General features: G+C 37.1%; 1 protein-coding gene, 1 long non-coding RNA gene and 1 pseudogene across 8 annotated transcripts; 1 reads left to right on the plus strand and 2 right to left on the minus strand.

Moving 5' to 3' along the window:
* Positions 1–8,630: 8,630 nt before the first annotated feature.
* On the minus strand, positions 8,631–57,919 carry ACTR3 (actin related protein 3). Of its 2 annotated transcripts, none has more exons than XM_006196100.4 (12): positions 57,554–57,919; positions 40,616–40,671; positions 36,055–36,179; positions 29,282–29,392; positions 26,336–26,431; positions 24,769–24,876; positions 19,791–19,934; positions 17,358–17,531; positions 14,787–14,879; positions 14,469–14,594; positions 10,973–11,056; positions 8,631–9,861 (listed from the first exon to the last, which is right to left on the minus strand). In XM_006196100.4, the coding sequence occupies exons 1-12, from the start codon at positions 57,595–57,597 to the stop codon at positions 9,766–9,768; spliced, it is 1,257 nt and encodes a 418-aa protein (XP_006196162.1). In that variant the 5' UTR covers positions 57,598–57,919; the 3' UTR covers positions 8,631–9,765. The 2 variants fall into 2 exon arrangements, with proteins under 2 accessions (XP_006196162.1, XP_072816959.1); XM_072960858.1 differs by lacking the exon at positions 57,554–57,919 and adding an exon at positions 42,755–42,813.
* Positions 38,412–39,567, minus strand: LOC140696337 (mitochondrial carrier homolog 2-like; annotated as a pseudogene).
* On the plus strand, positions 57,899–108,978 carry LOC107033822 (uncharacterized). Of its 6 annotated transcripts, XR_012072515.1 has the most exons (6): positions 57,899–58,080; positions 65,735–65,835; positions 92,880–92,964; positions 106,197–106,271; positions 107,432–107,512; positions 108,784–108,978. It is a non-coding gene; the product is annotated as an uncharacterized lncRNA (long non-coding RNA). The 6 variants fall into 6 exon arrangements; XR_012072514.1 differs by having other exon boundaries at positions 106,197–107,512; XR_004190146.2 differs by lacking the exon at positions 107,432–107,512.
* Positions 108,979–144,179: the final 35,201 nt, after the last annotated feature.

Below are 144,179 nucleotides of genomic sequence, written 5' to 3' on the forward strand. Positions count from 1 at the left end.
GGCTGACCATCAGGAGTGGTCTACAAAGTGGCCCTAGGGTTCTGTATACTCAGAAACTGAAGCTGAGATGTGCAGTGTTGTGCTCTGAACCACTTATCTGAAGCTCTGCACCTCATCTGAAAACCAAGGCAACTTCTCTGTGTCAAAATAAATTACATAAAAGTGGGATATTTCATCTTCCTGATATAATTTCAGATTGCAAAATTTCTGACAATTTATGATGTTTTGAAAACAAAGTTTCCCAGTGAGTAAGAAAGCAGTGGTCACTCAAAGGGAGTTGTTATGACACACTACAGCTGCAGCGTGTCCATGGGAGAAACAGTTTCCAGTTAACTCTGCAGCTGGATTTGTCTGTCTGATACAGGGCAATGCAGGCATATTTTCTCAGTCTGAGCTAATTTTCACTTTCTCACCCTCATTACAACCTGAAACACAAACTGCCCTGCATTCTGGTTAGTAATGTTCAGGGCTGTCTGCAAGCTAAGCTATAAACACAAAGTGCCCTGCACCCCACCAAGGTCTAGCGCACTGCCTCCTATGTGGAGGATGCTCAAAAATATTTTTGGATTGAATTTGATTACGGAGAAATAGCAGTATTTCAAGTTCATCAAAACGGCACATGAAAGCCCAAGCAAAACTAAACTTAGGCTGAGATAAGCAGTAGGTTAGGCAGTTCTACAACAAAAAGATCTCCCTACTTGCAAAACTGAAGGCAGGCCATTCTTCCTTAGGTGGAAGAAACAGTGATTTAACAGGATTTCAACTGGAACCCATGCAGCAAAGTGGCACGTTTAAAAGGAACTCCCAGAGGAAACAGGCAGCTGTGCACAAGGGTTAACCTTCTGTGTAAATCCTGCTCACATGAATAACATGATACTTTCAAACCTGTGTCTTTCAGATTTTGCTCTTTCTGTGAATGAAAGTAGTCAGCCTTTTCTTTCTGCCTTATCCTACCCCAGGCATACATTAATTGCTTAACAAGGCATAGCCTGTCAAGTTTTTATTGCTCAAATAATGTATGTTCCATCATCTCAGCTCAAATAGGTCATCATCAGATAATCATGCCCATCACAGAGAACATGACGAGAGTACGTGGAGTGGAAAACTGTTCTTACCCTGAAGTTGCTCTTAAGCAAAGGGCTTTCATGTCATAAAAACACTTTCCACTCACTGCGTCATGAAATGTTAACACACCACTAGGACTTCTCTGTAAACTGGTCTGGTGGGTGTAAACCAGAGAACAGCAGTACAAAAAGCTGTCATTCACAAGACTGAAGACGTGACACTAGAATCTCTCCCTGCACTTAATACTTCTTGGGTAAACTTACTAGAATGTGGTGAACACAAGACTTCCCATCTGATAAAGCAGTTATGTTTTGCACCAAATTGCAAACAAGAGTTCAGCGGTCAACATTTACTAAATGAAAACTAAAATTAGATGACTAAATGAAAACCATTCTTTAAAGAACGCTCCTTACCGAGTGTTCTACCACGTCCTGTTGACCAGCCACATCTTGGGGGAGTTGGCCCTCATCTCAGGACAGACACATGGACACACACTCGGAGGCAGCAGTGATGACAGATGTCAGCTATGCCTCTCTGTATAAAAGATTGCTTTGTTTTCAGTCAGTGTAGAGTCCTCTCTTGAAACCAGGAGTGACCCAATAGATACACATATTACCACAGCTGTCGGAGAGCCAGGGGGCTCCTGCCTGATGAAACGTGAACGTTCCCTCACTCCATAGTATCTCAAGGCTACCTAAAATACTCATGCGCTGTCAAAGCAATACACATTTATTCCATTTTCCGAAACAGCTGTATTTAACCTCAGGCAGCTTTGATCTCAATCAGAAGTGCCAACCCCTCAAACTCACAATAGCCTTCGGCGGCAGGAGGGGGTGGGGGAGACAGACTTTAAGAGTTGCCTTTAGGCTTGTGCTCTTTTGAGTCCGTTTTGCAGGTTTTAAGAGGAAGCGCTAGGAGAATGTCACAGCACATGGAGGAAATAAAAATGCTTGCTTCTATGATAAAGTGGAACTTCAGTTCCTATCTTTGCTATGTAGGCTAAAATAGCCCAAGGCCACTTAAGGAACTTTAATCACTTCCTTCTGCCACTGTTGCTCATTTCAAGACCATAATGGGCCCAAACTGGAAAACTGCTAGGGAATGGGAAGTGACCTAGTAAGGAGTGCAGGTGACACAGAGCACACAACCCCTAGCCTCAGAACACCATAAATTCTTGGTTCTTGTTATAATTTTATGACTTTGATCAGTTAAAAAAAAAAGTTGAGATTTTCTGTGGGAAATAACTACATTATTAGAATACAGAAGAGAAGAGGGTATATATCCTAAGTGTATTCTGGAATATAAAACAAATCGCAGTCCTCTCCCATGCCCAAGCTCCAGGACCTGAGGGTCAGGACACATACACTTAGTTCTGCGCTAAAACAGAAAGAGCAACTGGCCAAACCAATCTGTGCCATCACTGAAGATTCTGCCTGTTACATGGAAAACACACCACTCAGGGTGGTTTCATCACATGTTACAAAATGGAAGTAGTTTTGAACTTTTTTTTCTGGGTAAGAAACCTTCATTTACACTATACATACATTGATAGGTGTCTCAAATCTGCATGAATTAAAGACAATTATCATGTCTTTGTAACTTAAGGAAATTGGTCTTAAATTTCTTTGTTGACTTTGCGGTTAACTTGGCATCTTTTCAGTGATCTTTATCACTAAAGAGAAACTGTACAAAGCTCAACCTTAAAGAAGAGCCCCAGGTGACAAACACCATTTTGTCTTGCTATTATAGCCCCTGCACCTTGAACCATGTTTAGCATACAGTATGTTCCAAATTGATACTGCAAAATAAGCTACCCTCTGAATTACTGAAACACCCTAAGGAGTATCTTTGTTTTTTTTGCAGAAGTCACGAGTATATTGCTGAAAATATCACCCTTTAATGGGAAAATTAAATGTATGGTTCCTATAACCCAGATCCAAATTGCTCTTGATAACAGCAAATCTAACTGAAATATACTGATTTATGAATGGAGAAGAGAGAGATCTAGTGGATGGATTTAAAGACTGAACTCAAAAGCCCCATCTGCCACTCCTTCTACCTCTTGTTAAATGTCTTTGGAAAAGTAATTTGCCTTCTGGGCGAAATTGGTCAAAAGCAAGTAGTTACTTCAATTTCAACAATACTAAAGCGCTAATGAGTGAATGAATACAAAGTCTTCTTGGGATTTAAGAAGCCATTATCTTTCTCCTTGGGGAAAAAAAAAAAGAGTACTTAAAACCATTTCATTGATTCTTTCAGGGCCCAAAGGAATAGTGTCCATGGTTGCAACTTCCATTTTATAAAGGTGAAGAGAAATAGGTAAGAAAAGATAGTAGTGCTCAGATCAAATAATTGCATGGGGGGGTAGGTTTATTCATTTTATTTTTTAATGGAGGTACTGGGGATTGACACAGGACCCTGTGCAAGCTAAGCACACACTATACCACTGAGCTATACCCTCCCCCAAATAATCGTATTTTTTGAGATGTATCTGTGGCAGGTGAATTCAGACATACAACTCAAATGTAATCCAAATATGAGATCACGAGCAGATCCTTGATCTTTATTAAAATATACATACATGTAAGGGCTGAACCACTTTTTCAATGGACCATCTTGAAAGGGATTAATTTTAAAAAGATAGCTGTAATGGATGTGTAAATATAATCTTAACTTGTGCTAAATATATGACCTATTTTTAAAATAGACATCACCCTGCCTGTATCATAAATTCCTTTGAACTATTGGATCAAAACAGTGACAGGATTAGAAATACCATTTCTACAAGTCCTTTTTGCGATCCAGGTAACTTTTTCAACAAATATTTGAGCATCTGCCACATGCTAAGAATTGCATTTCATACCATTCACTTTTACTTGTAATCTAAAAGTCCTTTCCCAGTTTTTAAAACCAGTAGAGGTACTTTCTAACTCACAAAAATCCAGTTAAGTCACTGGTAAGTTTAACTTTTGAATGTTAGTGAGAGCTGAAATAAGGTACACAAATTTAGCACCAATCTGGAGATACACAGCCAAAATGATGTGCCACTTGGCCTACATCAGGACAGTTTAAAGTGCCAATGGTTGTCCTGTATATGAAGTGTCCTTTGCTTTCCTTCTTTTTAAAGATCATTGTCTCGTAACACCCATTTCAGTCTCAAGCAGACTTGCTGAGTTTTCGGCTCTTGCTATTCACTCAGCCCTTGAGCCTGGTAACTAAGGACACCATGCACGATTTGGCAGACATATTTAGGTCATCTGACACCTCACTCTCGTCAGCAGCATCTAGCACAGTAATGTCAGTATCCGCTCTTCCAACAGGATGAGTCACAGAGGCTAATCAATGTTACCAAATGAATTCTGAAAAAATAACATTTAATAAACCATGTTATTCAGTATAAACAAACATAAAAACAATCATTACTAATAAGTCCTGTTCTGCCACTACTTATGTGGCCTCACGTAGTGAGTGTGTTCCCTCATCTGTAAAACATGAGCTGAATAAACCAAACTGAAAATTCCACACTACTGATGTCGGTTGTGTGCGTGAGATTTCAATCTTAACTGCATCAATTTTCAAGTTTATCAGTCAATGTCTGAGGGTGGCAGACATCCTCCAATCTTATGCCCCACTCTTCAAACCTGTTTACAATCACCACATACACATCCCTTACCCCAACTACTGATTGTTACACAGGCTGTTTCTTCCATACCTAAAACATCTTCCCCAGCTACTCTCCATGGACCATGAATCCTATTCATCTTAGCAGCGTTTCTACTGTTGATACTGAATATTACAAAGTATTTCAGTTAGCCTTGTACAATGCTCTGATTTAGAGACATAGTCACTGACACTACAGAGATTTCAAGATGATCAAAGATGTGGTTAAGGAACTTTCGAAGACCTACTTCAGAAAATTTATGATCACTTTGTAAATCTCCACTGTTTTATATAAAATGTCACTGTCTTATTTTTAAGGCAAAAACTAGTAGAATAGAAGAATGTAATAATTCAGTCTTACTCTTTTAATATAGATATTTTAAAGGAAAAAATTTTGTATACTCAAGTAATTCAAAGCTTTCATTTCAAAGTAAAAGATGGATTTTATTCATTCATCTAAGAAACACATTTACCTAATCACGACCATGTGCCAGGCAATACATAAGGCACTAGAAATACCAAATGAGTGAGCCAGATCCTACTGTGCAATTACTTTCGTCAACTGTTGTTGGGTAACATTTATCAATACTTTACCTAAGAATTTCAAGTGCACACGAAAGACTAATTTTAAACCACAGCCACATTTTATAACTTTCACCTTATCTGAGGTTTTTTTTTTTTTTCCCTAAAAACAACAACTACCACCACCTTTATGAAAAGAAATTCTAAGCTTGGTAAGACGTTTCTCAAAATTCTGGGCAAAATATTCCTCGTTCCTCTGAGAGCATCTTTACTAATACACTAGCCTCTAAGCTCAGGACAGAATGTTTTACTCATCTTCACACAGTGCTTGAACCACAGTATGCAGTCAAGAAATGCCCAGACTTGATGCACTAAATAGGCAGTATAGATGAGTTCTAGTGTTTGAATACTGTGAAACTATTCTGACTCAGCATCTTAGTTTTAATGTAATATATAAAAGTCACCAAAGGTGATGGAACCCTGGAAAATAGTAAAGAATAATTATTTGCTAAATCAAAATAACAGAACAATACTTCTAATTTTTAATTTCCTTATTTTCTTCTTTGGTTTTTTTTTTCTTAAGCTGCCATTTTTTCTAAATCGTTCTTTTTTTGCTCCCCCCCCCCCTTTTTTTCAGTGTTCCTGTGACCACTGGAGCAATGTTAATACAATTCTGAATTTAAATAAGTTATTTAATTTCAGTACCCAAATTCCAAATGCATCAGTTAAACTAACTTATGGCACGGAGAACACCAAAGACAACCACAGATTTTAACTTATTATTTTTAAGATGCTATCAAAATCAAAGAGTTATAAAGAAAGTTCTGGTATGCTAAAGAACCAATTATGTGGAAGACAGATAAACATTTATATGGTATTGAGGAGTTAACAATGAGCAGCAAAATCCTTTTCCACTGAAATCTAAAAACTTTCCAAACCCATCAGCAGATCTGAAAATTCTTGCTTAAAGTCAACTCAGATGTGGTACAGACCTAATTACAAAAATTAAGTACTTATTTTCATAATTTGTTGTGAAAGTTCTTTGTAATTTCTCAATAACAACTTTGTCCTCGGCCAACTATATAGACTAAGTGCCATTAAACTGAAGTATGTTCTAAGACACAGAATTCCAATATGAATGGGAGAAGGCTTCACTCTCAGAGTTCACATGTATTTTGATTTGTGAGTATTTTAGCTAATACATTTAGTGCCCGTTAACCTAAGTCGGGAAGCTCGGTGCTAACAGTCAAAGAAGAGACTGTGGAGGGCTATCCAAACCTACTCATGTTGAATTACAAAAGATCCGGCAGTAGAGGGTGACAGGAGTCAGAGCTGGGCTGGTGAGAAAATCAGAAATACACTGGTCTTCATTACTGATAGATTAGTCCAGTGTTTACAGGAACAGTACCCTTTACAATGTACCAACAGTTTTTACATTATAAATAATTTCCTCAACATTGTTACAAGTACCCTGCTACCATCTTTAGGGTTATCTGAAAGAAGAAAGCTTCTACTTATACAGATATATTCTCTAGGACTTCTCTAGAAATTAAGTAAAGAATAAAGAACATAACAGCCTATTATCCCTATAGTTCATTTTATTATTTCTGAAGATATTTCTAGAAACTGCAAGAACAGTTTATTTCCATATGTTAAAGTAGCTTTGAAAACAAACCCAAAAATTATATTGACGGACCTGAGTAGATAGCTGCCTTATCTCATATCAGAAAGATAGATCAGAAGAGGGTGACTACTTGCAGTATACATAATTTACGAATGATTAAGCGTCAAGTTGTGCTTACTCAAGAGCAGGCATCAAGTTAGATAGCCATCTATTTTATTTCTGTCCATTAATATTTTCCAATTTAGCAAAGCCCTGCCTGTTAAAAAGGAGGTATTAGATAGTATTTTTACTACCACAAATGAATCCATTGAAAAAGCTAGATTATATTCTCACAACTCATAAAAATTGCATTATTAATCCAGATAATACTGCTACCTTACATCTAAATTGAATTAAGGCCCAGAAATTTCAAACAATATGCCCAAGATTATACAAATACATTTTCCACATATGAATAATAACAACAACAAAAATCAAAGCTGAAGGAGTTGCATCATCAATTTATAGAATCAGAACAAAAATTTCAATCACGGGCCTCAGTTTGGTGTTTTGCCAATGCAGCATGTTCATGCAGCCTGACATTGAATCAGCGTAACATTTTAACTCACCCTGGCCAACCTCTACATATATACAACCAAAGGAGCTGTAAGTTGAATAAATGGTATACAATGGCAGGAGAGATGTAAAGAAATAAGAACCTTGTTTCTGTTGTATTATAGCTCACTCTTATAAAAGAGCAAAAGGGTATCAGGAAACATACAGAAAAGGTTAGACACCTCTTGTTTCCCGAAATAAGTTTAAGCTTAAATCAAAACTTCTGACCTTCATATTTTCATCTCAAATAGTTAAGAACATCTTTATAAAATACATATGAGACAGTAATCTGCAGCTTTCTTTGTAAGCATGTTATTTGAGCTTGTTAATTTACTATTCAACTATTCTAGAGGAAAAGACATTTCTGTCAATGCTAATAATACTTTATTGAGTCAGGAGGATGAAATCTTTAATTCTTATCAATTTAGTTCTGTATCACAGATGTCTGAAAAAGCCAAGTGCAGAACAGTATTTATAGTAAGCTCCTATTTGTGTAAAATAAAGGACCTATATTCATTTCTATATGCATGGAAAATTACAAGGACACAGACATTTAGAATGAAATGATGAGAAAATGACAGGCTAGGATGAGAAAGAAACCTACTTTCACTATGTATTCTGTGGTACTGTCTGAACAGTGTTTTCTTTTACAATGTTCACGAAATACTTTTTCAAGTAAAGAAAAGATTTTGATACTGATATTATTACTACTACAGTATATACAGTCTGTTCTTGACTCCCACGCTCAAAAGAATTAAGATTCATATAAATGATTGATACAATTTTAAATGTCCAAATTCATTCTCAATAAAAATTTACTCCCCAATTCTATCTTTATATTAAAAACAAACAACAAAAACACTTTAATTGTTCTTTAACTTTTGGCTAGAGGTATATATTAATCCCGTGTGTTATCTTCACAGATAATGAAGTTCAAGTGTTCACTAGTATTACTGCTTACGTTCTAAAAGCCTGTAAAATATCTCCCATTTTAGTCTTCTATAAATAAGTGGTCAAGTTCATAAGAAAGTGCCTACCATTTCTAAATGTATAACATTATAGGTATTTCAATGAATCCTACTATTCCAAAAGAAATAAAAGTCATACAAATATATAAACACAAAGTAGAATGACACTGCTACTTAAAAAGAAAACATTAGAAAACGTAATTCAGTTTTAATTTATTTTCATCACTTTTTCTTCATGATCCAGATATTTTAAAATGCAATGAAAATTAACTTTCCATGATATGTCAGGGACTGGCACTAAAAAAATTTTCAGACTGCAAATGAGTTATACAAATGAAAATATCAAATGGAGATCCAGTTATCAAAATGAAAGCACTCAACATAGTAAAAGTTCACAATTATTTGTTTAGAGCACATAAAAAAGTCAGCCCTCTAACCAACTGTTGTGATTTTAAAGAACTATTGCAGAGGTTTGAAGAAAATAGATTTATTAGTTAACTTATAAAGAGATTAAAGAGTTGAAACAAGTATTAAAAAGAAATTTGTGCCTTTATTAGAATGGTGTTAGGCTTTAAATATACCAATTTTGGTAATCAAATTATTTATTTTTTAATAAGAAATGACACTACAGAACTGCAATACTGGTCCAACAGTCTTGTCTTGTCTTTTCCTTTAAAGCGAGAAACAGAATGCGAATAATCAGAAAGCACTAGCAGGCATCAGTTAATCCAAGACACTAGCTTCTTAGTTCCAAAAGCACTTGCACAGAAAACCATTGGGGGGCACAGAAGGATGGAAGCACTTCGCAATAACTGGAATCCCATGAGTGTGTGTGTACGCCAAGTCTCACAGGCTATTTTTTGAATTTATCCTTTACTTGGTCACGTTTTTCCTTCCCTCAAATACTAGTTTTTCTTTGACTTTTTTTCCTCAAAGTATAAAAAGTATGAAATATAAACAAGCTCTTGCACTGCACACTTCCAAGTGTATAATTCAAGCATTATAGAGCTATCTACATACCGATAAATCCCATCAAATCTTGGATAATTCAATAATATACAAAATACCAGGGCACAGAAAGAACTAAAACCCACTTCTTTTTGTTACACATAAGATTCAAACATTCAGTCTAAAGAAAAACACTTAACCATTTTGGCTCTCTTCTACATTCGCATGTTGATATACTTATTAAAATATTCCTGTATAATTATGTTTGGTCTTATTATTTCAAGTCAGGTTTAAAACCTCAAAACCAGCCATCCAGACAAAACAGGTAATCAGAAAGATTATTTCTTCCCCACCTCCCTAACCCCAAAAACTATGAAGCCAATTTTACGACATGACTCCAAACACTGGATTGTGACGACAAATGCTAGGTCCAATTTCTTCATAATCCTTTTTGGTGTGGCATACTTGGTAGAACTCAGGCTGAAAATAAAAACATATTTTAATAAACGTAAAAAATCTACCACTTTTCCAGATGCTTTAAAATAGAGTTGTTAAATCTAAAATGTTTATTATTAGTCCATCCATGGTGCTTGAATAAGCTCAGAGATTCTAGCCACGATGACTCAGAATCAGCTTTAAGTCTATAATCAGAACTGAAAGGAACGTTTAACTCAAGTCCCTCCAACCCCCACCTCAAACACCTGTTTCTCCTGGGATTTTGAAATTTTGAGGAATGGAAGGTTGAGTTTCAAATGCCCGGACTATTCTGTTGAGGCTTTCCTTCACTGTACATTGCATCAAAAATCTAAAAAAGCAGAATTAATCTAAACTACAGATAAACTACTCTTAGTCATGCTACAAAAACTTCTAGATGAATTTGCTTTCCTCACTCAAGGTCTGCTACAGACTATTCCATGCTCTATTATCTCATTTCACAAAGGGCAAAATTATAAACGCAACTAGGTTATATGGCACAACTGAAGACAACTCAAGGAAGAAAATAACTTTTACCTCATATTTTTAAATGATTTTTAAAAAAGGTGATATAGTTTTCAATAATCTAGATAAAACTTCTTACATTTTATTTAATATTCTGTGCACTACAGGGTAAAGCACCAATATTTACTGGGCTAATGATGTTAAAATATCTTTTGAAGGAGCTTTAACATTTGGAGAGAGGGATCTTAGTAACTCCCTTTATTCAGTTTAGAACATCATACATAGTTCCTATGCAATAAAACATAACTTAATGCTCTTAAATCTTTGTACAGAAACACAATTACCCTCTATTATTATCTGTGTTACCACAGGGTTAAAAGATTTTTCCCTACAGATGAATTTTAAAACTTTAAATGCTCATTCTAAACAAAATTCTAGCAAGCAAAAAAACCCCAAAAACCAGTAAATCTAAATGAATATCACTTTTTAAAATACTGTGTACATTTATATTTAATTTTAAAATTTTCCTGTGCAGTACTTAGATAAAATTTTAGGAAATTTCTCTTGTTCTTCTAAATTATGTAAGTACTGATGGATTCTTCTATCTTAAAAAAAAAAATCAAAATTTAAAAGTAAGCTTCATCTCACTTACCGTGGAAGCCAGCATGGATCCTCCAAACCAAACAGCATATCGCTGCATGTGGTGTGTGATGACTTGTACATCAATAGGTTTTGGCTAAAAAAGACATAGTAAGGTCAGTTTCAAGTAACAGTTTCTGTATCATTTAGCCTTAGATATACATTCATAAAAATGTAGTGTTTCATATACTCAGAAATAAATAAATAAAACTTTATGTGCAAACTCTGTATTTTCTGCTCAATTCTGCTGTGAACCTGAAACTGCTCTAAAAGAATAGTCTATTTTAAAAAAAAAAACTTGAAAAGATGTGGGGAGTACACAGGGGCAAACAGAATACAAAAGAAACAAAGCTAATTTTATTATTTTAAAAAAATACACAACCACACTGAAGTGAGGAAAGGAACTAACCCAGGTAACCTTTGAATAGTTCCTACCTGCCAAATCTGAGAAAAAATTTGAGCATTAAAATTAATAATATTAATAGTATTAATGATATGTTGATATTATATCACAATGATGTTTACGACACAGCTGATAGAATAATTCAGAAATCAGGAGTTCATACAGATACGAATGAATAAATGAATGAATGAATAAATGAGGGGAAGGAAATACTCCTCCTTAAAGTAAAATGAGACTATGAAACAGAAGAAATGGTGGAATTTGCAAAATACCGTTTGACAACTACCATAGTAATAACTATCTTAGGAAAGAAAAATGGATGTTAAAAACCAGTCGTTGAAAGTTTGATGAGAAACAGGATAATTACATAGTCTGAAAGTATCTCCCAAAAAGGAACTCTCCTACACTGCTGGTGGGAATGCAGTTTGGTGCAGTCATTGTGGAAAACAGTATGGAGATTCCTCAAAAGACTAGGAATAGACTTACCACATGACCCAGGAATCCCACTCCTGGGCATATATCCAGAAGGAACCCTATTTCAAAAATACAGCTACACCCCAATGTTCATGGCAGCAATATTTACAATAGCCAAGACATGGAAACAGCCTAAATGTCTGAGAGATGACTGGATAAAGAAGTTGTGGTATATTCATACAATGGCATATATTAACGCCATGAAAAATGACAACACAATGCCATTTGCAGCAACATGGATGTCCCTGGAGAATGTCATTTTAAGTGAAGTAAGCCAGAAAGAGAAAGAAAAATACCATATGAGATCACTCACATGTTGAATCTCAAAAAGAAGACAACAAATGAACTTAAATATAAAACAGAAACAGACTCACAGACATAGAATACAAACTTGTGGTTGCCAGGGGGGAGGTGGGTGGGGACAGGACATACTGGGAGTTTGAAATTTGTAGATACTAACAGGTATATATATATATAGAATAGATAAACAAGTTTATACTGTATAGCACAGGGAAATATATACAAGATCTCGTGGTAGCTCACGGTGAAAAAGAATCTGACAATGAATATATGTATGTTCATGTATGACTGAAAAATTGTGCTCTACACTCGAAATTGACACAACATTGTAAATGACCATAATTCAATAAAATAAAATTAAAAGAAAAAAGAAAATATCTCCCCATAAGATTTTTATTAAACAGAAAGGAAAAAACAAATAGTAGAGACACCTGACAGACACTTAATCAGGTGATCAAAGTTAACATATGGGACAAATTGTACGTATCATGTGTCTAGTGATACAATGCACTAAAAAGAACACATCACATCACTTCTGTGGTATTACTGACAAAAATGCATTATCTGAACCTAACTATGAAGAAACATCAGACGACCCCCAAATAAGAAACATTCTGCAAAATAAATTGCCTGTACACTTCAAAAACATTAAAGTTATAAAAAAAAAACAAAAAACAAACACTGAGTTCTTTTTCCAGATTAAAGGAACGTGATACCTAATTCAAACATGTGATCCTGGACCAGAAAAAAAAAAAAAACGTATTTTTTTTCTTTTGCTATAAAGAACAATAATGGAAGAAATGATGAACTGTGAATCAGGTCTATACCTACATAATATATTGTGTTATCATGGTTAATTTGGTAATTTTAATGGCCTGTTTTTAGGAAATACACACTACAATATTTAAGGGTAATGGGGCATCAAATTTGCAACTCACTTTCAAATAGTTCAGAAAAAGGTATACGTGTATATACATATATTTATAATAGAATAATAAAGCAAAGGAGAACAATATGTAGGAATTTCTTCTACTAGATTTTGCAACCTTTTTGTAAGTATGAAATTACTTCAAAATGAAAAATTTTTAAACTTACATGTCATAAAGAGATATGGCTTTTTTTGTTTAAAAAAAAGCTATTTGGCTGCTGTTAAAAATTATACTGATAGGAAATAAAGCCAAATTTAAATACAGATCTATAAAGATGTTATGAAGCTCTATATGTGACTATTAGGTAAAATTAAAGGGAAGGAGGCAGAGTCCTCCAGTATGCAGGGTTTTTCCTGTATCATTAGATAATGTCAGTATAGTGCTGACATCGCTGAGGGAAAAAAGTTCCTCATTTCTTACTTAGAAATGTATAAGAAGCTTAAAAATATTTTAAACATGTTTACTTTATTGAAATATTGTATTCAAAACAGCATTTTTTTTCATTTCATCTACTGTAATGAGTCATTACAAAGTAAACAACTACTTAAACATACTTTTTATTGCACTCCAAGGAATAAATTTAAGATAATAAAAATTTAGAGGCTAAAAACAGCTGTCATGCAATTTCTCAACAAGCAGCAAACCCCAGAATGCTGTACTTTACTTTTAAATAACTTTGAATGACTGTGGTAGTCTCAGATGGAGCCCTCATTCTTGGTAATCTTCCATGTTGAACAAAATATGTTTTACTTAGCAACATATCCTCTGAATCAATGTTTTGTTTCAGTATCTTACATTAATGAAAATGAAAGATAACACTTACTGAAAATTTGTCTTATATAGAAAGCAGTCATCTGAGAATTTAACATTAATTTTGATTTTTTGACAATAAGCCCCAAATTACAGGATACATAATACAAAGGTTATTTAGCTGAACCACCAATATGATTTCACACCATGAAAAGGCTGCTGTGGGAGAGGTTAAGTCAGTCTGTGAAAGTAAGCTTGACCACACAACAGCCCCTCTCTCTCAACTATGCTTTGTTGTCCTGCTTTATTATAAAGGTATTTAAAATTTTGTGGCTCCATAAAGAATATTATTCCTGAAATATGCAAGGAATCTACTATATACAAGTTATCTCTGAGATAGATATTAAAAAAAAACCAAACCTCTCTCATAGCTGTAACTAAGAATATTTTCCAGAAACGTAGGTAATATCCTAGACGAATCGAATGACCAAGAATATTATGGATATCAAACTATAATGAACATTTTCCATTGAAATACCTCATAGGGTTCCTCTTACCTTCCTGAATAAAAGAAAGTTGGCAGACATTTTCCATTCCCAACACAAAAATCAAGGCACCCCCAACCTTCCCATCAATAACTGAAAAAAACCAACCTTCAATCTACCACCACTCAATTCCTCACTTAATTTCAGCCTGGCATCTACAGTTCTTTTCAAATCTCTTTGCAAGCGACGTCCGAAGTCCCTGAACATGGTTGAACCTCCAGAGAGGACAATATTCTGTATTAGTGGAGAAAAATAAGTAAGTATGACTTGCATTTAAACAGAAAGAAGAAAAAATTTAAAGATATAAAAAATGGTACAAAAATCCTACTGTATCCTTTTGAAGAGAGGTTTTACATTCAACAATAGAGAGAAAATGAAGTTTTTAGAAGTATGACCTAGAAAAACAATTCTGCTATAAATACTGACCTTGTAGAGAGGACGCCTGACATCAATAGGACAATTTTGAATTACTTCATCTACAACTTCTGAGATAGGTTGAGTAAAGTCTGGATTAGCAAACTGAAAAGTAAGTTGGATATATGATAGAGATTAGACCATTACTGACTTAAATATCATAACAAAGAATTAAGAAAGTTTTCAGTTCAAAAACAAAAGGACCTATAAAAACCATAAAACCTGGTCTCTAATTCAAATGAAAGATATTGAAATCAGAGATTTCAGAAAGAAATCAAATTACAACAATGATGAGATATGTAATTTCATAACTATCAGAATAGCAAAAATGTAAAGCCAAACATAGTCAACTACCTAGCAATACAAATTCTGGAAGGGAACCTGGGGATGTCACATGGGTTTTTTTAGCATCCAGATTACTGGTGATCCTAGAGGAGCAATTTCCATGGAGTGGTGTGATAGAAGCAGTTGTTGAACAGTGCGAGGTAAAGGTTTGGGAACTGATAGTGTGGGTATCTTGGGAGCTAGCTCTGAAAGAAAAGCATAGTGGCTACCAGGAACTGGTACGAAGTCGATTGCAAGAAGGCAGCTGAGGTTAGTTTTATTTTTAAGATGGGTTACTCCAGGGACCGAGGTAAGGAGTAAAGTATGGGTACAGGAAAATGTGGAGCTGGGGAGGGTTGAGGAGCAGGCAGATAGCTGAGGAACTTCATCATCATACTTCATAGCTTTAATTATTTTTCATGAAATGGAATCAAACTACTGTGTTGGGAAAAGGGACTGGACACAAGGTTGAGGGTTGGGAGAGAACAGTGACTCTTATAAGCACTACTGAGGAAAATTGAGAAGGTGACTGTATTACTAGTAGTGGGGCAAGTTGGATGTCCTCCATCACTTCACTGTAGCAGGTGGCATCTCCCTCCTTGAAACATTCATTTTTCTCAATGTTAGCACCACAATCCCTTGGCTTGGTTGGCTTCTCCCTTTCTGTATGCTTCAGTATCCTTTGCAGGAGCCTCTTACTCTGCCTGTCTGTAAAGTGTCAGTGTTCACCAGGGCCCCAAGTTTCCCTTTCTTCTCACTCAACATTCTGAGGCCAATTTGCTCCTTGTGCCATATATGATGACTTTACATCTATCCTCACTCCAGGACACATGCTCCAGCTCAAAACCTTTACAATCCAAGTGTTCATTTTTGAATCTTTTTAAAGATGGATAGTAAACTCATCTCTTTTTACCTTTCCTATTCTTCCCCTTTGATTTTCCCAACTTCAGTGATGGCAAAACATCTAGTTGCTCAAGTTATAAACTTGGGGATCATCACAGATTCTTCATTTTCTTACTCCCTTCACATCTAAACAACTGGTAAGTCATGTTGGTTTTATTCTTTCTCTTACCTCCTTTCTCATTCTTATTGACCTACTGACTTTATCTTTCATCAAGAAAAATGCAATAAACTTACCTGTTTCCAACACAATTCACACCTCGGTATCTATCTATCCAACCCAATGCAACCAGAGTGACCTTTCTCATCCTGTACCTGTATCTGTGTTATTTCCATGCTGAACATTTCTGCATGAGCACAAAATCCAGAAAACTCCTTTGCATAGCATGTTAGTCCCTCATGAACACTCATCTGGATCCATCTCCTACCACTCTCTTGCTTTACACTTTCATTACCTAGCTCTCTTACACCCCAGATCTCTACTCAGCTTTCATATATATATCTCTGCCAGCAATATACTCTTCTAACACACCTGCTTGACAAATATCCATTCATCCTTTCCCACTTCAACTGTTAGCTCCTTGAAGAAGTTTCCCTGATTCTCGTAAGCAGCTTTAGATGCTCTTTGTTCCTATGCCTTCACAAGACACACCCATTTGTTAAAACAACTATTCCTTTTTGAGACATTCATCTCTTATTCTTTGAACTTGATGAAAGCAAGATAAATAATTTTTCATTTTTAAATACTCAGTGCTTAAAATGAGATCATCAAAATTGTATTTACTATTTGTTGAGTGAAAAAACAGTATTAAAAATAACTATCTTTTATGCTGAATAAGCAGAATAGCATTTAATGTTAGTAATTCTTTTACTAAATTCCTTATGCTAAGTTACTAGAATAATTTTTCATTATTAAAAGCACATATATCAGTAATTTAATATAGCCAGTATATGCTAACATTTCATAAAGGAAGAAGACTATTTTGCTAGTAAATATTTTGTTACAGTATGATAGTCAGTTGAAGATTCTTTGTATGCTTACTTTTCATGGGAGGAGTAGGAAAGAGTTCTAGAAGGTCTCCCAAAATATTTCATTTAAATGATCATAAATCTTCCCTCTTTCCATGACCCCAAATAAGCCACAAATATTAAAGAGACAGAAGTTTCATTTTTCTAAATGTATGGAAAAGTCATTGTTTTTACACAAAGGCAGTTTTTTTTCTTGAAAAATATGACTCACTATAGTATTTTAGTATCTACAAAAGAAAATTTCTGAGATTAACTGTCTCTGAACATCTTACAGTTGACTGATATTTTCTGCTAAATATTTCAAAACTATTCCATCTTAAAAAAACTCACCTCTGGATGAAAAAAAATTTCAGGTCCCAAGAATCTCTCATATCCAACATCAATAGAAAATTCTTTCTTTGAAATAGCATTGATTCCAGTATACTGTTTAATCCACTTTGATCCATCTGTATCATACTTGTTAAATTCTTTTACTAAATCTGGGCAGACATAACTATAGCGCTCCTAGAAAAAGAAATGAGTAATTTTTTTACTCTTGTTTTAGGAAAAGCAAAACAGAACAGCATATTTTCAGTAAACTAAAATCAAATGAAAACATATCTGCAGAAAATAAAATTTAGGAAATTAAGCTGAAAAAAATCTTATGTTAGGATGTTACTGTATGTGTGGTACAAATAAACAGCTCATCATCTCCTTTACATAACTCCAGGCTTCAACAGATTAAGACTTGACCAACTAAAGAGTCAATTTCCAGTATTTCAGCACTATTTCAGGGAAATATTCATTAATGTCATCCAAAATTTTATAATGTTTCAATAATTAAAAGTTTGTATTCTAGGAAAGAGGAAGCATAAAATACACAAAGAACTGGAGAAGAATAAATAGCTGACATAACCACACAAATTAATATATTAAAAGGTATAAACTATTAGGTATAAAATAATCTATGAGGATATATTGTACAAGATATGGAATATAGCTAATATTTTATAACTATTAATGGAGTACAACCTTTCAAAATTGTGAATCACTATACTGTATACCTATAACTTTATAATATTGTACAGCAACTATTCTTCAGTTAAAAAATATTTTTAAAGATATATAGGTCTTTAATATCCATCTGTAACAAAACTGACTATGGTCTAAGTAAATGAGTTAAAAAAAAAAAAAAGCTGAAAAAACAAACTTCTTTTTCACTGTATGTCCTGCAAGGCTGAATCATTGCGTATTTGGTTATATGTCCTAGGTAAAAGTTTTCATGAAAAATGTAATTCAAAAATGTTACACGTATAACATTCTATTTGCAATTTATGGACTCCTGACTGGAAGTCTCTCTTTTTTTTTTTTTTTTGAAGAAAAACACATTTCACATATTTTTACACATCAAGAATTCTATCCAGGATAGATGCAAATATTATTATTGATAACCAAAAGACATAAAGTGAAAGAATATTGGAAAACAAAAGATAATCTATGTCATATTAAGGCCTTTCGCCAAACCCTGAATGTAGGAATTACATGGAATACATGGAAATAATGGTCCTTAAAAGACATTAAGACTGATCATTAGTATGCTTTAGAATAAATCCTTGATGTTTTTAATTTTTAAACACTATAGCTTTCCCAAAGATGTTGAAACAGCAGTGCTCATATTAAATTTTTACATATTTAATTTTGATGCCTCATACTTGAGGTGACTTTTGGCCATCATTTATGAATTCCTTTATTACCTAGGAAGCAGTAAATTCATTTTCATTCCTAACCTTTGATAAGCAAGGAAAACATTATAATCATGCAAAGACTGTTAAACCAATGGAGTTATTTTTACCTGGGAAGTTTTGCTTCTACATATTCAAATCATATGTGAGAGTCAATGAAACTTTTTAGGTATGTCGGCAAATAACAAATTTAAAAAGAAATGCTAAATATTTTCATATTTTGCATGAAGCCCTGATATAAAGATTTATACAGCATACAAATTATTGAAATACCTTTCTCAGCCTTCACATTTTTCTTCTATTTGCCGTATCACTTGAGCCAACCATTGTCTCTATTCTACAGCCAATGAATCAATTACATTAAAAAATGTTTTTTAACAAAACTGTTAGAATTAAAATAAAGAAGTCAGCAAAAATTAAGATGTGAGGACTTTGAAGTGAACTAATTACAGGCATACCCCATTTTACTGTGCTTTGCTAATAAGGTGTTTTTAAAAACAAATTGAAGGTTTGTGGCATCTCTGCATTATTAGATGTTAGTTAGCATTTTTTAGCAATAAGCATTTTTTAATTAAGGTATGTATTTTTTTTTTTTAGACATAATGCTATTGTCACTTAACAGTACAAACTTAACTTTTAAATGCACCGGGGAAAACAAAAAATTCATGTGACTCACTGTATTGCAATATTCACTTTATTGCAGTGGTCTAGAAGAAAACCCACAGTATCTCCAAAGTATGCCTGCTTTTATTTTTACTAAAGGAAATAAGCATAAAAATGCATGTTGAAGTCAATTGGTATAATTGTTCTTATATGTTAGTCCTTTCAAGTGTGAAATGTGGAGAGACCAAGCAAAAGGTTGATAATCTCCCAAAATTTCTTACAAGAAATACACAGGAAAAAAACATATAATTAAGAGTAGTGATTTGTAACTGGCTAACAAAAGCTTTTCAAAAATTATTGTTCTTAAAAATTTTTCATGTTAATGTGGTAAGTGTGATTTTAATTTCCAACTGCATTATATTCTTAACAGTATTTTTACCTTTACTGCCTTAGCAGTTTCCAAGGATTGCTCTGGAGGAATTCCTACTTCTCGGTCTCTCAGTAATTGCTGAATAAAATATGTTATATCTCGTCCTGCGATTGGAATGTGCTTGATACAGCTGCCAATCACATACCCTTCAGCCTAGATTGAAAAAAAGGACAAATATATGTCAATGTTTTCAAATCAATATAAACTAAATAATCATTAAAGACCAATTTCTCAGACTACTATATTTGTATTCTCAAGTTTTATCCCAGAAACTTCTCAAGCTTTATCCTAGAATTCTTCTAGTCTTTATTTCCTCAACTGTATTCCTCAGTTAACTTATCATAGAATTTATAATATTGTACAGATATTATGACAAGAATGGCCAGGAACTTAGATTTCCCACTGTAAGAGTTTTTAACCAAGACTGAAATAACTAAACATAAAAACAGTGAATTTCAGAAGTATTAAAGGTTTTAGATAGCAGACTTCAAATAGAATATTTTAAAATCTTTTATAATTTCAGCAAAAAATTTAGATTGCATTGTACGAAATTTGATCATTAACCCATAAGCCGGCTATCATTTTCTTAATCAAGTAGATACCAATTTCACAAGCCTGAGGCATTCCATATACCATTGTAGCGCCAAATAATTTAATTCTGCAGAACGAATTCATGAATTTACTGATATAACTCAGAAGTACAAAAAATAATGCAGCAAAATTAAATTTCATTAACAAAGAATATTAGGAATGTCCTTATCTAGCCATGACAGAATACTACAGATTGGATTCATAGTCCCACCTTAACTGAGTAAACAGTATAAATCATATAAAATAAAGATTTTCAGACACTGGACAATAAACAGAGTAAGGTAGTAATCCCTCAGAAGGGGAAACAGACAAGATGAGTGCTAGGAACATACCATCTCACTGCCTAGAAAGCGTTCCCAGGCAGCAACAGTAGGAAGGAGAACCCAGAGTCTGGTGGGCTCATTAAGTTGAAGATACAGCATTTAGACTTTAAAGAGGTCAAAGGAGCTACAGTTTGCAAGTCAGACTACATAAGGGGAAGGTGCTGCTTAGAGAGCTCTGGATATCTCAAAAGGGTAACACCTTAGCTGACCAGTTACCACATTCACGTGAGGAAACTATCAAGGCCAGAGAAAGAACCTCTAGAAAGGAGTGGACTGAACAGTCCCAAAGCTCATTCATAGGAATTGTTATGTTCCCGATAGCCAGAGTTTAAAACCCTCAAATACAGGACACTGAGCAGAGTCCTCAGGAGAGTACTGCCTCAACAAGGTGGACAAAGTAGGCCCAAACAAAAGATTGTTCTGGACTTGCTTAATAGTGTTTAAAAGGAGACCGTGAAAGAATCAAACTGATTCCTAGGAATTTAACTGTGTCCCAGGAAAAAAACCTTAAAATATTTAAAGATGTCTAAAAACCCAGGACTTAACAATGTGAATATATAGTACCCTATCAAAATTTATAAGCAAGCAAGGAAGCAGGAAAATGTAACACATGATCAGGAGAAAAATCAATCTGAAAAGGAAGAAACAGAACTGTTAAAAATAATAGAATCAGTAGACAAGGACACTTAAACAGTTACTATAGACTCCGTAAGATCAAGACTATCAATGGAAACATGAGGAAGAGAGAAAAATGGAAGATATAAAAAGACCCAAATGGAGCTTCTGTAAGGAGAAAAATAATTAAAACAAAAAATACATTAAATGTTACTATAGTAGATTAGATAATAAAGAAAAAAAGGAGATTCAGAAATAAGAACTATCCAAAATGAAAAAGAGAAAAAAAAGATTAGAACAAACTGAACAGAACATCAGTAAACTATGAGAAAAACTTCAAGCAGCCTAATATACATGCAACCAGAGACCTCAGAGAGGGAAAGGGAAGAAGAAAAGATAATGTGAAAAAATAATGGATAAAAATGTTTCAGATATGATGAAAACCACAAATCCACAGATCCAAGAAGCTCAATGAATCCCAAGGAGAAGAAAGGAAGAAAACTGTATTTAGGTACATCACAATCAAATTGCTGAACACTAGTAAACAAGGAATATAGAAAGAGAAAATCTGAAAGGCAGCCAGACAAATAACAAACATCACATTCAAAGGAACAAAGGAATGACAGCACAGCAGACTTATTTTCAGAAACAATGTTAAAGACAATAGAGCCATATCTATTAAAACACCAAAAGGAAAAAATTGTCAACCTAAAACTCTATACCAAGTAAAAATAACTTTCAAAAATGAAAACAAAACTAAGACTTTTTCAAAGGATGTAAACATAAGTTGAAAGAATTCACAGGCAAGCGACCAGCATTATAAAAAATGTTAAAGGCCATCATTCAGGCAAAAATAATAATAATAACAGTAATAATGCTAGATGGAAATCTGAACCTTCACAAAGGAATAAAGAGCACTGGAAATGCTACGTGAGTAAATACAGAAGAATTTTATCTCTTTTTCAAATTCTCTTTTAAAGATGACTATTTATTATAGGCTGACTTGTATCCCTTCCCTTCTACAACTTCTTATGTTGAAGTGCTAACCCCAACCCTGTACCTCAGAATGTGTCTTTATTTGGAGACAGGGTCTTTAAAGAGGTGATTAAGTTAAAATGAGGTGATTAGAGTGGGCCTTAATCTGATATGACTAATGTTCTTAAAAGAGGAAGAGATTAGGGCAGAGAGAGGGAAGACTATATGAAGACACAAGGAGAGTAAGCTCATCTATAAGCCTTAGAAGCAAAGAGTGGGTGGGGAACAGCCCTGTAAACATCCTGATCTCTGACTTTTTAGTCTCCATATCTGTAAAAAAATTAATTTTCTATCGTCTACGCCAGTCTGTGGTACTTTGTTACAGCAGCCCTAGAAAAACTAATATACTACTTACAATGAAACAAATTAATAATGTACTACTGAGTTTGTTTACAACATGTAGAAGTAAAATGAGTGACAGCAGAAGTATGCTTATATGGTTCTTATTTATGAAATGGTAGAATATTATTTGTAGTTAATTATTGTAAATTAAAGATGTTTACTATAAACCCTAGAGCAACAACCACCAAAAAACAAATGACAATAGTAAGTTAACAGTATAGCTAATAAATCAATAAAGATAAAATGAAATTATAAAAAATACTCCACTAATTCAAAAGAAAGCAGAAAAGAACAGGAATAATTTTTAATATCCTTACTAACTCATTCTTTCTTTTTAAAGTTGGTAACTTCTATTTGCAAATTACCTATTCTAATATCATTATCAAGATACTGATATTACTGCTTAGTTGTTTAGATATTAAGAAGACTGCAGTCAGGTAAAATCAGTTCAAATCCTAGCCCCATGACCTATTATTTGGTGATCACTTATTTGAATTTAATAAATGAATAAATGGAAGTCCTCAAAGGACATTATAATCCACATCATAGATTCTGAGGTTTAAATGAGAATTTTAAATGAAAATTTTAAACATCTTTATGTATCTCTAAACAACATACATGTATGCATTATTTAATCCTCAAAACAATTCTATAATTACAGCACTATTACTGTCCCCATTTTGTAAAAAAAAAATTATATATGTATATAGGAAAGAAAAATAGGCCAACTAAATTACAAAAAGCCATTAAATAAATATTGAACACACATCAATTTCTGAGATACTAAAATACCCCCCAATGGGAATAAAATAAAATGAGAATATCCATACAATGAAACATTATTTGGCAATAATAAGAAATGAAGTACTACATACATGCTACAACATGTTGAAAACATGGGGCTATGTGAAAGAGGCCAGTCACAAAAAAGTGTCTGACTCCATTTACTTAGAGACAGAAAGTAGTGGCTGCCAGGGGCTAAGGTTACAGGGGTAGAGTGAACACTAAAAGATACAGGGTTTCTTTTTAGAGTGATAAAAATGTTTTAAAATTGACTACAGCAATATATGCATTTTATGAATATATCAAAAATACACTGAATTGTATACTCTGAGTGAACTGCATGGTATGTGAATTATATTTCAAGAAAGATGTCACTTTAAAAAAGGACAGTTATTACTAAAATTATTATGACATCAAGGGCACAAATTATGACATTTAATCCAAAAGTAGTCATTCTGAGGATGTAATTGTCAACAGAGGTTGCCTGATGCATTAAAAATAGGAATAAGAATAATGAAGAAATAAAAGTGGAAAATAACTTCATTCCTTACATGAGATTCAACATAACATAAAATTCTGAAAGATAAACTTTTCTATATATACCCACCTAATAATGATCAGTATGAATTTAAGTTGTCATTTTGCATCTATTAGGTACAATAAAAAATCTGATTTCTCATTAAGAATCAAAACAAGCCTTGGTAGAAAAATGCTACCTCTCACAAATAATTCAATCTGATGCATTTTTCTTAATATGCTTGGTTAAATACAAGCCATAAAGTACAATCATAACTTAAGCTTTTTAATTAAAAAATATAGTTTCCTAAAAGTTTTTAATGTGTTTAATGGTCATGTGTTTTCAACTAACTGTTATTTAGCAGTTAACCTTTGCACTGGTATGAAATCTGTTAACTAAGGATAAGAAACACTATCAACTGGCTAACACACCCAAACTGGAAAAAAGAATTCCATGTTTAAGAGAAAGGCATAATATGTTCCCATTCCAGATACTCCAATTCATCATTTCCTAACTATAAGAATTAGGAACTACTTCTAAAAATTTTCTAATTACTTTCTAACTGTAGTACAAACTGACAGAAAAAAAATTTTTGGAAGTTGTTTACAAAATTCTAATAATAATTTGAGCAAAATACAAATACAGCTGAACAAATGGCCAAATTATAGCAAATTTTGAACTATAGTATTTAAAGTTTTTGAAAAGTGGCATCAATTCATATAATTTAGCTTTGCCAGATGTGTTACTGATATCCTGTTCAGTAATTTTAAAATTTCCTTACCACAGGGATAACATGAGTGACACCGTCTCCACTGTCTATTACCGTACCAGTCAACGTCCGTTCTCCTACTTGTCTTGAGGTCCAGGATGCAGCTAAGGCAAGAACGGCCTTGAACAAAAAGAAGTATGACAAGCAAAAATAAAAACAAAGACAAAGAATTAATAGAAAAAAAAATATTTTATTGGTGACTTTATTCAATTTTAAATGTAGTTATCTTTGGAAAGAAAATACACAAAATTCATTTATATTATGTCTTAACATATTAAGACAAACTTAAAGGCTTATATTAGTTTTTAAGGGCATATTTATAAACTTTCCATATTTTAGTGAGAGCCATTTTTCTGCTATAGCGAAAAAAAAAAAAAAACATGGAAGACTAACATGAGACAGTATGGTACTAACAAATGGAAAACTAAATATGCAATAATATAGTATAGGACTTAAACTATGTTTATATGAGCCAGCCCATTACAAACTACAGAGCAAGGTGAAAGTAAGGTAGAGAAACACACAACCACCAATCACCAGAGTTATTCAATACATAGATGGCTATGAACAAGTGTAACTCTTGTAAGATTAGCCCCAAATTTTCTAAGTGCAACAAGAATTTAGGAATATGTAACAAGCTATTTAACCACAGAAAAGGCCATTGTACACTTACAAACAGTATGATTTAATTAGGGAAACAAAGTTAATGAATTTTTCTATGAAAAACCTTGGCATAGGCAATAAAGTACAATTCTTTTCATCAAAAAAGTCTGTAAAGTAAGAAATTAACACAGCCAGGTCATTTAAAAAAACACAAAACTAATTTTTACACAACTCCAAGCCTCAAACAAGATAACTAATAGTTAAAAACAGAGCTAAGCTGGCTTTATTTTATCTACTTGCAATATAATAGCTGAAAGGGACCTAGAAACATATCTAGGCCATCCTCTTAATTTAACACAGGATCATATCATAATCATTGTGGGCTAATAACAGAACTACACAACAGTTCATATACCAGTTAAGCATTTGTGATATGCCAGTTTTCACATTTGCTATAGGGTTGAAAAACAAGAAGTAAGCTCTGATCCTAAGGAGTGGAAGAGAAGCTGTTTGATACACATATACATATATACAAATTAAGTGCAATAAAATTATTACAGGGATTTGTGACATACAGGATACAGAGGGGAACAAAGGAGATGGTGGTCAAATATACACAGTGGTTAAGTCATTCAAAACAGACTACAAAAAAAGAACACAATGAATATTACAAGGGTAAATGAATGTGTATATAAAGTTCCTGACATGGAGTAAACTCTCAATAAATTCTAGTTCCCTTAGTTTTGCCCTATGAAAGGCCTTGAATTATCCAAAAACCATTAACTCACTTCCTTTAACATTTCTCTTTTACTGACTAAATAACTTCATTCCTCTAAGATGATTTCTAAATTATCAATTCAGTAGAGAACTATAATATGGGTGGAGGTTAAGAAAAATACACATTTATTTTAAGAATGAATTAAACCAGACTGAAATTTTAAGAGTCAACCTTATCTTGACTTACAAACTGGCTTACCTGTACAGCAATGTACAAGCCTGGAACATTGAAGGACTCAAACATTATTTCAGCAGTATATTCCCTGTTTTCTGGAGTATTCAGTGGAGGTTCAGTCTATTAAATTAATAACATTTTAAATAGACAATATCAAATTATTTTGAAAACTATAGACAATTTTTAAGTGACAAATAATTTATTTCAAACATTGTATTTAAAAGTCATTAATCTCAGAGGTACAAAGATAGACACACAGAGCAAAGAAAAACTGTGGAGAAGTCAAACAGATCTATACATATATGAAAACAATAGTTATTCACATAAAAAAAGAAAAGAAACTGAATTCCTATGCCATACTACTCATAAGGATTAAACACTGAAAAAGGGAAGAGAGGAGATATAAATCACCTTGTAAACTTGGTAAGGACAGACCTCCAGACAAACATACCAATGGTATTTGCTAGTGGAAGAATCTTCATCTATATAATATTTTTATCAAGATACATCTGGATAGACTGGGATTTCAAAATTGTAGAATAGATACACAAGATTACACTGTATAGCACAGGGAAATATACACAAAATGTTATGATAAATCACAGAGAAAAAAATGTGACAATGAGTGTGTATATGTCCATGAATGACTGAAAAATTGTGCTGAACACTGGAATTTGACACAACACTGTAAAATGATTATGAATCAATAAAAAATGTAAAAAAAAAAAGATGCATCTGCTCTGTCTACAATTACAGTAAATAATTCAAGATTCTACAAATTTACGGAATAGCTTTCTGGAAAATGTTGTAAGTTATATAACTGCTTGAGTAGAAAATGGAGATGTTTACAGTCTCCTTCAGTTTAAGTTATGTGACTGCATACATCACTGAGGAACCTGTGGGTTAAGTCTGGATCAGAACACATCCTAATGAGGCAAGAAAGGAGCTAAGGAACAACACTTGAAATCCTCGCCTTCATGTTTCTCTGATGTCTTAGGAGTATCTAAATCATGTAAATTATTAAAGCTTGAAATTCTACACAAAATAAAATATAATCAGAAGAATTCATAAGGAAAATATACAAACAGCTAATAAGCACATGAAAAGTACTCAACATCATCAGAAAAATGCAAATTAAAACCAAAAGAAGAAACTTACACACCTACCAGTATGTCTAAAATTAAAAAGACTGACACATCAAATGTTGGATAGATTCTCAGAGTAACCAGATCACTAACATATTGTTGGTGGGTGTACAAAAAGGTACAACCCCCTTGGAAAAAGCTCTGAACGCTTCCTTTAAAATCAACCATACATCTACCCTATGACACAGCAAATCCAAATTTAGGTATTCACACAAGAGAAAGGAAAACATGTCCACAAAAAGGCTTATATAAGAATGTTTACAAAAGCCAAAATATTCACAGTAGTCAAAACCTGAAACAGCCTAGATGATCAAAAGGAAAATGGACAGTGAGGCATATTCACACAATGGAATACAGCCCAGCAACAGAAAGCAACAAATTATTTATACATGCAACAACATGGATGAATCTCAAGATTATGGTGAGCAAAGTCTTAATAAAGACCACATCTTGTACAATTCCATTTATATGAAACTGAGATATAAGCAAAATATATTTGTGCTGGAAACAATCAGAACAGGGATTGCCTCCAGGGCATGGGACAAGGATAAAAGGGCATGAGATAACTTTCTAGGTTAACGGTAATGTTCCATATCTTGATAAGGGTTTAAGTTACTGAGATGTATGCATCTGTCAAAACTAGGGGATGGGCAAACTACATCATGCATCCTGCAGGCCAAATCTGATCCACTACTTGTTTTTGTTGATACAGTTTTATTGGAACACAGTCATAGCCACTCATTTAAGTATTGTCTATGGCTGCCTTCCTACTACAACAGCAGAGCTAAGTAGCTTCAACAGAGACCTTATAGTCCACGAAGCCGAAAATATTTCCTATCTAGCTTTAGACAAAGTTTGCCAACACCTGGTCAAAACCCATAAAATGGTAGGGTTAAGATGTGTGCATTTTATAGAATGTAAATTTTATACAAAAGGAAAAAATTGTACACAATAATGAATTACAACTGATGATAATGCATGCTAAAGCATTCAGGGGTGAAATGACTCCATCTGCAACTCATTTTGAAGTGATTAATAAAATAAGATGGAAGTGATAGATGTCATGAAACAATGACAGTAAAATTAACTGCGGAGTCTAGGTTGCGGGCATATGGGGTAGTCACTGCAAACATAAAGTTTATGGTCCAGCCATAAACAATATTCACAATCGCCATAATAAAATATAAAATACTGGTTTAACCCAAAATTATGATATAACTATATCACAGAAAGAGGGAGAAGACAAGGATTCTGTTGTTAAGGAGGGAGATAAAAGTAAAGGAACAAAATACACATCTTTCCTACTAGGAAGTTAATAGATAGTGCCTAATATTAAAACAAAAACAAAAACAAGAAATACATGAGATAACTATCAGTAAAAACTTAAAAATTTAAAGTGTCTGCCTTTGGGAAATCAAGGGTTCAAGGGTAGGGAGAACAGAGGAAGAAGAGTGCTTTTTTTTAATTTAAATCTTACAGCACTTGGTTTTTTAAAGTTATGAACATGCACTGCTTTGGTTAAAAATAAGAAAAATGTTTAAAATTAAATTAAACTGTATTTTGTTATCAAGAAATAATTATAAATGTTATAAATGAAGTAATAATCAGGCTAGCTACTGGGGAAAAAAAGGAAAGTGCCATGTTTCCAACTTTTCCTGAAACTTTCTATTAAAGATACTAAAGATGACACAGCGTTCTAACAAAGTCTTTTAGACATATGACAATTTAATAAATAAACTACATCCTAGTGAGTACAGATGTAATGAAAACATTCTCATTAAGTTTCTTCAAAAAGTTCCTTAGTGAAATTATAATTTGTACTTACCAAAAGAAAATAATGGTCTTCAGGTTCTGCCCTTAAATATTTAAAGATCACTTGTTCCATAAACCTTTCCATCAAGTCCCAATCTTCAACTATACCATGGCGGATTGGCCACTATTAAAACAAAAAACAAAACACAAATTAAATCTCATTAATCCAAAGTAAATGAAACTATCAAAAAACAGGAAATATTAGATCATTAGTGAATATTAGATGAGGATACCATTTCTTAGGTGTGATAATGACATGCAGATCATTAGAAGATGCATACTTTACTTAGAGATAAAGGAAATTATGTCTACAACATATTTTCAGATATTTCAATTAAAAAACAATGTGAATATATTAAAATGTTTAAAAATTGTTCAATCTAGATGAAAGTCATTGTACCAGTCCTTCCAGATTTCTGAAAATTTTGTAATAATGGGAAATGTAGTCCATTAAAATTTAGCCTGTTAAATTGTAAGTTATGACAATTTCCTTAATTTTTGATTTACTAGTTCTTTCACAAATGTCTGTTGTGTGTCTAATACATAAAAAAAATTGGAAAGTATACAGCAAGTATATGGTTGGTGAGTATACAGCAAGAATAATCATAAATCAAGTAGGTAAAATTTTTTAAGATTTGTATAGAACTATGTTTCCAAAACTGAGCTCCAGGGTAGTACAGCAAATTCACAAATACATCACAAATATTTTAAATTTTCCAAGGAAGTTTGGTGATACTTAAAATCAGTTCAACACCAGATTACACCACATTCCTTTCAATAATATCACTTCTTTGAGAAGCTGGTTTGCCAGTAGTTGCTGTAATAAAAACTAAACACCTTTCCCAAAAAACCATGTAAAATAAGAAATGAGGATGATGTGCAGTGTGATTCCACATGTGAGAAACTGTAAACTGTCTGAATGGTACATGCATCCTAATAGTAACTGTGATTAACAATTAAACAAAAATATTTTCCTTTTAAATTAGTGGGGTTTTTTTCTTTTCAAGTGGCCACTAAGTTGCTGTTAACAAATAGTGACTAATACTATTAAGTATTCTTTTTGGTCTAGGGAGCAGTGTAAAACAATCTTACTGAGACACTACAAGCTAAAGGGCACTGAGAAAGTTTGTGAATCTCTGCAATAAAATAAAGTTTCACAACACATACAGCTAAACAAAAGACTAGTATTCTAAATATATTAAGAATTCCTTATACAAGCAAAGTAGAAACTTAGGCAAAAAACTTAAAATACATAACAGAAAAGGAAACAAACAAAAAAATATAGTTCCATGCACATAGTTCAAATACACACTCAATACCTAAGGCTGAATGCATTAATGAAACAGATAGCTCCCAGTCATCTACTCAATCATTAAACCTCTTACCTGTTAGTTTCTAATATCCACATTTCAACCTAGACTTCTAGATTACTTTTTAAGGCATTATACTTACAAAATAACTTCTACCCCTCACTTTGTTTTAGGGAAGGAAAAAATGTACTTTATTACATCATTCATTTTATAACATTACCAGAAGTTTACACATTTCAATGTTCTAAATACTATTTATTCATTTATTCATCATTTATTATAGTGTACCTATTATGAACCACTGGCACAAATACTAAGGACATTTGAACATCCTGCCCATAAGAAACTATCTAGTGAAAGAAACAGATACAAATATTACACTGCTAGTTTTTAAAGAACTAAATAAAGTACACAGGACAAGATGACCAACTTGGCTTCTGAGGGAAAATAGGAAAGCTCCTATTTCTGTATGACTGAAGAGGTCCTAAAGGGGCAATCTTTATTAATTTTTTTTAAACATTTTTTATTGATTTATAATCATTTTACAATGTTGTGTCAAATTTCAGTGTTCAGCACAATTTTTCAGTCATTCATGGACATATACACACTCATTGTCACATTTTTTTCTCTGTGATTTATCATAACATTTTGTGGATATTTCCCTGTGCTATACAGTGTAATCTTGTTTATCTATTCTACAATTTTGAAATCCCAGTCTATCCCTTCCCACCCTCTGCCCCCCTGGTAAACACAAGTCTGTATTCTCTGTCCATGAGTCTATTTCTGTCATGTATTTAGGCTTTGTTTTTGTTTGTCTGATTGTTTTTGTTTTTTGTTTTCTAGATTCCACATATGAGCGATCTCATATGGTATTTTTCTTTCTCTTTCTGGCTTACTTCACTTAGAATGACATTCTCTAGGAGCATCCATGTTGCTGCAAATGGTGTTATGTTGTCGGTTTTTATGGCTCAGTAGTATTCCACTGTATAAATATACCACATCTTCTTTATCCAGTCACCTGTTGATGGACATTTAGGCTGTTTCCATGTTTTGGCTATTGTAAATAGTGCTGCTATGAACATTGGGGTGCAGGTGTCATCCTGAAGTAGATTTCCTTCTGGATACAAGCCCAGGAGTGGGATTCCTGGGTCATATGGTAAGTCTATTCCTAGTCTTTTGAGGAATCTCCACACTGTTTTCCATAGTGGCTGCACCAAACTGCATTCCCACCAGCAGTGTAGGAGGGTTCCCCTTTCTCCACAGCCTCTCCAGCATTTGTCATTTGTGGATTTTTGAATGACGGCCATTCTGACTGGTGTAAGGTGATACCTCATTGTAGTTTTGATTTGCATTTCTCTGATAATTAGTGATATGGAGCATTTTTTCATGTGCTTTTTGATCATTTGTATGTCTTCCTTGGAGAATTGCTTGTTTAGGTCTTCTGCCCATTTTTGGATTGGGTTGTTTATTTTTTTCTTATTGAGTCGTATGAGCTGCTTATATATTCTGGAGATCAAGCCTTTGTCGGTTTCACTTGCAAAAATTTTCTCCCATTCCGTAGGTTTTCTTCTTGTTTTACTTCTGGTTTCCTTTGCTGTGCAGAAGCTTATAAGTTTCATTAGGTCCCATTTGTTTATTCTTGCTTTTATTTCTTCTAGGAGAAAATTTTTGAGATGTATGTCAGATAGTTTTGCCTATGTTTTCCTCTAGGAGGTTTATTGTATCTTGTCTTATGTTTAAGTCTTTAATCCATTTTGAGTTGATTTTTGTATATGGTGTAAGGGAGTGTTCTAGCTTCATTGTTTTACATGCTGCTGTCCAGTTTTCCCAACACCATTTGCTGAAGAGACTGTCTTTATTCCATTGTATATTCTTGCCTCCTTTGTCGAAGATGAGTTGACCAAAAGTTTGTGGGTTCATTTCTGGGCTCTCTATTCTGTTCCATTGGTCTATATGTCTGTTTTGGTACCAATACCATGCTGTCTTGATGACTGTAGCTCTATAGTATTGTCTGAAGTCTGGGAGTTATTCCTCCAGCCTCTTTCTTTCTCTTCAGTAATGCTTTGGCAATTCTAGGTCTTTGATGGTTCCATATAAATTTTATTATGATTTGTTCTAGTTCTGTGAAATATGTCCTGGGTAATTTGATAGGGATTGCATTAAATCTGTAGATTCCCTTGGGCAGTGTGACCATTTTAACAATATTGATTCTTCCAATCCAAGAGCATGGAATATCTTTCCATTTTTTAAAGTCTTCTTTAATTTCCTTCATCAATGGTTTACAATCTTTATTAATTTTGTTTTTGGGGGGCAGGGGAAGAAAATGAAGAGAATAGAAAAAATATATATACAAAGACAAACACTGTGTAATATACAAACACAAGCTATCAATGAAAAATGCATGCGCCAAAAGGGTTGGGGAAAAGGTTGTAAGTAGATATGTAGATAGATTTAGATGAAGGAGACCAGATTCTCAAAAACTGTATTTGCCTTGTATTTGGGTTTTATTCCATAAGAAGTAGAGCATCAGTAGAAATTTTCAAGCAGGGTCTAACAAGAGCTTTGATTTTAAGGAAGGTGATTACAGCAACATTGGGAAAGCTAAAATGAATCTTAAAAGAACCAAGCAAGAAAGAATATACCTAGCTGTGGTATAAGTGATGTTAGGCCAGATTCAAGGTTTCTATCATTATGAGAAAAAACTCAAAGATATCGATAGGTTTCTAGCTATGAAGTCAGGATGGAAAGGATCTATTAATCAAGACTCAAAAGTTGTGTTTAGTCTTGTTTTGGAAGAAGCAAGAGTGAAGTAAATACAATGAATTTCGTTTTGAGTATATTAAACTCAAGGATCAAGTAATAGTTAATTGACAGTAGGTAGTTGGAAATGTAGTCAAGGATTTGGAAGCAGAGATCTAGGTTGTGGTTGTAGACAAATGTGTGGATGAGATTACTGAGAGAGTCTTTAATACAGCAATAAAAGAGAATCAAGGCCAGTACCTGGGATTTCCTGACATTTTAGTAGGGGGCAAAAGAAGAAGAACCAGTGACAGTACGGGGTAAAAATAAACAATAACAAATAAAAAGAACTGTCCACGTTAGGAAGAGAAGCAGCAAGGTAATTCAGTGAAAGAAAGATCAAGAAAGATCAAGATTGTTTCACATAATTTGATTTAACAAAAGAGCTTATCAAATAATGAGACTAAATAAGTTTGGCTTTAAAAGGAAAGAGGAAAGTAAAACAACAGCTAAAACACTGAGGAAATAAGGTAGGAACAGAATAAAGACTGAAAGAAGTTTTGTCATCTTGGTTTGTTTACAACACTTGGAAGACTTGAAAATGTGTTTAAGAGAACAGAATCAATGCCAAGTAACTCTGGCCTCTCAGCTCACTGATTTCACCACCCTCAAAGATGTCTTTTCCATTCTGGCCACAGTTTAGATCTTAGTATCGCTACCATCCTTAAATCCTTGCACGTACAGCCTTCTCTGATTACAGCCTCTTACTTAGCCTTCCAGCGTACTCCAGTACCTCACTGTATCTTTTGATCACAATTAGACTTGCAGTCCACTGGTTGTTCTAATTTTTGCCTAGCCAGAAACCACACACAGTTTAGATTTTATGCCCCATCACTTTGACTATTCATACTTCCTTTAGTCATTTCATCTACCAAAATCCAACTCTGCATGATCCTACTCTAAACTTGCCTATACCCAGAATTCTGATTGTACAAATCATTCATAACTGGTTGATAAAACTAAGAATTCATAACTGCTATTCCCAAATTGACCTAACTTTACCTGGCAAGACTGTTTCCCTATTCTGTTCACCTTTACTCTCCACAGTGATGATTTTCAATATTCTCCCTATCACTCAGATTTCACCTTGTCCCCCTAATGTCACATGTATTTCACAAAGAAAGCAGAAGTCAACTATCAGAATCCAACCTTCTTTCACCAAATCTATAAAACTGACTTTATAGATTTATACCTCTTTTTCTTTTTTTTTTTCCTGTTTTTTTTTTTGGTAAGTTAAGAGCGCCTCCATGTATCAATTAGGTCATCTGGGCTCTGGATTCCATCCCTCTAGCTTTCTCAGAGACCTGGATTACACTCCATCTAATTTCTTTTCCTAACGCCTCTTTCACATTCGCACTTAAACATCTCTTACATCTTAAGCCCACAACTTGTCTCTTCATCTATATCTCTTTCTCAATCAAAGCCAAACCTTACTGAATATTACTGTCATTTTTTTCCTGGCTTACTTTCCTGGCCATTCATAATCCAACGTACTTTAATCCAGCCTCACTACTCTTCCAAAACTATTCTTATTAAAGTTACACATGACATCCTTCTAGCAAATAATGTATGGGCTCTAGCTTACTTGATAACAGCATTCCACTATTCATCACTCCTTCCTATTTAACCCTGTCTCTCTGACCACGACTTCTCAGTTTCCTTTGTAGGGTTTCTTCCTCTATTCAAACCTAAATGGTCCATTGATCAACCTCTGTCCTAAGCCTAAATTAGGGGATCTCATCCCTTCGAGGGGTAACTGATATTTTTTTTGTCTCCAGCTCTGTCTTGTTTCCAAGCGCTAAATATTCAAACAACTGTAAACTATTCTTCAATGGCTCCCCTTCCACCATATTATAGTACCTTAAAGTCACTGAAGGCTTTTTTCTCACTTACCACTATATTCTCAACACTTAGTACAGTTATTTACACGTGGTAGTTGTTCGTTAATGAATAAATTATGAGAAGGGAAGACAAGAGGTACAAAGGAGGAAATGTGCAAATTAGGCAAAGTTAATTTCTAAAAATAAGATAAAGGTCAGAACAGTGTTTACCTTTTGATGCAGGTAGGGGTAGTGACTGTGGGAGCAGACACAAGGAAAGCATCAGGTTACTAGATTTGTCTATATCCTGAACTTTTAATGATTACTCACCAAAAATATTTTTAAACTGTATAACTAACACTTACCTATTCTATAGTATATAAATTATACCTCAATTAAAAAGAGAGAGGGAGGAAGAGGAGAGGGAGGAAGAAGGATAGGGAACAAACAAGAAATGCAAAGACAGAAAGGATTAAAGAAAGAAGCACTTCCAGATGACGTAAGCTTCAGAAGGAGAGAAACAGTGTGGACCTGAATAAAGATGGGACTATCTCTAGACATGGCAATGTGGAGGCAAGAGAAAGCCAAACACACTGATGATTCTGAGATCTAGTGAGTATGGAAAAATAAATACTGCTGACTTGGATGGGCTAAAATCTTCCTCTGGGAGGGAAAAAAAAACCAAAACAGTACACTTAAAGCAAGGTTGGGAGGAGCTACAGGGAAGAAGAAATTTCCATTGTGAAGAGGTTCAGAGTATTAATCCTATACCCAAGTGAAATTTCAGGTAGCACAGTCATTGAACAAACTAGTTTTTTGAAAGAAAATGTTTATTTATACAAAACATAAAAATATACCTTCGTTGCATATGTAGGTTTTTCTATTGCTTCATCACCAATGAAGAAGTCTAGGTCATCAACACCTTTCATCACCCTCCTTTGAGCTTGATCACCCACTTTTGCTGACTCCTTAATAGCAATACCTTTAAAATAAAAGTTATTTATACATGTCAAAAACTTTACTTTTTTAAGTGAGAGAAATTTTTCACTTGTATTTCTTCTATAATAAAGTGTTATTAAATAAAACATGATCTAGTATATTTAAATTGTCAAACTAAAGCAAAGAGGTCACAAGAAACCCATGACAAAATTCATTTAACACAATAAAATCTTAACCTCCACCAGAGATAAAGTCTCAAGCGTAAAAAGCCAAAAAAAGTATTGTTGTAGGAATGTTTCAGTTATGTTTTTAAAAACTGTGTAAGATATATTTTGATCTGAGTAAAATTATAATACCACCAAGTCAACATACGCTTGATGGATAATTAAAAAGAAAAAATTGAGAAACAACAGTAAGTAAAAATAGGAAAATTGCATGGGGAATTGTTTCTTAAAAAGCCTTCCTCCTATCTCTACCCTATTTGCACTATATGGACTAGTAATTTAGTTATAACACTGGCAGAGGGACGTGTTAAATTTCAGTCACATATACAAAAGGAAATTTCAAATAATTTAGGTAAAACCCACAACAATCTCCTTATATAACTTCAGAAATCCAGCATACAGTTCTAGACCTAAAACTTGTTGTGTATTTCTCAACTAAGTTATAAATTTCTGAATCCTTCAAATTAAATAGTTCTTCATTCAAAACATCTACATGCACTTAAGCTGAAATAGCATTCAACTGTTACACTTTCATTTAAAAACAATTATACCCTTAATAAGGTGGATAGGAAATACTGAAGGGAAGAAATTCTAAATCCAGTCTATTCTTAAATGTTAGAAAGCATCTCTAGCAATTTATTTATAATGTACACAGACATCTAGACAGCTCACTATAAATTTCCTAGAAAACAAAGATTATGAAAATAACTTTGAACCGTATCTACAGACTTTCTAGGTCAAATATCCATGCTCATTAGTGGCAATGACTGTATCTGCTGATTAAAAACACTACACTTGCAGCATTAAAACTGGCTGGGTGAGAAAAAAGTCCAAAATCAAAACCCTTCTTTCAGTACACAAATGAATTTTTAACATGCTACAAATTCTCAGAAGAAAGACAATGAAAATTAAAACTGCAAATTTTGGCAGAAAGATGAAATAGAGAAAGGGTACAATGGTGATGAGATCCTAAGGTTCAAAAGATCAAGATTATATGGGCCTCCAACAAAGACTTAATACAGCTACTTAACATAAGCAAAACCAAATTTTACAAAGATGAAAGTTAACACATTAGTAATCTCCTGAAATAAACATTTAATCATAGCATAATGCCTTATAAAAGATTACAAAATCAGTATTTTACAGACTGAACTATATTCCTCCACAAAAGATATTTTGAAGTCCTAATCTCCAGTACCTTGGAATGTGACCTTACTTGGAAATAGGGTCTTTCAAGTTAAAATGAGGTTATCAGGATGGGTCCTAATCTAAAGACTAGTGTTCTTAGAAAAAAAGAGAAATCTGGACATAGCCGCACACAGAAGACAAACAATTGTAAGACACAGAGGACAAGCATGTGACTGAAGTGAAGCATACACAAGACAAGGAACTTCAAGGATTGTCAGCAAACACCAGAAGCTTTAAGAAACAATGAAGATTTCTCCCCTAAAACCATCAGCAAGATCATGGCGGTGTTGACACCTTGATTTCACATTTCTAGCCTCTGGGACTTTAAGATTCTGTTGTTTTAAGACACCCAGTTTTTGGAACTTTGCTACAGCAGCCTTGGGAAACTAATACAAGCATACACAATAGTCTAATACTAAACTCAAATATGACTAATGTCAAGTACTAATTCAAAAAAGTACTTCTATTTTAGTCAGCAACAGAGCAAATATTTGTAATCAAAATCTTAAATAACAAACTATTGATATATATATATGACATAAGCAAAGAAAAATAAGCCTGTCCTTCAATGTAGATAACAAATATGCATGAAAAAAAACAAGGAAAAAGACAACAGTACTACCAAATTAAGACCACTATATTCACATGAATGAGCTACTTCATCAGTGTCACCTAAAATCCATTCTAGGTATTATAAAGAATTAAGAGTTTGGGAATAGCCTAAATTCTAAAATAATCAATCCCTAGAAAAGTATACCAAAAGTAATCAGAAGTGCAAAACTCAAGTAGGTTTGTTTCTAGAGTGAAAAAAAATATGAGCTCTCTTTTTATTTTTCCCAAGATAAAATGACTATTAAAAAAGCACACCACACTGTATAGAAATCAACATTCTCTCCCATAATTCTGTGCATCTAGGACTATAGAAATGTCACTGTCCCTGCCCCACATCTTCAAATTAACATTCTCAGGTCACGACAATTAAGTCTTCCCAAGGGGGATTTTCTGGGGGGAAAAAAAGCTATTTCCTCGGCTCATATTTCTCTTTTTTCATAGCATGCACCAGCAATCCATCCAAGTATATATGAGGGGATCCACCAGCAAATCAACAGTTGTTGACAGCCATTAAGATTAAAGACAAGCACAAAGGGATAGGTCAACATACTGGCCAAAAATCCTGTGATTCCCAAATCCTTGGGAATAACATTTCATTTCATTCGCAATGGAAATCCCACTGTCCAGTGCATAGGTATTGACAAGGTAGGCCAGTAAGTTACAGACCCATGGAGAAATGATGTTACCTAGGAGGTGAGGAGTAAGACCCGCAAAAAATCCTAGGATGCCCTCTTCCCAATATAGTTACTATGGAGTCACAAAGTCCACAGTACTTGGATTCTCCACCAATGAATTGTACCACAAATCTAAGAGTGATCACGTGGAAGGAATGTGTGATCAGGGTAGCAGCAGAACGAGCCATCATCTCTTTAGCTGTCTCCCTAATAACTCAAAGGAAGATGAAAGTTCTTTCTGTACATTTCCAGATCCTGACTCTTCAATCTTGTCACAGTCCTGGTAATGTTGTAAACTTTACCATGGACCACAGTTCCAAAGACCTCTGAGTACAGGTTTGGCGTTAAGCCTGTGAACAAGCCATGCTTCTCATTAATGATGGCAATATGCTGAGCATAACAAAAAAGTCCAGGAAGCTGACATACTTGCCGTCCAAATATATTTCATCCTATTGTTGGAGGAAGAGGCTCATATCCCACTGGGATGAGCACCTCATATCCCATCGTACATGAGCAGCTGGGACAGGATGGTGAGACCAGGAGCACTGGACTGGCCACGTCCGCCATGATGGCACCTGTGGGCGGACAGATGGAGCCAACCGAGCCGGTCCTGGATCACGTGCTAGGATCACTGGCTTCACTGGCCCACCAGCAGCACACACACCAGCCAACAGCTCTCCTTTTAGATACAGTTTTGACGGTGTATTTTTCATACTTCACACATTTAATTTTGTTCGTACTATATATAAACAAAAAAACAATGGATCTGTTTATGTCCAATAAGTGCCCAATTGCAACTAAAGATCTGCAGTTTTTGGCAAGCCTAGTAATTTCTACCTTGTTCTCAAGTTCAGATATTGAATCCTAAGCTGCTTTCACTATTCTCTGCTTGTTTATTTTTCCACTTCCTTCTTTTCATAAATTAATAAGAATACACAAAAATATTCAACGGTTGCATAAATACTACTGTGTAAAACTTGTGAAACTTCCATAATTAAACTGTCTAGGAATTAGCACGACCAAGCAATGGCTCAAAAGGTTTGTCATCGATATGCTAGTCTTAATTTGGCAGTAGTCAGGTAGATCAGAGGTGTGACTATATAATGTACAAAAGGCAAATTGTCTGCAAGTCAGAAGCACAAATATATGTCCATCAAGGACCAGATACAAGGTCCATGCTAACAAATAAGAGCACTAACAAACTAAGTGTAAGAGTATTTTTTAAAAACTTCTGAAAGAAACTATTGAAAGCTGATGGCTTTAGCTATTATCAGCTAAAGTAAAGATAACAAAAATTAGACAAAATAAAAACAATGTAAGTGCTGTTATAAGGTATTAGAAAACAGCCAAAGATGAGATGCCACCCTTGTTTTGAAACATGGGCTCTTAGGGATGTCAACAAGCCTGAGCCTGGCAAACAACAATCATATCCACAAACCAAAGGACAGTCTACAAAGGGATGTGATGGGGGATGCATTACTTAATAATCAGTTACACATAAACATAGTTAACAGCAATATCCTCAAAGCAGAAAATAAGTTTAATTATCAGCTCATTCATTTTTGTCTTTACAAAGATATTTGGTAGATTTGGTAAATGAAGAGCTAAACTGAGAGGTGAAATAAATGGTTAGAGGTACAGAAATGAGGCCACACTTTAAACTTGGCACACCATGTTTTTAAAGGACTAAATCTTACAGGGTGTCAGAAAAAATTCTTTCTTTTACTTACTAAGAAAAATATACTAAATTAGCTTGTTTGTGGCTTAAAAGAAATACTTACAAGAAGGGATGATAAACTGTGGTTCTGTATTTCCAGCATATCCTAGTTTTGTATATCTGAAAAACAAAAAGAATTTTATAATAATTTCACTAATGTATCTTAGCAATTACGAATTTAATTCTTAGATTTCTATTTGATATAAAGTGAGAGTCCATTGTAAGTAAATGATATACAAAATCTCATAACTTTGATTCATTTAAGCATCTCTACTTTCAAAACTATATCAAAATTATAAAGACCCATAGCTTTTAATCAGAAATTCCACTTCCAGAACTGATCCTATAGGGATATTCAAACATATATGAAACAACATATACCAGGGCCTTTTGCTACAATCTTGCTTATAATGGCAAAAGACTGGAAACAACCTGAATAATCACCAAATGAGAAACTAGTTAATGATGCAGTGTTTATATTACATAATTTTATGCAGTGAATAAGCTCTTAATGTACAGATATGGAACAATCTACAAAATATATGGCTAACTGAACAAAGGAAGGTACAGAACAATGGTTCAAGTATGTATTATCTGTATAAAAGTAAAGGGTAGGGGTAAGAACATATAAAATATATTTGACTATACAGGCACTGAATATCTCTTGAGAAGTATAAAGAAATCCATAACTTTGGTTGTCTCTAACAAAGGGAACTGGGTAGGTGACAGGCAAGGGTAAGAAGATTTTTTTATTGCATATTATTTCATACTATTTGAATGCATTATTATTCAAAAACAACAATAAATAATTTTAAAATATTTTGCCACGACAGACTCAGCCTGTATTCTTACAATAACAAAATAACAACAACGGTTAGAAACTATAAAAGCTGAGTTTTGACAAGCAACATGTTGGAGGCTACTTAGGAGATAGCCAAATATGTTTCGGCTGTGTGGAAAAACCTATTAACTAAGAGCAAGCTTAAAAAGAATAACAACAAGACTTTATATTATTCTATATTCAAATTCACTGCTAAACAGTAGGCAGGTAAATTGCTATGATATTCCTGGATGCTAATAATATCTGCAGAAATATTTTTTCTAATATAAAAGGGGGGAAAAAATCTCTTTGATGTATATTTTAGTCCCAGAATTAAGTTTAAGAACTGAGAGCACCAAACAGACTAAATTATTAAAAATAAAGGGACAACATAAACTGTTCAAAATGTGATACTGCTCTATTGACTAAACCTCTTCAGAGACTCCCCACTATACACGTTTTAAAAATAAATAAGCAAAACTTCTTCACAGGGCATACAGAAGAGCTCTTTTAATATTTGGCTCCTGACAACCTCTTCCAGAAGCCCTGACACCACATCACACTCCCTAATCATAAACTGTTAACAATTTCTAAACAGACCAACTCATTTCATGCCACAGAGCCACTATTAACACTGTTCCAGGTTAAATATCACTGCCTCTACATGAAAACTTTCATAACCTCCCAGGCAGTTGATTATCTCTGCCCTTTGTGAGTACAAGTATTATTTAATAATAATTCCTCAATCTTGATTCCTTCATTTGTAAAATAAGGAAATGTAACTCAAGATTGTTCAGAGTATGACATAAGAGAATAAGGTAAAGCATTAAGCACAGCACCTGGCACAGAGTACATGCTTAATACACGTCAACTCTAATTACTCTTTTCATTCATTCTCTCCAAATTTTCCATCCCTCCAATAATCATAAAGGCCAGGCAGACAACTGGACTTTTAAATGCTTATTATAATACAAGTTATTCCTTTACCCATAAACCAAAAAGTTAGTCTGCAGAGGATTTTCAGCTTATAGCTTTTACCAGATATCGTTTCCATGCTTCCACTGCCAATTATTTTTTCCTTCAAGCAAAATCAGAGTTTACTTAAAACTGAGTAGCAAAACTAAATTCCCACTCAAATATTTTGTTGGTATAAATATTTTAAACAATTGCTAAAACTACTCTTGAGCTTTTATTTTACATAAACATATAAACATCATATCAGGAACACGTCAACCCGTCCCATTACCCATGTTTTCAACTTTGATCATTTGGTTAAGATGGTAACTTCCAGTTATTACTTTTCTATTTGAAATTAATAAGCAACTATGGGGAGATACACAGAGACTTAAAGTAGACTAGTCCTCTTTTAAAATTTTCACCTACTTGTTTTACATCTCGATGATTCTCGCCCAAATTTATTATTATTATAATGGTTGTCAAATGGCAATTTTCTTTTTTTTTCCAAATTTTTTTTTAAATTCTTCTAAATCAGTGTCTCTTCTTAATGTAAAACCTTCAAGTGTGGTAGAACAGAATTCCAATAATAGATGGAGGTCAGCATGATTGAACAGCTCACACCCTCCCCAGTCTGGGTACAGAAAAGAATCACTCAAATGCACACAACCACAATCAACTGATAAGAATAATCTGTTTCCACTGAATTCATTGAAACTAACTGTAACCTAACTGAAGTAAGAGGGTAGGATCAGTGAAACCAGTAGTGGAAAAAGAAGAGGCTACAGTGACAGTGAGAGAAGAGGGCCAACAGTATACTACACCCTCACCTCTCCCCAGTAGACAAAAAGAACTACCTATACCTTATCAAAATAAAGACTTGTTTAAAACAAGCCAGTCTAAAACTGCCTGAGCCACAATACCCTAAACGGGTCTACTGTTTTACCAACAGTTCCTGGAAAGATTAATACCTAATTATTCCTTCATCTAATCCTTTCACTTTTATGCCCAAAGCTGTTGAAGTAATTATACACAGTAGTACCCTAGCAGAACAGAATGTCTTGCTTCCAATTCTGTGACCCCCTACAAGGGAGAATAATCTCCCTAAAAATCACTGCCTAACTCAAAAATCTTCAAATGAGGCTCTAGTGCTCACAAACCTGTTACCATTTCTATAAAATGACTCATTGTAAATAATTCATAAAGTACCTTTCAGATAAAAAATTATGATACTGATTTCTTCAGCTAAATATTAAAGTTCTCCATAATAAGTCTCAATTTAACTTTATGTGTCTCCCTTCATTTGCTTCCATGAACCCAACTCAAAGTCCCCTGCAAGTATTACTCATTTTCCCCTATATGCCTTGCATATTGACCTTCTCCACTGCACCCTCTCAAAAAGCTCTCACCACAACTTAGGACTCCTCCACGAAGTCTTTCCAGATCATTTTAACTATCAGTCATCCTTTCCTTCAATAAATTCTTTATCTCAATCACTTGATGAGCATGTATATAAGCTTATATTGCTATTTTAATGTGTGTAAATATCATCTGCCAAGTAGGACAGTAAGATATTTTAAGTAGAAACCATATTACAGTAGAAATTCTCTTAAGAAACACCCTTTTAACAAGCTCACTAGGTAAATCAATACTTCATTCCTGGTCAAAATCAAACTCCCTAGGTTGAACATATTCAGCAATAAATTACTCTCAAAACAACTACAATAAAAGGATCTAATGAACTTAATACAAAACTCAAGACATAATCAAAACTAGTATGTTCTTCCCTCAAACACAAAAGTAACTACATATAGTATATCAACTGTACGGATATAGCATAACATTTAATCATTTCTACTACATTTAAAACACCATAGCAAAATAGTTTTCTAAATTTGGGAGAGCAACACAAATATATTTTCTAACGTTCCCCTGCCTTGGATTTAAAATTTAAATAACATCCCCAAAGAACAAAATCATGTAGAATCTAGACACACTAGATACAGACCACTATGATATATGATTGTAATAGAAAACAGTATTTTCATCAATTTTTAATGTGAAAATACTTCTAATTTATATTTCTAAATATCATTTTTTTAAATAGACTACTCTTTTAGAGCAGTTTCAGCTTCACAACGTAACTGAGCAGAAAATACAGAGTTCCCATATAGCCCTCCCCACCCACACATATATACTCTCCTACCCTTAACATACCTCATCAGTGTGGCATATTTGGTACAATCAATAAACCAACATGGGCACATTATTATCAAAGTCCATAGTTTACATTAGGGTTTACTCTTGATGTTGTACATTCTATGGGTTTTGACAAATGCATAATGACATATAGCCACTACAGTATCATATAGAATAATTTCATTGCCCTAAAAATCCCTTGTGCTCCATCTATTCATTCCACAGCTATAGAAATAATAAAAAGATCATGGTTCCCAGGGGTTTGGGGAGAGGGAGGGAGGGAGGAAGGAATATTTTCATCAATTTTTAAGAAATACAAGGGGAAATGTCCCAGTTTACTTGACTTTAAAAGTTGCTTAGCCTCTAAAAATTAATTTGGTTTCTGGCTCAAAGAAAAATGTTTGTGGTATAGAATATAACCTAAAAAATAGAGAAAGTCATATCCTAAAATCTGGAAAAGACTTGATGAGTTAGGTTAAATCCCCCAAAAAGTCATACTTTCTCTAGTGCAGAGAGCAAGACGCAAAATGACAAAATAAGAACTTAACTCTTTAAAACTACTCTCTTATACTATTAGCAAATTTTAAAGAATGATTTTTAAATTGAGCTTTGACAATCTTAAAGAAAAAGAATCAAAGTTCAGAAAGTATATAAAAAAATACATCAGAATTAAAAAATCAGTACAGGATTATAGAATGCAGACTTAAAAGACATTTAAATGCTCATATAAAAAAATCTTAATGTTCATATATGAGCAGAAAAGAAAAGCAGTTAAGTAGAGAAAAGAGGAGAGATGAGGAAAAGAGTCTAAGAAGATCTGATGGAACTGTTGAGCTAAGTCTAAAAGGATGAGCTAAACAGTAGGTACATTTCCAACCATTCATATACCAATGGACACAAAACATGGTAATATTTGAAGAAAACATCTGAATAAACTGGAGGGGATGTGAGTATATCTGTAAAAGGTTTGCTTCAAAACTTCATTTACATTTTCTTTATATAAATATAAGAAAAAGAAATAAAGACATTAAATACCAAATTTGTTTAGAACTTTCAAACAAAAGCTTTTCAAATATAAACTAGCTTTCAGTAACTCAATTCTGTCAGAGTTTGCACCCGAAATGGCTACTTTGATTAAGATATTTTTATAATGAACTTTCAAAATTCTTCATAGTCACCATAAAGAGGAAACTGTACAAGTAGATGGCAGAAGAGTTTCTCTCATTTTTTTCCCTGACTAAAAGAAACTTTCTCACAATTAATTGGCACTTTATAAGCTAAATACTTATTAAATTATAATTTAAGGATGTGATCACTTTATTTAAACTGAAAAGCTTAGTTTTCATTGACACATGCAAATTTCAATTTTTGTAGTAATACAAATAGATTTCAAATCAACCGAAATTTTTCATTAAGAATTTCTCTAAGCAAACATGTTCCTCTGCTCGTAATAATACAGTTCCTTAGAATTAAAAACAAATACTGATCAAGTATCATAGCAAACCATTTTTAACCTTACTTTTCCAAAACAAATTTTTGTTTTGAATTCATAACTTGTGTCTGTACACTATTTTTCCATAGCCTTTGCAATTTTCTATTTAAGTTTTTTGGGGTGTTCAAAGAAGTCATTCATATAATTAAGCAACTTAGGAAGGCAATATTTAACCTGATTATACAAGTCTGTATTTCAAACATTCTCTCTCTCACACATACACACACACCCTCCAAACTCTTTCTAAGCTGTTTTCAGCAAAAACTCTTCCTTCAGACAGCTAGTAGACACTTTGATAACACATCCTCCCCTTACACTTTAAACATAGGATTAAACAGCTTCAGTTTTTTCTTAATTTGCCATTTGGATAACATCATTTAGTACAGAATTCAGACATGGGACAAACTTTCACATCTGCAAGCTATTTACTCAAATCGATCTACAGATCTATGCAATGGCTATCAAAATTCCAACTTCTTTTTTTTTTTTTTTTTTTTTGCAGAAATAGAAAATCTATCCTAAAATCCATATGGAATCTCAAGGGACTATGAATAGCCAAAACAATCTTGAAAAATAACAAAGTTGGAAGTTTCATATTTGGTGATTTCAAAACTTCAAAGTTACAGTAACCAAAGCTGTGTGGCACTGACATACATACAGACATTTCTCCAAAGGAGATATACAAAAGGTCAACAAGCACATGAAAGGATGCTCAACATTATTAATTATTAAGAAAATTAAAATCAAAACCAAAGTGAGATACCACTTCACATCCATCAGGATGGCTATTACCAAAAAAACAAAAACAAAAACACTGGTGAGGATGTGGAGAAACTGGAACCCTTGCACATTGCTGATGGGAATGTAAAATGGTGCAGCTGCTACAAAAAAAACACAGGGATTCCTAAAAAAATTAATCACAGAATTACCACACAATCCAGCAATACTATTTCTGAATGTATAACCCCCAAAAGTTGAAAGCAGGAGCTTCAACAGGTTTTTGTATGCTGATGGTCACAGTAACAATATGCATAATAAAGGTGGAAGCTACCCAAGGGTTCATTGACAGATGAACGGATGAACAAATGTGGTCTATACATACAATGGAGTAATAGCCTTTAAAAAGGAAGGAAATTCTGACACATGCTACATACAATACGAACGAACCTTGAGGACATCATGCTAAGTGAAAATAAGTAAATTACAAAAGGTCAACTACTATATGATTCAGCTACTAGCTCTACCAGGAAAATGTAGATTTTCCTTCACCCATGATTCCAAAGTCTCATTTATACCTACCAGTGCATTTGCCAAACTGTCATAATCACTTGTGTACATGTGAGCTTCCTAAAGGCAAGCAGCATTTACTATTCATCTTTATATTCCCCACAAAAGTACTACACAAGTATTCAATTTCTCCAATGATAAACAAACTAACATATAAACTATTTCCTCCCTTTCTAGTTTATTTATATGTATGTTATCATATACATATAAAAGAGTGTAGCTCAAATTCTTTACATTATAATCCTAGTTTACAAGTAAAAAAAAAAAAAAAGAAATAGCCTGTCATTATCAAGTAGGTCCTACTTTCCAAAACACTCCATAATCCCAGATTGCAAGTATACCTCTGTTCTAATGAAAAATCTCATACTACTCACATCATCAGTTACTCTTTAAAAAAAAATCATTTTTTCACATGTTTAGATTGAACATTGTGTGAAACTCACAAGGGGCTTTGCACTTTTGGAAAAAGTGTTAATTCAAAATGCTAGTTAGTAACTGATCAAGTAGTTATTAAAATAAGGAATTTAAAGCAACATTAAAAAAAAATGGGGCACAGATTTCCCATACCCATCTTTCCCTTATAGCAAACATTCACTTCTTTCTGCTAGAACTGAATCCCCATTCCTATTCTGAGGGACCCACAGGAAGCAAAACCCACATCCCTTTATAGGAGGGAACTGACGCTACCCTTCCCACTTCTGTCAGCTACTATATATCACATGATCTATGTCTAGCCAATCTGAGCTTAGGTTAGAACTTTCCATCTTCACTGAATAACCATAAGATAAAGAAATGGTTTAGAATTCATACTGCAGTTTCTAATTGCAGCATCCTGCAGACTTCCTGCACTATGACTTTGGTGCCAGATTCTTGATTCCTGGCATCCCTTTTTCTCTGCTTTTCTGGGCGTAGTACTCTAGGCTTCACATCAATTTTGTGATCTATATCATATCCTTTCAATAATTCCTTTCTTTTCCTTATATTAGCTAGAGTTATTTTGCTGTCTGCTCCCAATTTCTCACTGCTAGAGCCATAAGTTACATTTCTCTCATTTCTACTTCTCAAGAGTCTCCTATCAATTTTAAATTGTTTCACTTGATTAAAAAAAAAATCAAAATTTTGTTTTGTTTTTAAACTAATTTCCCTGACAGCAAGGCAACTTGAGAAGGCACATCTCTTTGAAAAGTGTTTTGTAAGCTATAAAACTCTCAACTAGTCTTTTATATAATCAAGAAAAGATAGGGGAAAAAAGCCCCCAAAAGTCTCTTTCCTTTGCTGTTACCATTACCTTTTTTGATTATTATGAAGCAAAATTTTAAAATGAATACTTTCAAACAGGAAACATACAAGCTTTTACAGTGTGCTTTTTCAATAAAATGCATCTAAATTCATCATACACTCCAGAAATAATAATTTTGTAAATCTCATTTTAGAAAAACAATCTATTTTCTGATAACCATGTGTTTCCCCTAATCTATATATTCAGAATCAAATGTCAAATGTGTATTAAGTCCTGAGTCTAATTTTAAAAATTCTTTTTTATAGTCCTATAGTCTCAAGCTCTTTTTATTCTTAGGTTGGATTGTTTCATTTCCATGTTTTATGCAACATTAAAGAATGACTTCTTAAATGTATCAGTTATTTATTTTCAAATTGCAGCTTATCAAATACGTACGTAATATGTAATTAAACATCATTTCCTTAATTGAGATGTCCTGAATTAACCAGCAATCATCAGTTTTATCAAGTTAGATACAATGTATGTTATTACAGTTTTCAAAGGGCTAATAAGTACTTCTATGTCATTTAACTTGCATGTGTTTCAGGTTAATAAAATCAATAAATTAGTCATAAAGACCTCCCTATATATTTCATATTTGTACTAAAAATTAGCAGTTCTAAAAGTAGAAACTTATTTTTCTAAATACGTAGCTAAAAATTTGAACACTCTTCAAAAACTGGGTTAACAATTTAACCACCCTTGTTGAATCTATTCCATGCCTGAGCAGTACAGCACTAGGCCCTGGAGTCAGACTGCCTCAGGGCTCAAATTCTAGCTCTACTACTTAACTATTTCTGTGAGCAAGCTACTTAAGCTCACCATACCTCACATTCCTCAACTTTAGAACAGTAATTATACAACAGTACCTATTTTACAGGGTTTCTGGAAATGTTAAATAAATAATTATTTCAAAAATAAAACTCCAAAAAGGGCCTTGAAATGGCTGACTTGTACACATGCCATGTAATAAGTCTTTAAATAACTGAAACCCAAAAACTAAAATACATATATCTAGATTCAAATGCTCAAAACAATAAAAAAGCATTATTTCTGTGAAAAGAGCAATAATTTTATGAAAACAGTTTCTAACATGCTGGGGAACACAGAATCACAGGTTTTCATTTGAGCCTTATAGCATACATTTTTATTACAACACAAACACTAAAGCATTCTAACGCATATGTTGTGCCATGCCTCAATCAAAACTACTATAACATATATGTTACCTCAACTATTAAGAGGCAATTTCAATTGCTATAACTAACAAATGTGAACCCCTAAGAAAATTCAAGAGAATTGAACAATGCTATCAATTAATAGCTAAAAACACTTCTGAAAGACATTTCTCAACACTGGACCTCTGTTTAATTTGTAAATAAAAAGTGGATTAAATTATTTCTCAAAGTCTTTTTCAGCTCCATAATTCTGTGTGAATCATCAGCGCGTCTCTTAATTCACTGAAGAGTGAAGTGTCACAAATACATATTAAATGCTATTTTTGTAGCCTCAAAGTAACTGAATTTTTTAAATGTCTATAGCAGAAAAAAAGCAAACTGTATTTAATTATACTAAGATCTAAAACTTTAAGTAAACAAACACTTGTGTTTTATCATAGACCAATACTAAAAACAGTTTATATTTTTACATAGTTTCAAAACCAACCCTAAACTGTAAGGTATTTTGTACCCTAGTTCCCCTTCTTAAGACTTTTACCCTCCTTGTAGAAACCCCTCATTCACACTAAATACTGTAACTGAAAAAAGTGTTAAAGACACCCTTTCTCAGGAGTATTGCATTTTCACAAAGGGCAAGAAGCCTTAAAGGAGAATGTTTAAAGATGGAGTGTTCAGCATCAGAACAGATAAAGAAAATACTCTTTGAGATATGTGAGAGGGACAGGGAGAAGAGAAGGAATAAAAGGGAAAAAGACTTTATCTGACCACACAAATTCACGGCTGTTCCTTTCCTGGTTGCAAGGAGCATGTAATAATGACTTGAGTTTAAATAAACAGTTTGGAAAGGTTTTGAAATAAATTTTTGAAAGAAAATTATTAAAATTTCACGTAACAGTCCTCTGGAAAAATTAGGATATTATTTGTCTTTCTGCTCAGGTATTAATCAGTCATGTAGGTACCTTTTATAAACTTTATGATATAAAGGTCCACATAAAGATAGCAACACACAAAATAACATTAATCACTATCCTATTTCGAAGGACCAAATTTTAAAAAATAATCCAATAACATCCCCTTATCTTGCACTGTTACGCAATAATTCATGAATTTATAAGTGCTTGGTAACCTGAAAAGCATGTTAATGTAGCGTTATTACTACTTAACTGCTTTGCTCTTACCTTTTTATGCTAGTGGCTATTACAGATTGGTAGTGTCATGAAAGAGGCTACAAATTCCAAACGAATTACAGGTGAGCATTCAAATGCCTTTATGACAGGGGAATTTTGTATCAGGAAAAATTATTGTTTAAAGGTACATCTTACCCATTCCACACTTCTGCCACAATCCAAGCATTTAGCTGTTTCCACATGTTGGAAGAGGGGGAGCATTCTGGACAAGGAGGAACATCATAGAGAAAAACTTAGCCTACCTTGAGCTAAACTCTCCTAAGAACTTTGCCTCTTAAAATGTGGGATGAGATCACTCACCGCTTCAAGCCAGTGCTCGCTCACTCTTTGTGATGCTCAAGAAGCCAGATCACATATCCAAGATTTTTTAAAGAAGAAAGATTAATATTCAATCTTTTTGCTCTCTCTTTAAATTGTTCTCTATTAGCTTCAATCTATAAATTATAATGATGACTGCCAAATCCCCATCTTCATTCACGAAGTGCCTATATTTTTAACTTCCTCTAGAACATTTCCAATTACAGATCATTATTCCAAATTCAGTAAGAAATTCCAATGTTACTCAGTTTCTTAAAACCAGCTCTTTATTGTACCACTCGAACTCAAAATCTGGATCTTCACTGATGCCTATTTGCAGTACACTAGAAACAACTGCCAAATCCTAACCATACTTTCATCTCCCATCAGCAAACATTCTGACTGAGCAAAGAACTAGACAGTATTGCAGGAGATAAGAAAATAAGCATTAAGACAATGTGTTCCTTTCCTTATGAACTTCTCAATTCAATAAAAAAGGGAGCCAACTGATAACTATAATAATTACAATGTATTGAGCTCTTACCATGTGCTAAGCACTGTGCTGAACCATTTTCGTGCATTATCTCCAAAAAAACAAACACAAATAAAAAACCCCATAAGGGAGATACTATGATCTCCAAATTAGAAAAATAAGATCTGTAGAGTTTGACGAGTATGAGGTCACACAGCTAGTAAATGGTAGAGCCTGAACTCAAACAGAGCTCTGACTACAAAGTCCTTGCTAACCATAAATAAACAGTACAAAACAATTTAATTGCCAGAAGAAAGGTAAAAACAGAAGAAGCAACTTTTCCCAAATTTATCTCTTTGACTCCCTTCCCACTGCCAACACCCTATTTCAGAATTCCTGCAAGGCTGGTGCCTAGAGGACTGCTTAAAAATATCTAGGGAGCCCATTTAAATGAGTATTTCTAGGCCCAACCCATGAGATTCTGAATCACTGGGCAAAGGGTGTTTCTGATGCAGATTTTTTAAAACCATACCCCTATTTCTTGCTCATTCATTCATTCATTCAACAAAGATTCAAGTTTCTACTACACACCAAATCCCATAACTTCATCTCAAATATATCCCATACCTCTGATCCTACTGCATTCCACTCCGCAAATACTCTAAAAACCCTATTTTCAACATTTCACTCGTTCATCGGTGGATTTTTATTCCCTATCAAGTAAAATGATTGTGATCAAAGTTTTACTGACATATAATGAACACCTGGTACACCATAAGTGCTTAATAAATGTTGGTAGCTTTTCACATTACACAATCTAGATCTGCATTACATTATTACGGTCTTCTGTTCATAAGGTAGGGCAATGGTGCAACATATGCTAAAAGAGCTGAACACAAGAAGCAGCTACTCTCCCCTTCCCACTATATACGCTTTTCCTTCCCCTGCATCCATCCAAATCCTTAAAAAGAAAGCTCATATCCTACCTTCACTAAAAATTTCTTGGCTCCTGACCACAATGTTTCGTTCCTTAAAACATATAGAATAGCTATTATTACTGTCAGAAAAGTATATATGTTGACATTTGACTAAATGCAGTCATATATCTTCTAATTCCTTTTTAACAATTTTTAGCTCTTGTCTCATTAAGATTCTTGAGAGCTGACTATATGATACATTTTCATTATAATTCCAAGAATGCCTGGCGGGGTGCTATGTATACAGTCAGCGCTGATATGACAATACCACTTTTTCCACCTATGCAAGTAATCCTTAAGTCACTAGCATTGATTTCTGTCTGCCTTTACAATAGCATTACTTCTCTCAAAAATATCTAAATGATTCAAAATTGTCAAAGGCTCATCCTCTATGTAAGGAGACTATACACAGGAGATTGCATAGTTCAATGGCTCTAGCACACTTACTTGCTAAAATACCTTGGTCAAGTAGTTAAATTTCTCAAAATCTGAATTTCCCGGTCTAAAAATAGCGGTAATATTTCTCAGGCTGATATGAAAAGCAAATGAGATAATACAAAGCATTTAGCATAGGATCTGACACATAATTCTTAGTAAATGTTAGCTGTCAGTACTTCCCGATAAACAAAACCTGGAGAGTAAATTTTTTCTAGAGATTAAATTTAAGCAAAGTGACAAGGAAGTAAGTCTGGGAATTCACATATCCAGGAAAAAAATCTAAACCAAGTCAGATTTGAACAGAAATTTTCCTCTAATTAATAAGGCTAGGATTTTTTAATAAGATTACTTTCAGCAATAATAAATAAAGTTAACCTCACTAATCCAAATAAAGCAACGTGCATAGTTTTGAAAAGGGGCTCAGGAGTCTCCATGGTATAAAAGAAAGAACACAGGGCTTAAATACAGAAAAACTTAACTGTAAGTAGTAACTCTCACCAACTGCTAACCATATGACATTAAAAAAGTAATTCAAATTCTCTAATCCTATGTTCTTACTTGTAAAATGAGGTAAAAACAGTTGTCACAATACTAATAAATTAAATAAAAAGCCTGACCAGCAGTTCCTCCACTAGTGGATATCTTTCCCTTCTGGGCTTAAAAGTAAAATTTCCGAACTATTTTACAATAATAAGGCTGAAAAATTCATTAGATACAACATATACCCAGTCCAAAGTCAATATTCCAACACAAAATTGGCAGGCAGGAAGAGATTGGCAGGAAAGGAAAAGACTAAGATTTTAGGGAAGACTAAGGAAGTATCTAACTTCTCAACAGGAGCATGTCTACTATACTTAATGCAAACAGCATGCAAAACATGACTCATGAAGGAACAAGAATTTTAATGAAATTTTTTGGTAACAACTAGATACCGTGAATGTTTCTGCCCTTGGAGATGACTGTGAAATAGCATTATTATTACATATTATGTACAGAATTCATGTAAGAAACATGAACTTCCCACTTATGTTTTCTCCAACCCACTCAGCTCTTCCCCACTGCTCTCAAACCAGATCATCCTATCTGTTCTAATTGCTAGAATGTTACCATAAGATGAATAATATAAGTTTCTCATCCATTGACTCCAACAACATATTTATGCTTACATTTTAGGATTGCTAAGAAGTTTAACTCAATTAGGGAAATTCCTTAACTCATTCTAGATCTGAATACATCCAAGAGCTCTACAGTAAGGCTATAATAACACTGCTATCATAATCAATGGGAATAATTTTAAATTGCAGTACTTATTAGGGAAAAAAGGGAAAAGAAATTTCACAATGCAAAGCTCTGTAACCAAGCTACAGCAAAAAATACGTAAGGGGTTCCTTTATATGGCTTGAATGTTGAAGAATTTTGGATGAAAACATGCAAAAAATAACTTAGAATAAGAACCTTAACTTTACAAATATCACATCCTGAAAAATGCCTTAAAAAAAGTTTTCACTGGTAGCACGTTTGAGTTTATACCTTAGTCCTTAAGCAAACTGCTCTATCAATAAGAATCTCTGTCTCCAAATTTTATTCTACATTACTATTTCAATACAGAGCTCCCCCCTAAAAGTAGTAGATATGGTATCAACATGAAAGAAGTATTTCTTTCTATATTCTTTTCAAAAGAAATTATTTTCTTTTATGATCTGAGCTTAGGTGATTCTTCATAGTATGGTGAAATAGAGGATCTTTGCTGGAGGAGCTCTAATTTTAAATTTGCAGATTAAGTGTCATGTTTCCCAACTCTTAGAGTTTTTCTTATCTGAGACCACCAAATTTCATAGATGGCCACTGTTTTCAGTCACCTTTTGCCTAACTTATATAATGAAATATAATGAGCAACTTGATTCCGGTTATAATTTTTCACTTATACTAAACGGGTAATTGTGATTGATGAATGCATTCTCTACAGCACAAAGGAACACACAAATTACAGGTGTACAATCTGCATCTGGAGACTATGGAATTCTGGAACACAGAACTTCCTATTAAGGCTTTATTTAGAGATGCTTATCACAGACTCAGTTTCAATGAGCTGTCCTCTATGTGCTAATAAAGTTAAAGGTGTAGATTTCCAAGAGATGCATTAATAGCCAACAGGAAAAAGCAAAATGCCTTTTGCAAACCAAAATAAATGGATCTCTAAGGTGGACTTTCAAATAGTGACAGATGGTAAAAGAAAGAATCCTAATCAGTTCCACTCAAATCATGAGGGTCAAGTTAACAACCTCTCCTTGTGAGGTAACACTAATGTAATACTGTAAAATATAATAATGCAATAATAACCGATACATTAAACGAAAAATATCTTAAGTATAGATTGAACCCTTCTTCCCCACACTTTCTGGTCACTCAGCCTGTGTTTTATATCGCCCTATCAGAAAGAGGTCACTTAAGGATAGTTAATCTCAGTGAAATACCCAGTATACTAATTCAAGAATAACCAAAACTGTACTTCAAAAGGGGAAAAGAAATGAAGTGAGAAAAAGTTAACATCCTACTTAAGATGTTACCATGTTATTTATTAGGGCAACAATTATCTACACTAATTTTATTGACAATGGCAATAATTACTAAAGCATAAAATATTAATTATGCAGCAGTATTTTCACTTTAACAAAACATACTTGAAAATTCCTTCTCAGGCAGGCTGCCAAATCTAATTTTAAAACTGACGCTAAACATAAAACTACTCACCAACTGGACTGAGAAGGGTGAGGGGTAAAAAAAATACTGGTTCAGGAAAATGAGATTGGATTAAGAAAAAAAAACTTTAATAAGCTGTCCATCAAAAAAATACATAGAAGTTCGAAGTCTAAACGAGGCTGGTGTTTCCTAAGGGAATAGCTTAATAAATCGGTTTTTCTCTATGCATGGCTGGGGTTTTAGAAACCGCCACACTTGCATAAAGGTATGAGCATGAAGATTATAGAGAAATTTTACAGAGAGCCAATATAGTGAGGAGCATATCATCCTTTAAGTAAAATACCATCCTTTAAGTAACAATAGTTTGCTAAATAATAAAAAGGGGAAGGGGGAGGCTGGCGATCCACCTCTCACAACCCTGCCCCCAAATTGGAGTATTCTGAGAAACAGATATGTAATGATACATCAGTACAGCATACACACGCACAAAAGAAAATACTTTCAATACTGTAACATAAAGCAGTCACTCTACATTAAAATACAGGCAATATTTTCTACGTAAGTATATATAGTGTGCTGTAACTCTCTAAAATGCCTATTAATACGAAAGGAACCACCACTTTCACGCCCTTCCATATTTTAGTAAACTACACTACAGATCCATGATAAACAACTCCTTGAAAAGCAAGCACATTCCCTTTATACCTCCATTGCCTTCCTTCTCGCCTTAAGATATCGTCACAGAATGAACCTATACAACTTAAATTCATTTATTTCCCTGTGTGCTTCCCTCCCTCCCTCCCTCTCCGTGGAACACAAATATATTTTTTAAGTTCACATAAATTGATACCCAGCACTAGTAACTAAGCCTATTTGAAATCTACTTCATTTTGAAAGTTCTAATAAGATGTGTTCAGGTTGGAAACGAAAAACTACCTTATAAGGGTATAAAAGACTGAAAGCAGGAAGCGGCTTTGACAAAACTAAGGAAGTTGCAGCGCGCTTGCTCACTGGGGGACTTTTTTAAGGCTAGAGAAGTAACACATGACACCTTTCTCTCAAATTAAAATGTGACTGGGTTGACCAGTAGAAACGCAGTGGGAGATGGAAAAGACCGGGAGTCGAAAAGGAAGAGGAGGTGGGTGGTCAAATGAAAGTCCCGACCGAGGTTCCCATTTTCAGGGTCCGATTCTTCCCTTTCCCCACCCACACCCGGGGCCGAGTGTTGTCACAGCAAGCTTGCAAAACCTACAAGGAGCGCTTCTCTTTTCTCGCTCCTCTGCCAGGCCGGTCCCCGCGCTGGATTCCCCTCCGTCCCCAAACCCGCGGGCAGGAAAGGGCACCAAGGGAAAGGCGAACAGGGTGCGCCGGGCTCGGCGACCACCCCGCGCGATCGCGGGCCCGGGGAAGGCGACCGTTCCCGCAGCTCCCCGGACGGCGCTGCCCACCGCGGTGGGGGAAGGGCCCGGAGGGGTCGCGCGGAGAAAGCCGCTCCCGGGGGTGTTCTCGGCCCCGCGAGCCCGCCCAGGTCCCAGAGGGTGCAGCGAGGGGGACAAGGGAGGCCCCGGCTCCGGGCCCCACCCCTCGCAAGCCGGCGGGGCTGGGAATGACACCGCCGGCGGCGCTACCTCGCGGCCCCATTCATCTCCTGGCCTCCTCCCTGCCCCGCCATTTTCCTCTGTCCGCCTCAGTTTCCCCACCCCCGCCCATCAGCCCCTTTACCCGGTGCCACAGTCCACCACACAGGCCGGCAGCCGTCCCGCCATCTTCCTCCACGCCTGCTGCTGCCGCTGCCGCCGTCTGCTCCGTGCTGGTTGTGGCCAGGGATGGGCGGCGGGAAGTAGAAGCTATCTGACCATCCACGGCCGGGCCGCCCTCTCCGTCCGGGGGGGAGCCGGGAAGCCGAAGCAGTAGCGAGAGAGCAGCAAGCTCGGTCAGCGGCTACCACTTCCGCAACCCAGGCAGGCAGGCAGTCCCCGCCCTGCCCCTCCGCGGCCTCCTCCCCCTCTCTCTCTCCCCTCCTCCTCACTCCTGCCCCCACCCTACAACTTCTTCCCCTCACGCCGCCTTTCCCTGGGAAGCCAAGATGGCCGCCGGTGCCGACGCCCCGGCCAGGCCAGGCGCAGGCCGCCAGCGCTCCCGCTTCCGGCTCCGAGCGGGCGGGGCGAGAGAGCATGCGCAGTGGGGTGCGCCGCCAGCCGCCGCTCCCGTCCGGACCATGAGGAAGTCCACCTCGGGTGTTGCACAAGGTAGGGGCGGAGAAGTCAGCCCGAGCTTCCAGTTCTCCTTCTGAAGCTGCAAGGGGCTATTAGTTCCAATTACTTCAGTGCTAGGTTGAGGAAAGAAAGGGACCGCATCCCGCAGCCACGAGTATCTCCTCCGGGGCCCCGGGGAAGACGGCCTAATTGAAAACATTGTCAGCGGCTCACACCTGTTTTTATAACTTGAGTGGCTGCTTGTCTGGGTGGAAAGGAGCGGTGGCAGAGCGAGGGTGAGCAGTCGCGGGAGGGATGAACAAAGGCTTGTGCCGCGGCTCGTCGGCCTTTGTGCGGTTTTGGTTGGTTGGTTTTTCTCAGTAACACTTGTGCGTTGTTACAACGTCGCACGTTACAAGTGTTACAACACGGTTTAGACTGTAGGCCCCCAGAAGGCAGGCCTCCCGGGAGTATCTTCTACGCAGCATACTCTACTAGGATAAGCCTTTGAAGGCCTTGGATGACAAAGATTTCCCTCTGTAGTAGTTTAAGAGGCTACTGTTCCGTTTGCAGGATTACACCAAGGATTAAGGACCAAAAAATTTAATTGAAAAATAAGGTTAAAAACTGGAAAGCCTAGAATAATGGTTTTCAAACTTCTCAAAGTGAGCATCAGAATCACCCGGAAGTCTTGTTAAAGCGCAGAAAGCTGGGCCACACCCCCTGAGTTCTCAGATTAGGTGGCCTGGAGTGGGGTCTGGTGATTTGCATCTGTACCAAGTTTCCAGGTGATGGTCTGGGACCCTTCCCACCTGGGAAGACTGGAAGGTTAATAGCTTTCTTCACCAGGTTTATCTTCTGGTAAACCATCTGGATTTACTTATATGAGACTGAAATAGATTTTTTTTGCCTAAGAAAGGATGCCTGATTACTCCAGATCACATAGTGTGTGGTGTTAGACCAGCCTGGGGTATGGAATGTAGGTTTTTCATTCATTGGCAAATAAGTATTGCTCACTTTTTCTTACAGCGGGGACTGTGCTGACCCTGAATATTCAGTAGGCACAAAATAGATAAGGTCTCTGTGCTGTAGAGTTTACAGTTTAGTAGGGAAACATACAAATTTTGTTAAAAGCAATAGAATCAAAAAGCAGGAGGATACAAGAAATGGGGCAGAGGATGGAAAGATGGGAGGGAAGTAAAATGTAGGGGAAACGTCTCTGACAAAGTGGCATTTAAAAGCTGAGGGCCAGAGGTTCGTAGGAGATAGGGAAATCTTGAGGAAGAAGGGGAGCCCTCCAGAAAGTATAAAGAAAAAGTCACGGCCCCGAGGTGGAAAAGAGCTTGGCTTTTTTGACAAATTAAAAGAAGATTCAAGTGGTTAAAGTGAAATGAGCCAGGGAAGATGGAATGGGAGGTGAAGCCTGAGGGAAAAGAAAAAATCAAACAATGCAAGGATTTGTAGACTTCTCTAAGCACCTTAAAGTTTAGCCTAAAAGCAGCTTGGAAGCCATAAAAGTGATTTAAGCAAGAATTTAAGCAAGGGGTGAAGTGAATTGTCTCATCACATATAGTATGCTGGCCTTCAGAGACAGAAACGTGAGGAGTAGCATCCAATGCGATCAGGTTTGTGCAAAGGAGACTTAATAAAGGGCAGCAGCAGCATCACCATCAATTAGTGCCCAGCACATCTGCAGCTACTCATAGAAAATAAACAAATAATCCTCAGAAGGGATGTCTTTCCCCAATCGGAAGATTGTCTTCCAAGAAGTCATACAGAAGAGGTTCTTCATTCAGAGGCATTGTTTTTTCTTTTTCCCTATATGTGGACGATATCCTATGGGGACTCTTTGCTGCCTTTTCCACCATCAGGTATTTAAGGTCATTTGGGGGAGCAGATGCTTGAAGACTGGCTCTGACAGAAGAGGGACATGTGATTGGGTAGATTTAGAGCAAGTGGTTGTTTCCAGCATTACACGTAGTCAGTCAGGATGAAGGGATCCTACCAAAGGGGTCCCAAGGACTGAAGCTAGGAGCTTAAACCCAGGGAAGTTCTCATGCTCAGGGAAGCCCTCAGTGGTAAATCCTCAAAATGGCTGTCCAGATGCTGACCTTGGGTGGGTTTCTGTGGAAGTAATTACATCGGTGTTACGAAACTAGTAATGCTCCCAAGGTCCACGCATGTGACATTACAAGTGAAGAGGGCTGTGGGGAGGGTATGGCAACGTGGAGAACCCACAGAAGAAGGCAGAAAACTATTGCTATTTAGAAATGCAGGCCTGGTGTTGCCAAAGCCTCCCTTTTTTCAAGAAAAGTCAGAAATCTGTATTTTTATCTTTTAGTAACTAATTCTTTGAGGGCTGTATCTGACCTGTGAGCTCCAAGTTTTCAACTTCCGATTTGAGAGGCTGTTTAATGTTTCCTTGTGTATCACATTCAAATATGAAGTTCATGTCGGTGCTAGGTACTGTATCTCATTTCGTAGGCATGAGGAAACCTGCCACAGTCTCTTTGATGTCCTTAAGTCTGCAGTTTGTCTGCAAAGGCTGTATCGAAGCTTCCAACCCTAGTGTATCGAAGCTTCCAACCCTAGTGAGAAGTGTCATTTCCTCATAATTTGTCTACCCAAATGCTTTGCTTGCTTAAGACCCCTTCTGCTTCCTGCTTGCTACATGCCACATCGGTCAGCCTCTGTACTGCTGCGGTGGCTCAGCCTTCCTGAGCTGTGCAGAACCTTCGGATGCACATCCGGCCAAAACTTCTGACCACTCTGTTTGCATATGCACCCCTCCCCCTTCCTGCCCACCCTTCTTCAAATACAGAGTAGAGGATGTCAGGGCTAGAAGGCTCTTGGAGATGATCTTGTTGGATGTGAAAAGGAAAGCAGTGGTGGATGTGGGGGGTTTGTTTGACTGCCCTAAATCCATTGCTCCCTGTTGCACCCTGATTTTCCTTGTAGTTCAGGTCAACCAGGTGCTTGGTTCTGGTCAGTTTCCAAGCCCAGTTCCTAACCTTTCAGGCATTTGTGAGTCTTGCAGTATCCTTCCAATAAATCCCCTTTTGCCTAAGTTATTAATCATTTCCCATTACTTGCATCAAATTTAAGAACCTTCAATGATATAAGAAGCCCAGAAAGTTTAAGTGATTTTGCCAAATATCTCAGAGAAACTAAGGAACAGAGGCGAGACTAAAACACAGTTCTGACCCCTTTTCAGAGCTCTTTACTTGTAATGCCACAAGCGTTGTTTAATTTGACTGATACACTGATTACCAGTTACCATAATATTTCCTAGGTATCCCTGTGCTTTAAGACCAATTTGGCAGATGTCTCTGCATCTTAAAATATCCAAGAAATTGATGTTCCACTCGATCTCCGTTATTTTAAAGTGGAAAAAATATATTTTTTTAATCAGCTTAGGTACTTGCTACAGGGGTGACTATTTGCAAGTTAGCAGACAATCAAATCCACAAAGAGCATTGACTAAGGCAGATAAATGGTCAAGATGTCCATGCAGCCTCATGGTCAGAGGGGGTGGTGGTGAACTGCGGCTTCTCCCTTCTCAAGTTGTGTGATCTTAGACGACAGTGTGTAGAGAGAGTACTGAACTTGGAATTGAGACTTGAGTATGAGCTCTGTAAATTAATCTGTTTCTTCATCTGTTAAAATTGGCAGGAGTACTTAACCTATAGGGTTGTTATAAAGCTTGAACTTTTAAAAAGTGAATAGTAAATTATAAAATGATTCTGTGAACAGATCAAGAGGAATGTGGTTTAATTATGAAGTAATGACTCTCTTACTACTTTTATAGACCTAAACATCCAAAAATGTCTTCCTTTTCTCAGAGTTATTTTAGGTCCTGTGTGCTTACTCTTTTAATGCTACCATTATGCAAAATATTTTTAGAATGTCTCCTTCAGACTTGTCTTCAGAGCCTATGGCACATTCCTTTAAATATCTTAATTGGTGACAAACATTGGCCCTTTGTGGATAGATCTAATTTTTAGAATTAACCAAAAGTCTTTTTTTTCAGAGCCAAGTCAAATGAATAAAATGGTCAACTAGGGCTGTGGTTTTTGATCAAAAGTTTTGTGTGACTGTAAATTTATAAAAACTGGTTTTTATAGGTGACTTAAAAACTGCTTCTGACCATGGTTCTAAAAAGAAGTTCCAGAAAGAATTTACTGAATGGTCACATCCCTGGGATAAAAATATTACACTCAGTCTGTGTTTAATCTCAGTGGAACATGTATTTCATTTAGTGATGATATCTGTACTGTGTTTGAAACGATACAGATGTAACTCTCAATTTGAAAGAAAATAAAAGACTGCACACACACACACATGTCATATTACATATAAAAACAAATTCCTTAGTAGGAAGATTTAGCTCAATGGTAGAGCATGTGCTTAGCTTAGCATGTGCAAGGTCCTGGGTTCAATCACTAGTACTTCCATTAAAATAAATACATAAATAAATGAAAACCTAATTACTGCCCTCCTCCAAAATCCAAAAAACAAAAGGAAAAAAAAATTTTTTTAATTCCCGATGAACTATAAATCTGCAATGTAGCATAAAATCCATATTCCTCATTGGCCTGCTAAGCCCACTGCATTCTGGACCTGCCTCCCTCTCCAACTAGTCTCCTTCTCTCCCTGAGGAATTAACCATCAGCCTTCCTGCTCTTCGCACACACCAGGGGCAATCCTACATGAGTCTTCTCCCTGGACTTCTCCCTTAATCAAGAGTTACTCCTGAGTCAGTTTAAATCCCGTCTCATCAGAGAAGCTTTTCCTGACCACTCAGTCTGAAATAGCCTGCCTCACTCTACCATGTGTCACCAGGTTTTAATTCTCTGGTGAAATGCCTTGCTTATTCATTGGTTCATTGGGTTGTTGTCTGTCTTTCCCAACTAGAAAACATCCCCACTAGTATTTGAAGAAGATCTGGCATATAATAAGTGCTCAACAAGTATTAGTTGAATGAATGAGTCGAATAATAAAAACAAAACTATATTAGAAAATCAGAAGAAAATTTAGGAATATATTTGTATTATCTCAGGGTGGGAGAGACTTTCTTAAGTAAAAGTAAAACTCAACCATTCATGAAAAGATTTGGTTACATAAATTTCCATAGGCTAAAGATTTTTTTTTTTAGTGATTATAGATTAGATGAAAATATTTACATCACATAAGGTGAATATCTCTAATAGTTAAACATGATTTTTTAAAAAGCCAAATAATCCAACAGAGACATTGGTAAAGGGTATTAACACAAACTCCCTGCAGAAGAAATTTAAGCAGACAATTCAAATGGGAAAAGAGGTTTTTCATTGCTGGTAGTAAGAGAACCACAAATTAAACAAAGACAGATGTAATTCTTCACCCATGAGTCACAACATTTAAAAGGGAAAAAAAAATCCAATTCTGATTATAGAAAAATGGACGTGTACTGAACACTATTCCTGAGAATGAACTGCCACAGCCTCCTACAAAGTTAACCATCAGTACCTATTAAAACTTAAAATTTATTTACAGTAGTCTTAGGAATCCCATTTGGTGAATCCTAAAAAAGTAAAAATACTGATGTTGAAGGGAAAAAAGATTATAATCATGAAGAATTATTTTAAATGTTTAATATTTAGAAATATATCTTTTGTGTCAGGTGCCTCTGTGACCAGGTTAAATCTGAGGTTTCTTTTAAGATCACCTGGGAGACCATCATACTAAGTGAAATAAGGCAGAAAGAGAAAGAAAAATACTATATGATATCACTTATATGTGGAATCTTAAAAAATGACACAAATGAACTTATTTACAAAACAGAGACAGACTCACAGACCTAAAAAACAAACTTATGGTTACCAGAGGAGAAAAGGGTTGGGGAGGGATAAATTGGGAGTTTGGGATTTGCAGATATTAACTACTATATATAAAATAGATAAACAGCAAGGTCCTACTGTACAGTACAGAGAACTGTAATTAATACCTTGTAATGGCCTATAATTGAAAAGAATATGAAAAGGAATGTATATGTATTATTCAATCACTATGTTGTACACTATGAAATTAATGCAACCTTGTAAATCAACTATACTCCAATTAAGATTAAAAAAAAGAGGAGACTGAATCTTGAGGAACCCCTACAATCGCTTCCATATGTCTGTGTTAACCTACCGGGATATGTAGCAGAGATCAATATTTATATTTTCTCTTTAATAGCAATACCTGGATTTTATTCTGGTGCCTAAACCAAAAGACAGCATTTCTCCATCTCATGTCCATGGAGATGTGGCTGTATAATAAAGTTATGGCCAATGAGATACAAGTGAAAGTAGGTGAGTGGAATGTCTGGAAAATATATTTAAAGAAGACTGACTCGGGAGAAGCACCACTTTGGTTTTTCCCCTCCACTTTTTTTACCACCTGAAAGACAGGTTAAGTAACTAGAGCTTCTCTGCCATTATGGGTGATTAACTGACCTTGAGACTAGAAGCCATGTCTAAGGAAGGTAGAGCAGAAAAGTAAGAAGCGCTTATATCTCTTGTGACTCTCAAGTGCCGTATATGCTGTGGGCCACACACTTCCAGACTTATTTTACATAAGAAAAAAAGAAACTCTTAGGGCTTAAGCTATTTGCATTCTTGGTATACGTGCAGCTGAATCTAATTCTAATTGATAACACCATGACATAATGTTAAGTGCCAAAAACAAGTTGCTAAATAATATCAGAAGAATATAAACTGAAATGCTTGTGGATGATAGGTTGGTAATATTAAATGGTAGATTAGTGAAGGTATAAATAATAGGGAATGGAAAGGACCATGTTAAACTGGAAACTCTGCGCAGCATCGGTAACATTATTAACAAGGGGGCTGTGGATCCAGATCTTTCATGTTAAAGTTGCCTAATGTTTTGCCAAAAATATTTTCCCCAAGTGTGGGTTGCCAATTTGTGAACTTTGATTTGTAGTATGGTCTAATATTTGGAAAACCATGGGGAAAATGGAGGCGTAAGGGAGGGAGGAAGAAGGGTGGGCTCTATAGATTTATGTATTTATATGTGGTATAAACATAGAAACTATATGGGAGGTTGCACATGAAACAGTGGAGATGTCAGGTGAGACTGAAGGGAGGAGATTAACTTTTTCATTATAACTTTCATTGTAACTGTATTTTCTGTCTTGTTATAATTAATATACGTTAATTTTGTCATTAAAAAAAAAACTAACAAAGTAGGAGGAAAATTGCTGAGAAGTTACCCAGACTTGAAATCCAATGCAAATGCTACAACATAGTCATAGAAAGCTGTTAGGATGATTTAGTCTGAACAAGTTCAATGTATCTTAGGAGCAGGTCATTAAATTATTAACACCTTAAACTAAAAAATACAGATTTGAGAGGAAAAAACACAAACACATTGTAGGTTGCAGTGACTTTTGTTTGGTGTACACAAATAGGAAGTCAGAAAAACATGAGTCAGTTGGAAGAAAAAAATGGAGAAAAAATGTTTCAGGAAATGGAACCTTGATTATTCTTTGAATAAAAGATAAAAAGAAGTGTATTCTGAGTTCTTTGAAGTTACAGTGTGATCCAACGTATAATTGCATTTAGTTTAACATATCATGTTGGCTTTTATTAATACCAGTTCTAGTTTTAGAGTAGCTCAGATTTTTTAAAATATTCATTGCTTTTTTCCGCTTCTGTCTCAGGCATTGCCATCTCTTCAAAACACATATCTGAAGTGTTTAGGCTTCTCATCTCAATCCAAAACTGTGCATTTGGTTCCAGTTTGATGAGAAGAAACTGAATTGTGAGTACATTTTTTTCTGACACATCTATTTTCATCCTTTGGTAAATTTGGCAACCTGTGACAGTTCTCACATTTCTGGAACTTGTCTCCCAGTTACAGAAGAAGCTAATACTGATACTATGATAAATAATAAATTATTTGACTGTTTGCAGTTCATCTGAAATGAAGTTTATCAAACTTTCTCCTCCTGCTTTCTCCACTCTCCCTCTCCCCCAACCCCAGCCCTAACACATACTCTGTGCCATGGCAGCATTTATGGTTAAGAAACTGTGATTTATAAACAGAATTCAATTGCATTAATGTTGTGTCAGTGTTTTTTCCACAGAATAATAATTTTGCAGAAGGGGCTTAGTATAACTCCTCAGTTTAACAAATAAGGAAACAGGGGTACAGTTAAGTGACTTATTTAAGCTCTCACAACAAACTAGATTACTTCTACTTAAACATTTATTTCTAAAGATTCATAGAAAATAAGAGCTTTATTGTAAATCAACACAATTCTTATGTAACATAACAAATTCAGTGATGCTAGAAAGTCTGACATAATGTCTTATGGTCAAGATGCTTATGGTAGTAAATGAGAGAAACCAAACTCAAACTAGTTTAAGAATAGAAAGGAATTTTTTTCTTTAGAGTGAGTGGAGCTCAAGTAAGTGTAAAATCCCAAAGGGTAAATTGGGTTCAGGTACAGCTGGATTTAAAGGCTCAAACATATCATCAGAATTTGCCTCTCTTTCTCTTTGGCTTTGCTTGCCGCCGTGTTGGCTTCATTCTTAGGCAGCTTTACTCACACGGTGACAAAAGTGGCTTATGTTCTAACAGTTCATTGACCCCAGTGCAGAGAGTACATCTTTCTCAGTGATCCTGACAAAGGAACTGGGACTGACTGTCATTGGCTGCCTTGGATCACATGTCCTCTCCGAGCACTTCACTGTGACTCATTAGTCAAGCCTGGGTCACATGCCCTCCTTCCCCAGCCAGTCCTAACAAAAAGAACCACTTGGACAGAAAGTTGGGGAGGAGAGGTCACAAAGGGGATATTAAGTGCTTATTACCCAGAGAGAAGTAATGAATGTAAAGCAAGCAATAACAAATGAAGTCCATTAAAAATTCCGTTTACACTTACATTAAATTGTAACTGATACAACTCAGTATTCATTTCTTGCTTAGTGATTTGGGGTTCATGATAAGCTCATTTAAAAATATGGTACCAGCACTAGAGGAGAGAATACTATAAAGGCAGAAAAAATAGAAATACACTAAAAAATATTACTGACTTTGCAAAAAAAAGATGCATTGCATGTATGTGTTTATATTGCCAGCCCATAAATGAACACAAAAGCAAATGAAAAGTGAAAACATTGAACATCTGCCAAACAATACATTAATCTAAATGTTTAATGAGTCCGTCAATCCTGCACCAGGAAAGCACTCATTATATTTTTGCAGTAGCACTTGTTTATTTTGGTTTCCATTTCATCTCAAATGCTGATGAGCTTCTACTAGCTTCACTTAATATTACTCTGTTAGAAGATATGTAATTATTCAGTTCATAAAGAGTAATGGTCTGTACACAGCCAATTCCTACCATAATGTAACTAAAACTCTTCTCATTCGTTTGTTCATTTGTTCATTTATTCATTTATTTATGTTATGTGCCAGTTATGAATCAGGAACAAGGCTGGACACTAAGATTAAAGAGATGAGTAATTTGCAGTCCCACCCCTTGAAGAAATCAAAGTACAGTATAAGAAACAGACAAGTGAAAATTTTAAGTATGCCATGTTCAGGGATCTGCACAGAGCTTTTAAAAGCAGATTAGGACCCATAGCTCTCTCAGCTGAGAGACCTGGGAAGGCTTCAGAGGAGAAGACTTAGGCAATGCTTTCCAGGGTGGAAAAGGAGTGAAGGCCAATTCTGTAGGGAACAACATGTGGAGTGACTCAGAGGCTTAGAAGAACCCTGGAAGTTTCAGAAATGGATTATAACCCTGGCTGTGGTACAGGGTGTGTACAGGGAAAGAGTCAATGTGAATGATTTTGTGTGCCAAGTTTGGACTTCATGTTGCAGATCTGAAGCCCTGGTCCCCCAACTAGAACCAGACTGACAGTAAAGAGCCATCTGGTGAACTTGCTAAAAATATAGATTGCCCAGGCCCTACTTCCAAAAATTTTGGTTCAGGAACAATCTGTTGCTACTGTTTTTTTAATTTTATTTTTTTATTGAAGTGTAGTTGATTTACAGTGTTAGTTTCAGGTTACTAAACAGCTAAGTGATTCAGTTATACATACACATACATATATATATATATATATATATATATATATATATATACACACACACACACACACATATACATATATTATCAGATTTGGGAAAACTTTATTTTAGTAAATTTGGTTTACAATGTTGTGTCAATTTCTGGTGTACAGCATAATGTTTCAGTCATACATATACATGCATATATTCGTTTTCATATCCTTTTTCATTATGGGTTACTATAACATATTGAATATAGTTCCCTGTGCTATACAGTATGAACTTGTTTATTTTATGTATAGTAGTTAGTATCTGCAAATCTCGAACTCCCAATTTATCCCTTCCCCTCTTCCCCTCGTGGTAACCATAAGTTTGTTTTCTATCTGTGAGTCTGTTTCTGTTTTGTAAATAAGTTCATTTGTGTCTTTTTTTTTCTTTTGTTTGTTTTAGATTCCACATGTAAGTGATATGGTATTTTTCTCTCTCTTTCTGGCTTACTTCACTTAGAATTATGATCTCCAGTTCCATCCATGTTGCTGTAAATGGCATTATTTTATTCTTCTTTATGACAGAGTATTATTCCATTGTATAAATATACCACAGCTTCTTTATCCAGTCATCTGTAGATGGACATTTAGGTTGCTTCCATGTCTTGGCTATTGTAAATAGTGCTGCTGTGAACATTGGGGTGCATGTATCTTTTCAAATTAGAGTTCCCTCCAGATATATGCCCAGTAGTGGGATTGCTGTATCATTTGGTAAGTGTATTTTTAGTTTTTTAAGGAATCTCCATACTGTTCTCCACAGTGGCTGCACCAAACTACATTCCCACCAGCAGTGTAGGAGGGTTCCCTTTCCTCCATGGCCTCTCCAGCATTTATCATTTGTGGACTTTTAATGATGGCTGAAGAAGAATCTGTTTCTTAAAAGAGTTCCCTACCATGATTCTGGAGCACATCCAAGCCTGGGAGCCACTGTTTGTGGGCAGCAGGGATCCATCAGAGGCTGTAGGGAAGAGATTAACACATTTTGGAAAGATAGTTGTTTTGCCAGTGGAAAGTTGCAGTAGAGCAGGTCAAAACAGGAGATGGAGAGACCCAATAGGAGAGCGCTGTGATAGAACAAATTAAGAAATGGCAGGTACCTGCACTGTAGCAGAGACAGTGGGGTGCAGAGGCAGATGTTCAGAGAGATTTCTGAGAAATGCAGTCAGCAGCACTAGATCTATTTGATGTGGGAAGTGAAGGGTGTGCGTGGGAGGTAGGGGGTGGAATTAAGTCTGTCAAGGGTGCCCTTGAGAACTGGGAGTGAGAGGTAAGCAGGAGGCGTGGCTGTGTGTTCAGCAGTGTGATGTTAGCTCAAGGTGGGGGGCCAGGCTGGAGCTTGCTGTGGGCAGGAGGCCAAGGCTTGGGCCTGGGCCATCCAGGATCCAAAGGCTCAGATTTGCAAACCTCAAGGTTGAAAACTTGTGGATGACTCCTCCCCTAGGGACACCTCCCTTCTCAGTGCCATCTGTGATCCTTACCAATAGTCACCTCTCATAGGTTTGATAGTAGCCTCTTAGGCTTTCTCTCTAGCTTATAAACTTCCTGAAGCCAGGAATTATGTGTGCCTACATGTTCTCAGAGCCTAGCCTTGTGCCTGCACATATTTGATGTCAACATTTCTGGGTGAATGAATTTTATTAACTGAATAATTACAGCTACAAAAACCTCATTATATCTGTATAGGCCTCGTGTGTGTGTGTGAAAGAGAGAGCGAGAGAGAGATTATATAAACTTGTATTTCTGTAATTCTGCATGCTTCCTTTATTACTTTCCAAAATGCACATTTTTATGATTAATTGGAGTATGGAAAATACATTGCTTTCTTCCAAACATTAATTATTGCAAGGTGCCTGTGTAATTAGTGAACCAGGCAATCTCCTACAGATATTAACTTAGATTCCACCAGAAAGAGCTTGCTTAATAAAAAAAAATTATTTTGAAAACTTTCAATCTAATTAATTAAAGACAAAGAACAATTTTCAGTGCAGTTATCCAAATAAGCATTTGTGGATCTAGAGAGATTGTTTTTAAGTAGAGCAGTGTGATCACTTTAAAGGATCTATTTATCTCTTTCTCATGTGATGCTGTATAGAATAAATAAGAGAAGCTTTACCCAAGCCCCAAAGGAGTCACTGCCATGGAAAATAAACAAATAATAGAAGGACAGAAAACGTTAAGACTTACTTGATGGTTACATTACTCCTCACGTATATACTTGTGTTCTGTTCATTGATGGATGTTTCCTTTTTCGTTCATTCTCCATTGTCTTTGCCTTCCTCACTGCAGATAAGTGCCCTCTGAGTACCTAACAGGAACATCCTACTTATGGAGTTAAAAATCAACAGGAAACTCAAATAGTTACAACTTTTCTTTGTAATCTGCTCTCATGAGAAAGAGCAGTGACAAGTAGGCAAGCTAATGTCAGTGATTTCAAAGTATGACTTCCAAGCATATATGGGAATAAACTTCAGATAACCAGAAAACATAAACCAGCAAAGATACTGGCTAAAACTGAGGAAGAAGTATGTTTTGGATTCTAATGTCTACCTTTCAGTCTGGTTATTTGGAATGGGTCCCTGCCTACAGATAATGAGCTGCCCCTCTCTGAGCCTGTTTGATCCTTTGTTACTTCCCTGTGTGTATTGATGATGTGTCCCTTTGATGTGGCCTAATTATCATGAAAATCTATAACTTCCTGTTTCCCCTGATCTCCAGGAGACTGGTTTATGCCTCTCTACTTATCCTTTATGAAGTATGTGTGCTCGTCCCCTCTATGGACTCAACTCCTTTTTGTGACCCTTTATTCTGTATGCACTATCTGTTACACCTTACTGGCTTTCCCCAATCTCTGGTTTTGGCTTCTCTGATCTGCTTTGACCATTTGCTACCCAAAGCTCAGCATAACGCACTGCACTAGAGCCTTAGTGTGCTGATCATTTGCCTCCTTGCTCTCAAATCCATTCATTCCTTGCCGTTCTCTTGCTCTGTCTATATGGAAGGAAGCTGATTCCTGCCATCTCCATTTCCTAGACTCACTTGCCCATGCCAGAAAGGAATGAAGACAATGAAAAATAAAAAGATAAATTAGGAACACTAGCAGCAGAAGAGGAGAAGCCAAGATATTTCTCTCTTTCTCTAGTTCAGGGAGATTCTCCCACAGTGACTGCTTCTCCTCTGTGATTCCCATTTGAGGTCCAGCTGGGGACGATGGCTCCAGCATTCTCTTAACACAACCCCTCTGTTGGTCTCTCCGACCCTAGGGATGGAGGGTAGAGGCTTCCTGCTATTGCTCCTCACTGGGGTGCCCCTCCTTCCCCAATTGGGCTTTCCAGCCCATCCAACACCTTTGTAACTAGGTCTTCATATTAAATTCCCTCAACTGAACCACCTCACTTAGGCTCTGATTTCTGACTGGTCTCCAGAAATAATACTTGGCAAGTTGTTGGGTAAAAAACAAAATAATTATTGTCATCACAGTAGGTATTGTGAGGTTCACATCCCAAAATGTTGAGCAGAGATGTGAAACAACTACTGCACATGCTGTTGGAAATATAAAATACAATGGAAACACAATCTTTTAATTTTTTGAAAAGGGACTTTCATTTAGTTCTTATCTTCATTCATTAGTAATCTCCCATCAATAGGGAAACCATGGGGAATAGAGCAGAGTGAACAGAGTCATGCCCACGCTGAGTCCAAAATAGTTCCTGGCATATTTGCCTGCACAAAAGAAAGATGTAGTCAGCACCCAGCGTAGGTAACAAAGTACATTTAACAATGTTAATGTTAAATAACAGTGTGGGCTCCTGCTGCTCTCCCCCCAGAAACTCCTTCTGCATTGATTTAATCTTTTTGTGACATGAAAGCAGTCACATGTGTTACATGGAAGAGTCCAGAACAGTTGTCAGTGGCCCAGATCGCCTAACAGTGACCTGTCCTATGAGATAGGTTTCAAAATCAAAGTTTTGTGCTCTGAGAAAAGTTGAGGCTGTGGTTTCATGACCTTGGGTAGAATTCAGTTCATCATGTCTAGCTCCTAAGTATATTCTGCTCTGGTTTTGTTAAAATGGAGCGGAACTAGAATCCACGAGGCGGGCAAATTTTATTTGTCAGCCAGCAGTGAGCCGTGTATTAGATTCCTGGCACTGTCACAACAAAGAACCAAACTAGGGACTTCAGCCACAGAAGTGATTGTCTCACAGTTCTGGAGACTGGAAGTCTGAGACCAAGGTGTTGGCATGGTTGCTTCCTTCTGAGAATTGAGGGGAAGGTTTCATTCCAGGCCTCTCTCCTAGTTTCTGGTGGCTTGCTGGCAATCTTCGGTGTTCCTTGGCTTGCAGGAGCATCGTCGCGATCTCTGTCGTCATCTTCCCAGTCAAATCTCTACCACTTGGTGACATTTAAGGTCACATATAGGAAAAGAAAGTTAAAATTTCTTACACACTTACTTCTATCGCCTGAAATTCATACCTGCTACTCAGGGGAAACAGAGATCTGGGTTCAGATCAGGAGTCTCTCTGGGGACAGTGGTTCCAGCTGTGTGTGCCACCAGTCAGTTACTCATCATTTGTGAACCTTGGATTCGTCGTCATTAAAATGGAGATGTTAAATTAGGTTGAACCTATGAAACTGACATTTTTGTAGGTCAAAAATCATTGCGTATTAGCAATTTCATATGATTCAACTTCATACCTACTACAAAGACATAAGGAAAAAATACTAAATAGAATAATATTCTAGCAATGTCCTTAATGTTCATTAAGAGCCTAATGAGGTACATGATTTATTAAGAGATATGTAAATAAAACCCTGTGGTCTAATGGTCATAGTATAATCCGAGCTTAAAATATCTGCCCCCTGCCACACAGAGCATGAAAGGCCTGTCCCGAGTCCTCTTTTCTGCTGCCTCCCTCCTTCCTCCTTTCTTTCCTCCTCCTTCTTTAAGTTGAATTCTTATTCTCTTTCTTCCTTTCCTTTTTAACATTTAATTTATTAAATAGCTGATATGTTTTCACACTTCAGAAACCAAAAAATGTAAAAAGAAAACATCTCCCGTACCATCGCTGTCCTCCATCTGTCCCAAGTACTGTCTCTTATGTGTTTCCTGAGTGGTAAGCACATTGAAATGTGTATTGTTCTGTGTGAGTTAAAAAAAAAAAAAAGCTTTGCAATATCTATTTGTATGCATATGAATATGAATATGAATATATTATCTGTTTGGAGTCCAAGGCTATCAGTTGATGAATGATAAGCCGGGACCCACAGGAATCCAGCCCCTTTGTCCAAGGTCACTCTCAGAATCAGTAGCAGGGCAGGGACAGTAATAATACTTATCCAGTGCTCTACAAAGCCTCACATTACAAATACTAACTTTAAACGTAAATAACCTATTTTGTTAGGCAAATATAACCTTATTTATTTATTTATTTTTGGTTTGTGGGCAGTGGAAGCCAGGACAAAGTACCTCATTATTCACAGCTTTGTATGTGAATTCTCCCGCCTGCTAAAAATTTACTTACAACCCCCAAATCAATACCCATGGCATTTTCATGGTCATTCTGAGAGATGAGCAGAGAGGCAAAAATGTGAGGTCAGACAAGGTAATACTTGGCTTTCTTGTTTCTAATACTACACACAAGTGTCCTTTTTGTGGTCCATTTAATGCTGCGTTCTTCACATTTCTGTGCTTTTTGTGGGTGATTTGGCTATTTAAAATGGCCCCCAAGCATAATGCTGAAATGCTGTCTCCCCCTCCTAAGTACAAGAAGGCTGTGCTGTGCTTTATGGAGAGAATACAGTGTTAGAGAAGCTTCTTCAGGCATGAGTGGTGGTGTTGGCTGTGAGTTCAATGTTAATCAACAATATACATTGACTCATGTGTCTTTAAACAGAAATACACATGAAACAAGATTATGGGTTCAGTTGACAAAAAATACTGTGACCAGAGGCTTGCAGGAACCTAACCCTGTATTCCCCTGGGAGCGGTGGTTCAGTATTCGCTAATTCAGTGTTCACAGCAACCTTATAGAAGATAACTACTGCGACAACACATAAAGTCAAGTTTTCCTAGCTTACTTTTTAGTTCTTAGTGTCAGTTTATGTTTCTTGAATATGGTAGCTATGCTATCATAGCCCACATTCTTGAATTAAAAAAAATAAATCTCTCATGGACTGCAAAAATGGCCCCTAAATGCAGTTTTGGAAGGAATGGACTTAAAGCCATTATTGATTTGAGTAGTTCAAATATCTTACCACTTTAATAGCCTTTGAGCCATTATGAGATAGACAGTGTGGCAGTAGCTACAAAGTTTACAGTTCCTATAGGAGTGTTTATATTTCTTATTAGTGTTAAAGAAGAAATTTACAGTAATCTTCAGTAGGGAATTGTGACTTCATTTCATTGTATCAACAGCATGGAATTCAACCCAATTTTGCCATTGATAGAAAATGCAGTTTTTGTGTTAATTGCAATAAAAACCAAGTGTTGCTTAGCAAATTTTTACTCATTATCCCAAGTGTTGGTACAATTTATGTATAACATATATGCTATATGTTATGTAGAGGAATGGATATAATTCCTTGTGATTTGTTAAAATGTAGGTATTTTCAGCAGGAATAACCTATTAAACTTTATTGATTTCTTATATCAATGATATTTATATCATTTTGGACCATTATACTTTATAAATAGACAAAGACAATTTGGGACAATTATACTTCAGTATGAATGAGTTTACCAAATGTTTTCCTGACTGCAGATTCTGATAGAAGACTTTGGTAGTGAGAAATAGGTTGGTAGGAGTAGGAAGAAAAGTTCAGGCGGAGATAGGGAGCTAATCTGTGAAAATAACATGTTACGGGTTGAACTGTGTCCTTCTCAAAAAGTTATGTTGGAGTCTTAACCCCCGGTACCTCAGAATGTGACTTTATATGCAGATAAGGTCTTTACAGAGGTAATTAAGTTAAAATGAGATCATCGGGATGGGCACTAATCCAATATGACTGGTGTTCATATTAAAGGGGGAAATTTGGATACAGAGACAGGCACATACAGGAAAACAAAGATTTTCTCTTCTCCCCACTTCCCTAGAATTGTGCCTGGGGGGTTCCCCAGTTCTCCCCTGGTCATTCCTTCTGCTTCTGCTCTTTGCTGGCAGGGGATGGTAGCCAGAAAAGATGGCTGAGATGGTGATTTCACTGCCTTTGCCTCAGCCGGGAGGGCGCGCATCCCCTCAGCTCTCCAGCAGGTCGTATACCCCACAGACCACTTTCTCTGAAACCGCTAAGGCTACTCACTGCCAGCTTCCTCACTGGTCCTCCTGGGTCCAGACCCCTCCTAGTCTCAGGAAACAGAAATGTTTGGCTCTAACATACTGTACACAATCCAAGTCTTGAGTCCTTTCAAGGCACTGGCTTTGAAATTTCAAAAGCTTAATCTTTTGCCTTCAATAGACTCTCCTCTTAAACTCTTCCCTGCTTATGGTTTTGAAGTCTATTTTGAAATGTGAAAATATCAGGAATTAACTCTGTGTTTCCTTTCATTCTTTTCATAAGGCAATAAAGGCAAAATAATTAGTAGCCTGAAGGATGAGGGTACAGGGAGGGGTAGAGATAACAGGAAAGAACAGATGGGAAAGAGGGGGACGTCAGTGACTGTTCAAAACACTGTCTTGCCACGTGTATTTGTTGTTTTCTCCTCTTCCCCCTCCTCCTCATTTTATTTGTTGTTCTTTTCTCACCACAGCCTCTCAGGTAGTTCTCAAGCTTGAGGATGTCCAAGAACTACCTAGGGTAGTTGCACAGACCTCACTGTCTTTGAAGAAGACCTCTCTGGACCAATGGAAATGGCTAACACATAGGCTCATATTCCTTTTCATTTGTGGACACATACAGACTGAACTAAGAAATAGAAGGAAATGTTTTAGGTGAATAAGACTGAAATTTATTTTTCAACCAAGAGTTGACTAGCAGCCTGGGGCTGATTGAGTAGCAAAGCCTATTGTAACTGCAGCCCTGTTGCCTTTTGGCTCTGCCTGTGAAGCAGTTTTTAGACACAGGTAGGGTGCGGGGCCCTTATCTAGGCAAGACTCATGTAAGACAGAAATCCATCAAAACAACATGACAGATCAGAGAGGAGAGTCAGGCAGACTGCACTGCTGTGCTGCATCTGAATTGCTAAGGAGAGGAGAGATGGGAGACACAGTGTAATTAGAGGCATTTTAAGCTCCCTCGTAGGAGGAACAGCAAAATATCCTATATTTGAAACTGGAATGGGGACCTGAAGTTCTAGGGTTGTGGTGGCAGGGACCGGGAATGTGGGGAAGCGAAGACTGAAAGGAAAAAGGCACAGCGTGTGCTCATACTCTGAGGGAAGGGGTTTGATCAGATGCTTCGAAGAATGAGAAGAAACAGTTCTAGGAGAAAGGAATAGTAAAATAACATTTCTCCCAAGTACAATGAGAGAGGGAAGGCCAGAGAAGAAAGAACGAGAGATTGAGGGGGAGGAGGTGGCGAGGGCAGGGGTGATGGGGCAGAAAGAACTAAAAAGAAAGCAGATTGAATATTTACAAGACGTAAAATAAGAATTGATTTTTTTAAGGAACAGTATTTCACTATACAATGTCTCGGCATGCCATTAAAGTTTAATTTAGATTGTACAGCTTTGTCGTGCTCACTATGTATTTTTCCTAAAAATACTTTAAAAAGTGCTAACCAACCTTCTTGGCCACAGTTCAGAGTACGATTGTGGAGCCTCATATAGACCCAGAGAGTTTCTCCTCCTAAAGGCTGATTTTGTTCTCTACCTGATCCTGCCAGACTGAAGAAATGAGCATGAGTTGTTTTTTCAGCAAAGAGCAACTCTCAAAACTGCTCTGGTGCTGAGAGGAGAGGCAAAAATACCAGTGTTTCAAGTTTCTCCTGTAAAAGCTTTCTCGTTCAAATCATCCCTCACAGCCGTATAGCACTTTATACTTTTAAAGCACTTTCAGTTGCATTACCTCATCTGAATTTTAGTAAATTCTGTCATAAAGGGCATTTTCTATATGGTGTGTTTGTACATACTGCTTTTTCCATCACCAAACCCAATAAAACCAGTTAGACATGGTTAATTAGTTTCTTATACCCTACATACTCTCAGCCTTTCACTATTTTCACTTAAGTGTTTGTTTTGTTTCATTTTTTCTCTTCTAACTAGGGAGCATTTTATGCTGCTGATCAGTTCTCCCGACTGTCCAAATTTCTAGTCTTCCACTTAACAAAGTAACAGAAGACATCTGAGACCTAGAAAAAGTCTCAGTTGAGGTGGGTCTCAGGCTGTCTGTGTCATAGCCAGCTGCCCCGGCTGGCCGTTCGTTGGTAGTGTGAGAGCCGCTGCAGCCTTTTTGTGCTGTTGAGGAACATCAGCACTATCAGCCAAAGTTTCAAAGCCAGCCTAGACCTGGCTGTGAACCCTGGATGTGCCACTTACTAGCTATGTGGCATTCTCCATAAAGTGATGATGTCCACTTAATATCATTTGTCAAGTTTCTAAGTGCAGTAGAGTTCCTGCCACACAGTAGGCATTGAATGAATGTCAATTCCTCCCCTTACCTCACAGAAGGAAGACAGTTGAAAAGTGGAGTCACCCAATGGTTTATGTGACAAGGGCTGGAGTTTGAGCTTTTTAACAGAAGTAGAGATGGGAACACTTTGCAAAAACTCAGGGTAATTGTGTGCATTGCTAAACTCTGACCAGTCCACCAAGTCCACTGAAACCAGGGCATCTGCTGACACCCCAGTGGATGACATAGTCCCCATCAGGTAGGTCATGAGGCACCTGCATACCAAAGTCCCCAGTTGGCCCCAGATGCATACCATAGTCCCAAAGAAGACCATTCCCACCAGCCCCGTAATTACACAACAGCAAACACAGATATCAGCCAGGCAACATCACTCAGACATTTTACTTTCCTGATATGGGACAAACAGTTTTGAGTGTTTTTGCTTTAAAAGATCTATCTCCTTTCTCCTTTCTTAAACCTCGTCTCTGGGGATTTCCTAGACCCGAACCTCTGTCTGAGTCAAGTTCCCTGCTTTTCTATTCAGATCTCTTCCACTCAGTTCTCAATCTTAGGTCTCTAATAGTCTTTATTTTTTTTTAACAGCATATAGGAAGAACTAGTGTCATAGCCTCTGGGGAAAAGCCTTGGCCTTTATTCCCCTATGGAAGAAAGCAAACGAAAGCCCACCCACTTCGAACTTAACACAATAGATATTGATTTTCTGCCTAAAGAGCAAAACAGAGCTGGGAGAAGTGGACTGGAAGATAGGAAGGGTTTGCTTCCACAGAGGAAATGATCTCTCTGTGACAGACAGTGGCTTGGTTTCTAAAAGCATGTGTAGAGTACATACATTGGCCAAATATTTCATTGGATGCCAGAGATACAAAGGTAAGTAGAACACAGTCCTTACCCTAGGACATCAAAGCCTACTTGGAAGGACAAGTGACACCCATAATGCAGCCTGTCATGACTGTGACAGATGCTAAAAAAAGGCTCAAAATGACAAGCGCTCTGGAGTCATAGAGAGGAAGTAGTGAACTCTAACGGCAGGGGACGGGGCTAAGAGAAGGCTTCACACAAGGGGCAGTGCTGATGCTAATTAGAATCTCCACGTTGGTCCTAGCCAGCAGTTATTTTCTGAAAATGAAATGAATCAGGGAATTTGTTGATATTTCTGGTCTGTCCTAATTTTTATTTTTTCTTTTTAATGATCTTTTCAATTTATTCATAAATTTCTGTTTTGCAGATGTGTGTGTATATATGTGTGTGTGTGCATATATACTTACATGCATTATATTTATATATATGTGTATGTACCTGTATATATTATAAATACTGTGCTTTCTTTTGTGACTCTAGCTTCTGCTTCTCTCACGTATGGTCAAGGGTTAAAATATGCTTGAAGCTATGCTGCTTCTCCATAGAAGATATCAGTGATGATTTCTTCTAAGTGAGCTGAACCTGGGGTCAGTGTGTATTTTATATATATATAAATATATTTATACCTCTTTTTATATTAATCCCACAAATACCTTCCTTTCTTCCTTTCTAAGACTTTCACCTTTATTTGCTGCTCAGTATTTTCTTCACCCTGCTTTTCATATAGTTTGCCAGCATCATGCAGCCTGTAACCGAGCAACATGCCCCAGGATCCCTTAAAAGAAATACCTGGAGAGGCCCAGTATTGTGGTCCTAGTATGCAACCCCTGTTGTTACTTTCCAAGCTTCGTGCAATTCTGCAACTTCAAAATAGGTTTGCACTTTGGGACGTGCTGCTCTCTTTATTGTGAGGAGATGCTCTATGCCCTGCCCTGCTCTCTTGATCGCCCTTAAGAGTATTTTCTGTTAATGGAATATTTCCTGGAGCTCTCTGTTTCAGCCTGTCTAGAGCTGTCTGTCCTCGAGCTGTCTCTGAGTCACACTGATCCAAGGAAACAGGATTTGTCCTGCTCACATTTTAATAGGAAGAGAGCTCGAAGTAGTGTAACCTGGCAATGATTTCTTAACTGAACCAAAAACTACTTTCTGTGCAGTTCCTATAAGTGATCTCCCGAGCTGCTGCTACTTTGTCATTCCATGTCTGTTCTCGGGGAGGGGGTCAGCCTCGGTTGAAGCTTACCTCACCTCCCTGTATTACACGGGCCACAAAAGCACTTTGCAGACTATAATGCATCATACAAACTGAGTCTTACTGTAATTATGTTAGAAAGAGCAACCCACCGAAGAGTCAAGTCTGTGTGCGTAGATCATACCCACCTCTCTGTCCTTTATCACCATTTACGGAAACTACTTTGGGACTCAGTTGCTTATTGTTCCTCGTGGTCATTAAGAGGCTACTCATGTGACTGCAGAAGAGTCCAAAAGAGACTTCAACTTTTCAGGAGTATTCCTGTATTTTTTTAAAAATATGATAAACATTGATTAGTTTAGGGGATCTGTGTTTTTTATTATCATCTATAGTTTTTTCCTGCACTGGTAAATGTCTTCAAATTAAAAAACTTAAAAATCCTCTCTGAGCAGAACTGCATACCTGCTAAAACATACATGGTTAACATACGAGAACAGGGACCAAATCCTTCTGAATCAACTGGCTCCTGAAGGTAACTTTATTTTTCTTTAATGGAGGTACTAGGGATTGAACCCAGGACCTCATGCATGCTAAGCATGCGCTCTACCTCTGAGCTATACCCACCTCCTGAAAGGTAACTTCTAAATCTCTCACATTTACCATTTTTCTTTTAAAAAAATGTTCATTTAAAAATTTTTCTTAGCATCCCCTCCCCTGTTTATGCTAAGAATACCTACTATGCTTATCTGAGCATATTTATAATAGTAGGCAACTGGAAATGGTAGGCACCAGGTGCAGACACTAAGAATGTAAGTCTGATGATTGATAATGTGCTGATGAAAATATTTTAAATTTTGAAAGTGGCATACTGAATTGTATATTACACCATGATTAAAATGAGGTGCACATTGTATACATGCTGTGCATGTATGGGTGTGGGGGGGTAAAATTGGGTAGGAATATGAAGAAACAGTAAGTCTATTTAGCATAGAAAGAAAAATGAATGTCCTTATGTTTATGTCTTCGTGCCGTGAAGCTTTCCTTTGCTTCCCATTCCTTTTTTTTTAATATATTTTTATTGCAGTGTAATCAGTTTACAATATTGTGTCAATTTCAGGTGTACAACACTTCAGTCATATAGGAACCTACATATATTCATTGTCATATTCTTTTTCACCATAAGTTACTACAGGATACTGAATATGGTTCCCTGTGTGCTTCCCATTCTTTCAACTTTGTGCTTTCTTCTGTGACTCTTCTGCTTTTCTGGCATGTGTTCAAGTGTTTACCTGCTAGACTCCATGCTCCTTCTGTTAGGCATTCTGGCTATACATGGTGATCTCTTCTACATAAGCTGAAAATGGGTCGGTGCACAGATCTCTGTCCCTTCCTCCTTCATTTCCATCTCTCTGAGGTGTGAGCTGTCCTGAGAAGCACCTTAAGGATCAGGCTTACCTCATTCCCTGATACTCTCTTTCCACCCAGCCCATGAGTGCAGTGAGGAGACCCTGCCAGGGAAGGTCCTCCTGAACTTCAGCTCTCCGCTTCTTTGCATGGAGGGCCCGGTCTACAATCTGTCTTGGTGCAGAATTAAAAATCACCTTCCTGATTCTCTCCTTTGGATCAGGATCCTTATCCCATAGTTCCTCTTAAGCTATTATGGTTTCCCCTTTTATGGTATGTTGTGTACCTTTTGAGTCATGTTCCTGGAATTTTTTGCTTGCTTTGCAGTAAGAGTTACACAAAACTCTGAGAATTTAGAAATGCTAGTGCTCCCCCATTCTCAGGAGTTTTTTACTTTAAAAATGTCATTGTTAATATATAGTATATGGATATGTATAATACACATGAATATATGTGAGTATATTTATATTATATATATAATGCCAAAGTATGTGCCACAATTATAAAATCATGTGTTAGAATGGTAAACACTTAATTAATGAGAGAGGTTTTAATGTGGTGATAAATACTGGGTGAAAGAGAAATAGTTGTTAGTTTAGAGGCCCTCAGTGGACTGGCAAATTTTATTTTTAAAGGGGAGAAAAATAGGTTGCAGTGTTAAGATTTGATAAGGCTGTGTGGTAAATGCACGTGTGTTCCTATATTAGTCTCTGTTACTGTCTGTGTACACCAACAATTTCAGAATTTTTTTAATGTCGCTGTTAACAACTTATTACATTGTGCTGGTCATTTGAACTTTTTGATTGAAATCTTACAGGAACCAGCAGTGAGAGAATTTTGGAAGTGAAAGGGGAGGGAACCTATACAAAGCAAGTAGTTGAGAGATACAGAGAACAAATTTATATATATTAAGAAAATTACGAAGAGGAACTGAAGTTAAGTGCAATACCTAAAATTGCAATAGAGGAATTAAAAATAGTGAGACCTTCATATTGGGGGGGAGGTTGTGAGGGGGGGTGAACTAAGCACTCATGTATCAGAATGGGAAGGAAGTCCACAGATAAAGTCTGTCTGTTTGATAAATAAAGAAGTGGCGATATGACTATATTATTGAGAGATAGGGAAGTAACCACCCAAAAGAATTTTTAAAACTGTAGCTGTTACAAAGTTAAACTTGGTTGCTTTTCAGGTGTGGGTCCAGTAGGGTTTGGGTGGAAGGCAAAGGGGTGATGTTGGGCTGGGAAGTAGCAGCAAGGCATTCTTACCTTTTGCAATAAGTTCTTCAGCACTATTGGGTTTTTTTTTTAATTTTGTAAACATGCTCTGATTAAAAAAGTGTTTTTAAAGATAACACAATAGTAAGACCATCAGACCCAAGAAAATGTCTGTCTTCAATAATCTGATCAAGTAACTCTTCACTTCTTAAGCTATGTTGTCTGCATGCAAATAGTGTTTACATCTTCATTTTTCAGTTAGTATCCTAGAATTATCCTTATTTTGTTTTTAATTCTGTGTTTCTTTTCTTTCTTTTAATTTTTGCTTCCTGCGAACATTTTAGAAATAATTTCTCTATATAAAAATTTGAAAGCAGTTTATTCATTTACGGAAAGTTTGTTTCTCATAGACTATTAAGTAAAACAAGGAAGGCAATTCAACTGGCTTTCAAACATGCCTTTGACAAATATGTATAGGAAGTAGAGCCGGGCCTGAGGGCTGAGGAATAGAGGAGCTGCTAATGTGTTTGGGGGGGGAGGGAATGATAAAAATGTTTTAGACTTATAGAGAGTGGTGATGGTTACCCTTCTTTGTAAATTTACCAAAATGACTGAACTGTACACTGTCAAGGGGTGAATTTTATGATACATGAATTATATCTCAATAAAAAAAAGTCCAGGAAAAATACTGCAAGGGAATAAACTAAAATGATAATCAGTATGTGTTTTATATATATGTGTGTGTGTGTGTGTGTGTGTGTGTGTGTGTGTATACATACATATACACTGTCATCTACTTCCCAAAGTTTTGGTAATGTGATAGTACTTTCATAATTTCAGACATATTTTAAAGTGGTGTCATTATCTTCAGTGCTATCTTCAGTGCAATCTTCATGTATCTAATTTTTCCTCCTAATTCCATAATACCTTTCTCGTGTATTCTAAAGTGCATAATTACTCACATTTTAATCCGTTTTCTTTATAGTTTGGGGTTTGGTATTACTCTCATTCTTGTTTGGCTTTTTCTTTTCATCATCTTGTTGCTGTCAGATTTTTACATCTGTTTTGCTCTTTGTGCTGCTTTCTTCACTCACTAGAACACTTTGCTGCTTTCCTTGAGAGCTCTCCCTGAAACACGTATAAATGCCTTAACCAAATTGTGACTTCCTGAAAAAGAAGCTGGACTTTTCTGCCTTGAAGCATTCCTCAGTCTAATCAAAACTGGCAGGAAATCTGGAGGAGAGGGGGAAAGGAGCACAGGGAGAGTAAGAGGAGGAAAAACTGATATTTATTGAGCCCTTTTTCTATGCCAGGCTCTGTCCATGCATTTTCTCAATGCTCCCTCTAGCCAGGAAGGCACTGCTACCATCTTCGTTTCAGTGTAGACTCTGTGGCTCAGATAGGTTAAGTAACTTGCTCAAGGTAACACAGCTGGTAAATAGGCAAGTGTCAGAGCCAGTCCTAACTTCAAAACCAGTGCTCTCTCCTCTACACCTTCATTTTTAGTTAGATCAATTCTATTGAGAAATATTACCAAGATGGCCTCCAAAAAGTTATATCTACTTGTAGCAATGATTAGTGGATTTTCGTGTTTATTGGTCATTTGTATATTTACCATTAGCAGACTTTCTTATGTGTGTTAGCTGCTTATATAATTTCATCTCTGAATTTACTACTTCTTTCCTTTTCCTGTTCTCCTGTGTTTTTGTTGCTTATGATTCTTACTGATTTGCAGTACTCTGTATAATGGCTAATGAGTCTTTATTTTTTATGTTATAATTATGACCTCCTAGATTGCCATTCACCTCCTAACTTTGTTTATAGCACTTTTACATGTAAAACAATTATAATTTCACATTTTAAATATGATTATAAATTTAGTGTTACTCTAAACAATGATTTTACCACGCTGAGGTTATGAAAGCATTTCTGTGAATTTAGTTACTAGTAGTTTTATAATTTTCTTTTTTACTAAAATACGTTCAGGTCCTTGATCTGTCTGAAATTTAACTTAGTATATGGTATGTATGTTCTTTCTCTTAAACAATAATCTGTTGTCCCAAATCAATTCATTTTATTTTATAAACTGATTTTGTATGCTACCTTTGTGGAATATGCATGCATACACATACATACACTAAACTGAGATACACACATATATAAGAATCTGCCTCTAAATTTTCTAGTCTGTTCCATTATTTTTTATTTTTTTATTTTTGCCTATTCCTAAACCAGTACCATGTTGTTAATTTTGATATTTGGTAGGACAAATCTCATCTTCTTGCAGTATCTTTTAAATAAACAAATTCACAAATGAATAAATAAAATTTGCACCCAAAGATGCTAAATGACTTGCTCAAATTCATGTATAATTTAGGGATAGAATTCAGAGAATAATCTCAGTATCTTGAGTTTGGGTCATGGATTCATTTTGTTTAACAGATTTTTATTGAGCACCTATTGTATGCCAGAAGCTGTTCTTGCATCTGAGAATTCAGCAGTGAAGGAAACAAAAAAGTTTATGCTCTCATGAAGCTAACACATGTTCAACATTATTATTCATCTTCAAATAGATATATTCTCTGTATACCTCTGCTAAATTTCCCAGTTCTTGAGAAATAAATCTCAGTTATTACTTCAGCAAAATTAAAATTAAATCTTGTACTTTCTATTTCATAGCCTCTTCTCCTTGCATATAAAAAATTTTAACTCTATAGTTTCATTTCTCTTTTTTTAATGCAAAGTAGTTTCTCTTCTATATCCAAGTTTGGTTTCTAAAAATCTTTTTGTAGAGAGTTCACTGTTAAGGAGCTTAAGGTTTTGTGAGGAAAATTAGTTTAGGGAAATCAAGGTCACAGATAAACTATAAAAAATACATATTTTCCTTAAACAGTAATTAAAATAATACATTTAGCACATACTATGCATCTGAAATCAGTAAGTAATTTTCCTTCACCATTTCTTGCTCTGGTGGAATTTTTCAGAACTTCCCTTTTATAAAATTTCCAAAGATGTATGATTATTTTCTCTAATATTCATGATGAGTCTTTTTTTTCCCTATAAGTTCTGGTCATTGCATTTCAAATTTTATGACTTGGAGTAGTCGATTCCCACCATCTAGTCCCAAAATGACCCCAGAGAAAGAGAGTAAGATGATGGGAGTTAGATGCAATTATATATTTGGGCTCTGAAGTTATACAGATCTGGATTCAGAGCCAGCTTTGCCACAAAATCACTGTGTGACCTTAGGCAGGTGAGGTCACCTCTCTAAATTAGGATCTACTCCTGTAGATTGGTGAGAATAATACTAGTGCTTCATAGATTGTTGAGAAAATCAAATAAGCTAGAACATGTAAAGTTAACAGCTTAGTGCTTGTCACGTGATACATATTCAGTGTCAGCCAATACTATTATTATCAAAATGTTTGTCAATATCCTTCCACTACAGAGAGCAGTGGTTCATTTAGGTGGCAGAAGTAAGGGTGCTGTGAGGATATTCGTAGAAAAAAGGACTTTAAGAATGCCCTGATGATTCAGGGCAAGTGATGAAGTTGGTCCTCGTGGACGCTGGCCGTCATTCAGGGACTAGAGGCATTCAGTGAGGAGTTGTTGATCTGAGTCATTCTGTTGCCTTGGCAAGTTCAGGGATCCCATTATTGCAGTGACTCAGCATCCCTCTGTCTGCCCTGCCACCATTCCTATTTCAACTCACCAATTTCTCAACTCTCCTATGAATACCTTGTAATTTTAGCTTACCATGGCTTCTGCTTGTTCGTAACCACTTAATCATCTTTTCTGATAATTCAGAGCTTCACCTTATTCACAGTTTGTCAGTTCCGTGTCAGATTTCTAGGAGATAGTGTCTGCTTGACCCAGCAATATCCCTATTTGTATAGAGGTTCTATGCCAAGCCTCCTCATAGGCCATAACCTCATCTTCAAATCAGTTGCTTTGGGGTTTCATGCTCATTCTTGATTCCGGTCAGCTGAGATAGAATTGGAAGTTGAGGAATTAGGGAAGGGGAGGCCAGGTCGTGTGGTGTAGGATGTGACTACTCTCTCAGTAGGACCCACAGGCTTTGCATTTTCCCCAAGGAAAAAGTGAGAGGAAAGGATTCCAGGAAATCCTTTGGATGGGGCCATATGATGACTGACTTGCCCATAAACTATACCTTAGGTAAATTATATCTGATCTAGTCAACATAGCGAAAAAGGAAAGCATCACTCTTCTTTCCTCCATTCATAGTTATTTTATTATTTTGATTGATTTCAAACTTGACACAAAATGGGGAAATTATTAACTCAGAGGATCCATGAAAAAATTGAAAAGTAGATGGCTAAATCCAGTCTTTCTTCCCATATTACTTTACTTCCTGTTTTAAAGTTATACCCTATTTCTTTCCTTTCTGGTCCCCATAAACTGTGACTCTAATCTTGAGTGATCTAATGCTATCTCAATGACCTGTTTCTGGTTTACATAACACATGGCCCATATATATGGTTTATTTTTAATTCCTCTAGGCTTCGTTTGAACTCCTTTTACTTCCTTAGATTCTTCGTGTTTTACTTCCTTTAATCTCAGGATCCACATTACTTCCCCTTCCTATATTCTTCTGTCTGGAATAGTTTAAACGCCTCCAAGATGCTTCTCATTTCATTTGTATTTTACCTTCGTGGATTTCCTGGAATCCTTTCCTCTCACTTTTTCCTTGCCTCTTTGTCATTGAGCTCATGAGGTTTTCTCCTCCATTGACTCTAGACAAGGGTATCTGCTGGAGTAAGTAGTCTTAATATTCTTCCCTCAGCTAAGGTTTATCTTGGCAATCATTGTCCACTTTTTTTTTTGTGCATTTATTTTTTATCTTCACCATTTCCTGAAACTGAAATGAATAAAAGTGAAATTCATCTTCTTATTTTTATCCTGTCTCTTCTATTGACCCCTTTGTCTCATTATTCTTGTATAGAATCAGTTACGTTTATTAAGCATTTACTAGATGTTAAGCACTGTGTTAAATACTTTAGAACATCTTTGCATTACAACCCTCTGAGACAGTATATTAGTTTTCTACTGCTAATAATTCTATAACAAATCATCAAAAACTTAGTGGCTTAAGACAACACTAATTTATTCTATCACAGTTTTGGTGAGTTAGGAATCCAGATACAGGTTACCTGGGTCCTCTGTTCAGTGTCTCACAGGCTGAAATCAAGGTGTCGGCTGGGGCTGCAATCTCTTCTGGAGCTTGGGCCCTCTTCCAAGTTTACTGGTTATTGGCAGAGTTCAGTTTCTTGCAGCGAGGTGACCAAGGCCCCGGCTTTCTTGCTAGCTCTCAGCCAGGGACTGCTTTCAGCTCCAGGAGGTCATCCTCAGGTTCTTACTACATGGCTTCTTTTCTCGTGAGCTGTTTGATTCCTTCCATGGCAGTAGGATTACCTTCTTAAAGCTTACATGATCAGGTCAGGCTCACCTGAGATGATCTCTTTTTAACTCCAAGGCAACTGATTAATGACTTTATCCCAGGAGTGATACCCCATCATCGTCACTGGTGCCCCCCCCAACACTCCGGGGCAGGACATGCATGCCACAAGGAAGAAATCTTGAGGCCATCATGGAATTCTGCTCACCACAAAGAGGTGCCACTGTTGCCCCCATCTTACAGTTGTGAAAACAGTCACATGGCTTGTAAGTAACAGAGTGAGAGTAAAATTCCAGGGATTTTGATTCCAAAACCAGTGTTCTGACCCAATATACCAGACCGCCTTTATTATCTTAACTTCTGCCTGCAATATTGTTCTTATCCCTATTTCTACCTGCAAAATTGTATTTCTTCCATCTGTCAAAGTTCAGTATAATTCTTGTGTCCCTCATGAAGTCTTTTTGATTAAAGAAGCTTGATGTTGACCACACCCAACCATCGTATCTCTCATATGTTTTCCAAACCATCTGTCAGTTAAATGTTTATAGGACACAGCAATTATCAAGAGCTAATCTTCTGTTTATGCTAGAAATATATTGATTGCTTTCTATACCTGACCAATAGTTGTCAAACTTTACCTATATAAACATTTTATTCCCAGGAAAACTTAGACATAAGTAGAAATAAAAGAAACTGAAAGCTTCACTTATTTCCACCCCCTCAAAACGATGCAACAAATGGTATGTCCTGAAACCAAGAGATAAACTATATTGGAAAAAGTGAAGTATCTTTTGGAAATCAGACCAACAGGTTGTAGCATCAGTGTGACTGCTAACTCCTGGTCAGGCTAAATGTGTCCAGGAAAGTTGGTCCAGGAAGGGCCTTGCCTTCTGTTGCAGGGGTTCTCAAACTTAAGTACATCAGAATCACCTGAGGGCTTGTTAAAATACTAAATTGCTGAGCTTCATCCCCACAGTTTCTGTTCAGTGGGTCTGTGGCAGGGCCTGAGAATTTGCATTCCTAGCAAGTTCCCAGGTGATGCTGATGCTTCTGGTCTGGAGACGACACTGAGAAACACTATTCTGGAGTGAAGACCCAACAGGCAGAAAGTATAGGATAGCTAGTTGTAGCTAAAAATCTGGAGGAATCTTTAAAAAAAAAATTATTACTCCCCTACAATAGACGGGCTCTTACGTGAAGAAGAGAGCTTTCCATGACTAGAAATAAGCAGACATTGGATGATCACTCATTGGGGATATTGTGAAAAATGATAGCTGCAGTAAGCAGTGCTATCTTGGGTCCAGTTCATGAAGGCAGGATTGCTTGGGGATGGGGGGCTTGCCTGGGCAGAGGGAGGGGGACATGAGGCTGTGCCAGGGCATGGCCATCAGGAAGAGAAGACAAGGCACTGAGTCAAATACACTTGGTATTACCTGGAAGAGGGTTTTAAATTTCACCAAAAATAAGTGAAAAATGAAAGAGTAACAAGGAGGAAAGAGTAGACTGGGGCTAGGGATAACCAGACTTGCTTCATTCTAGAAAAGATTATGTGGCTCATGAACAAAGTGTACGTAGATATGAAAAATCAAAGCAGAAGGAAGGGAAATATTTGAAGAAGGTAACCCACAAATGCTGGGCATCCCACAAAGTGGCCCTTTTGTACAACTCTGGTCAAATATTTTCAGATTGGGAGGAGAGGTATAAGATTGGATGGTTAAAAAGGGATCACTAAACAGAACAGAGTTGTACTGGAATTACTTTTCAGTCACCAAGGGGAAGCCTTTAACAACTCCAGATCTCAGAGTCCCAGTGAGTTTAGGGTTAGCAGTGGAGGGTCACAAGTAGTGGGAGGGGGACAGGAACCTGTCATTCCCAGGCATGTTCAGGTTTGGAATTCCCTAGCACCTGATGATCTCAGTCAACTTGAATGTTTAGTAGTTGCCCCTAAAGCTGTTCAACAACAGACTTGGAACTTGCAGGTATCAGTCCTTAAGCAATTCCATCTAGTCCTCTTGGCAGGGACAAATTTATTTTTACAGGAGGTCACTGGTGAACCAAAGTGTTTCCACTTTTATCTTTTCTGCATTGAGCTATAATTTGATACATAAAAAAATGTATTGATACATTAAAAACATTGTAAGACTTCTGCTTTTAAAACTAACTGTTTGAAAACAATTGGGTAGTCGTGGAAGAAAGATCAGCTTTTGAAGACATACATACCAGGATTTGAACCCCAGTCCTTATCAGTTATCTTACAGCAACCTTGAGTGAGTTTCTTAATCTCATGGAATCTTGCTTTCTTTATCAGTATATGGTGGAAAGGACGTCAAGCTGGGAGGTGATTGCAAATTCTTTGAGGTCTTTGTCATATTCCTAGTCCTTGGCACTTAGTTGCTCACAAAACATTTGCTGAATGAGCTAAAAATTTATATGTAAACTGTCTAGCATAACATCTACTTAATAAAAGGGAGTTAGTATTATTATTACTGCAAGCTTTTTTTTTTTTTTCCATCATGCTCAAATACCACATGAGCTTGCACTTCAGATTTCAGAAGATCATTTGAGGAGGTGTTGGGATTTGGGCAGGGTACAATTGAGTGGTAGCCAAAGGGGACTTTATTTTGACCTGTAACTTTTATAATTTTTGCAAGGAAAATATATTTGTGTATTATTCGTTCTATCAGAGAAAAAAATACAAAAATGTTCAAAGTAAACTAAAAACCTCCTTCACATCACTGCATGAATGGTCTGCCAGCCAGCATAGGGGTTTTTCTTTGATTTTTTGTTCATAATTCTGGACACACACACACACACACACACACACCCAGATGCCCAACTTTTCATCTAATTAACATATTTTCCTTTTCATTAAACAAGCTGCCTTGAACTGCATAACCCTTTTCTGCTGAAGAAATATGTACGTCTCAGGCAGCAGCTGCTTTACCCTTTGTCGTCTAAACCGCTTATCTTATCACGTTCAGAACAATTTACTTAAACCTTTTATCTTATCTCATGAAGGGCTCTGGTTACCACATCTCTTTTTCTCCATGGTGAACACACAGAATGTGGTGGTGTGTGCAGCCTGGGCAGAGAGTGGCCTCTTAGCCCTTTGTTGCTCCAAAGCTCCCCAAATAACAGCCATCTGTCCAACATTCTCTGGCTGGCTGGCCAGACCCTCCAGATTGGGCCTCACTTGACCTAGTGTTCTTTTCTAGCCACGTGGAGATGCCTCAGCTCCTCTAGTGGATGGTAAACTTTTGGGGAGTGGAGAATAAGCCTTCAAACTATTTATGATCTTCAGCCCAACAGTGCCTTTGTCTTCTAAGGAATGTTCCTATTGGACAAATGAAACTGAAATTTTCATCTTGTGTTAAGAAAAACAATTGGTTCAGTCACTACTTTTTATCTACAATAAATAGAACTTGTGGCTGAGAAGCAACTTCCCATTTTTGTAATAAGTAATTTCCAATTGTCTACTATTTTTCAAGGTTTTGGGCTTCCCTTGGTCATGTACTTACCCTGAGCTCTACATTGAATGTCCTTTGTTTTTCCTCATCTATTAATTTGGCTAAAGACATCTTCAACTTCTGCTCCTGCAGAATATGCTGATTTTGTGGTTTATTTTCCATGACAACTAAATCATTGGATGGGAGTATTTTATTGGAGAAACTTAAACATTTCATCTTCGCATCCAGAGAATTCTTTGTTTGTTTGTTTGTTTTTGATATTGCTTAGTAGAGACCACTGCCTTTGGGAAGACCTAGGTTTGAATCCTGGATCTGCCATTTAGTAGCTGTGTGGCTGTGGACCACTTATTTCACTTTTCTAAGCCTTATTTTTTAATTTATATTATTAAAAGATAAAAAACTGGCCATATGTCATGATTGCAAGGATTAACTGAGAAAATGATGTTAAAGACTTAGCTCAGTGGCCAGTCCACAGACAGTGCTTCTTAAATAGTGTCTATGATTATTACTGTGGTGGATACTGTAGACTTCATTCCTTTATCCGTCCGTTTATCTGGTTGTCGTAGCAAAGCCCTTCCCGGGCACTCTGGGAAAACAAAAATGATTGAGACATTCATTCTTCCTGCTTTTATAAAACATGTGTGTTTGGGTACGCTTCTCTTTCTATCTCTATATATTTAACTCTGCAAACCATAGTGATATAAGTTATAAGCACTGGCAGAATCCATACTTTTTTATGTTAATCGCATAACCAAACAGCCTTTATTAAATATTCTCAATACTTGATCCTCTGAGGAACTCAGAAGTACTATACGCAGCATTTCTTACAAGAAGTTTCTGTGGGGCTGTAGATACATATTTAACAAAGAAGGACTGTATATAATTGGATATCAAAGTACACAATGCGGACTACAGATCAGTGGTTCTCAGCCTGCTCCCAGCCAGGACACATGCCAGGGACTGTGATTCACGGGGACATACTCTGTCAATCATGGCTGTGCCGACATCTGCCCTGTGCCCTGTGACTCTCACACAACAGATTGAAAGAGTAAGTGTGGTGTCGAGATAGTTGACTCTGAATGCAATCTTTTTTAAATTTTGTTTAAGTTGATTATAAGAAAATTTCAGCACTTTCACTGCTCTTAGGTACAAGTGATTTGGCTGAGACTGAGAAACAGAGTCAGAAAAGAACCATAAAGTAAATGCCTGCAGGGAGTGAGGCGAGCTGAACCTGAGACCCCACAGGAAGCTGCTAGGGAAAGCTTCAGTGCACAGGGTCCATGTGCCTTCTAAACAGGGCTGCGCTCCGCTGGCTCCAGCGGGTCACAGGACCAATACTGCCAGCAACTCTGGTATCTCAAGAAACCCAGACATCTGGAATCTTATGTGAAATCTCTGGATTTTGATTCATTCAACTTAAAACAATATGAGACAAATCAAACATGTCTGCTATGTCCAAAACCTACAGGCTATCCATTTGTGACCAAACTTACAGACCAAACTTTTTTATTTTATACCTTAATCGGCAAAAATATGTTGAACGTGCAATTCAGAATATAATTTCTAAATTATATGCATGTACTCAAAGTGTATGAATTGAGTGTTACTGATGCCTTCTTTATCTTAGGCCAATGAAATGTTACCTTTACCCCAGTGGGGAGATTGCTGACTGGACTCTGGGTGCTGGAGAAGTTTAAGGTCTGAGGACCCAGGTAAGTGAAAAGTTACTTCTCTCTTGCTCTCTCACCCCTGACACCCAAGTTCCTAGTTCCCTTCCCCAAAGCAGCTACTGTAAATAGTTGGGAGGTGGTTTCCTGTATTTTTCACTATTAATTTATTCAGAAGAAATTTACTAATAGCTACTATGCACCAGGCCCTGTTTTGGCTACATGGGGGTAAATGCAATAAACAAAACAGACAAGTATGGCTTCCCTCCTGGGACTGTACATGCTGTTGGAGGAGACAGTTAAAAAACAACTAAACATTTAATATATAATTAAGTGTCAAATGGTGATAAGTGCTATGAAGAAAAATAAATCAGGGTAGACAATGATAAGAAAGTGGTGAGTGTTGATGGAGAGGACAGAGCAGGGACTAGGAGAGGTCCATCTGAGGAGCTGACATTTGAGCAGAGATCTGGGTGACAAGCCAGCCTCTATAACTGGAAAAAGCACTCTAGGCCAAGGGACCATGAGTTGCAGTAAGAACGAGCTAGAACAAGATGAGGGCAGGATCGGAACCAGATGACACTAGGCTGTGGAGCCCGGGTGAAGAGTCCAGTTTTATTCCACCTGATGGAAAAAAACAAGACAAAACGAAACAAAAACTTCAAGGGTTTTGAACAGAGGGAAGATGTCATTTGATTTTTCTTTTAAACTGGATGCTCGGAGCTATGCAGGGACTAGACTGAAGGATGGAGGCAGGAAGGCCAGTCAAGCAATGAGAAGGCTGCTGACCTAGAATAGGCAAGAGGTGATGGCTTTCCTAAGGTTGAGAGCAATGGAAGGGTGAGATGTGGTTGGAATCCGGATTTGTTTGGAAGGTAGAAGCAACGGCTTTCTGATGAATTATTCTGTGCATATATATACAAGCATATATTAATATTTTGCTGCTCCCTCCATTTTTAAAATTTAAGTAATAGCTTAGTACACAAACTGTTTTGCATTTTGCTTTTTGTTGCTTGATATTAAATTATTGCATATCAGTTTGGATTAAAGACACTGAACACTTTCTCTTCTGTCTTCTTTCTTTCTCTTTTTTTATTTGTACTTAAGTTAACGTGCACATAATTTTATTCTTGTATTATTTAATTTTAGCAGTGGGGGAGATAATTAGGTTTATTTATTTATTTTTAGAGGAGGTACTGGGGATTGAACCCAGGATCTCATGAATGCTAAGCATGCGCTCTACCACTTGAGCTACATCCTTCTCCAACATGCACATAATTTTAAAGACAAATATTTCTCTGTGACAGCAGGTCCTCGTCCCCTCATGTATCATTTCTTCCTTCCCAGAGACACCAGTTTTACCTCTTTCACCTGATTACTTTGGTATTTGTCTCCATGTTCCTACATAATAGTCTTACATTGTTGCTTCTTGATTTTCCAGTTTTAGATATGATCTCTTGATTTTTGCATGCAGCAGGAGGAGTGGAAGAGTCGACTCAGCTCTCGTTTATCCTTCCTACCTCACTACCTGTACCCACTTTTTGCACCCATTTTTCTCACAATTTGGTCAAATTATAATTTTCATTAGTTCGATATTTAGTGTTAACTGGCTGATTTATGATTAATTAAATACCAATAACCACTAAATCTATTGCAAATTATGGTTAGTTTTTATTTAGTGAACAATGTTCTGTTATCCTCAGAGTTAATAATGGCCTTTTTTCCCCTTTGCTTATGTTTATATGTATTTGTTATCTTTATATTTATCATGAATTCAACACCAAAATCTTTGACAGTTGTTTGAATCTTTCCTCAACATGTTCAGACACATCAGTTACATTTTACCTATCTCATCTTCTCAAGGACATTTTTCCTGGAACCTTCTAATAACCTCTGTGGTAGATAAAAATGGCCAATAATAGTTCCCTTTCTTGTAGCCATGCTCCCTTGCTCTGTAACTTTAGTATACTTTCCACTTTGATTCTGAACTTGACCACATGATTTGCTTTGGCCAATGAACTCTTAGCAAATCTGACACAGTAGAGGTTTAAGAAGTCCTTGTGCTTTGGGCTCTTGGAGTCCTACTGTCATGTGAAGAGCAAGTCTCACCTACCGGATAAGGAGAGAAACATAGCCTCATCATCCCAGTGGCCCCAGCAACTATCAAATCACCTGTCAGACATATGAGTGTGGCCATATGGAACCAGTCACCCCCAGCTCACCTGCTAACTGACTACAGATACATAAGTGATCCTAGCTGAGATCAACCAGAAGAACCGCTCAGGAAAATGTGAGCTAAACAGTTGTTTTAAGCCAATGCATTTTTGGGTTGATTTGTTATGCAGCACTAGATAGCTGATACAAGCTGCAACATGGATCGGTCCGCCCTGGGGTATAACTACCATCCTGGGACTCACTTCGCCACTGTCCTGGGGCTGACTTTTGCTTTTTTTCTATATTGGATCTCCTGTTTCCAGTAACCTACATCTTCTTCTTACTTAATTTCTTCCAATGACTTCCCAAGAAAGGGTATGTGAGAAATAAATTGTTTAATATCGTTCATGTCTGAAAATGTCTTAAAAAAAAAAAACTTCTCATATTTAAATGATTTGATTGGGTGTAGAATTCTAAGTTATTATTTTCCTTCAGAATTTTCAAAGCCTTTCTGCACTGCTTTGTAACTTCCAATACTCCTGTTCAGAAGCTAAAAATCTATGTTAGAGGTTGATGAGACCACCACTCAACATCTGAATTAAAAGAACAAAGCTGAACTTATTGCTTGTTTTAGTAGGGGAGAACTCTGCTGGTCAGGCACAGTCTCTCCAAGCAACCAGACTGCTAAGCATGTCTGACGTTATGGGAAGCACAGAGTTTAGGGATTAGTGGACTTTCAGAGGCTTTAGTGGGTTGCCATCATCTGCAGAATCACAGTTCCTTGGGTGTGTTTATTGGAGTGAGTCCATCCCTGATGGGCCAGTGGTCAGAAGTGAGTGTCTCATGCAGATTGGTTGGCTTGCAAAGGCATGTTCATCCAGGGGAGTTGCCTTTGATTGATTAAATGAGTTCAAAACCATTTTAATGGCCACTTGTTACCATGACAACAGAACAATCACCTTTACTTAAGTGTGGGGGAGCATTTTTATTCTCATTCATTGCTGATCTTATGTGTATGATCTGGATTTTTTTTCTTCTTCTTCTTTACAGTCTTGCAGAATCTTCTCCTTGCCCTAAATGTTTGAAATTTCATAATGCTGTTGTACTAGTGTGAGTCAGTTTTCACTTGATAAATGTCTCAATTTGGAAACTCAGATCATTAACCAGCTCCCGCCTCCATTTTCTCTGTTTTCTTTCTCTTTACTTTTTATGCTAATTTTCCATGATCAATTTTTAATTGTCTTAGTTTTTTAATCTTCTATTTTCCTTCTTCTTTTCTTTTTGCTGGTAAAGTTTCTCAGCTTTATATTTTAATCTTTCTATCAAAGATTTTTGTTTCTGCTATTGTATTTCATTTCCAAGACTTTCTTTACGTTTTTGGAACATTCTGTTTATTTACTTGTTTGTTTATTTGGGGCTAGAATTCTGTTCTTGTTTCTTACTTGTAGTCATTCTCTTTGTGATGTTTTTGACTTTTTTTAACATTTTTTATTGATTTATAATCATTTTGCAATGTTGTGTCAAATTCTAGTGTAGAGCACAATTTTTCAAATATACATGAACATATATATATTCATTGTCACATTCCTTTCTCTGTGAGCTACCATAAGATCTTGTATATCTTTCCCTGTGCTATACAGTATAGTCTTGTTTATCTATTCTACAATTTTGAAATCCCAGTCTATCTCTTCCCACTCCCCACCCCCTTGGCAACCACAAGTCTGTATTCTATGTCTATGAGTCTGTTTCTGTCCTGTATTTATGCTTTGTTTGTTTGTTTGTTTGTTTTTTAGATTCCACATATGAGCGATCTCATATGGTATTTTTCTTTCTCTTTCTGGCTTACTTCACTTAGAATGACATTCTCCAGGACATTTGTTTTATCTATATTTCTTCAGCATTGCTTTTTTTGTCTTTATCTTCTGTCTTCCAGGTTAACTTTCCTCAGATATCTCATACATCGTCTGTATCTGACAGCATTTAAGAGTGAGATACTAAGTACTGACTGGAAGCTCTGAGGGTGTGAGACATGGGCTGGTCTGATGTGAGTTTGACTATATGAACATTAGGGTGGGCTGTGTAATGAGGAAACTTTCAATGTCAGTATTTTTCCAATGTCACATTTTTCTTCATGGACTAGCCATATTTCCCAGAAAAGACTCATTCAGTGTTCCACCAGGAGGGTGAAGGTCTAGCTTTCAGTGTCCTGGACTCAGAACTGAGAAAGATGGATTTGGCATGTTAGGTCTCCAAAGATAATATGGGTACATTCATTTGTCCCCCAGTTGTTAGCACAGCTCCATCACCCTCAACAGCATGGATATTCTTCCGTTCAGACCATCTATTTTACTTCCTTCTGAAAATATACCATCACTCTTTGCTGGTTAAAGAAGGGGCAGTTTCTGGGATGGTGCATGGATCTGGGAAGGAGTCTAGATCCAGTTCATCTTAAAACAGACTTCCTAACAATTGTCCTTATTAAGTCTATGTTCTTTTTATCCTCACTTCCTCAAGGACCTGCTGCCATTAGTTTCTAAATCTTTGATTTTCTATAAATCAGATTAGTTTTCTCTACTGCTTGATTGGATTCAACTTTCTCAGCTCTGCTTATTCTGTCACTATGTGTGTTCATCTGCTTTCCAGCTTCCAAAACGACCTCTGGTTTTCTCCATTTATTGAGTTTAAGCCTTAAAATATCCCTTCATTTGTTGTATTATTGGGGGTTTCAGGAAGGTAAGAAGGTAGAAATGTGTGTTAAATCTCCTATCTTTACACAGAACTTGATTTTTATTTTCTATTTATGTCAAATGTCTTAATGACTTTGTAATTAAATCTAGCTTATAATTTATGTGTGATTGATCTAAGTTGTTTTATGAAAGATGGCTCCAATTACAATAGGCTTAAAGCAATGCCCTCCTTCTTAACACTGCAAAAACAAAAAAGTAATTTGACACTAACCCAGTAAAGGGGGACACATAATTATAAACCAATATTAATATGCCTGGGAATATTCTTTCCACTCATTTGTGTGTCCTTGCTAAAATGCAGATTGTATAACAACCTTAATGAGAAAATTCCTAAGCCTGTGCAAACTTGTGGGAGAGATGTGGTCATGCATAATCTCCCACTAAAACCTGGCAAGGCAGTGCATACTGTGGAATTCATAATTTCCACTTTCATTCCACACAGTAGCTCGAAGCTAGAAACTTACGTGCTCCTGAATCTTCGTCATCGTATTATTCACTTCTTCCTGTTGCACCAAAAGTTAAATACAGGCTTCTCAACAAGCTGTCACTCAGGTAATCTATTTCCTGATCATCTGATAAATCACACACAAAGTAAGTTAGTGTTGCTCTGTTCATTGCAGTCATTTTTTTCCAGAGTTCTGCTCTTCTGCAGCCTTTTGGGGATGACTGGCTTCCTCACCACAACCAAGCCAGACAATAGCACCCTGCAACACTGAGAAATAAAAATATACAGAAAGTACATGTGGGCAGTCGTGCCGTTACTCCCTGTCCCTCTGAAGTGGCTCCTTCTTCTCTCCTGAAACCATGATCCACTCTCCCTTCCTTAGGAAAATCTTCCCTTGATTCTGTCACCTCTTGTAAGTTGCCTTTGACCTTCCAGTGGCCTTTTCTCCGCTTCCATCCTGTTTGTTCCCTAAGCACTATTTGCTGAGATCACTCAGCCCCTCTTTATTGAAAAATAATTTAACAGAACAACTCAGACATAATGAGTGTCAGTAGGAAATCTTGATTTCCCACCTCAAACCCAAATCTTAACTCCTTTAGCTATATCCTAATTGGTAATAATAAAAGCTTATGTAGAAGAGTTATTTAGCTATGGTCCTAAGTACTTTATGTATATTAACTTTTTTCACCATCACAATAACCTATGAAATAGAATCTATCATTATATCCATTTTTATAAGTAAGAAAACTGAGTCCAGAGAGTTTATGTAATTTGCTCATGGAAAAACCCTGGTCAGTGGCTGTCCATAGGTGTGGACCATACCACCACACGTCCAGTTACCCAAGCCAGAAACCTAGGAATCAGCATTAACTTCCTTTCTCCCTTTCTCTCTACATCCTTCCCATCTTGGGCCAGGCTACCATCGTTTCTCACCTGGACCAGTGAACCAGCCTTCCAGCTATTTCCTTTCATGTTCCTTGTAGATTATTTTTCATTCAGCTAGCATGTGAATTTGATAAATCCGCAATCATCAGGAGAGATTTTTTTTAACAAATTTCTTTCAAAAACTGACTTCATGACATCAAAAATAGTTGTCTGGATCAAGATGTATCTTTATTGTGTGGACAACACAACTGATATACCAAGTCTGATGGATGTGTGTGGAGCTCTGCCCACTTGCAAGACAAGGAATCCACATTCTTTACAACAGCACTTGGAACATTTACAAAACCTATGTCCTGGACCACAAAGTGAGTTTCAGTAAATACCAAATAATTACCGTCAAATAGGCTACAGTCTTTGATCACAGTATAATAAACTTACAAATAAGTAACAAAGACATAGTCACCTCCTCTGGACTGTTTTTCCCTTTACGCTCCCCTTTGTAAAAGGGAACCACAATTCCCAGGCTCCATTTGGCTCTGGCATCCAGGTGGGCTCTGACAATGGGAGATGCTGGCAGCATGGGCCTTAGATTAGGAAGCAGACAGGGGAAAGGCAGGATGCTTCCCTCTTCCTGTGGATTGCCTCCCTTGGCTCCCAGCTTCTGTTGGGCCCTCCCCACTTTGGCTCTGACTCACTTCAGATGGGTCCAGCTTTAAGCTAAGTTAAAGCCACCTCCTCCTATTGTTCCTGAAGACCTAGAAGTGCTCATCTCTGATTGCCTCAGTGTCCCCAATTTGCTTCTCAGTCTGTGGCCCCCACAGAATCAGTTCTCTGTATTAAATTCCTCTCCAGTCAAATCCATATATGTGTTATCTGTATCTATCTATATCATGACCAATATAATCCCATATATTTAGCAGTTACATCTGAATAATTCATGGGCTAATATTTAGAAAAATGAGGAACAACACAAACCACATATCAACATTTTGAAGATGTAGGTAAAGTATTAACTTACAGGGAAATTTGTATCTCAAAAAGCAAGATGGGGAGTGGACCCTCCTCCAAGTTTGGCTAACTTGCTTGCTTGTTTGTGCTGTATTCACCACTCTGTTTGGGTTTGTTTGTTCGTTTCTTTGTTTGTTTTATTGAAACCACTCTATTTGTTTTAACACCTTTCCTTTCTTTCACGAATTCTGTATAATTCCTCAATTTTCAAAGCATCTGTAGCTCTGTTAAAAACCTCTGCTGATACTACGCGATTGGCCTTGGAAACACTACTTTCATCCCCCAGGCCTGCCTTAGGCATTAACTTGATGCTGGTTATTATACTTTGAAATTTATATCTTTCTCTTGTCCTGCCTTCTCTCCTGAACTCCATTCCCATGCTTACAGTTGTGTATTGGACATACTTGACATTTTCAGAACATCAAATTTAGCATGGCTAAAGCTAAATGCATCATCCTGCTCCCCACCCTCTAGAATCTGCTGTTCTTAATCCTCTGCCTGACCCTGTCATCCATCCTTGAAAACTCAGATACCTTCAAGGCAGGGACAGCATTTCTTTCATAGTGGTGGCTTTTGTTTCAAGCACAGAGCCTAATGTGTGACAAGTATGCAGTTAATATATTTTGAATCCTCAAAAGACTCTACTTTCTTTCTAATTCCAAGTCCCTATGTCTTATAGTTCTCTGGTTCCCTCTCAGATCCATTCTCTTCTTTCTGTTTTCCTTGTGACTAGTCCTCTTGACCACTCTCCTTGAGAGAGGCAGCAGGATAGGCTGAAACTCTGACAGTTAAATTATAGCTAATCTCATAATAGTGTTCAACAAAAACCATGTTAAAAGCAAAATGCTTCTTAGCTAGAAGAGCAAGACCTGACTGCAAGATCCTTAATGCCGTTAACATAATCGAGAAGGAATGTGTTGATCCGGTGGGGAGCTGGTATGTGGAAAAGACTGTGAAGGCTAACAGTGCCAGCAGAACCTAGTCAGGCTCTGTTAAGGAGACCTCCCTGTCCCAGGGACTCAGCCTCCTTCAGTGGGGCGATTTTTTGTCGTTATTGGGTTTAACTTCTCTAGAACCAAACCTAATGAACCCCTACATTTCTGGCAGTCCCACAGCTATTCCTTCAATTAGCCAGGCTCAGAACATAAAACTCACGTCTCTCTCCTACTCCCCTCCATTCCTCACATCTACTTGATTGATCCTTTTTCATTCTTACTCTCTTCCTGTTTTACTCCTCCCTCCTCTCTGCCACCCATAATTTATCAGGTGCTCATTAAAACACACCTAGACTTGTCTTTAATTAGATCTCTTTGCTTCTTTCCACCTCTCCCCCCACCGAGAGTCCTGCCCATGGCACCAGATTCCTCATCCATGTAATTCCTTTCCTTGTGTAATGACAAAAGACCCAGGAGCACACAAGATTCCCAGCAGCCTTTCCGTCCTGGTATTTCAAATAGGCACTGCCGTCCTCAGCAAACCCAGGGTTCCCCTCTGCTGTGGGTCTGAGGCGGGTGGAGTTCTCTACCCTCCCCTGACCAGATGGTGCTTATGCCTCCCCCCACCCCCACCTTTACACTCACGGTGCCCAGTCAGAGCCACACTACAGAGCCCCATTACCTCCTTAAAAAGTTTGCTGATATTTCTGGCTGACACTGATTCGTTCCTTCTCTGGCCTTCTATAGGCCCAAGGACATTTAGGTAAGATGGGTGTACCATGAAGCTAACGAGGCTTACATTTGAGGACCGCCTTACTTGGACAGCCCACTCCAAGACTGTATACCTCATTTTTATTTGTAATTGTGTATTTTTTCCTTAAAGAAGATCTTCCAAGTTGTAAAAGCCTCAGGTCCTACATAATCTGGAATTTAGGTAGTTAATCATATTCTTTTGAAGTATTTTGTTTCCCCAACTTGGTCTGAGCTTCTCGCTACACAATGTTGTATAATGTATAGTATGGTGGTTAAAAGGGTCAAAGGGGGCATTGGTGGAGACCCCCAGACCTACATCCAAAAATTACCTCTGCCATTTCCTAGCTATGTGGCATGTTTTATTTCTTAACTTGATTGAGCCTCAGTTTCTTTATCTGTTAAGTGGGAATGTTTATAGTGAGGGCTGCATCATGACTTTCTAAGGCCTAAGGCACTTTTGCCCTCATGAGACACTTACTCCATTAAAAAAATTATAAGCTGAATTGCTTTGCTGTACACCTTGAAGCTAGCATTGTAAATTGACTACACTTAAAGAATAAAAAAATTTTTGTAAAAAGAAAATTATATTTTATGGCTGTGTGAGTATGAAGACTAACATCCTGGGAAGAGCATCTTCCTTTGTTTTCCCTTCTGATTCTAAAAGAAGCTATAACATGTTCATGGACCCCTAAAAGTATCATGGACCCTAGGCACTGAACATAGTGAGCATAGTGGATAAGTTGATCCTGATTATGGTCTCCATGCAGTAGAAGTCTGGTAAAGAATAAATGAGACAATGCATGTAAAGCATTTAGTAAAGTGCCTGACATGTATTAGGTGCTCAATAGATGTTAGCCATTCTTATTTTTGTTATTATCACATTCCTCTTTTGTGTCCTTCACCGAGAGTAACAGAATATAAATGCTTACTAATTTCACTAGTGCAGATTTTACAGTAAGCTGTCTGTAGTGTTAAAAGATAAAGCGAGGCATGTTAAAACCTTAAAGAGTTTATTTGAGCAAAAATCAACTGGAGTCAGCCAGAAGTGGTTAGGGGCTCAGGGAAAGTCTTTGATAGAGAAAAGGCAGAAATGAAGCAAGGAAATGATTTGATTGGCTATAGCGTAAGCGATTGCCTTATTTGAGAAAACCTAATTGGCTGTTTGTGATGGGTTGTCCTTAGGTTTTGATTTATTCACCTTGAGGCATTTCAGGCTTGGGTTTTGGTTTGCTGACATAGGCAACTAAGATATTAAAGCCACCTCAGTCTAATGACCTCCTGGTTTAATTAACTTATAGTAGCAATAAGAGTTGAGAAATAGAAATATCCCTTTTATTGTGTGTTTAATATATAATATCAATTAACAGATTTATTATGTGTTTGCTTATGTTTCCAGACTTGATGCACACCCTTTATTTACAAAAAGTTACTCCTTGCCAAGAATGTGCTCAGATACCTTCAACTTGAATTTCCCAGTGGAGACTCTTAAACACCAAGTTCTCAGACTCCACCCAAGAGATTCTAGCTCAGTAGCTCTGGAAGAGGATATGAAAATAAGTATTTAAAAACAATCTCACTCCCACGATGATTTTGAAGAGCAGCTAGATTTGTTGGAAACCATCACTATCATAGGCAGGACAGTAGAGAATAGTGGTGGCTAAAAGAATGGCATGTGGGGCTATAGCTAACCCCCTCCCAAACTCTGTAGCCCCCACTCCCCAATCACTGCAAATAAAAACAGTGTGCCTGTTATGTAAATTCAGCTGCAAGACACTCTCTTCCCAACCAGATTGCATCTTTAAGCCTCCTTAGTAAAGTAATTCTGGAGTCATCAGCAGAAGAGAGATAATCTTGGTGACAAAATAAAATTATAATGGATTAACCACAGTTCAGGCATACAAAAATGGAATCAGGCCAACATTAAGGATCTGATCTGAGACATGTCTCTGCACCAATGAGAACTTGACCTTTCTTTGAACCGTACCAGACCCAAGGACACTACCAGCAGTATTCAGAACAACACTTGCCAGCTGCAACCTTATGGTCTTAAAGGCTCCTCTTGTAACTATGCAACCCTTTCGGACCCCAAACAGTCCTTACTTAACAAGTAACCTTACTTCCTGCCAGCTCCAATTATAATTCTTGATAAACCACTCATGTCACTAACCGTAACTTTCAGTTTTTGCCTTTATAATTCTCCCCCACTTTGTAATCCAGCAGAACACAATTTAAGTGCTTCTTGGATCTGTGCCTCCCGGGTTGCAGTCCTAATGAGCCCCAAATTAGCACCTTTTTATTTCAATCAGGTCTCTATTTCTGAAATTTTGGTTAACATCCCTTATAGTAGCTTTCAAGGAAATTCCAGGATAGATGTACATATAATGCCAGGAGAGCACACTTTAAGGACTAAGTACTGTAGGCATTGAGCATTCATTTAGAGGAGGAAGCAGTCACTCTAGGCTGAGTTGTTGGGAGAAGCCTTATAGTAAGGAGTGATTTGAGCCGAATCATAGAAGGTAAACCTAGGATGTGTCATGGTCCGGGAAAGGACACTGGACTGAGGATAAGGGATCTAGGAATAACACTGGCTTTGCCATTCACTAGCTGGGTGTTTTTAAAAATGAAGACATAGAAAAATATAACCCTGTCAACATCTATTCTAAACAAAAGAAATCTGATGTAAGTATTAACATTTGCAAAAATATGATTTAAGGCAAAAAACATTATTAACAATAAAGAGGGATATAACATTATGATAAAGAACAGTCTTCCAGGAGGATAGAATCATCATGTACTTGTAGGTACCACCCACTGCACCTCCCCCCCCCAAAAAAAACCAGCTTTGAAATACATTAATACTCAAACTGGGAGAATTTTTGTTGTTTTTTTCCAGTACTTTATTTATTTAATTCTTTTTTTTTTATTAAAGTGTAGTCAATTTACAATGTTAGTTTCAGGTATACAGCAAAGTGATTCAGTTCTATATATATATATGCATATTTTTTTCAGATTATCTTCCATTATAAGATAAGCTCATTATAAGAAATTGAACATAGCTCCCTGTGCTATACAGTAAGTCTCACATTGGGAGAATTTAACATATCTCTATTGGATAATCATGGGTCAAGCATTTAAAACATTAATAGGGATAAAGAATAATTGATTTGAACAACAAGAAAAGGGAACTGAGGGGGAAAGGGTATATATAGCTCAAGTGGTAGAACACATTCTTAGCATGCACGAGGTCCTGGGTTCAGTTCCTAGTACCTCCTCTAAAATTAAATTAATAAATAAACCTAATTACCTCCCCCTCAAAAAAAATTTGTTTTAAATGAAAAAAAGAAGGGGAAGCTGAAGCACAGAACTGTGAAATAACTTGCCCAAGATCACATAGCTAGTAAGAGGCAGAGCCAAGATTCAAACCCAGGAAACCTTCTATTGCCAGCCTGCAGCTGAAGTAGCATTATAAAAATGTATTTACATAAAAATATTAAAAATAGGTCAGTTAAGCATTCAATATTCTACTCAGCAAGAAAGAATAAATCCCAAAAAGAACAAATCAGCAAAAATGGCCAGTATCAAAAGCTAGTTCTTTGAAAGGCCTTATGAAATAGATTTCTTAAAATACTGACAGAAAAACTCAACAGAGAATGAAAATACAAGAGAGAAATAGACAAAGAGATGAGCCAAACAGGGCATAACTAGAGAAATAACAAAGATTTTTTAAATTATAAATGAAAAGTGTAAAAAACTTTTTGCCAATAAGTTTGAAAACTTTAAAGTGTATTGTTTTTTAGAAAACAAAACTAACAAAATTGCTGAAAAATAACCCAATTAAACAATACCCAGTAAAGAAATGGAGAGTAGTCAGGACAACTCTCCCAACCCTCCTCTCTCCCCTTACAAAAAGAGAAGGTACAGACGATTTTAACAAGCCTTTAAAGAAACAATAATCCAGAGTTTTTAGGAGAAAGAGGAGAGGAGGAAAAGCCGTAAACTTTATTTTATGAAGATGTAATTACCTTGACACCAACATGGGACAAGGACAATACAAGAAAGGGAAATAAAAGATGAAATTTTTCTAAGTAAAATATTAACCAACAAGCCTATAGTCTGAGCCCTGGTGGAATCTATTTGCCATGTGTAAGCAGAGAGAAGGCAGAGGAAATCTTAACCCAGTGAAACGGCTGGGTCCTCCTCACTGAGCAGTTTCCCTGATTATGAAGAATGAGGCCTCCCCCAACATGCAAGGATAATTTTTTCAATTGGATCATTCTATGACGTGAGGAAATGAGTTCTTATTTCCCAGTGCCATTGCCACTGATGATTTGCTGTTCTTCTTGTTCCTAGGTAGGAGGGAATATGCCCGAGACAGTGGTCACCGTTATAACCTCACCAGGATCCTGCACATTCATTACTATACAGGTAATCTAACATTAGATTACCTGCAGCTACAAGAATTCTCCAGGCTCCCTCTACAGCAAACCTTCAACTAGACTAGCTGTTGCACGACAGGACTGCTTTTGGTTTCAGCTGCTTTTGTTCCTCCTCTTTGGACTCGTGCCTTGTAATTTCTGTTTTTATAGTCAACACTTGGCTAAATAGTGGATTCACAAAAAGTACCTTCAGAGTGTCCTTTATAAAAATCTTTTTTTGTTTTAATGAATTAATTAATTTAGTCTTCTCTATGCTGTGGATAAAAAGGCTCTTTGTATCAGAGAGATGGTACTTAATGTGTTTCAATTTTTCCTGATTGTCAACAAGAATCCGGTTGGTAAGAGTTTTAAGAGCCAATTTATTTGCTATAATATATATAATTATACAATTTGCTATTTGCATGTAGAAGACAGCATTGACTATTCATTAGAAATAAGGGCTTTGGAGTCAAAAAGGTGGGATTCAAAATCTTGGTTCTAGTAGAAAACAGTCTGGAAATAAACACACCCAGTTGTTAATAGAGGTTACGGTGTAGGGTGGGCACTCCACTTTTACTTTCCCCCCTTCTGGATTGTTTCAGTGAGCATGTACAACTTTTGTCACTTGAAAGGAAGAGAAGGGAAGGAAAGAGGAAGAGGCAGAGAACAAATCCTGTGACCTGAGGCAAACAATTCTGCCTCTCCATACCACAGTTCACCTATGCATAATATGGAGAATGTTGAAGGATTATGGTGAGGAATACACGAGGCCATGCATGTAAAGCACTTTGCACTTCACTTGGCACAAATTCAGTGTCCAGGAAGTGTTAGCTATTTCCACCAGGCAAAGTGCTTAACTCAGTATCTGGCACGTATGAAGTGTTCGAAAAATGCTAAGTAGTCAAACAAACAAAAAATGGCAGGTATTCTTTTTTCTTACAGTTTTACTGAGATATAATTGACATACAGTACTATATACGTGTAAGGTATACAGCATAACGATTTGAGTTACATACACCATGAAATGATTACCACAAGTCTGGTGAATATCCATCATCTCATATAGAAACAAAATTAAAGAAAGAGAAAAAAATTTTCCTTGTTACTGTCTTAACAACCTTCATGTATGAGGGTTAATTATATTTATCATGTTGTACATTGCATCCCTAGTGCTTACTTACCGTATAACTGGAAGTTTATACCTTTTGACTGCCTTCATCCAGTTCCTTCTCCCGCCACTTCACGCCTCTGGTAACCACAAATCTGATCTCTTTTTCTATAAGTTTTTTTCTATTTGAAGTGAAATTGACCTGCAACACTATTTTATTTCCTGGTGCATAACGTAGTGATTCGATATTTGTATACATTTTCAAAATGATCACCATAAGTCTAGTTACCTTCTGTCATCATACAAAGATACTATGTAATTATTGACTGTATTCCCCACAATGTTCATTTCATCCCTGTGACTCATTTTGTGACAGGAAGTTTGTGCTCTTAATATCCCTTACCTCTTTCTCTGCTCCCCACAAATGGTACGTATTCTTACTAACTGTATTTTTAAAATTTATTTTACTTATTTTTTTTTTTATTCCTGGAAAGTTTTTCCTGTATTTTGCTTTGAGTACTTTGCAGTTGGTTCTTTGTTTTAAGGAAAAGATAAGCCCAGATTGAAGGACAGTCTTCAGAATAACTGGCCTAGACACTTCAAAAATGTTAAAGTCATGAAAATAAAGAAAGATTGAGAAACTATTAATACTAATGTTCTGATATTGATAATTGAATATTCATTAATATCTGAAACAATGTTAAAATAATTAATTACTAAATGTAAATAATGTAGAAACACAGTGATTCATCGCTAATAGGATGTAAATTGATATGACTTCCCTGAAGGATAATTTGGCCAAACCTTTCAAAAGCAGAAATGCAATTATCGCTTGATCCAGAAATTCCATTCTAAGAAATTATCCTATGAAGATGCTTCCATTTGTGTGAAATGATACGAATAACATGGTATATTCATTGTATGAGCAAACTTTGGAAACAGAATAGTAGACCATCCGTAATGGGATGCTTAAGTAAATTATGATATACAATAGAGTAAAATGAACTTATCACAGCTTTAAATGTACTATTCTAGAAGGAAACCCAAGAGAAGGTCAGTTAAGAGAATAAGGCAAAGTATAGAACATTGGGCAGAATATGCCCCCATTCGTTATGTGGAGAAAATGTATGTGTGTATGCAAGTATATGTATTGATTTTATATGCATCTATTTATATCTTATATGTAAATATACATACATTTGTATACTTCTACATGTGTTTATATACATACCTTTTAATACATTGATATATGTGTATATTTTTAAATGCATAGAATAGCTCTCTAATGATGCCTAAAAAAATTGAGGAAATTGTTAGCTCCTGAGAGGGGACTGAGTTATTGGGAATCAGAGGGTGAGAGAGACTTAACCTTGGTATACTATTCTGTGTTTTTTGTGTTTTGTGCAATATACAGGTGTTACATGCACAAAAATAATTCAAGAATACAGACAATGCAGACTGTTGGAGAGCCAATCTGAAATCAATTAAAAGGAGTGAACATTTGTTAATAACATGAGTACAAGCAGATGGAAAGGGAACTGTACCGAACAAATCTCCAAAAATAGAAACAATCTACTGGAGAAAGAGAAACATGCCGTGTCCAAAAATCTGTTTCCAGCTTAAAGGTTATCTTTTTTATGGAGTGAGGATTTTCACATGACCCATTTCTTCTTTTTTTTTTTTGCAAGACTAAGGTAAAGTGCTTAATTTTATGGTATATGAATTAAACTTCAGTTAAAGAATATAATGAATTTTTAAGAATTTAATGATGATGACACATTGATACCATGGAATACTACTCAGCAATAGAAAGAAAGGAAGTATTGATGCACACACAAGTTGGATGAATCATCAAGGAATTGTGCTAATTGAAAAAAGCTGGTCTCAAGTGGTTACGTGCTGTAAGATTCCATTTATATGGCATTCTCAGAAGCAAATCTATAAAAAGAAAGACAGATCAGTGGTTTTCAGTTTACCCCAAAAGAAAAAAAATTCAGAAGAACTGTATAATAATTTATTTTGATTGTTTTTAACTTAAACACACATGTCAAAATGTAGGGGTTCTTTCAAGAGCGTAGGCCCCAGGTAGAGTTCATAATTTTAGCATTTAAATTTTGCTTCTGTACCAAGAGTCAACGGGGTTTTGATGATGCTTTGATACTGTGGTCGTACTGTCCTGTTCAACATGGTAACCCTAACCCTCTCCATGATTCTGCCAGAGAGAGTCAGGAAGTAATTCCAGAGCCACATCATTACAGAGACACAGTGGCTACACACAGTAGTTCCCCTCCCCTGTGAATGTGCCAGCCAAGTAGACGCTGGTGGATGGTCACGACACACCCAGTGACACCGTTTTACAGTTCATTGTTATAACACATCCTAGGTGCTGGTAGGAGGAGGACTCAACAAACGTGAAGAACCAGGGAGTCTAGGGCAGTGTCAGATCTAGAAAAGCAATCCCAGCACAAGTTCCGTTTCCCATAGTGGCTTAGCAACTTCACGCCTCTCCAAGGCAGAGAGGAAAATCAAGTCAAACGGGCCTTCCTGAAGACAAGGTGTGAAATACCAGATGCCACCCTTGTTCCTGCTGGTGACGCTAAACACATATTTGTTGATATGAATTATTACACATTCTCCCCACTTCTCACCTAAGCAGTCAAAAGTCAAAAAAGGCAGTCACCTAACTCTCTTATTGGAGACGTAGACAAAAACACCTACCTAGCATTCTTTTTTTTTTAATTTTATTTATTTATATTTTAATTGAAATGTAGTTGATTATATTGTTTCAGTTTCAGATGTACAGCAAAGTGATTCAGATGTATATTTTTCCCAGATTATTTCCCAGTATAGGTTATTATAAGATATTGAATATTTTTCCCTGTGTTATACAGTAAATCCTTGTTGCTTATCTATTTTATATATAGTAATGTGTATCTGTTAGTCCCATACTCCTAATTTATCCTCCCCTCCCTTTCCGCTTTGTTAACCACAAGTTTGTTTTCTATATCTGTGAATCTTTCTGTTTTGTATATGGACTTATTTGTGTTATTTTTCAGATTCCATGTATAAGTGATATCATACAATTTTTGCTTTTCTTTGTCTGACTTACTTCACTTAGTATGATAATCTCTAGGTCCATCCATGTTGCTGAAAAAGGCAACATTTCATTCTTTTTTATGGCTGAGTAATATTTCACCACACACACACACCCCACATCTTCTTTATCCAATCCTCTGTTAATGGACACTTGGGTTGCTTCCATGTCTTGGCCATTGTAAATAGTGTTGCTGTGAACGTTGGGGTTCATGTAGCTTTTCGAATTAGAGTTTTCATCTTTTCTAGATATATGCCCAGGAGTAGGATTGCTAGATCATTATGGTAAGTCTGTTTTTAGCTTTTTAGGGATCCTCCCTGCTGTCCTCCATAGTGGCTGCACCAATTTACATTCCCACCAACAGTGTATGAGAGTTCCCTTTTCTCCACAGCCTCTCCAGCATTTATTATTTGTAGACTTTTTATTCTTTCATAGCCTACTTATTTTACATGTTTGTCCTAGACTTCATCCCAACTAACCCTAGAAAAAACCACTTGTTATAGAGCCATATGGGTTGATGGTTCAAATCATCCCTCCACTGAGGAAGAAAATGTCCTGAAGAGAAGAATGTATAAAGTATTTCTGGTTGCAAGGGCTCTGGAGTCAATGGCTTGAGCTTGAGTGCTAACTCTGAAATGTGTCAGCTGTGCGACCTTAAGTAAGTAACTAACCTTCTCTGGCCTCAGTTTTCTCTCTGTTAATTATACATGCTAAAAGGAACTAACAGAACCAGTGATAAGATTAAATGACATAATGCATCTAGTACCAGGTCTGAGGCTTAACGCATCTTCAGGAAGTGTGAACCATTTCCACATGCTAGGTCATTAATGTGACCAGAGAGGGATGGGAGGTGTCAGGAGGTGTTTAAATCCCCTTCTCTGCCCAGTTTCTCTCTATGCTTAGGGTGAACTACAACATTCCCAGGGCAACTCTGCCTGCTTCCCTGTTGGACTAGTGTCCCATTTCTTTATGTCCTTTGCTGATTTGCCATTTAATTTGGTAAACTAATCATCATGGAGATGCTAGTGACTTTATTTGACTTCCCCACTTAGAGAGTGATGGCTTAAAAAATGTACTTTAGGCTGGGAGCAGCTGAGGCCAGTCAGTAGCCTTCCAGTAATACCCCTTTCCACAGAGTTCAGCTGCACAGCATGGCTGTGAGCCCTGGGTGAGCTGGCCACCTTGCACTACTGGCTGGCTGGGTGGGTGAGTGAGGCAGGCCACCGTTTTCATGCTCCAGAGTCCTTGTGCACATTGATGACACCTGGCTTTCTGCTTCCCTTGCTTTCTCTTCCCTCCCAGATCAGAGTGGAAATAGGCTCATTAAAGCTTTATAGGGATAGTGCCAGTAAAGAACTTCAGGAGCTGGGCTTGGTCTGGAGAAGACTCGTTAGTAAAGATCAACTGTGTGCTCTGTCCTGACAATTTTAGGGAGACTGGGGGGAAAGCCCTATAAAAAAAAAAATATATATATATATATATATATATATATAGTGTGTGTGTGTTTTGTGTTTCTTATGTAAATTATGAATTTAAAAAAATCGCTACTACTTGCAGACATATATTATTGTGCAACAGAAAATTATGTATAAGAATATCACACAAATTGGAAGGGTTAGTCCTAGAAAGGTTTGACACAACACAGTGATGCCACGGTATTAAAAATGGATGAAACTATGATTGAAAAAAGAATCCATAAGTCCCCAGAACCTGAGAATATATGATGGTATATACAGCAGGTGGGGATTGAGGTTACAGATGGACTGAAGGTTTCCAAGGAGATGACTTTAAAATACTGAGATTATTCTGGATTACCTGGTTGGGCCTCATGTAATCACAAAGTAGGAGAGGGAGTCAGAAGAGGAAGTCAGAGAGAAATCAGAAGAAGCTTTGCAGGAAGAACCTCCCTCTTCTCCGAATCTATCTCGTTACTGTTCTATTTGTCTCTCTCCCTCCATAGCTTAACTTCTTGAAAGGATTGTCTCTGTTCTCCATCCAGACTTCCTCACTTCTCATTCATGACTTAATTCATGATGCCTTTGCCTCTACAATCTGTTGAAATTATGTTCCCCAAGGTCACCAGTTACCTCCTTGTAGCTAAATCCAGTGACTTTTTTTACTTCTTCTCTTAGAGACCTCTGAGAACCCCTCTGCATTGAGATAGTGGTCCCCACCCTTGATGTATGTGGTCCCACACTCTGCCACTTCTCCAACTTCCTCTGTTCCTTTTTACTCTCATTTGAGGTTAGTGCTTCCCTTGCCTGTCTCCTAAATAATACTTATTATTGCACGCCCTCCTCTTCTAAAAATTCTTCTAAAAATCATCTCTATCCACAACCTCAGTAAGAAGGCATATATTGATGACTCCCAAATATAAGCCTCCAGCCCACACTTTCCTCCTGCGTTTCAAACCTCTATATCCTGGTTGCCTTTTGGAGCCTCCACTTGGCTGTTTCACAAACACATTCACCTTAGACTCCCAATACTCCAGTTTGGTGCAAATAGTTAATTATGGAAGGAGGTGATTCCAGGAGGCATTCTAAGGGAATGAGACGTGAGACAAGAAGAGAAAGAAAGCCAACAGAGGGGAGGTTAACGAACAGGTTATCGCTGTTGGTACCTGAGGCTCAGTCTTACTGGGAACCCTCTAGACACTGGGTGGAAGGTGCCTGAGAACTGACGCATAGAAAGACAGGAAAGCTGAGGTTCCAGTTCCTCAGTTCTTGTCCCTCACTGCCATTGGTCAGTCCTGGGACATCAACTCCCTGGAACTTTGGGTCTGACTACATGTGCCCTGCAGCAAAGCTCAGTCTAGTGGCCAAAGAATGACCTCAGGCAGAGTGATGCAGAAGCTTTCTTCACATGCAGGAACTGTCTGCAGGCAACTTGAATGGTAGGCCTAGGGGATATGAGTGGGCCACCATCTGTGTCCACTACATTCCTCAAATCAGTGTGTCCCAAACTGAATTGAAGGTCTTAAAGTCTGCTCATTTATTTTAAATAAATGACCCCTCTATCAACCTAGTGTCCAAGACAGATATTGAGCAATCTTAGTGTCAGGCTAGAGTACCCCCTCTCCTACACCATCCATGTCACATCTGTCACCAAGTCCTGTCAATTCTGCCTTCTAAATTTTTCCCATCTTGTGCATTCCACAGCCAATCCATAATCTCAGGTGACCATCATCTCTCACTTAGATGGCTGCATAACTCCTGCAGTGGTCTTTTCCTCTCTTATCTCTAGACTTTGTCTTTCCCAATCCACTTTCAGCAATCAGAGTGGTCTCCAGAAACAAATTCAATTGTGCCACTTCTGTGCTAAAAATTTTTCAGTAACTATTTTCATAGAGATAGAGGCCACACTTCCTAACATGTGTTGCTAGACTTTCCATGATCTTGCATTTGCTTACCCTTTAACCTGATGGCCCATCCCTTTCCTATTCAGTTATTCCCTGTTTAAAAAAAAAAATCACAAAACCATATTTCTCTCCTTTACCTGCAAGTCTTTCTACTCTCAGTTCTTCAAATGTGCCATATTCTCTCCAACCTCACGGCCTCTGCTCATTCTCTCTTCTTCTGGTTAAGTTAAGATTCCTGAAATCACAATTACAAGTTGATTCTTTCAGGAAGTCTTCCCTGACTTCCCCCACTATAAGATTACTGTAGCACCCTATGTGTCTTAATCTTGGTATTTCTTAACACTGAATTGTGGGCCATTTACCTGCAAAATCCACCTCCCTCCTCCAAGACTAAGAGCTTATTAAGTAGAGGATGTGTCCGTTTCATTCCTTGTTTCATGAGCGCATAGCACTATCTGGCACAGAGTAGAAACAATATGTATCTGTCCAAAAAAGTTCTCTTCATCCTGTGGGAAAAGCAATAAATATGTAAATTTGACTGGCTGGTGACTCTTTTCCAAATGCCTGAAATCTGAGAGCTCAAAACAGTCTTTATATCTGAATACCACATAGCAAAGAAAGGCCTCTCTTTGAAGTCAGGGGGCAGAGAGAAAGTGTGGTATCAGTAGACATACCTCCCACCTGTCCCTGGAAGGGTTTATCACAACTCTGAAGAGTGTCCAAGAAGATAGGTTTTCCTGGAAAAATCAAACCAGTGATCTTTCCAGAGCCCCTCCTTTTACGAACCCAGTACAATCGGTCTATTCATCTTTCTGGTAATGATTTTTTTCCTCTTCAAAGCACTCAATTCATTTTCCATCGCTGACATATAATCCAGAAATAATAGAGGTCGGTCTAGTATAACTCATATCCAAAAAGGGAAAGTGCCAACACCCAGAAAGAAAAGCTCTGAATTAAGTATTCCCGAAAATAAATCGGAGGAAATGAAAAGGCCTATTCAGTAGATGATATCTCTTTTTCTTGTTTATTATATGTATGGCTTCCTAATAGAAAGAGTTAAGTTTGAAAACTCCATTCTGGGACAGGCTTTGTAATTATATCCCAGGATTCAAATCTGAACATTTCTTCTTATTCTATTTTCTAATAAAGTTCTACTCAGAGTGCTAAAATTTGAACTTGTTTTTAAAAATACTAAGCTCCCACTGTGTGGCGTGTGCAGTCAAAGCCGATGACCGGAGCCCCAGTGAACATGTAACATGAGCGAGAAATAAACCTTTGTTGTCTTAGCTGCTAGGATTTGGGAGATTCTTTGTTCCTATAGAAGTGATAATTACCTGTCATCCCTCTGAGTTCAAACCTCGTTGAGAAGTGGACACAAGAATCAGACAGTTGGGGGTACAAAATAAAGGGCCAGTTTGGAGAATGGAGCATAGAAACTAGCCAAAATCAGCTTCCCTAATAACTTTCCCTCTGATTGATCCTGCTTATCCCAAACTTCGAGGCTCCCCATTACAAGGCCAGACTCTGACCTAGGAAGCTTACCTTATGGAGAAACAGAATGAGAGGTTCTTGAGAAGAGGCAGGGCAGAGAAGCAGCAATAAAGCACAAAGACCAAGCTGAGCATGCCCGCTGCCTTCTCTATCACAGTCAGAGAAGGCACCCCTCTGAGGGAAGAGTTCCCATCCTTTCCCTTCCTGAGCAGAAGAAATTCTTCCCCTGGGTAGAAAAACTCATGGTTGAAATAGTGGAATGTTGATCCAGTTAAACACAAGAAACTCAGGGCCTTCTTTCTCCGCAAACTAGTTTTGAAAATGCCCAGTACTGCAGATGCTAAATTCATGCAATGTGGACTCCATGCTGGGAGATAATGGGCAAGGCCATCTACCTTCAGGGAAAGCAGGATCCTGCCCTGTTTCTGGGATTGTGGGAAGCTGAGTGAAATAAAATCTTACCTGGGTGATAATAGGTTGCTCTGACCTGTAAGACCAGCTCTGAAGGAGAAAAAGTCCCACAAGGCAGCCTGGATAGAGGAATGTGAAAGAGAGAGACAGTCCTGTTATTTTGCCTTACTACAGAGGAAGGGCTCTGGGCCTGATTATAGGCATGTCAGTCTCGGGGATTACAGAAGCTGATGATCAAAGCATATCCTCTACCCCATTTGCCTTCCTCAGCCTCTGCTTCCCTCATTCACCAAATGAATGATGTTTAAACCTATTCATTTAATCTGGGATTTTATGGTAGGTTTCATTAGGGAAGAAGTATGGAATTTAGCTTAAAGTTCATGACAAAGAAGTGAATTGCTGAGAAGACAGGACACCAGTTTTAAGCAGGGAGAGAAGCATGATGTAGTGACACCTTGGAAAAAACAACCAACTAATCCTGTGATTGTCATGTGGGATTTATCAGTTGAGTAATGAACATGTGTTTGACTTCCAAAGCAACAGAATACCTTTGGCCTCTGCCAAGTTGTAAAACAGACACACACACACACACACACACACACACACAGAAGGTCAATATAGCTGGTAGAGATAGATGAATAAATGGATGGGTGGATGGATAGATAGGAAGAAAGTAAGAAGGAAAAAAGAAAGGGGGGATGTTCTCCTTTTAACATTTTTATAAACTGTATAACAAATTGAGTCATTTTTGGTCAAATGCCTTTTTTATGTGTAACTTAGCTAAGAAACCACAAGGTCATCATGTGAAAAGGAAGGGTCTGGCAATACATCTTAAATTATAATGATCTTCTTTGCATGAATAATGGAGAAAAGGTTTTCATATTAGTTTATTTTTGTAAAACAGTCTGCCTCATGTGATCCTAAGACATCACTTGGATAAATCACACAGAAGCTAAGGAACTGCCAGGAAGGGTAGGCCTGCATCATTGGTATTGCTGTTGAAACTCAACCTTTATTTTGCATAAAACCTTTCTACTGTTTGTTCTTTCCTTCACAGTTTCTTGTTTACTGTATAGGAGCCTGAATAAAATTCCTGGAAAAGTGTACTTAGGACCTATTTTGAGGTGGATTTTTTTTTTCTCTGAAGTTCCCCAAGCTCAAAACATTAAATGTTTCTCATTGCCAAAGAAACTATGTTTTCTTATAGGTTAGTAGCTTATTATGAATGCATATTATTTCTTTCCTAGCAAATACAAGTAGTTTAATTTTGATGGATTAAATGAGAATCCTTTAATTTTATATCACCTTATTCTGATAGGTCAGATGTCAGTTTAGGTACAGTTTATGAATTTTATTAAATGGATGTTTCAGAAGTGTATGATTAGCTTCGAGGAAATTTTTAGCCAGAGAAGCACATTCGAGCTTGAAAGTCTCCCTCATTAATGAACATCTTTTATCAATAGTTTCAATTTCAGGTTAGAGTTTATTCTTTATTTGGTCTCTGCTTGCTGGCAAGCATTCTATTTATCCTATAAATTTTGCTGTGAATTTCCAGCATGGCTCTAATATGTGAGTGAGACAGATTCCTACCAGTGAGATATGTTTTCTGATGCTTTTAAATCTGAATTATGATTTGCTATCTTTGATTGTTTCTAAACCCTAGTCATTATTTCAAGATGGGTAAGGGCAGCAGTGAGCCCCAGGACCCCAGCAGAAAAGATGGGAATCCATTTTCTGTAGCAAAAGATATTATAATAATTTCTGCCCACTGTAGCTTGTTGATTGCAACAATAAATACAGATGGTTGCTCACTGTAGGCCATTGCTCTATCTGGTCGTCCTAGAATGATTAATCATCCCAATTGTCCTGGCACTAAGGGGGTTTCTGGGACATGGGACTTTCAGTGTTAAGACTGGTAAACTTCTGGGTAAACAAGGACAGGTTGATCACCCTAGGTTGTCTCAAATTCTGAAAAATTACAATCCATGATTAGGAGAATTCAGAGGTTTGAATACCATAATGGAAATGTTGTGGATATGCAAGTACAGCTTATTGGCTCCAGGTTGGCCTTAAAATGACACAGGAAGACTGTATCTATTCATGGCCCATAGAAAGGGTCAGGGTTTCCTCTCAAAAGCACAACTTTCTTAACTGCTGCCACACTACTAAGGAATTCATTCTTGGTGTTAGAGTCTGGTCCTACAGACCATGTATGGGTTGCCTTTTCTTTTTTAAGACTTTAATGGGCTTGCTGAAGATAAAAAATAATATTCTCGGTCATCGACTATTTAAATAAAAGTTATCTTCTTTTTTATTTTTTAACAGCTTTCGTGAGACAATTCACATACCACACAATTCACTCATTTAAAGAGTACAAATCAGTGGTTATTGTATTCGCAGAATTTTGCAACTCTCTACACAATCTAAGATCAGAAAATTTTCATCACCCCCAAAAGAAGCATTGCACCTACTAGCAGTCATTTTCCATCCCTCTCTTTTCAGCCCTTGGCAACCACTAATCCATTTTCTTTCTCTATAAATTTGTCTGTGCTAGATATTTCCATAGGTGGACTCATACAATATGTGGTCTTTTGAGCCTGGCTTCTCTCAATTAGTGTAGGTTTTCAACATCTTTTCATGTATTAGTTTATAGGTGAATAATATTCCATTCTCTGCATGTACTAACACTGTTTTATTCAGTCATTCACTGGTGGATATTTTGGTTATGTTCACTTTTGGTTTATTATGAATAATGGTGTTAATGAACATTCATATAAAATTTTTTGTGTGAACTTATCTTTTCAATTCTTTTGAGCACATAGTTATGAGAGGATTTGGGGGGTCATGGTAACTCTATATTTAAAGTTTGAGGAACTTCCAGACTAATTTGCAAAGTGGCTGCACCATATTAAATTCCTACCAGCAGTGTATGCAGTTTCTAATTTCTTTACATTCTCACCAAGAGGATTTTATTTGCTCTATTTTTTATTTTAGGAATCCTGGTGTTCATTAAGTGATACTTATTATGGTTTTGATTTGCATCTCCCTGATGACTAATGATTTTGAGCATCCTTCACATGTTTATAGGTCATTTGTGTATCTTCTTTGGAAAAGTATCTATTCAAGCTGTCTTCTGTTTAGCTAAACAAATCAAACCAAAACAAAACAAGAAATAGTACAAATAAGGTGAACTGAGTTTTCAGCTGCAGGGTGGATAGACTTTTAGGTCCCCTGAGCATGTTCTTTGCTGTCACTTGGGAGATAAATTAATCTTCTGACAACAACAGTTTGTCATGAGACTTACCTCTGGCCCAGGTGCTCAATAGTGAGGTGATGAACAGATACAAAATCCTTCACTCAGCATCTCCACTCAACTTTTGTGATGGGTTAGATTTAGAGTTCCTGCAGAACTGTTAGGATGCCAATCAGTCTGGCCCTTAACCCCTCACTCATTGGTCAGTCCAAGCATGCAGCACAATTGTTCTTCCAGTGGCAAGTCAGCAAGAAAATGTTGGTGAGTTGAGCTATGGGGTGGACATTAGAAAACAAGAGAGGCCCATTATGCATCACTGCAACCCAGTTGGTTGCATTTGGTTCCTGTTGGAACAGGGACAGCTGTGTTACCTGGGAGAGGCAATACTTTAAGCCATTCTTGTCCATTAGTTCCTGTGATTTAATTTATCAGCTTAGTTAGAAAGCATACAGAATACTAAGCAAAAAAGTTTGGATGTATACTGAGAAAGTTAAAAGTCCTAGATATTGAGTGGTAGATGAGCCCTGTTGGGGAAAACTTTAGGTTGCCTAGAGGTAGCATAAAAGTACTGGGGCACATTTCAAAGGGAACAGACGATGAAGGGGAATTGTCACCATCGTTGATTCTGTCACACATCCAGACCGCAGACCAAAAGAGGTCTTGTCAGATGGTCCTTACCATTCTTCTCTAGCTCAGAAAAGGGCAGAGTAGAAGGAGGCTGCTTTTAGAGGGAGAGGAATTGTGGGACTGATACAGCAATAGTAGACAGAAGCTTCATTTGGGGCCCATTAATCCAGGAGGCCTTCAGTTTGTAGCAGCCTGGGGGTTAGCAGGTAAGAGTCCTCTAAGAACGTCCCCTGGAACTGGACCACAGCCTGAGTCTCGGGGCAGCCCAGCAAGCTCTTGGAAGAGATGGCTGACTTTCCGTTCATTGATATTTGTTTCCTCAGTCTTACATGCAGAGTGTTAGAGTGTAATCTAAATGCATAAAACTCTTTAACTGTAACGGCAACAATAACAATTGAAGGCTTAAAACATTCTAAACGTTCCTAGTTTTCCTAGGATGTATTCTCTACTTTGCATCCCATTTCTCTGGGGGTTTTTGTTTGTTTGCTTTTTGTTCTTTTGTTTTATTGGGGGAGGTAATTAGGTATATTTATTTTTGGAGGAGGTACTGTGGATTGAACCCAGGACCTCATGCATGCCAAGCATGCACTCTACCACTTGAGCTCTACCCTCCCCTTCCATTTCTCTATTGATTTTAGGAAACCCTTAAAGAATAGTCACCTGCATACTCGACAGTAGGATCTTGTTTTTATCCCACAAGGGCCTTCAGATGGTGAACTAATGGCAAACAGAACACCAGGACATAAAATGTGTGATCTTATCCCTTCTCTTATTCAATGTCAGGTCACAGTGTTGCTCCCTGTTTGCTGCCCTGAACAAAATTTTATCTCTTCTGTTTTTTGTTTTTGTTTTTTTTTTCATTTAGACAATATTGAGTCTGTTGGCTGTAATGCCACGGTTTGAAGAAGAAATAAAGTTGTGGACAATTGAAATATCTGGGTTATCTGATAGTGTAATCTACTATAATGATTCTTTTGGCATCGTACATAATACTTTAGATGAATGAGCTAATAAAATTTTTAAATGAAGAAGACTTATTCCAGGAATCTATCGCATGTATTAATTTAAAATTAGTAGATGCTCATTAAATTATTTTTTAAAATTTACTGAGCACCTAATGTATACCAGGTATTTTTCTAAGTGTTGGAGATACAACAGTAAAAAACAAAGGCCAAAAATCTGAATAGGACTGTATTTGTTAAAGAAATTGAATCAATAATTAATAACTTTCAAATCAAAAAGCACCAGGCCCAGATGGGCTCACTGCAATTTCTACTATTTAAGGAAGAAATTAAGCCAGTTCTCTACAATCTCTTTCAGAAAATTGAAGCAGAGAGAATATTTTCTAACTCAGTCTGTGAGGCCAGAATTACCCTAATATCAAAGCCAGACAAAGACATTACAAGATAAGAAAACTACAAACAGTGTCATGAACATAAAAGCAAGAGTCTTCAACAATATTTGAAAATCAAATCCAACGAGATATTAAAAGGATTATACAGCACAATCAAGTAGGATTTATTCTGGGTAAACAAGGCGGATTCAACATTCAAAAATCAAATAATGAAATGTTAGAGAGGGTATGGAGAAAAGGAAACCTTCCTACACTGTTGGTGGGAATGTAAATTGTGCAGCCACTATGGAGGACAGTATGAAGATTTATTTTAAAACTAAAAATAGAGCTACCATATGACCCAGCAATCTCACTTCTGACCATATCTCTGGAAAAGATAAAAATTCTAATTTGAAAAGATACATGCACCCCAATGTTCATAGTGGCACTATTTACAATAGCCAAGACATGGAAGCAACCCAAGTGCCTAACAACAGACAGTTGGCTTAAGAAGATTCTATGCACACACACACACACACACACACGTGCACGCAATGGAATATTACTCAGCCATAAAAAGAATGAAATATTGCCATTTGCAGCACATGGATGAAGCTAGAGAACATCATACTAAGTGAAGTAAGCCAGAGAAAGACAAATATTATATAATATCACTTATATGTGGAACCTAAAAAAATAATACAAATGAATCTATGTACAAAACAGAAACAGACTCATAGACGTAAAAAAAAAAACAACCTGTAGTTACAAAAGGAGAAAGGGAAGGGGAGAGGGGTAAGTTGGGAATGGGATTAACAGATAACAAACTACAATATATAAAATGGATCAGCAACAAAAATTTACTGTATAGCATAGGGAAGTGTGTTCAATATCTTGTAATGGCCTATAATGGAAAATAATCTGAAAAAATATATGTATATATAATTGAATCACTTTGTTGTACACCTGAAACTGACACAATATTGTAAATCAATTATACTTCCAAAAAAAATTTTTGTAAGGAGAAAAACATCAATTAATGTAATCCACTGTATCAACAGGCTAAAGAAGAAAAATCATGATTATATCAATAGATGCAGAAAAAGCATTTGACAAAATCCAACATCCATTCATAATAAAAACTCTCAGCAGTCTAGGAATAGAGAAGTTTCTCAACTTGATAAAGAACATGGACAAAAAGCCTACAACTAACGTCATACTTAATAGCAAGAAACTAGATGTTTTCTCTTTTAAGATCGTGAACAAGGCAAAGATGTCCCTTCTCATCAATACTTTTCAACATCATACTGAAAGTCCTAGACAATGCAGTAAGAAAAAAGGAAAGGAAAGGAAAGGCATAAGATGGGGAAGAAAGAAATAGAACTGTCTTTGTTCACAAATGACAGGATCATCTTTGCAGAAAATTTCTGAAAGAATCAACAAAAAACATTATGGAACTAATAAATTATAGGAAGGCCACAAGAAACAAGGTTAATGTACAATATACAAAGTCAATCACTCTCCTGTATATTAGCAAGGAACAAGATGAATTTGAGATTAAAAACACAGTATTATTTACATTATCATCCTGCACAATGAAATACTTAGCTATAAGTCTAACAAAATATGTACAATATCTATATGAGGAAAACTACAGAAATCTGGTGAACAAAATCAAGGGACTACATAAATAGGGTGATAGTCTATGTTCATGAATAGGAAAACTCAGTATTGTTAAGATGTCATTTATTTCCAACTTGATCTGTGGATTTAATGTAGTCCCAAAAAAAATCCCAGCAAGTTATTTTAGAGTAATTAGAAAAATGATTCTAAAGTTTATAGAGAGGGGCAAAAAACCCCAAATAGTAAATACGCAACTGAAGGAGAACAAAGCTGAAGGACTGAAATTATCTGACTTCAAGACTTACTATAAAGCTACAGTAATCAAGATAATACAGTACTGGTGAAATACAAATAGATCAATAGAGTAGAACAGAGGAGCCAGAAATAAGCTCACAAAAATCTAGTCAACTGATCTTTGATAGAGGAGCAAAAGAAATATAGTGGAGAAAAGGCAGTATTTTCAACAAATGGATATACACATACAAAAAGTCTACAGATGGCCTTACATACTTTACAAAAATTAACTAAAAACAGATCACAGATCTAAATGTGAAATGCAAAAACTGTAAAACTGTGGAAGGTAACATAAGAGAAAATCTAGATGACCTTAGTATAACAATGACTTTAGATACAACACCAAAGCTATGATCCCTGTAAGATATAATTAAGCTGGACTTTTTTACAATTAAAAAATCCTGTTCTGCCAAAGACACTCAAGAGAATTGAAATGGCAAGTCACAGACTGGGAGAAAATATTTGCAAAAGTCACATCTGATAAAGGACTGTTACCCAAAATATACAAAGAACTCTTAAAAACTCAACAGTAAGAAACAAACATCTTGATTGAAAAATAAGCCAAGGCTTTAACAGACACCTCACTGAAGAAGACAGATGGCAAGTATGCATGTGAAAAGATGCACTACATCACGTCATCAAAGAAATGCAAATTAAAATAATAATGAGGTACCAGTACACACCTATTAGGATAGTCAAAATCCAGGATGCCAACAACACCAAATGCTAATGAGGATGTGAAACAGCAAGAGCTCTCATTCACTGCTGATGGGAATGAGAAACGGTACAGCCACTTTTGGAAGGCAGTTCAGTGGTTTCTTACAAAATTAGACACACCATCTGATCGAGCAGTTATGCTCCTTGGTATTTACTCAAAGGAGTTGGAAATGTATGTCTACACAGAAACCTGCTGTCAGGTATTTATAGCAGCTTTACTCATAATTGTCAAAACTTGGAGCAACCAAGATATCCTTCAGCAGGTGAATGAGTAACTGTGATACATCTTAAAAATAGCATATTATTCAGTGCTGAAAAGAAATGAGGAATCAAGTCATGAAAAGACGTGGAAGAACCTAAAATACATATTACTAAGTGAAAGAAGCCAATCTGAAAAGGTTACATGCTGGGTGATTCCAGTGATACTACATTCTGGAAAAGGCAAAACTATGGTGACAGTAAAAAGATTACTTGTTGCCAGGGCTGCAGGGGAAGAAGGCATGAATAGACAAGACATAGAGGACTTCAGGGCAGTGAAACTACTCTGTATGATACCTTAGTGGTGGATACATGTCATTATAAATTTGTTCAAATGCATACATTGTACGACACCAAGAGTGAATCCTTGGGTAAATTATGGATTCTGGGTAATACGTACCCCCTGGTGGGGAATGTTGATAATGGAGGAGACTACACATGTATGGGGGCTCCATTTTGCTGTGTGCATAAAACTGCACTAAAAAGGAAAGTGTTAAAAAAAAAAAAAAAAAGAAAAAGCTAAATCCTTGCCCTTGTGAAGCTATCAGGAACTTAGCTGAGCTGGGAGAGAAAGAAGACTGTCCTAGTAGCCCTTTAAAACAACAAGCCAAATACCAGAGTTAAGCCTTTCATCACTTCCTGTGATGTAACAAGCAAGAGTCATACTGGAGTGAGTGCAGGCGCCCTCCTGTTTCATTTCCCCCGCAAAATGGCACGCCTGTGAGGGTCAGGTGGATCAGTGCAGATGTAGGGGGTTGTTGGCAGTTTTATGGACTGTGGAGAAAAGGGAGAAGATGGCAAAATGAGGTGGAGAAGGGGATGTTAAGAGTGGAAAAGTACCTGGTACCAAGTCAGAGTGAAGAAAGTGTATTCAGGGTTTTCCCCTCTCCCCATAAGGAGGTCACAGCCGAGGTGCCTGCCTATCTCGGCCCAAGACCTTAGATAAATAAAATAAAATAAAATAACCAACCAGGAATGAAGGCCCCAGGGCTCGGAGTGGAAAAGCGTGACTGCCCAAGGGCTCTGAGTCCTTGAGACTGTGTGGGGAGGGCCGCTTTCCCCACTGAGGCCTCCCAGGTTAAAGCCTTTGTAATCGTCTGTGGTCAGGCCTGAAAAATCACACACGGTTTTTAACCAGAAGCTAGATTACTGTCTAACATCGTAGACAATAAATAAGATATACAAGTAAAACATATGGTATATTACATAGTGGTAAGTGCTAACCAAAAAATTAAATAAATAAAGCAGAGAGGCAGATAGGGAATACATGAGAATTTGCGGGGGGCGGGGGCTAGCAATTTTAGACAAAGGAAGGCAAAAGAGGACTCCCTGAAAATACGGCTTTTGGTGAAGGACTTCAGGAATTGAGCCTTGCAGATACCTGGGAGAAGAGTGGGTTCACGTAGAGGGAACAGGAGGTACAAACTGCCTGAGGTGGCATGTTACGCGTTGTGTTGGAGGAGGCCTGTTTTTCTGCAGGAGAGGAGTAGGAGATGTGGTCATGGGACTGAGAACTAATGAGGGGTCTAATCCTGCAGGGCCTGGTAGCCTCTAAGGATTTGGATATTTTTTTTTTTTCTGTAAGTGAGACAGTATGCCACTGGGGATTTTGAAGAGAGGAATGCCATGATTTGACCCTTTTGAGGATAGATTCAGGGGGAGAGGAGGGGGCATTAAGGGCGGAAGTAGGAAGACCCGTAAGAAGGCTGCTGTAATAATCTAGGAAAGAGATAACGTTCGCTCAGACCAGGGTGGTGAACTGGAAGGAGGGACAAGCGGTTAGATTTTGTATTTTTAATACAGTGCTTATTTTATCGATTCTAAACACACCATTCTCCTTTCACATTTTAACATATCTGAAGTCAGAATGCAACTTCTTTATGATTGCTGTCAGCCAGGTGGCTGTCATGATGTCATTGTTTCCTTAGCGAAAAACCTTCCAATGATACCATCTGGTAATTGTCAGCCTCAATCCACAGACACAAATATGTTGTGGAGAATTCTGATTTTAGGTAAGGAAAAGTTGAAGTTTAGTGTCTTTGCTCAGAAACGCATCATAAAATGCGGCTTTTCTACTTAACAGTACTTTATTTGTGGTCCTCATCCTCTTACATCTGGATGTTAATTGTACCCAGGTTTCTCCAGGCCTCCAGCCTGTTGCCTTCAGTGAGCATCGCAGACTGGTTCCAGAGTTATCTTCCTGAAAATCAAAGTTGACCATGTCGCCCCGTGCATATAAGTTTCTGATGCTATAGTGACTACAGACTGCATTCCAAACCCTACAGCCGAGACCCCCACAATCTGCCTCCCACCTATTTTTCCAGCTTTATTTCCCACACTCCATAAATTGTACTTCCTACTTAAGCTGCTCTAAACTCTCAGTTTTCTGTGTGGCCAGAACCTTGTCCCAGCTACAGACCTTTACTCCTGTTTCCTCTGCCTTTCTCCCAACAGCGGCTCATCCCACAAGCTCATACGTCACCTTCTTTTCAAAACTTTTTTGAGTCTCTAAGCAGACTTAATTATTCATCTTCTCACAGAATGTACTGCATTAAAATGCAGGTCATCTATTTATTCATTTATCTCCTCCAGGAGGCTCTGTGTTAGGGACCTCATTCATTTTTAGCACACAAAATCCCCTGAACATAGTAGTATACTCAGCACAGAACAGGTATGCAATGTGTGGAGGAGTCTCTTTTTTATATTGGATTTGATGAACCAAGGTTCCCTATTTCGCAAAATGTAAACAGTAATAGAACCTACCTCATAAAGGTGTTTTAGGAGTTTTGAAGTTTATGTAAGGTAATACATGCACCTAGCACAAAGAACAGTGCTTGGTACGTAAGTGCACAATAAATATTTGCTCTTTTAAAAATTTGTATTGCAATGTGAGTAATGTTACTGTTACACTTTAAATCATTATAACGTATTTTTAATCATCTGAAAAGTTAACATCAATTTTTAAGACTTAGAATGGAATCTGTCCCATCACAGAAAATGTTGGTGTGTTCAACAAAAAAAGAAAAGCATTAAAAAGAGGAGGCAACCCCATTCTGTTTCTCTCTTGGTGACAAAGTACTGGAATCTGTGATTTTTTGAAGATTCTAAATATAGAGCACTGATGACCCAAAAGCTCTTCTCAAATTTCATTTTTTTTTTTCTAATAGCTTCTGAAAAAACATTCCCAGGAGTATCAACTCTTAGTGTCAACTTAGGTAGTTTGTGCAATTTACAGTAGTGTATTGCATTATATGACATTGACTTTAATCTCACAAGAGCCTATTCATGTCTGGTCCGCTTTGGTCATGATAGATGTATTATCCAATTACTCATTTAGTCTCTTTGCTAATATGGAAATAAGCAATTTAATTCATTGGTTAAGTTACTAAACCAGACATCATTGGGTCTCTGTTCATTCTAAGATGCATGACTCCGAACAATATTTTGACATGTACTTCTTTCTATAACTTAGAAATTTTGCTGTTGCTGAATTGACACTGAATTTTTTAAGCACGGTTATTAAATTCCCTTAAGGTTTTTAATAAAATTTCTCAATAAATTCATCCTAATTGGTGCACTATGGTTCTTAATACTTATCAAACCTCCCCCTTTTCTCTTCTGTTTGGAATTCTGAGAAACTGCAGAGTTTATCGGGTAAGTGAGAGTCTATGCATGCACAATTTTCAAAGACGTGAAATATAAAGTATACTTGGGGGACCTTTTTCTAATCTTCCCCTTCCTCCTTCTTCTTATTGATGACCTTGATTCATGCTTCATGAGAAATAGAGACAAACAGGGACTCTCTCATCTTCCTTCCACTGTGTCTCTGCAGCCTCTTGAATCAGAACCCATTGTCTTTCACCTGCTATCATAGGAGGAAATGTCCCTGCTCCTAAGAACAACCCTTCCTTTGTACTCTGGATCTCATCCCATTTCATCTTCTTGAAGACTTTACTCATAGAAATAGACCTCTCTCTCCTGCATTATCCATTTCCCACTCTCCAGGGGATTGCTTCCATCAGCCAACAAACCTGCTCTTGGCCTCCTGTTCCCGACTAGCTGCTGCCCCATTTTCTTGCTCTCTCACCGTGAAACTTCTCAAATGAATGTTTTTCCCCACTACAGCACCTACTTTCATTGCTCAATCCACTTCGAATAGACCTTTGTCCCCCTTCCCCCCCACCCCCCACTACATCCGAAACTTCTCCTGGAAGAGTTTTAGGTCCTCCATGTTACCAAATGCAGTGGTCACTTTTCGCCTTCATCTCACATAACATCTCAGTGGCATTTCTCCCGTGTAACCACCCTCTCCTTGAAACTCTTTTCTTGGCTTCTGTGATACTGTCCTCCCTGATTTTCTTCTTGTATCGCTGCCTTCTTCTGAAGTGTGTATATCCAAATCTAACCTTCCCCAGGATCCCAGCTTACATATCTAAATACGATTTGGCATCTCCACTTGGATATCTAATGAGTCTCATACCTGTTTATTATGATCACCTTTCTAGGTAAATAAATACACATTTAGAATCCTTCTGCTGTTTACCCTGCCTGATGCTCTCTTCCCTCATCCTTTCCCTTTATTTCCCGCCCCTTCTCCTAAACCAGCCCTCAGTAGATTAGGTCCCTTGGTGATCCCATGGCACTCAGTAGTTTTCCTGTGTGGTAATTAGCACACTTACAGTCAGTTAGTCAAATGTATGGTTATTTGTTTTACGTCAGTTTTGCCCCTTGAGCCTTTAAGATTTCTGAGGCAAGAGATTTTCTGTTTTGTTCAGTACCTCCTCAGGGCTCAATGCAGTGTCTTGCACATATTAGGACCTCAATAAATATAGTTATTTTTTATCTTTGCACATGTAGGTTGTTTCCTGTTCTTCACCATCGAAAGCAATTCTACAACAAGCATTCACATAGACAAATCTTTGACACGTCTTTAATCATGTGCTTAGAACAATCCCTAGAAATAGAATCACTGGTTTTATAGTTAGATGCACATTTTCAGCACTTTTGTTAAGTGTGATTGTTTGCAAAATAGCCATTATTACCTTCACCCTACCCTGTACAAGCCAGCCACTTACCCATCAAAGAGTGCTGTCTCCTCTTCTTGTCCTTGAATGACTTGCTTTGACCTTTACTATGTGATGAAAGTAGGATCGCCAGATAAAATACAAGATGCTCAGTAAGATTACAATACCAACTAAACAGACAAATGGGACATATTTATACTAAAAAATTCTTTGTGACTTACCTGACATCCAAATTTAACTGGGCTTCCTGTGTTTTTTTTTTAAATTGAAGTACAGCTGATTTACAATATTAGTTTCAAGAGTACGGCATAGTGATTCAGTATTTTTGCAGATTATACTTTATTGTAAGTTATTACAAGGTAATGGCTATAATTCCCTATGCCACACAGTATATTCCTGTGGCTCATCTATTTTATACAGAGTAGTTTGTATCTGTTAATCCCATACCCCTAATTTGTCCCTCTCCCACCTTTGGTAACCACAAATTTGTTTTCTATCATCTGTAAGTCTGTTTCTGTTTTGCACATACATTAATTTGTATCATTTTTTAGATTCCACATATAAGTGATATCGCACAGTATTTGTCTTTCTCTGTCTGACTTATTTCACTGAACATAATATTCTCTAGGCCCAACCACATTGCAGCAAGTGCAGAATTTCATTCTTTTTTATGACTAATATTCCATTGTGTGTATATATATCCACATCTTCTTAATCCATTTGCCTGTTTTTGGGCACTTGGGTTGCTCCCATGTCTTGGCTACTGTCAGTAGTGCTGCTATGATATTGAGTGCATGTATATTTTGGAATTAGTGTTTTCATTTTTTCCAGGTATATATGGAAGAGTAGAATTGCTGGATCATATGATAGTTCTATTTTTAGGTTTTTGAGGAATCTCCATACTGTTTTCCATAATGGCTGCACCAATTTACATTCCCACCAATAGTGTACAAGGGTTCCCTTTTCTCTACATCCTTGCAAATATGTTATTTGTAGACATTTTGTTGATAGCCATTCTGATAAGTGTAAGGTGATAATCCCGTTATTTTGATTAGCATTTCTCTAATGATTAGCAATACTGAGCATCTTTTCACAGCGCATTCTGTGTTTTTATCTGTATTGCTAAATCTGGCAACTCTAGGTATGATGACAATATTCCAGTTCCAGGCCTAGCCTCTAAGAGACATAGCAGTTTCTACTGTTGCTCTCTGGAAGCCAGCTGGCATGCTGTAAAGAACTTTGGTCCAGATTCCTGAATGAAGAGAGGTCAAGTAGAGAAGCCCAGGAGGGTGAGGAGTCACTTTGGATGTTTCAGCCCGAGCGGGGCTCCCGGACCTGGGAGTCAAGAATTTGACAACTTATGTCCAGGTGGATTTCAGAATTGCTATAGACCTGTTCTCCAGGTTGTGGAATGGGAGCTTCTATTGTGGTTTTTCTGTCCCTTGCTCACCACTGTATGCTTGGTAGGGGTGAAAGGATGGGAGGGAGTTGGGACAGAAAACAGTCCACAGCTCTCTCGATCCAGAGGAGCTGCATCCACATCTGGGCGTAGTGCAGATTGTGAAATGTTGAGCTTTGAGCCTCATGCTTTCATGAGATGAGACTCTGAGGTATCTTGGGAGGTGGTCAGTTTTGCTTCATTTCGCTTTTACATAGGGAAAGAATATAAATAATTTGTGGCCAGAGGAAAGACTGTGGTGGATTAAATATGCCCACAAATTCTTTGCCACTCCTCAGAGCAAGAGGTGGAGTGTTTCCACTCCCACAGGGACTCTGGGCTGGCCTTGTGACTTGCTTGGATAAACAGAATGTGATGGATGAGAAACTGTGTGACTTTCAGGAAATAGTGTTCTGGAAAATCAGCTCTTTGAAAGAAAATTTTAAAGCCCTGATTTATAGCATTTGCCAGTTTCTGTGGTATAAATCTCCCACCATGATTGCTTTCAAGCTACTAATGTGGTATCACTGAACATGGAGTTGGAAAGAGATATGCATAAATGATCGTCATGAGCCTGTACAGATGGGCTCCTGCAAACCATCGCTTCCAAACCCAGTCCTTCAGGTGTCTGTCTGTTTCTATTTTTGCTCTCTTGGAATCCAGCTGACATGAAGGATCTTTGGGCTAGGCTCCTAAATGATGAGAGTCCAAATGGAAAGAAAGGCCATGTGGAGAAGAAAGGAAGCCTTGGGCATTCCATTCCTGGCTGGTCTCCCAGCTGAGTGCAGCTGCATCAGTGGCCCCAGCCAACATTATGATACATAAGACCACCTAGCCAACTCACAGACATGTGAGACATGACACATTGTTGTGTGTTTAAGCCACTACTTTTTGGAATGTTTTATTAGTCAGCAATAGGAAACTGAACACATATGATGCCAGGCTTTATATTGTCATTAAAAAAACTCAAGTTTTTTTTTTTTTTATGAGTCTTTTTTTCCCCTGTTTTATGAGGGGGAGGTAATTAGGTTTATTTATTTATTTATATTTGGAAGAGGTACTGGCGATTGAACCCAGGACCTCAGGCATGCTAAGTATGCACCCTGCCACTCGAGCTATATCCTCCTTCCCCAAACTTTAAGTTTTACTCCTGTTAGCAGTGTATGAGAGTGCCTTGTTCTTTGCACATTAGCCTGAACTATGCATTATCATTACCAAGTTGATGGGCTTAAAAAAAATATGTTGCGGTTTAATTTGCATTCTTTAAAAAGAAGTTTGAATATTTTTTCCTATGTTAATTGGCCATAAATTGACTACACTCTCTGCCCATTTTTCTGTTGACATGTAAGGGCTCTTTATATTTTACTGATAGTAACACAAATGGGAACTATTTTGCAATGTACTTAGCTACACAGTTTGCTTGTATGATCTTTGCAGTAAAAAGCTTAAATTATTTATATAAAAAAATGATTCCTGAGGCAATTTTCTGAGTGTTTCTTATAACATGATCATATCTAGTTCTTGGCTTTTTTGATTTTAGTATTTCTGAAATTATTCTGGCTCTTTTGTTTTTAGTATTTCTTAAATGATTCTAATATTTCCCCCCTGGATTTTCTTATAAGTGATTTTCTTCAATGAAATCTTCCACTGAAAGCCAGTATGGAATACACTCCTCCATTTCCTTCCCCATTCCAACTTGAACAACACTGGCTTAGGCCTTCAGTAGATTAATTCTTCAGCCATCCTGGTGTTAAACCCTATGGAAAGTCTTTCGATAAACTGCACAGTTATATTTCATACCAATTTAAATGTTGCAAATTTGAAGCAGCATGATTTTTAAATGTTATTAGTTTGCACAAATTTTGAATAATGTGAATCCTTTCTAACCTAAAAAGAATTTAAAATTGTACTGGATTCTGAAACAATAAAAGGAGCATTAATGGAAAAATTAGTGAAATCTGAGTAAATTGTTGAATTCAGTGAATAGTACCCATGCTAGTTTTTTAGTTTTGACAAATGTACCCATGGTAATGTTAGATATTAATGGTAGGGGAAACTGTGTGAGGGGTATATGAAAACTCTCTATACTGTCTTTGCAAAACTTTTCTATACATATAAAATTATTTCTAAATGAAAAGTTTTTTTTAAAAAAAGCACTTAAAAATTTACTGTAAGAAATACTTCATAATGTTATAGGCTTGTGTATTGTAAGAATGCTATTTCTTACTGTATATTGATTCCTCTGGGGGAAATACTATGTCTAGAATTATACAAGCTTTGAATTATGTGAGCTTTTTAGAATCTATCCCATGAATGTAATTCACTACTATGTGAATTACATGTTTACATCACATTTTGAAAACTGAAACAGGAAAAACTGAAGATTTAAGGCTGAATCATAAGCTGAAAGAAATTCCTCCTCCCAATGAAAACAAAAACCAAAACCTAAAACTCTGTGGTTCTTCTAATTTGTGACGTCTGAACTGTGGCAGTAAAGCCTTATCAGTCTATGTGATCTTTGGACAAGTATGTGATTAAAGGCCTGGCTTTAAGTGTGGAATCTGGAAACCAGGTCCCCAGGTAAGGCTTCGTCTATCTCCATGAGGCAGAAATGTAAGCATGGGAATCCAAATCTTGCAGGTGCAATGATAAATTTTTATTAGAAATTTGGCTTTTGGCCCATGCAGTTGGTAGAATTTCCCACCTCCCACATTTCTGTGTTTTCTTCCACAGCAAATGTCTTGGGAGTGAGGGGTTTTAGTTTGTCATCATTTCACATTCCTCTGTAGGTTTCTTTGCAGATAAAATTGATCTTTTGATAGGTTTTACAATTATAAAACAAATTCCAATAATTTAAATTCTAGATATTTCAGGGTTCGCAGTTCCTACTGTTTTCCTCTCTATTTAAATATATACCTTGAAATCCTATAATACACTCCCTGTGCCTTGTTTTTCATAATAGCCTCTCTCTGATGTTGAGTGGCTTTTGGATAATCAGTGCAGTTATATTTCACACTAATTTGAATTAGCAAATTAGAAACAGTGAGCAATGAAAAATAGTATTAAGGTGTCACTTTATGCATACATGTTGAAATGATGTGAATTCCCCAGACTAAAAATTGTTTATTGTACATTAAAGAGTAAGTTTGATATAAGAAATGCATTACAATGACTTAGGCTTATGTGCACTGAGACCGTTACTTCCCGCATTACCTTCATTCATAGGGGAAAAACCTATCTGGATGTCTTATGCATGTTTTGAGTTATATGAGGTTTTTCAGAAGCCATTCCCAGGGTGACTTTCCAGTGGCTTAGATGATCCAACTTGCCTGCTGTGAATCTGTCATATTATGGTTGCTTATGTGATTGCTAATGTTAAAGGTTACTGATTGCTTAATCCTTGGCCGGGTCTGTGTTGAGTACCTGTGTCCTCAACCCAATGTGTGTTACTCTGTTATTTATGAGGCAGATATCATTAATATAATTTCCATTTTGTAAGTGAAAAATGTTGTCCATGGCAAATTTAAGTAACATGTTCAAGGAAATATCTTTGGGGTTAGGGCTGTAATAAAGATTTCTTTCTCTGTCAGTTCCAAGATTTTTGCTAACCTAGTTAGTATAAAATCTTTGCCACACTTCCCTCCGTTATTTCAGCCCTGTAGGAAGGTAGACAGGTTTTGTTTCTGTGATTATGGTCTTTCAACTTAAAGTTTTTATATGCTTCTTGGTTCCTAGGTCACTTGTCTGCCTTTCAGGAAGGCAGGCCCACTCCATTGATATCGTGGTGAGACAGGTAGAGTAAACCGCTTTCCCTCTGAATTGTTCAAGATTGTTTGTTACTGCTTGTTTCTTTTCCTGTTTGAACTTTTCCACATCAGTTGAAATTGCTCAAAGACTTTTTGTAAGAGGTGTTACTTACCACTGCTTTAAACAACAATGTTTCCAAACATTATTTCCCCTCTTCCCAGAAGTAGTTGATAATGTTGATTGTAAAATGACAATGAATAGCTTTTTTTCTGCAAACATTTTTCCTTTCAAGATTAAAACACACACACACACACACACACACACACACACACACAAACTATCCATCTTGAACAGAGGCTCCAGCTCATCTGAGGCATTCCATGGTCTATGATGTAATTTCCTTCCCTAAATCTTTCAATTCAGGGAGGCAATGTAACCTCACAGCAGGGAAGAAACGAAATCTTGTCAATGTTTTGTAGTCTTTGGGTATGGTGAAACACCTGGAATGCTGGAAGGTGAGCTGAGCTGGAAATAGGACTTTCACACTTGATGCAGTTTTATATTTTTTATTTAGAAGAGTGTTATCACTTTCATAAGTTTCTATTAACCAAGAAACTAAAGTCATGCTTCCATTGCTATAATCATTCTTTACAGAACTTTGATTATTAATTCATTTTCTGTCACTCAACTAAAAGTGAGCTTCATTGAGGGCAGGGACTTTGTCGTAGAAGAGTGTGTGACACACAGTAGGACTTAAGTTCATTTTTGATGATTGAATTATGGCTTAATAATGGAAATCTTGTTAAAGAAGCTTCAGATGAATTTAAGGAAAGATGTAAAGAACAGCAGAATAGAAGGGCTGGGTTCCACTTTCAGGTTTGTTCTCAGCTGGTGAAGGGTGCAAGTCCCTAAACCACTCTAAACATCCTTTCCGTCTAATTAAACCCTTTGGATAGTGACTTATGCTTTGCTTTACCTTCTGAATATTAGTTCTGATTCAAGGTTCTTACAGATTTAGTTGATGGAATCCTAAAATATGATGTCTTTAAACTGTCTGTAGTTTATGTCATAGATTATACATTAGCATACGTCTTAACTAGCATGTTAAGGATTGTGACTTATACTACAGACCTAGCATGTATTGAATTTAAAAATTTATGTTGTATCAAGTGTCACTTGTTAAATGAAATCCAAAAAAATTTTTAAAAATATTTCCCTGGGGCCTTCTCCATGTATGATTGTACTGACATACTCACTGTAAATGATTTCACACTGTTCCTTTACTAATTTAAGGACTGCTCATCTTAGGAGAGGTTCATTGTTGTTGAAAGGCTATGCCCAGTGGGAGGAGGTTCACTAGATTAACCCAGAAACCAAAGGAACCAAGGTTGTGATTCAGACTGCTTATCTAGAGTTGGAATTACATTTGTCAAGCAATCTGAGAGACAGTGTCCTTATTGGGACTCAGCGTTTTCTTATCTTCATGATCACCTGAAAATGCCAAAGGCGAGGGACAAGTTGGATCCTGTTGCCAGAGAGGCACAAGAGTGTTTATTCGGCTCTAAACTTAGAAGATGAAGTAACTAGGACTCTTGCTATCTGGAGTACCATCTGCTTTTATCCAACAAGAACATTCCTAAGAAAGGCAAAACGTCTAAAGGCAAAGAGAAAGTAGCCTTTGATAGTACTCTTGTTTATTTTTCATTTGTTACCTGTTTTGAGGGAAGACACTGTGTTCCAGATCAATGTTTTCCAAACTTATTTGTAAGTTTACAAACTGCAAAATGTAAGAAATATATTTTCAGTTTTAACCTAGTACGCCTACATATCCACGTGAATGCACTCACACACACGTAAAATTGAAACTAACCTTCTTCAAAATAATGTCTATCCTGAGACATCTGATATTTTTCTATAACACACTATTTCATTTTTTTTTAAAGTAGTTGTTATGAGTCACTATGTTAGTGTCATGACTCTCCAGATTGGAAAAAAAAAAAAAAACACTCCATATGCTTTCAGGAGATTCAAAGAGACATTACGGTCCTTGACCAACAGAGAGCCATGCAGTCCACCAAATAACCAACAGGAAACCAGACATTACAAATGCTGTCCTGGATCCTGGGGCCAATGGATACCCTCATGCGAAAGAATACAGTTGGACCAATGCCTACAGCATACATAAACATTATCTCAAGGTGGATTAAAGACCTAAATGTAAGAGGTAAAATTATTAAACTCTTAGAAGAAAACAGAGATAAATCTTCATGATCTTGGATTAGGCAGTAGTTTCCCAGGAAAGACTTAAAACACAAGAAGAGATCTGGCACCCTCATTTTGTACTCTGGGAGAAAGCCTATTCTGCAGGAAGATGACGACGCCTCCTTCCCTCCAGTTTTATACACACACACACACATATAAACAACTTATAGCAAATATGTGTATATTCATTGAAAACATTTAGAAAATACAGAAATAAAAGCAAAAATTTTAAATCACATTTAGTCTCACTACCTAGATGCAAATATTGGTTATATTAGTATGTTTCTTTTTATTCCCCGGAGGGATTTTTTTTGGATGCACACAGATACACATTTAAAAGAATAATTAGGACCAACCGATATGTTATATTATCACTGCTGCTTTCACTTAACTGTGTGTTATTACCACTTTTCTATGTCATAATTTTCTATAATATTATTTTAATTATCTAAAATATTCCATTGGCTAAAGTACCACAGTTTATTTAAGTCATTCACTAGTATGGATATCTTTGTTGCCTACAATTTTTTACTAATACAAAAGAAAAATGCCACACTGAATGTCATTGGAGCTAAATCTTTGCACACTGTTGACTCAGGATAAATTCTTAGAAACAGACCAAGGTAATCACATAATTAAGCACAAATAGGTAGTATTTTTAATTAAGAGTTTTGATAAATGCTGTCAAATTGTATTCCAGAAGGGCTGTGGAATTTTATAGACCCATTAGCAATATAAAAAAGAGATGAAAAGTGTGTATGTGTATTTGTGCATATCTGTTTGTGTTTATGTATAAATAATCTGTGTGTGTTTCTTCTAGTAAGTGAAATACTACTTAGCTTAGGTACCTATACTGGAGTAACTAGCTGTAGTAATAGATAAAACCTAAAATTGTAATGGCTTAACATAATAAAGGTTTACTTTTTGCCCATGTAAATGCTCACTGAGGGCTTCCACATTGTGGATGGCTTTCCTCCATGGGGTGACTTAGAGATTTGGACTCTTCCATCTTGTGGCTGGGAATTCTCTAGTGCCTCACCATTGTTGTACACACCTGGTGGGGATACAGGGAAAAGAGAAAGCATGATGGAGCTATAACCTCAGTCTGCTGGCTAGAACTCAGTCACGTGGTCTCCAAGGGAATGTGGGAAATATAGTCGGAACGGCTGCCACAGTGGCCAAAAATGATAAACCTAGGTAGAAAAATAGAGCAGGATCATGAAATACAAAAAATGCTGACTATATTGACAGAAGAGACCAGTTGCAGTCATCAGCAATGATGTTCCCGTGTACACACTGAAGCTGAAATTTTTCATTTTAATTAGAGCAATTTAAGTTCTCTAAAGGCTTTCCGCTTGCGTATTTGCAAATGTACGACAGGTTTTTTTATGCCAATTTTGTACTTAAGAAGGCCTTCCCATTCAATATCATACCGTCAGATTTTCAACATAATACATTTATGTGATAACAAAAAGATGTTAAATTCCTAGATAAAACAATTGATCATGCACACAGCATGACTTTTCACTTGGCAACATTCGGTTCATATATCTGCGATAGTGCTCAGAACAATAATCAGGCAGGTAAATTTGCAGGTCTGTTGAACAACCATGAAGGCTGTCCTTAGATTTCATAGATGTATTTCCTTTTGTCCTTTTCTAGAAGACAACCCATTGCTTGATACTGATATATTTGAGGTCATTTTTTAACAGAGTGAACAGCTTTATGTTCTTTCCCCGACAGTTATCTTGCTTTGCTGATTATGACCTTTTGTCTCCCCGAGGAGAACTTGCAGTAGACAGAGAAAAAGACAGCTTAGCCTTCCTTCAAACCTGGAAGTCTGTCAAAGGGAAGGAGCTACATAAGTTCAAAGCATGATTTTGAATTATTTTATAGTAAGTAGTAACATTTACACCATAAAGAACATACTGTTCATTGAATGCTTTGTTTACCATTTTTACATTTATCATTTTTTTGAGTAACGACTGTGTTTTGTAGAAGATGTGAAACAGACAATGAAAAATAGGCATTCGTATTTGCTCCACTGGAAGCAAATAGTCAACAATGAGAAAATATGGGTTATTTCCCAAACATTAAACAAGAGATGAAGATTTGAGCCTAACTGGAAAACATAGAGCTGGTATTATACTATTACTCCTGGAGCAAGAGTCCAGTCATTGCTTTCAGATCTTCAACAAGTATGCTCAGCAGCCACGGAGCAACAAACTCAATAAATACAGATAGTGGTCAGAATAAGGAAGATGAAGAAAGATACGTTGGAAATGAGGGGAGATAGAATGTGCAGAAATATTTTAATGTAATTGAAGGAATAAATGAGGTCAAAAAATGAAAAAGCCCTACCCCAAAGTATGTGCCAAGATGTAAAAAAAAAACAAAAAACAAAACTCGTTTCCTCTTCCTGACCTGGTTGCCAGCCTCTATTCTTTTCCCTTCCGAAAATGTTTCTGTTTTGGCACTTCAGATAAAAGAGGCTCTTGATACGTATAAATGGCCCACTTCACGCAGATTCTAGAAAATAGACACCTCTACTCAAATCCTTTGTTGTTCATTCAGTGTTGTGCTGTGATAGGTATCAGACTAAATTCTTACACACAGTTGTGTTCTAGCTGCTCATCAGGATTCCCGAAAGCACGCGCTTCCATCTGGACTTGCCTTGGGTGTTCCTTGGGATGGGATACTCTTTGATATTGTAAGTGCGTAAAGTCTTTCACTGATTTATTAATGAGTAGTTACACACTGAGGAGAGACGTGCAACGAGCTCATGAACATGCGACATCCTTTGCCTTTATGTTGAACTCTTTGATTTCTGAAATTAGTTTTATGACTTGCTTAGAATCATGTTTCATGCTTTGTGATTTTGAAAGATGCCCTGAAGCTCTTTGGCTTGGCATATCTGGCCGTTCCCTCATAAATCCAACCTGTCCTGTCTTTTCAGTTCTTCCTTTTCTCCTGTAGACTGTAATTCTGTAGCCTTCTGTTTGGACCAAAGCTGGAAAATAGCATCCCCCAAACTATCTGTCATGATTGTCTTTAAGGCACACGTTGCGTCTCATATCCTCAGGCTGACCCCATGATTTCATGATGATCTTTTGCAGACTTTTAATTTCTTTTCCTTCCTTCATTCAAGAAATATTTACTGAATGCCTACCAAGGGACAGACACTATTCTCAGCCTTGGAGATACATCAGTGAACAAAACAAATCCCTGTTCTCAGGGAGCCTACATTTGAGTGTGGGGGATACAGATAGTTAACAAACAAAAATCTGTCAGATGGTTATGAAGGCCAGTGAAGGAAAATCAAGCAGGGAGACGGGGACCAAGCATGATGTCGTAGTGGGGAGAGGGTGCCGTTTTTACACAGGTGTTTAAAGAAGGCCTTATTGCAAGGAGACATTAGAGCAGTGTTAAGAAAGTGCAGGAGACGTGTAGGAATTTTGAGATAAAGTATTCTGGGGAAGGCATGTCAAGGCCCATACTAGCTATCTATTGCTGCAAAACAAGTTATCCCAAAACTTAGTAGCTTAAAATAACAATAGATATTATTATCTCATAGTTTCTGCGGGCCAAGAATTTGAAAGTGACTTAACTGGGTGGTTCTGGCTTAGAGTCTCTTAAGAGGTTGCAGTCAAGATGTCAGACAGGGCTATCGTCTTTGAAGGCTTGACAGGGGCTGGAGGATCCAGTTCCCAGACGGTTGACTTATTTAATGCTGGTTGTTGGCAGGAGGACTAGGTATCTGCCCACATGGACCTCCCCATGGGCTGCTTGAGAGTCCTCATGAACCAGTGGCTGACTGGCTTCTCCCAGACCAAACAGTCCAAAATGGGGCAAGGTAGAAACCACGTGTCCTCTGTGACCTAGCTCAAAAGTTACACATCGTCATCTCCCCGAAATTCGATTGTTTAACGGATCAACTCCATCCAGTGTAGAGGGAGACCACATAAGAATATGAATATCATAAGATGGCAATCACTGGGGATCATCCTGGATGCTGGCTGCCACAAGGCTCTGATGAGGAGAGAGGTTGGCAGGTTCCAGGAACATGAAGCAGCACCGTGTGATGACGGTGGAATTGTGAGGGGGTGCAAGGGGAAAGACAGGGCCCAAGGGGAAGCAGGGGGTCAAGTCATATTGGACTGTATGGCTAAAGCAGAGACTTCCAGTTGTTGGCTGAGTGAGAGGGAAAGCCATTGGAAGGTAGCAGGATAATTTATTGAATTATTAAATTCTCTTTTTTCTTCCAACATTTTCCCTTCCCCCTCATTTTCATCAGGCTTTTCCATTCTCTGCTTCAGAGCTTATGACTAGGCTGAAAGTGGAAACAGCCTAAGGCGAAGAGATCCTGTAGGGTTAGAAGAAACCTAATTCCTAAGGCTGCAGACCTTTGAAGGGCTTGCTGGGTTTCCGTGAGGGGAAAGAGGGACGTTTCTTTGATACCCAAGGCTGGAAGAAAAGGTTACCAGAGGTACTGAAGCCTACTTGCAATCCTGAGCTGTGAGTGTGGCACTGGGAGAGCACAGGAATGTCTTTTTGGGTACTTGGGTGGGAAGGATTCAAGGAGAAGAGCCACAGGACTTAAGTGTGGTTTGTGAGGTGGGTGAAACAACAGTAACCAGTATGTTACCACATCAGCCCCAGGACCTTTGCACAACTCTCCTTGGAAGATAGATTCCCCAAAGTCACTGAAGTCGAATTTCTCACCAGGCTGGTAGGATGGAGGTTCATAGTGATAAGCAAGTTGGTTTAAAGAAATGCAGTGTTTCTTAGACACCTCATTTTGCATGCTGATAATACATCATTCATAACACACAGCCATTGTGTTTTACTTGACTCCATCACTGTTAAGTTTTGCTGGTTGGGGCTGAGGTAAAGTTCTTGGCTTACCTTTAAATGTATCACATTGGCACAGACATTTGGAATGCAGCTAGATTTCCACAAGGATAGCTTGTCTGCACGGTCATAGTGAGATGACCTGTCTGCCACCCTTAGACGTAGCAGCTGAGTCTCTCCAGCTTGGGCTTGTAGTCCTGCAGACATCTCCCTGAAGATGACAACCTGAAATAAAATGCAGAGCTCTGACTCATGTAAAGCCATCTTTGCCAAGACATCTTGTCTGATGGCCACATCCACTGTAGAAGGGCATTCTTGGATCCATGGACTGGAGCACTGGTTTCTGTGCCCTGCTGCAGATACATGTTCACCGGCTCTAGCTGACCAGTGATTGTGGAGCCTCAGATGTACTCTGGCAAAGGCAGCCGAGAAGGTGGTGGCTGCTGTTACGGGACTCTGTGTGTTCCTGAAGATATTTTCCATAGTTGCGCTGGTGATTGTCACTGAGGTTGAGCTGAATGGACTCACTCATGCTGATGACTGACTTGCACTTGGGAAGAGGAGCTTGACTTAACTTAAGCCTGGCAGTGCCTTCATTGCATCTTACACACACCCTGGCCTTACTATTCTTGTTTCGGCTCAGCTGTGGTCACATGACACAGAGCAAGCCTGGCAGGAACTTTCAGAGATGCTGGTAGAAGAGTGACAGAAACAAGGCCTGTTTGTCTTACTTGACACAAGAACCAGCATGTCCTTCGTTTCAGATTGTGTTCCCCGAGAAATAGACATCAGGGATCTGAGATTTGCATGAAGGACACTTATGGTGGGAAGAGAGGGGAGTGCTCTTAGTATCAATTCCTATGGGGGAGTGAAGCTAACAGGAATAAGCAAAGGGAAAAGTCAAATTGCTAGCCAATATCGACAGAGGACTCACCAGATAGCTTGAGGGGCTCTGGACCTACAGATCTTGCCATTGGAGGCAAGGATACTTTCTTTCCCATCACCCTTTCACCCCTATCTTTAGATGAGGGCTACCTCCAAGGCAATGACCTGGGGTGAGGCAGCTCTCCGGTAACTCAGCTGAGAACCGTTGACCTTCAGCACTCCCAGTAGCTAGGGAAATGAGGGCTGTATTCCGGAGAAGATGGTGCCGGGAGAGGGGTGAGATGAATCTTGCCCCACACAACCACATCCACTGCAATGTTTCATGTTGCAAAGAACGGACATGTTTCAGATAGGAGATGTTTAGGATGAGTTTACAAAATGAGGCAATGCAGCAGCAAAGGAGACCTCTTGGCAATTGTGTGTACTGACCGCCTAGAGAACGATCACTCAGCATTCAGCAGTGTTGTGTTGACCAGCAGGCTTGTGGCCACCTCAGATGCAGACACACCTATTCTACTCTTTCTTGCGACTCCAGCAAAATTGCAATTTAGCCGCTCTGCCTGAACGTATCTCCCTCCTTTAGGCCTCCTTTTTGACTGTTCTTTCTTCCCGCTTGTTCCAACTGCTCTTTCCTGTGCATTCATAGCTTCCTAAGAGAGGATCTATTTGGGTCTGTTAGTCTCCCTGCAATATAAATTGCCCCAGTTGGAGAATTTTGAGGCAAGACCACCTCAGCCTATAAACTGGTTGCCTTTGGTCAGCGAGCCAATTTTTGTTTAATTTCAGCTGTGGTTACATGACACAGAGCAAGTCAAGATATATTCAAGGACCCGCCTACAGTCACTGCTCAGAAGGAACCAGGATCCTGGCAGGTAGCCAGAGGGTTTGGACTCTTATTACATGAGGGCCTCCAACTTCTCTCCTAGAGGGTGAGTACAATAGGGATAGTAAAATAGAAACAGGCACATCCTTGTACAAAGTCAAGGTGTTGAATTCATAAAGGCCTTTTGATGATATTTGTGGAGAGTATTAATAAATAGTAGGGCCAGGATGTGTGTAAGATGCAATGAAAGCACTGGAAATAACTGGTGATATAACTTTGGAACGATATCCAAAAAAAAAAAAAAAACCCTCCTTTATAAAATCAATTTGAGTACACCAGAAAATAACACACTGTAAACTGATTATACTTCAAATTTTTAAAAAATGAAAAAAAATCAATTTGATATCTATACATGACTTTTTTTGAACGGTAGCAGAAGTAGCAAAAGGCTAAAGGTTTAGCATAGTATAGAAATGACCTGTCCCTTAAGGAAAACAATGGGACTCTGCCCCTAACTCAGCGCTCTTCATCCTGCGCTTGTAACCTTCAGGCTGTTTCTTTTGTTTGCTACAGTTCATGCTGCTGTTTCTTCGCTGATCAGCTTTAGACAGTTTTGCATTTTTTATGATGGTATATGGGGCTTAAGTTATCTTAGCCTTTCTTTTGATGGGGGAATTATATTAACTTCAACCATCCTTAAAGCATTTCGAACATTAAGTTACTATAAGCCATTAACACTTTAATATGAAAGAGCCCTTGCAGGTTTTCCACATCTCATGGCTGGCTGAGAGCACTTTGCAGACAGTTTGGTATCTACACAGAAAAACTAACCTAGCAAAGAGGCAGACGGTGAAGAGAGAGATGAGGGGTAATTTCTGCTCTTTTAACTGATTGTTTTGGTGTTTATCTCCACATCTCTAAATAATCTGTCACAATACACAGTATAGCCACATGGTCATAACTAGCTGCAATATGGGATAGGAAATATAATCTTTTAGCTGGGCACATCGTCACTGTGAATAAAATCTTGATTCTCCTGGAGTGGAAGAGGAGAGAGGACCAGTAGTCACTTCCAAGTCCATGTAATTAAAAATATTTTTACTTAAAAAAAAATGGTGGGGGGGGAAGTGATCATTCAGTCATACAGTGTATGCCTAGCATGCATGAAGTCCTGGAATCAATCCCTAGTACCTCCTTTAAAAAAATTAAGTAAATAAATAAGCCTAATTACCCTCCCTCCAAAATAAAAAATAAAAATAAAAAAATAATAATGGCTTCTGATTCTCTAAAGAAAAAAAATAGTGAAGAATAAATACTAAAG

Source organism: Vicugna pacos, chromosome 5 (genome assembly GCF_048564905.1).
Source record: "Vicugna pacos chromosome 5, VicPac4, whole genome shotgun sequence".
Taxonomy (NCBI): domain Eukaryota; kingdom Metazoa; phylum Chordata; class Mammalia; order Artiodactyla; family Camelidae; genus Vicugna; species Vicugna pacos.

Bases quoted from the DNA above. Each gene is read 5' to 3' on its own strand.
- ACTR3 (XM_006196100.4), bottom strand. From the start codon at position 57,597: ATGGCGGGACGGCTGCCGGCCTGTGTGGTGGACTGTGGCACCGG. The intron at 29,393-36,054 runs GTATATTTTTAT...TTGTTTTAATAG, and splicing joins AACCTACATATGCAACGAAG to TGGCCAATCCGCCATGGTAT. The intron at 26,432-29,281 runs GTAAGTACAAAT...TTAATTTAATAG, and splicing joins AAGACCATTATTTTCTTTTG to ACTGAACCTCCACTGAATAC.